The sequence below is a fragment of the Phyllostomus hastatus genome, unplaced genomic scaffold, assembly GCF_019186645.2.
Source record: "Phyllostomus hastatus isolate PE091 unplaced genomic scaffold, TTU_PhHast_1.1 phas_contig_198, whole genome shotgun sequence".
In the NCBI taxonomy this organism is placed as follows: Eukaryota; Metazoa; Chordata; class Mammalia; order Chiroptera; family Phyllostomidae; genus Phyllostomus; species Phyllostomus hastatus.
Genome location: NW_025333715.1, coordinates 4,494,206 through 4,596,920, shown reverse-complemented (window position 1 = coordinate 4,596,920; position 102,715 = coordinate 4,494,206). Strand labels below are relative to the sequence as shown.

Below are 102,715 nucleotides of genomic sequence, written 5' to 3'. Positions count from 1 at the left end.
AGTGAGAATATGACATTTCTAATACTGGTCCCATTTGCTTCACGAGTAAATAGCACCTCCTCACGTTGCATTTCTCTTAATGTGGCATTCAGGTATATGAAGGTACATATACCTTCATATGTTTCTATTGCCCCGAGAACTTGGGTTCCAGTGTAAGTGAAATCAGCTATGTTTCACAGGCGCCGTAGCAAGTTCACGAAGATGAGAGGTGCTCGTGTTAGAAGGGGAAGAGGAGGGGAGTGTCTTTCCCTTCGTGTTCTCCCCCGCCCATCCTTCTCCATCTTCCCTGTCCCTTTCCTGCTCTGCCTGCTGCTGCTGTTGAAACATTCCCTTGAGATCAGGAAGGAAAGCGTCTGGAAGGGTTTGTGTCCTCTAAGGGTGTTTGAGGTTCAGGGGTTTTAGGGCCTGTGTCTGTCAGGGCTAGAATGAGCATCTCATGAGGAGAGTGTAGGAGGGGTCAAATTACTCTTGTAAGAGATTTTCAGTTTTGAGTTCTTTGCCCTGAGGTTTATAAAGTTGTTCTTTTTTTTGGCCTGGGCTGGTGAGGCTCAGTGGATTGAGTGCTGGCCTGCAAACCAAGAGGTGGCCGGTTTGATTCCAGTCAAGGCCCATGCCTGGGTTGTGGGCCAGGTCCTCAGGCCGGGTGTGTGAGAGGCACCCAATCGATGTGTCTCTCCCACATCAGTGTTTCTCTACCTTTGTTTCTCCCTCTCCCCTCGCTCTAGAAAATAACATCTTTTTTAAAAAATTTTACTTATTTGTTTTTAGAGAGGGAAGGGAGGGAGATAGAGAGAAACTTCAATGTGCGGTTGCTGGGGGTCATGGCCTGCAACCCAGGCATGTGCCCTGACTGGGAATCAAACCTGCGACACTTTGGTTCACAGCCCACGCTCAATCCACTGAGCTACGCCAGCCAGGGCTGAAAATAAAATCTTTAAAAAAAATAATGAAGTTGTTTTTCACTTGTTTAGCTTTTGTTTTTGTTTGGGAAGGAAATGTATATTCTTGTTTGGATTTCTTATCTGGGGATAGGGAAGGTAATTCTCTAATTAGAAGAGATGCTGGGGGGCTGGGTAGAGTGGGGCAAAAGGGAAAAGTTGGGAAAACTAATAGCATAAAATATAAATTTTAATTTATTCAATTACAGTCGTCTGCAGCATGAAACATTTTTTAAAATATATTTTATTGATTATGTTAGGACAGATGTCCCATTTCCCCCCTTTATTCCCCTCTGCCATGTACACCCTCTTCCACCCACATCCCCCACCTTTAGTTCATGTCCATGGGTTGTACATACAGGTTCTTTGGCTTCTACATTTCCTACACTATTCTTACCCTCCCCCTGTCTATTTTCTACCTACCATCCATGCTACTTATTCTCTGCTCACCCTGTCTGCTCCTCCCACTCCCCTGTTGATAACCCTCCGTGTGATCTCCATTTCTGTGGGTCTGTTCCTGTTCTAGTTGTCTGCTTAGTTTGCTTTTGTTTCTGTTTTAGGTTTGGTTGTTAATAACTGAGAGTTTGCTGTCATTTTACTGTTCATATTTTTTAATCTTGTTCTTAGATAAGTCCCTTTAACATTTCATAAAATAAGGGCTTGGTGATGATGAACTCCTTTAACTTGACCTTATTTGAGAAGCCCTTTATCTGCCCTTCCATTCTAAATGAAAGCTTTGCTGGATAGAGCAATCTTGGATGGAGGTTCTTGCCTTTCATGACTTGGAATACTTCTTTCCAGCCCCTTCTTGCCTGTAAGGTTTCTTTTGAGAAATCAGCTGACAGTCTTATAGAACTCCTTTGTAGGTAACTTTGTCTTCTTTTCTCTTGCTGCTTTTAAGATTCTCTCCTTATCTTTAATCTTGGGTAATGTAATTATGATGTGCCTTGGTGTGTTCCTCCTTGGGTCCAACTTCTTTGGGACTCTTGAGCTTCCTGGACTTCCTGGAAGTCTATTTCCTTTCCCAGATTGGGAAAGTTTTCCTTCATTATTTGTTCAAATAAGTTTTCAATTTGTTGTTCTTCCTCTTTTCCTTCTGGTACCCCTATAATTCGGGTGTTGGAATGTTTAAAGTTGTCCTGGAGGTTCCTAAGCCTCTCCTCATTTTTTTGAATTCTTGGTTTCTTCACTCTTTTCTGGTTGAATGTTTCTTTCTTCCTTCTAAAGCACACCATTGATTTGAGTCCCAGTTTCCTTCCCATCACTATTGGTTCCCTATACATTTTCCTTTATTTCACTTAGCATAGCTTTCATTTTTTCATCTAGTTTGCGACCAAATTCAACCAGTCCTGTGAGCATCCTGATTACCAGTGTTTTGTGTTAACTGTTCATCTAATAGGTTGGCTATCTCTTCGTCACTTAGTTGTATTTTTTCTGGAGCTTTGATCTGTTCTTTCATTTGGGTAATTTTTAAAAAAATATTTTATTTATTTTTAGACAGAGAGGAAGGGAAGAGAAAGAGGGAGAGATACATCAATGTGTGGTTGCCACTTGGGCGCCCCCTACTGGGGGCCGTGGCCTGCAACCCAGGCATGTGCCCTGACTGGGAATCGAACCAGCAACCCTTTGGTTCACAGGCTGGTGCTCAATCCACTGAGCCACACCAGCCAGGGCTGGGCCATTTTTTTTTTCCTCAGCACACCTGTTACATAGTAAGGGGTGGAGCCTTAAGTGTTCACCAGGGCGGGGTAACCCACGTTGCTGCTTTGTGATGCTGAATGCGGGGCGGGGACCAAGAGGGAACAATGACGCTTGCTCCACTTTTTGCCGGGTTTCAGTCACTTCCCCTGCTTCCCCCAAGCAAACTGGGCCTTTCTGGTGCTGATTCCCGGGTGGGTGGGCTTGTGTACGTTCTAGGACCCAGTGGGTCTTCCCAGTGCACTCTCCTGTGAGGCTGGGCGTCTTTCCTGCTGCCGCCTCAACCCCCACAGGTGTTTTCAATGTGTGGTTTGAGGCTTTATTTCCCTGCTCGGAAACCCTAGGTTGTGCGGTCTGTCTTCCTCCCAAGTTGTTCCTCTGGTTTGTCCGCACGTGAATGTGGGACCGCCCGCTCCACCAGCTGCCACCTTGCCGGCCAGCTGCAGCCTTGCCTGCCTCAGTCCACAATCCACCGCCTTGCCGTGAGTCCTCTCCACCCGGCTGCCCATCTCTGCCCCTCCTCCTGGTCTGGATGAATGTGTCCTCTTGAACTCCTTTGTTGTAGGACTTCCATACAGTTTGATTTTGTCAGTTCTGGTTGATTGTTTTTAAATTGTTGTCCTTTTGGTTGTGCGAGGCACAGTGTGTCTAACTACACCTCCATCTTGGCCAGAAGTCCCTGTCTGCAGCATATTTTTGAAAAAGATAGTTTTTTATTATCAATCCAATAAAAAATGGAAAATATTTTTAAATTAAAAAAATGATTTGATATACAGCAGGATAATGCAAAACCATTTGACAGGGTAGCGCTCATTCGTTGAGAAATGAGACCATCCCTCCTAAATGGACACGTTTGGAAACCGGGTTCTACTCGGGGCTCCCACCGAGATAGGTTAGAATCAGGCGAGGCACCGTGGGAAGGTGAGAAGGAGCCCCCGCAGTGGGCCTTTATTCTCACCCTGGGTTTCCTGGCTGGGCAGGGGGTAGGGTGGGGGGTGGGGGCCCAGGCCGAGTGCTGGATGTCTGTGCACGCCCAAGGGACCTCGTGCAAGGCTCCGCCCCTCTCCTCTGTTCTGTTTACGAAACAGAGCGAATGAGAGCTCGAGGGTCCGACAACGAACACCTGCCCGTCATGTAAATGCTAGCAGGAAATGACCGCAGGAGTCCGTGCCACGCGGCACCAGTGTGAGCTGCGCCTCTGCCACGAGGCTTGCCCTCTCCGCTGCTGAGCTGCCCGCGGGGGAAACGCCAGGTCCAGACGTAGTTTGGTTCAGCTGTTGTAAGCTCGTACGTCAGATTTGCCTTGGCTCCATCACGTACACGCACGTGACTGTGGGAAATGGGCCTGGCATTTTCAAACCTCCAGTCCCTCATGTTTATAGTAAGATGGGGGTACGAGATGAAGGCGGAAACTGCCACGTCTTTCATGGAAGCTTGGACGTCTCCCGTCACTCCTCAGTCCTCCGAGCCCCGCAGACCAGCTCCGAGCGGCTGTGGGCGGGGACTCCGGAGGGCATGAGCTGTACCAGGTGAGGACCATTGCTGCCAGCTGGGAGCTGGCTGCCACAGAGCATCATGGAGACTCGCTACTTAAAATCTTTTTTTTCTTCCTTCAGAAAATAAGTATACCCACCCGCCTCTGCCCCACTGTAAGATGTATCCGCTAATGCCAGAGGCATGTATCTGATTTTTTCAAAATGTAACTTAGCTGACACTAAGAGGATACCCAGGCATATTAAATGGCTTGAACAAAAGCTCCCTCCCTCCATTGGGGATTAAAACATCAATTGGGGATTTAAGATAATGGAAATGCATTGTTTAGTACTTAACAACAAATGAATAATCTTTCACAAGGTCATTATCATAAACGTAAAAGTATTCCTCAATCATAGGTCCTCTTGAAAGAATGGTTTCAAAAACCTTACTCTAAAACAAGTTCCTAGCCCTGGCTGGCATAGCTCAGTGGATTGAGCTCGGGCTGTGAACCAAAGTGTCGCAGGTTCGATTCCCAGCCAGGGTACATGCCTGGGTTGCAGGCCATAACCCCCAGCAACCGCACATTGATGTTTCTATCTCCCTCCCTTCCCTCTCTAGAAGTAAATAAAATCTAAAAAAAACAAACCCAGAAGTTCCTGTCACTATGGAGTGTTCCAGAAAATATGAAACACTGAGCAAAGACAAAACGTGGTGGGGCAGAAGACACAGGACAGGCAGTCAAGACCATTGGGGCCGCAGGGCTTTTGTAAGGTGATTGCAAACTGACACCCTGCGCTCCGAAGGCTCGCAGTGCAGCTGTGGGCACTGGGCCAATGCTCCAGAGTAGGCTGGGCCCCAGGAATGAAGATCCCGGGAGCCCCTGCCCCGCCCCACTTCTTAGGGCTCTAGTGGGCAGAGCCCTAACTCTAGTTTTAGTTTAGGTGGAGGTTGGGCTGATGTCTCTTGGTCCCCAAATTAGTTGTTTAGGTATGACTATAAAGACATATACGATAAAAGTACAAGGACTACCCCCAACTCCACCATCCACAAACATGAAACTATTGGGGTGGGACTACGGGGCAGCATATAAACAGTGGGGTGAGCTGGGGGGACGGGTCGCCCTGCAGGCACAGAATGGGCCTTAGCAGGCCTGGGTGGTCCCCAGGTCCCCCAGGTTGCTTTTTGCTGGAGTGGGTTCACGGCAGAGCTGGCAGTGAGGAAACCAATCACAATGCAGGCTCATTAACCTGGCCATTCAGGAACCAGTTATCTGTTCTTTGTAAGGTAATGTCTCAAGCTGAGGTAGGAGGCTCTCACAGCACACTTCCTCTGTGACACGAAATGTAGACGAGGCAGGTGAGGTGGCAGTGGCTTCAGTCACCAATACCACCCCCCCCCCACCCCCACTGGTATGTTCCAGGGGCTACTAGAAGCCCTAGTTCTGCAACAGTGATTCTTAACTCGGGGCGATGGTGCCACCAGGGAACATGTATCAATGTCTGGAGGGAGGGCTCAGGGCTGCCATGACATCTAGTGGGTCAAGGCCAGGGATGCCGCTCTACCTTCCACAACACACAGGCAGCCCCTACACCACAGGGACTGTCCAGCCCAGAATGTCAGAGTGCCCAGGGCGAGAAATCCTGCTCTGGGGTGATAGCAACACCTTGACCGTGAAGTCTGCACAAGGCATTTGGAACTGCCAGAAACCATCGGGGAGTGATGTTTTTTGCACAGCTTCTTTGTGGGAAGCCAGGAAACTCACACCATTCTTATAATGAACAGCTCTCCTTGCAAGTAGTAGCTGGAGCCCTGCCAAGAATCACACTCTTTCTTCACATTGGAATATGAATATATTTCTTTACTGGGACTCTCATAAGAATGATACATTAGCACTGTCCTTCTAATGTGATAAAGACACATACATCTGACCCACATCATGGCAGGAAACAGGGGTAAGGGCTCTCAGAGCAGGTGCCAAGCGTCCACTGAAGAACTCTCCATTCACCAGAGAGGATGTTTCCTTGGATTCCTTCCGTTATCTCTGTCGTAGCTTCCAGGCCTCCGAGACTTGCCCAGAATCCTTCATTCCAGGACCAGTTGGTCCTGTTTTCTCTTGTCATTCTGGGCTCCTTTAAGACCTGGGTCAACGGCCCATCTCACCAGCACAGGCCACGCCTAGAATTTAGCAGCACACATCTTTCTGGTATGCTGCTGTCCCGCCACCCTCAGGGGCACAGGTGGGGGTGGGGCAGGCCGACGTAACATCATATCACATCACCAAAAACGAATGGCAGAGGTACATGAGCAGATGCCATGTGGGCACACAACTGAAAACCTCACAGGGCACATGCTTCCTCCCCGAATGACACACGATCCCTGGAGAGCACAGGAGCCTCCTAGACCACTTAAATGCACATGGAATGATTCCACACGCTGGCATGAGGGAAATCACGCGGGTGGTGTTTACTTCACCACGCCCGCACACAGAAAGGGGTCCGTGCCCGAGAGCTGGGACCAGATCTCCATCCTGGCTCGTCCCTGCCTCTGAAGGGCGTCACCGCTCTGCTCCCACCTACAGGGGGCCTTGGTTCCCTTGCCACAAGAGGAGAAAGGTGGCAGAGAGAAGGTGGAAGGGGAGATTTAGGGCAGGGGTGGGTGACAACCTGCAAGACAGAAAACGTAATAAAAAATGCAAACACTAGATTTACCAGAACAATATAACAATGTAAGGCGGCCGGAAAATACTACACGTTAACACAGACAATATAATACACAACCTAGGGGAAGGTGCCCGCGGCAGAGTGTGGCGGACGCCACCCGTTTAGACCAAGAGCCTTTCAATAGACTGCTGGATGGACTGGATCTGCTGCTTCAGCTGCGAGCCCTCTTTGATGGTGACAGAACATGCGATGACGGGCCTGGAGACCCCACAGGCCCGCCCCAGCGCCTGCTTGGAGCGCACGAACACGTAGGGCACGTTCTTGTCTTCGCACAGCAGTGGGAGGTGCAGGATGATCTCCAGGGGCTCTGCGTCGGCGGCCATCACGATGAACTCAGAGATGCCTCTGTTGAGCGTTTTGGTGGCTGCGGACAGAAGGACGCGAGGCCAACAGGTGAGGTGGGTTTGGGCAGGGAAGTTGTAATGACATAACGACGTAATGACGTAATGACGTAATGTCAGTTTCTGAGGAAAAGAAATCCAGGTGGAAGAAAGCCGGGCAAGTCCCCCAGGCACGAGCCGTGCTCTGTCCTGGTGTCCCGTGGCGGCCTTGGAAGGTGATAAGGGATCCGGTCACCAGCCGGCCGCCCGCAAGGCCTTTCTGAAACCCCACCCTCGCCCCCAGCTCCGCCAGAGCACACCCTGTATCCGACGGACCCCTTCTCTCCCCTCCTCTCCTCGGCACCGCCCGTCCACACCACCGCCATCTCCTGCCCGGCCCACCGGACGCCCACACACAGCCCGCCGGCACGAAGCCGCGTGCCCCGGCACTTCCAGACTCAGCTCCGCGAGGGCTTGACCGCCCCGGCCGGCCTCAGCTCACCCCACGTGCCCCTCACCGAGGACCCGCGGCACCACACAGCGCCATTCAAATGCTCACTCCTGACCGCTTATCTCTGCAGTCCGCTGCTAGCCCACGGACCGCACCCTGCGTTACTGGGGGGCCCTTGCCAAGCGCACGGGCCCCAGAGCAACACTGCCCAAGTCCAAATTCTGGCTCTCCCTTTCCTTAGAAGGTGCCTGTGACAGACAAAAGGTTAACAGCTGGTGGATCTAAAAAAATTCTCAGTCCACTAACCGTTAGCATCTGATGCCAAAACGCCGCTCCCGCGCCCTCTCACCAGTCCCGGTCAGGAGCACCCGGCCCTCCCTCCGCACCGCACATCCGGGCTGGGCCCGGACAGGACCGGTGCCGGCGACGCCCGCCCCGAACGTCCGGCCCCCTTACCCTCGTTGGCTCCTTTCCGAAGCTGCTTGTAGTTACATGACTGCTGCACGAGGTCCAAGAGCTTTTTGGTGAGGTGGGCGTCTGCGAGAGGGTAGGCCTTCGGGTTCACATCAGCCTCGGTCTGTGGGTGGGGGACAAGGCACCAGTGAAACGGAACCGGAACTTGTCCCAGACAAGTGTCAGCGTAATCAACAACCGAGGCACAACGGTCAGCTTCCCGGCTCCCTCATCCCCAAACACACGCTTAACAAATGCCACTGGCCTGCACGCTCCCAACTCAGAGAAACTGAATTAGGATTAAAAAAAGGTTAGTAATCACACAATCTAATAATGCATAAATAATAGATACAATAATGTACACCTTTTAACTTGCCTCTCTTTAGCCTAATGCCGAGTAAAGCCACAGCGCGTGGATTAAAAATGGGCTCTCAAGGCGCAGCATCTGTGAGCCATGTGGGGGTAGCCTTCAAATTCGGACTCCCATACTCCACCCCAAGTTTACTGAGTCAAAGTTAAAGTTTCCTCCCTCCTTTCCCCATTCAGTGTTTGAATTTCCCTTCGCCCTCAGTAAGAACCCTTGTTTCTAAAACATCAAAGTATTTTCTCATTTATTCAACCCTACAATAACATACAAAATGACTTCAGAATCACTATTGAACAATATTGCCTCAACCAACAACAAGCTCATCAAACTTAAAATTGCTTTCTGTTATTAGAATATATCTGCCTAAAACCATCAGGTCGGAGTATTATATTTAAAAGTTATTTAATTAAAAATTTTCCACGTGGTTATCAATTTGATATACAACTAAGATTCCTTTGTATTCAGTCTGTTTTTTAAAAAGCATTCTTTTACATTTTATTTTTCAAATATATAAAACATCTGATGTTTCCAAAGTCAAAGCCATGCCGGTGAGCCAACAGTGCTCTGAGACCTGGCGACCAGTACCGCACCCCCTGCCTTTCCCGCACAGACCACACCACCATGTCACCAAGGAGCAGATGAGACGTTTCCCCGGTCCCATTATCTCCACCTACTAAAGAATGACACAATTAAGCATCGCCACCTTATAACCTATATTTTATTAATTAACCCATCCAGACATTAGTTAATGGATCCAGACAGGGATTAACAGGTACTGACACTACAAAAGGTAACAGGTGCTTATTGCCCCCTTTCGAAGAACAAAACATCTATGATCGAGTAGTCTTAGGGAAAAAATAAAGAAATCTGATCAAGACTTTGATTCTAATACTAGATATTTATTATTAAGGAATTATTAAATGTTGGAGTGTTACAGTGGCATTGCGGTTGTTAAGTCTTTATTTTATAGATATATACCTTAACACCTATGGGTAAAATGTTATGTCATTGGAGTCTGCTTCAAAATAACCCATGCAGGGAACAAACTGGATGGGATCCACCCTCACTATTCCTTCCGAGTTTCAAGTTTAACCATTTTCATTAATTTCTCATTTGTTTTCCCTGTGATTCTTTTTACAAATGTATTTTTATTACCTATATAACCCAAATGCAGCTCCACGCCACCATCACATGCACCCTGTGGTTTGCCAGCGGCAGTGTGGCCCGACTCTGGGTTTGGGACCGGACCTCGCAGGCGGCATGTAGCACCGCCAACTATAGACAGGCAGCTGACCCGCAAGCGGTGGCCAGGTGGGAACTCTCACAGTTGCATCTGCCTTGGCGGTCTCTTGAGACTGAAATGACCCACCCCTGGAGAAGCAGGAAGTAACACAGGAATGATGCCAGGGGAAGTGACATCAAGGGCAGATTTCACCAAGACACCTGGTCCTTAACACATGGCACCGGGTGCATCTGTCACGATCCCTGCCTGGGTGATGGGGAATTAGGTGAGGGCTAGAGGATTCCCTGGAGAAGTGGGTAAGAAAGCCGCCTTGTTATCTGTCTGCTCTTCTCCAAACATTTCAGAATTAGCTTTTCAAGGCCCACAAAAAAGCCTGCTGGGGCAATCTGTCTGATTCATAGATTTGATGTAACACTAATTCTGGTAAACCACCTTTAGGATGCAGAACCTGCCAAATCATTATAATATATATACTAATGCTTTAATGCTTTCAGATAAAGCTTTATTATTTCTCCAAAACCCTTAATACCTTTTAGACTTATTCCTAGATAATTCAAGATAAAAAAATTCACTGTATTTCCTAGTGTGCTAAGAATTTTTCCTTTTATAAATTAATTGGCGAAATGTGTCAGATTTTTTTTTTTGTAGTGACTCAGGTAAATAAAACTTTTCTTTAATTTTTAGTTTTCCTAATGTTAAACCAATTTTGCATTCTTGAGATAAAAACAACTTAAATAAGACTTTATATCCATTGGCTAACGGACATTAAAGTTTCTTTGGGGATAATAAAGATGCTCTAAAACTCAATTCAGTGGTGGTTGTACAACTATAAATATATGAAAACCACTGAATTATAAACTTTAAACAAATTAACCTTGTGGTATGTAAATTATCTCAGTAAAGCTATACAATGAACTAGGTCTAGACATGCAGGGGCTTTTGGCGTCTCTGGGCCACACTGGAATAAGAGCTGTCTTGAGCCACACATTAAATACACTGCGACACGCAATTACCAAAAAATCTCATAATGTTTCAAGTAAATTTACAGTTTTGTGTTGAGCCGCATTCATAGCCATTCTGAGCCACATGCAGCCCGTGGGCTGGACAGCCCTGGTAGAGTTTTCTCCTGGTTAAAAAATTTTAGCTCAGTGTACTCTTCAAGTTTTTTAAAATTTCTACTTGAATTGGTTTTGATAATTATATTTTTTTCAGTCACTTGTTTAGTCTAAAATTCTATGTTTTGATATAATGGAACTAAAAGGTAATGTAAAATAAATACAATAAAGATTACATTAAAAAGCAAATAAAAGAAAAAATAAAATTCTGTTTATAGGTATCGAATTGTGCTCACTACCCTTTCTTTCTAACGCCTGCAGATTGCGTCTCCTCCGCGCTGTCACTCCTTGTGTATGTCTGCCTTTATGCTCATTTTCTCATCAATTTCACTACAGGGGCTTCAGAGAATCGTCCTGATTTTGTCCATCTTGTAACATTAACATCTATCTTCTATTTCAGTAATTTCTGCTTCCTTTGGGGTTACTTTGCCCTTTTGTTCTTTTCTTACCTTTTTAGTTCTTTTACCCCAACATAAGCATTTTAGGTTCCAAATACTACTTTAGTTGTATTCTACATGCTCTGGTATCTGGTATTTTCATTATTGTTCAGTTGTTTTCAAATTTCCATCACACTTTCTTTATTTTCCCAGAGTTATTTACATCTTTCCAAACACTTTGTCACTGATTATCAAATAAATTCCTAATTTATTTGCATTTGGTTGGGAGAACATGGTCTGTATTATTAACAGCCTTTTAAAATTTGTTGAACTTGCACTATGACCCGGGTTCCTTGCTTGAGGAGTGTCTTCTATACGCATCAGGTACAGTATTTACTACACTATGACCCCTAGATCACGTTTACTCACAGTGCTGTTCAAATCCTCCATTTCCATACAATGTTTTGGCTTCATAATCTAACGATGATATACTTAAATGATGCATGATTGCATATCTATTTCTTTTTGTAATTATGTCATTTTCATATTTGTCCCGTATTTTGGGGCCACTCTCTATCTTTACAGATCATTTCTTTCTGAGGTTTACATAGGCTGCACTATACTTTTTAAATTGGCGTATCTTTTTCATTCTTTTTACTTCAAACTGTCTCAACTGGAGCATTTAGTCCCTTTTTATATTTACCTAAGTACTGATTGGGTAAATTAGGTAAACATTGAGTTTAAATCTTTTTGCGCTTTATATTGGTCCCACATATTGTTTCTTTTTCTTTTCTTCCTTTGTGTTCATTATTATTTTTCTGCACTATTTTCCCATCTATGAGTCTGAAGTTATGTATCTTTATCCTTTTGGCAGCTACCTGAGAAAGCACATTTGTCCTTAACCTATCAAAATATAATTCTCACCAAAAATCCTCCTCCTCCTCAACAAAGACCCAACAACAGTGGAATGCCAATCACTCCTCAAAGTTACTTCTTAGAAATGGCAGGTATTTCCATTGTGGCTTCCAACAACCCATATTGGGAAGTAAGTATTCTCAAGTCTGAATAAACATCAAGAGCCAAAAAGAAGAGGACTTCAGGAGACCAAACCACCATCAAAGAGGAATCATTTTATTGCTTTAATATCAGACTTTGTTGTTTAATATCAACAACAGAAGGTCGGCTCAACTTTATAACCAAACTACTTATCTCATAAATAGCATCTGAAATTCCTCACTGTATTTATCCACCTTTTAACTTTTTCAAGGGTTAACTAAAGGAGTGAAGAAAATCATACCACTGGCTAACTTTAGCCTCTAGCTCCAGCAGTTTGGTCTCCTTATACCAGACAGCCCCAAACTGCAAGGTTTTGATTGAACAAATACTGTGACCACTCGTTCCGTACCAGGTATTATTAGGACTAGGTGTTCATCGTGCAATATCTCATTTAATTCAATGCGCACAACATGCTCGTGCAGTGCATTTCCCGCTTTACAAGTTGAGGGAAATTTCTCTTATGTTCAACCTGAGACCATCAATTGCAAAACTTCACCGAAGTGTGTTAAGACAAGCACTGGTTTAGAAGCTTCAAGTTCTAGGCTCTGCCAAGTGCTACTTTCAAAATGAGGCAGGTGGAAGGGGTTGGGAAAGTGAAGGGGGATGATACCCACCTGGATCCAAGCTCTATGGGAAGGATTAAACTCATTACGTAAATGGAAGTACTTTGCATACTATTTCCTCAACAAATGCCAACCTAAACTAGCTACCAGGCTACACAGTTTGATTAAAGGTTGGAGACCACCAACAGTTCGGAGGAACCGCACATGGTGATACCAGGATCTCTGATTTCTGAGACTGCTACCTCGCAGGAGGAGCCTTTGCTTTACTCCATGCTCCGCGGGGCTCGAGAATCCTCCACGTTCCCCACATCCCCACATCAAAGGCTCCTTTAGGTCCCCGGCACGTGTAACTAGCGGCGAGCACTAGGCGCAGATCCATGGAGATCTCTCTCTCCCAAACATCAGCAAAGGGAAGCGGGGTAGGAGAGACTGGCCCGAATTCAGGGTTCCACACCATTCTCTAGAGATCCCCATCCCCTAAATTTAAAAAAATTGAGTCAAGTGTTCTCGTCCAACTTTCTATCCTCATCCACGTGGGTTGGCTCTTTCTCCCAGGTCGGACCATGCCCGCCTCGCCTAACCAGAGGCCTTCGGCTGCACGCCCAGACTGCTGCACCCCCACCCCGGTCACAATAATTGGGACCCTAAGACTTCCGAAGCTGTAACCTCCAGGGGGCTGTTGGGATCGAGCGGCTGCCGGAGCTCAGACGCCGGGCTGGGAGGCCGAGGCTACGCAGCTGCCGGAACTTTGAGTCTCAGCCCAGCGGTCAGACGGAGCAGATTTTAAGCCCCTTCAGGCTAGTGAGTGAACCGAACTCCGAGTCTCCCGCTTCCCGGCCCTCGGGCCAGGCACATGCACTCACCATCGCTGCGCTTCCGCGGCCTCACTTCCCCTTAAGAAGCACCCAGGACGTCAGAGGAGGAGCGCTCCGCACTGCCGGGAAGTCGCACGGACGAAGTAGAAATGGCCGCGCTCGCGGCAGGAAGCGGAAGTGAAGTCACTGAGAGTGGGCGGGTCTCGCTGCTGGGAGGGGGCGCGGGGAGTGCTCTCAGTGCTGAGTGGGGGAGCCCCCTTTGCCGTGTTTATCTTCATTCTGCTATGCATTATCGGCAGAAACGAGTTGAACATTTAAAAAAAAATACCAAGAGTTTCAGTGGTGTCATTATTCCATTGTCAGCTTATGTTTCAGCACATTCTTGTATTCAAAATCATCTTTTTGACCCGTTACTGGTGAGGGAAAGGTATGGAGATAACGATAGGTAGTCCTAAATGTTTCCGTTCATATTCAGAGATCGTTGTTAAAATCTCTGATGGGGAGGGGAGTCTACCAGAAATGGAATCAATTGAGTAGGGAATTCAGGAAAGAGCAGGTTTGGGGATGGAAGTTGGGTTCCTGTCTGGTTGAGTTTGGAGATCTCGTAGGACATCCGTTTTCTCCTGGCCAGCGTACTGTTCTATGTTTCGCCAACTCCCCAGTATTTAAGGCTGGACTCATGCCTCCCCACTTTCAAGAGGTTCTGTCTGAATCTTACAGTCCTTTTTTATCTCTCTCCAACATAATACCAGGCATAGTTTGGGACCTGTTTGAATCTAGCCAAAACTGGACCATTAAAGCCTCCTTTCGCTTAATTCCTTTGGAAACCTAGAGGTAGAGAACTGGAAAGACTGTTAGAAATTATGCAGCCCAACCCCTTCATTTTAAAGATACTGAGGCTCAGAGAGGGGAAGCTGCTTACCCCACATCACAGAGTGAAGAAGTGGCCGAGCCAGACCTGAACCTGGTGCTTTGGGCTATGGGCCTGGGTTATTTCCATGAAATCCGGCTGCTCTGCCTGAGGTGAGCCATGGCACTGGGCAACCGCATAGGTTGAACGGGCTCCAGGACTTTACATTTACTACATCAAAAATATCCCCATTAACTTCACCTCATGCAAATCATTCATGACTATCAAAAAACAAAGTTTGCCTTCAAATTAAGAAATGTTTATTGATGTCTCCTATTTAAGAGCAGAACCTGTGATTTTGACTTTGCTTCTCACCTCTCTTAGATCCTCTTTCTTGCTGCTATATGAATTGGACTTATCACCCACCACTGTTGGGGGAATGAAACCTTATTATTCCAGTTCAGGACACAAATAGATGTGTCCTTATCATTTGCTTCTTATTGTCTTTTATAACAATCTCTGATTGCCATTTGGCATACCTGGCATCGTGGACCATCACGTCCCACATGTCTTCAGTAATGGCTGAGAGGGACTTGATGTTTTTATGACCAAGAGTATGAGACAGTACACTTTACCTAATTAATTATATTTCCCACCTGTATAATTACTTAATTTCCATAGTCTTTCAGAACTAGCCCACCTGTTTGTATCTCGCTGTTTTCCTTGCTAGTAATAAACATTGACATATGATCAGGATCAACCTGTTGTAGGAATTTGCTTTTTACCTCACTTCTGTGCTTAAAAACCTAAATCCTTGCCACGGCTTATTAGCTCCCTCTTCAGTAGTCTCTGCCTCACCTCTATGGTACAGCCCCACCCAGCTTCTTTCTGTACCCTAAGCACACCCCGATCTCTCCAATCCCTTTCCTCACCTTCTGTCGGGGGTGATGTGCTCCACTGTTCTGCTTGGCTAACTCCTATTCATCACCTCTTCAGTGACACCTCCCTGATGACCCAGGCGAGGTTATTGCCCTTGTTAATGGACCCACACGCCCCTTGTGCTTGCCCTTTGCAGCACTTGTTGACCTCATCTTCATTCGGTGTCCACCTGTCCAACCACACAGAGTGCTGTGAGAGCAGGGTTTGTAGTTGCCTTGGACACAGTCGATACCTATCTTCTGGCACAAAGCCAGGCCCAAAGGGCGTCCCTGTTGCACTTAGGGACCTTTGGAAACACGCAACCAAAAAGGAATTCGGGAAAAGATTCTGTAGTGCAGCCCAGAGGTTCAAGGGGGGGCTGACAGTGACAGCAGAACCAGTCCTGCAGTCTCACTTCACTGTCAATGTCCTCCAGCCAAAGACCACCAAGAACATGCCTGCAAAGTTATTACTGGTTGCAGAAAGGGAGAATGCACACCTTAAGGAACTGTGGGACTTCTCAATGAGAGGGTGTTGGAAAATATTTAATACAGGGTTTGGGCTTATGTTAGGTGATTTTAGGGAGGGTTTGAGGAAGTGGTATTTGCTCTAGATTAGAGGCTGTCAGGAAGTGTAAGTAATCCTATGGTTGGACATTGTAACAAATCTTATCTACAAGGTGGAAGAGATGCAGTGAATCTAAAGCTGGAATTGGTGAAGAACTAGCAGCCATTCATATCAGTCAGGATAAGGGGATGTTTGGTTATTTTTACACTTCCAACAACATTCGTGTTTTTGTCTGTGTTCAGACATGATTAAAGACTGGTCTTATTTTTGTCTTCATTTTCACAGTTAGAGTGGCTTCATCTGATATTGATGTTTTATGAAATTGTTTATGTTTAGCAGAACACCAGGGCCCAACTACCATTGTCAGGCCAGCTCCTAGCAACATCAAGGCCTAACTGATAGAGCTGGGCTGTTTCCCAGCTGCCATGATCTGCTTTTCATTTTATCGCCAGCTTCGTATTCCTACTTTGAATCTTTGTCCTTGATACTTAGAGCCCTGACAAAGAAAGCCCATTTGGCCAGACTAAGGTCACTCCTCACTCATTGACTACCCTGGGTCTGTGAGAGAGTATCAGGTATAAGCTGGGGTGATATTCAGCCAAGGTATATTGTGTAGCATATTGGGTTCCTAAAATAGAGAAATACTTCCCAAATGGTTGGTAAATAGGTGATGCCCTTCTCCCAGGACCCCAGGGGCCACTTACCACACAGTTATTAAAGAGTGAAGCCTTGGCCCATTCCAACAAGGTGGTATTCCTGCCTGCTCTGTTATTCAGTATTTTGAATATAATCTTTGGTTGAAAGACAGTAACACTTATTCAGGGTAGCATTTGTCCTCCCGCCAACACTAACCCTGAGATGGGAAAAGCAATTCTGAGTGGTCAAAAAGAATACTCATGTTCAGTATGGTGTCCATTAAATGTTTGATATTGGATAGACATGGACAAATGGATAAAAGTATCTAATAGGAAGAAGGAAATAAGTAGACCACAAGTTACATCACCCATCATCCAAGGGGGAATTTAGCCTCTTCACTCCAGAGGACAGATTATTTAAAAAAAATCCTTCTTCTTATTTGCTTTTGGCCAGTTCCCCAGCGTTGCCCTCACCTTCTCCGAGCACGGGCACGTTAGCCAGCTCTGGCCAGGTTCAGCAGCTGGAGCTGAGGCTGGAGGATCAGGCTTCTTTGTGAGGTGGCCTCAGTGACAGGTGCTAGGAGGCAGGGTTACCCCACCCCGAACTGGCTGGGGAACCAGCTGTATCAGTCCTGCCCTCCAACTGCCTAATGCCATCTGCCTGACCCTTAGGTCAAGCTTTTTCATGTTGCTGTCACTGCTGGGTGCCTGTATCGTGGTGGGGCCATTCCAGGGCCCTGAGTGGGAGCCGGTGTCGGGCCTGCTCTCCAAGGATCACAGCTGCAGAAGCCCTCGGTGCTGTGGCAACCTGCTTGTCCTCTGCCTCTTTCTGATCTGGCAGGTCCGGCACTACTGGCACCAGGTCACCAGGACCCACCCCAGCATGAAGAAAGTCATCAAGGTGAGGGGCCCCACACACCTTTTTCCCTCAGCACCCTGGTTGTTTCAGTCACTTGTTTATGAAGATCCTGTTCTATGGCCCCTGTACAGACATGATTGATCCTGGGGAACTCAGGCTGGTCAGGGAGAACGTCATCCTGCCCCAAACCCAGCAGTCGCCCTGGACTCCCCTTTTCCTCACTCCACACGTTCAACCCATCTGTAAGTCCTCCGGGCTCTACCTGCAGACTGTATCTCAAATGTGTTCACTTCTCAGAGCCACCTGCGCAGAGCTCCCTTGTGTCTCACCTGGACTGCAGGCACTGCCTTCTGCCTGGTCCCCACCACCTCTCTCACCCAGCCACAGGGCTCCGTGTGGCCGACAGAATCAATTGCATGCTCTCGCTCTCTCTTTCCCCCACTCACTCCCTCTTTCTTTCTTTCTTTCTTTCTTTCTTTCTTCCTTTCTTCCTTCCTTTCTTCCTTCCTTCCTTCCTTCCTCTCTCTCTCTCTTTCTTTCTTTCTATCTCTCTTTCTTTCTCCCTCTCTCTCTGTCTCTTTTTAAAAATTTTAATCCAAGGGTAATACACATACAGATTATAAGCGTATACATCAATGAATTTTCCCACACTGAACACATCCATGTGCAGCACCCAGTTAAGACGTGGACCACTACCAGCAGCTCAGGAGCTTGCAGGCACGAGTGTGCTGATTTCCAGTTACACAGACTGCTTTTTCTCTGTATGGAATCATCTAGTACGCTTTCTTTTGCACCTGGCTTACACCTAACATTATGCTTGTAGGCCAGAACAAACTTTTACAAGCAGATCATTGCACTTGGCCACTCAAAACCCAGTAATGGCTCTTAAGAATACACTCCCCATCAAACTTGGAATAAAATCCAAACTCGTAACTTCAGCTCCAAGGACGGCATGATCTGCCCCTATGTTTCTCTCTGACCTCATCTCTCAGCATTCTCATCACTCATTCCATTCTGACCACATGGGCTTCCTTGCTCTTCTTGTGTACATGACCTTGTTTTGTCTTCAGGGCCTTTGCACTAATATCTGCTGCACCTACAATGCTTTTTCTTCAGGGGTCCCGTGGTTTGTATCACTTCCCTTGTCAAATGTCACCATCTCTGAGAGGCCTTCTCTGACTACCTGTCTAATGGAGCGAACCCCATTCCCTTTCTGCTTTTATTTGCATCGGAGTTAACACAGCTCTAACATTATGTGGTATCCTTGGCTCTTCTCTCTCCATGTCTAGAAGGGATTTGTTTTGTCCATGGTGGTACCTCTACCATCTAGAGTAACACCTGGCCTGGAGTAAATGTTTTCTCTTTCTTGAATGAATGACTACTGTTTGCCTTTAAAGAAATGAGCCCCCCTTTCCCAAGCCCCAGCATCCACTTCTGAATGACGGGTGTGTGTGCAAGATGATGTGTGCAAGGATTTTGCCTCTCTGTTCTCACCTATAGGTGCCACCGCAGAAGTGGGCAGTGCCCTCCATGAGACGTGACACTTGTTTGGCGCCGACCTCTAAAGTATTCTGCAGTTCTGGCAAGTGCCGGGGCCCGGATGCTCGCGTGCGGCAGTGGGCACAAAAGAAGAGGAGGGGATCCCGGAGGAGCCTCCGGGAATCAGGGGTCCGATACCTGCTCTCTTGGCAGCGCCGATGCCAGTGCCCACCTCGGGACTTCCACACCCCTTCAAAGACCACCCTTTGCACCACCTCTTTTTCAAGCACCTGTGTGCTCCCTCAGGACGGTTCCAGGGTATGGCACGTACCCTGGTGTCTCCGTGACGAGCGCGCTCCCCTGATTGGCAGGTCACTGCTGCCTGACCTGGACGTGTATTATCAAAGGATGGAGCAACCGCTGGCCCACTCCCCCCAAAAATTAGTGCCACTGGAGCCGGCTGTCAGCCTGTGCTCCCATCCCACCTCCACGACGTTAGCCGCCGTCCTCCCAAACCTCCCTTCTCAGAGGCCTCAGTGCTGCTCCAGAGAATCTCTGCCTTTTCCTCCTAACCAGCACGTGGGAATGCGCATCTGGAACTGCCCACCAGAGGCCTGGGCACCAGGGATGGACAGCCAGAAGCTAGGCAGAGAGGATATTAGAGACACTCAGGCTCCGGAGTGGGGGAACCAGAGAGACAGCAGTGCGGAGCACGCTCGGGAGACTGAGGTGTCTGGCAGGCAGCTCCCAAGAAACTTGGGGATGGAGGACAGTGCACAGACTAAGGGCCTAGAGTGGGAAAGTCAGAGACCAGGGATAAGGAAAAGTGATGGAGAGATCCTGACACCAGGGTGGGAGGGCCCAGGCCACATGGGAGCGGAGCATACAGCCAAAATTCAGAAACTAGGCAAGAGAAACCAGAAGAAGGCTGGAGGTGAGAATTCCCCTGAAAACCAGGCGCACACAGTAGACAACCAGGAGCTGTCAAGATGTGAAGTTGACACAGAGAACCAAACTTCAGAGTGGGGGAACCAGGATAAGAGTAGAAACGAGGACGCAGTAGAGACTCAGGTATTTGAGAAGAATGAGCAAGAGGCCAGGGGGCAGGATGAAGGACAGACCCAGGCACGAGGGTTGGTGAGGCGGGGCCCGACTGGCAGTGAGAATGGTGAGGAGTTCCAGGCGCTATGGGGCGGGAAACAAGACCAGACTAGAGATGACGCTGGTGCAGAAGTTCAGGCGGAGGAGAGGGGAAACAAGGGCCAGGTTGGAGGTGAGAATGTCGTGCAAAGCCAAACACCTGGGAGGGAGAACCTGGGAGCGATAAAACAAGAGCATGGTGTAGAGACCAAGGCCCTGGGCTGGGGGAAACAGGACTATGTTGAAAGTGAGAATGCTAGAGAGATACAGACACCAGGGTGGGAGAAGCAGGATCGGGGAAGGAGTGAGAAAGCTGCGGGAGAACTAGGACATGAATTTCGAGTGGTGTGGGGAAGCCAGGGCCCGCAAGGGGGCAAGGATGCTGGGGACACCCAGACCTCTGGAAGGAAGAGCCTCCAGGAGATAAGAGAGGAGGACTGGGTCGTGATCCAGACACGGTGGTGGGAGGACCAGGGACCAGTGGCGATTGAAGTTGACAGAGAATTTGAGAGAGCGTGTTGGGGGAACTGGGTCCAGATTGGAGGTGATCGTAGAGCAGAAATTCAGGCACCAGAGAAAAGAGACCGAAGGAAGGGCAGAGATGAGGATGGTATAAATACCCTGGCATCTGAGATAGAGAACCAGGGACAATTAAGAGGGAACACTCATGTAGACACCCGTCCACCAGACAGGAGGAGCCAGGAGCAGTTTGGAGGTGAGACTAGTACAGACATGCAGGGGCCCGAGATGGAAAATCCGAGAGCGGTTAAAGGTGATGCTGATAAAGAGGCCCCGGAACTTGGGGCAGAAAACCAGGGTCAGTTAAACAACGAAATCAATGGAAAGACCCACACGCCAAAGTGGAAACATCAGGAACACATTAGACGCAAGGATGGCGTGAATACCCAGGCATCTGATGCAGAGAACTGGGGAGAATCAACAAGTAAAATTGATGGAGAAGCTCACTCAGCAGAGTGGAAGAAAGAGGAGCAGGCTGGAGGTGAGAATGGAAGGGAAAACGAAGCTCCAGAGAAAAGAAACCATCGAGAAGCTGGAGGTGAGGATGGTACAGAGACCAGGGCGCCTGGGGAAGACAACCAGGGTCAGTTAAGAGGTGATATCGATGCAAAGACCCATGTATTAGAGTGGAAGAACCAGGAGCAGATGGGAGGTGAAAATGGGACAGAAATGCAGGTTCCAGAGAAGAGAGACCAGCGAGAACTGAGAGGTGAGGATGGTGCAGAGACCCAGAGACCCGAGCGGGAGAACCCGGGACAGTTAGACAGTGAAAATGGGGAGAGCCATCGTTCTCCGGGGAGGGGGAACTGGGAGCAGAATGGAGGAAAGAATGATGCAGAAGACGTTGGAAGCGAGGATGATAGAAAGATCCAGAGACTTAGTGGAGCAAACCAGAAACTGTTAAAAATTAAAGTTCATGGGGAAACCTGTACATCAGCGTGGAAGAACCAGGAGCAGATGGGAGGGGAGAACGGGGCAGAAATTCAAATGCAAGGGGAGAGAAACCTAAGAGGGCCCACAGGTGAGGATGGCGGAGAGACCCAGGCTCCTGGGGGAGAGAACCAAGGACAGTTAAGAGGTCAAACTGATGGAGAGATCCGGACACAAGGGCAAGAGAACCAGAAAAAGGGTGGAGAGGAGGATGCGGCGGTAACCCGGAACGTAGAGAGCCGGACAAAGTGCATGGCTGAGGATGCCGAAGAACCCGGAGCTCCAGGGGGAGGAATCAAGGACCAGGTCAGAGAAAGGGACGCTGCTAAAGGCAACCCGCCAGCTGGCTGTTCTGGGGTTGAGGTGCCCCCAGTCCTCACCGGGGCTGGGCCTGGGGCCATGGAACAGGAACGAGCGGTGTCCCTTGCCACCTGTCCTGAGGTGAAACCTCTCCCCCACCAGGGGGAGCTCTTCTTGCTCTCCAGCGGGGAGGGAAAGCCTCTGGCCGGCCAGAGCATGGCCCCTGCCGGGAGGCACAGAGAGGACGTCAGTCCGGGCTCCGCGCAGGCCCCGCTTAAACCCGAGAGAAGACGACAGAGGAATCCTGGGAAGGCCTCCGGTCTGGCTTGGCGGTTCCAGAAGCCACGCTCTCTGGCTGCTTCCGTGAACCTGCCCTCCTCCTGTCCCTCTGACTTGTGTGGCCAAGCACCCCAAGCTGCCACAGCTCTGGTGGGTATTCCCAGTGCCCACCCCGTCCCGTCCAAGTGGCCGGGGCACAGGAAGGGCCAACGATTCCTCCTGGAGTCCCTCATGCGGCGGAAGATTGCGCATCCGAAGTGGGACCTGCGCCAGTGGCTGATCCTGGAGTCCCATTTGCTCTTCAACTTGTTAGATCCGGGCCCACTGCCTTTTGCCAGAGTGCAGCTCCCTGGAATATACATAGCCTGTGAGCTCCAACAGCAGCAGGAAAGGCTTGGTGAGGCCCAGGCCTCCAGGCCAGGCTTTAAGTCCCCTGAGAAGTCCCAGAGGATTGAACCCCCCAAAACAAAAAGCTCAAAACTTTGTACACAGGCTGGAGCTCTGGAGAGGTGCGGTCTCCAGGGATCGGAGCCCGTGGGTCTTTCCGTCCATCGGTCAAAGCTTCGGAGAGCCAGGCCACCAGGCGGCCCCAGAGAAAGACAGGATGTCCAGAAAGAGGCTCCTCCTAGGGCCAAGCGCCCTGCTCCCAGGAACCCCAGGCCTGCAGCAGGGCCTGCATGTGGCCAAAAAAGGGTCCGAGAGCCTTCCAGTGGGAACCTCCGGGACAGGAAAACGGTGGGGCCAGGAGCCTCGCAGACCGCAGAGAGGGCTCCCAGCAGGGCGAGAACCTCGTGCTCCAGGGCAGGCCAGGGCCACGGCAGGAAGCAGAGCGCATCCCTGGAGGCCTCGCAGCCGCCCAGACTCAAATATCAGCAGCCCGCGCCCTGGAGAAGAGCAAGCCTGGAGGGCGGAGGGGCCGAGCAGCAGCCTTCCTCCTGCTCCGCAGACACATCTGGCTTCAAAGGGGGTCTCCACCCTGCCACTGAGAGCCTGAGCAGGACCCTTCTGACCCAAACATCCTGGTCCCCACCCCTGGCCAAGCCCCAGCACTCAGCAGCCCCCAGCCCGAACCGGAGGGTTTCTGATCCCCCCCTGCACCCCAAAGTGGGCGACCCGCATGTAAGGGAGGACAGCATGGGAGTCCACACTTCTTCGAAGAGGGACCTTCAGCCACGAGGTCACTGCTGTGCTGGTGCTGTTATTCCCAAGACAGAAAGCGTCCAGAGTCAAGGGGAACCTGAAAACCCAAAGGGCACCCCACGGAACCCACCAGCCTCCAAAAAAATCGGTTTTATAAAGCATCTGAGGAGTTTCCCGCTCCGGCTCTGCTTTAGAAAATAGGCCGCAGACCCGGAGTCCTCAGGACACATCGGAGGAGGCGTGAGAGCGGCCTGCTCACCCCCAGAGGCTCGAATAAAATCGGTTATTTGGAACCTGTGGGGGCTCTGATTTCTTTGGCACGTGTTTTCTAAGTGCCCCCTTTTGGGGTTCGGGATACTTTGTGGGTGCGATAGCAGCCATTTTCGCTCTATGATTGTGAAGGTTTGGGGAATGTGGGTCAGCCCATGTCATCTCCTAACAGTCACCCCCTCCCCCACCCGCTCACAGCAGGGTTCACTGAGGTTCCTGCCACGGTTCTGTCCTGCCCCAGTCCAAGCTAACTGTGACTGGGATAAAATGCCCAGACAGCCTCAGCTGCTTGGTGGAAGGGTTAGTGCTGTGCCCTGGAAACTACCATTCACGTCCTTGCGGGAACAGCAAAGGGAGCCGATCACTGGGCACCTGCCCTGCCGGGACTCTGCCGCCCGTGGACAAACTCCATAGAAAAGCCACCGCAGCTCTCCAGTTCTCAAGCACTGCCAACCACGACTACTTGTTGCTTTGCCTGGCCCACCTGAAGGACGTCCTGGAGCTAATTATTTGTTTTAGTTAAGAGTAAAATTTCTGAGTTAAAGGGTATTATATCCTATGCTACCTCTGTAGACAGCTTCAGCAGGTAGAAACAGATTCACAGAGCCTATCTCAGTGAGTGCCGGACTTGAAAATTTAATTCAGGGTTTCTCCTTGTCTCTCTTTTATCCCACCTCCCTTCTTTCCTTTCTCCCTTTCTGTTTTTTTCCTTTCATTTAGCTTCCTGATTTTTTGAATTCACTGTCAAACCTATTCATGCTCATTAAAGAGTTTAGAAAATTCGCCCTGGCTGTAGTAGCTCAGTGGATTGAGCGCGGGCAGCGAACCAAAGCATTGCAGGTTCGATTCCCAGTCAGGGCACATGCCTGGGTTGCAGGCCATGGCCCCCAGCAACTGCACATTGATGTTTCTCTCTCTCTCTCTTTCTCCCTCCCATCCCTCTCTAAAAATAAATAAATAAAATCTTCAAAAAAGAGTTTAGAAAATTCAGGAAAGGAAAAATAATCCATAATGATATGACCCAGTTAATGTCTGGATGTTTTCCTCCTATGCACTGCTGCCGGCAAGGTGTTCCCATAGCAGTTCGTGCCTGCCTTTCCTGTGGCACTTGTGCTGTGGTAGGCAGCCTCTGCGCCTCCCAGGGTTCATGTCCTCATGTGTTCTCCTCTCCTCGAGCGTGGACTGGATCCAGTGACTCACTCCTAACAAACAGAATACAGCAGAAATGATGGAATGTCACGTCTGAGAATAGGTTACAAAGACTGTAGCTTCCATCTTGGGCACTTGTCTCGCTCTCTTGCCTGCTCCTTGAGGGAAGCCGTCCCCCATGCTGTGAATTGCCCCGTGGAAAGGCACTGTGGGAAGAAACTGAGGGAGTGCTCTGGACAAAAGCTGTCACGAAAGTGAGTCCCCTACTCCAACTGCCTTCGAGGAACTGAATTCTGCCACTAATTATGTGAGCGAACTTGGAAGCAGATCTTTCAGGCCTAGTTAGTCTTGAGATGACCACAGACTCATGAGAGACGTTGGGCCAGGGTCACTTAGCTACTCTGTGCCTGGATTCCTGATTCATAAAAACTATGAGATGTTTCGAGCTAAGTTTTGGGGCATGTTAGTTTTCCAGGGCCACCGTAACAAATTACCGCACACTTGGTGGTTGAAAACAACTGAAATTTTCTCCCTCAGTTCTGGAGGCCAGAAGTCTGAAACCAAGCTGTCAGCAGGGCTGAAGGCTGCAGGGAAGATCGGTTCCTTGTCTCCTTCAGCTTCTGGTGGCTGCAGGCGTTCATTGGCTTGTGGGACCGTCACTTCAATCTCTGCCTCTGTGCTCACATTGCCGCCTCCTGTACTCCGTGCGTTTCTTCTCAAGACACTTGTCATTGTTGGGTTTAATGCCCACCGATACTCCAGGATGATCTCATCTCAAGGTCCTTAGCTTAATGACAATGGCAAAGATCCTTTTTCCAAACCAGGTAACATTTACAGGTTCTGGGGATTAGGATGTTATATTAGTCTGCTCTGGCTGCTGCAGACTAGGAGGCTTAAACAACAGAATTTTATTTTCTCACAGTTGTGGAGACTGGAAGTCCAAGATTAGGCTGCTGGCTGGTTCGGTTTCTTGTGAGAGCTTTCTTCCTGGCTCATGGATGGTCACCTTCTCACTGTGTTCTCACATGTTCTCACATGCACTTTCTTCAGTGCATGCACTTTCCACACTCGAGGAGAGAACACATGAGGGCATGAACCCCGGGAGGTGGAGAGGCTGCCTACCACAGTTCAAGTGCTACAGGAAAGGCAGGCATGAACTGCTACAGGAAAGGCAGGCACGAACCTTTCACATGCACTTTCTTCAGTGCATGTACAGGGAGAGGTGGAGAGATCTTTCTTCTCTTCCTAGGGGGCCACCAATCCTATCGGATTAGGGCCCCACCCTTATTACTTTCTTTAACCTTAATTACCTCCTAAAGGCCTTTATCTCCAAACAGTCACATTATGTGTTAATGCTTCAATATCTGAGTTTGGGGTGCACAATTAAGTCCATTGTAGACATGCAGATATCTTTTCGAGGCTCACCATTTAACCCATCACATGGGGTAATTTGTTACACAGTAATGGGCATATGCATATATGCTATTGTAATAATTTGCTTATCTGTCTCCTTGATTGGACTTCTAGCTCCTTGAGGACATGGACTGTCTCTTGTTTACTTTTTTTTTTAGATTTTATTTATTTATTTTTAGAGAGGGAAGGGAGGGAGATAGAGAGAGAGAGAGAGAAAAACATCAATGTGCAGTTGCTGGGGGGCGTGGCCTGCAACCCAGACATGTACCCTGGCTGGGAATCAAACCTGAGACACTTTGGTTTGTAGCCCGCGCTCGATCCATTGAGCTACGCCAGCCAGGGCTTTCTTGTTTACTTTTGAATTCTCTAATTCCTACTCCAGTTCCTGGCTTAAATTTTGTCAAAAAAATACACACTTTGTGGACATTTAAAGTATGATATGGAAGATGTACACAACATAGTTTTCTCTGAGAAAGCTGTTTACAACCTTTGTACATTGCTGGTGTAAAAATGTATAGAAAAAGACTGGAAAATATTTTTTAATTGTCTTTGTTGAACATGTATTACTGTTATGAGATGTGTTGAATGTTTTTTGTTTGCTTATTTATTTTACACACTTGAATACTATATAATTATGCATTTGTTGTACACTTAACATTTTAATGGGGATTTTTCTATATTAATATCTACTTTTTTCAAACATTACTTCATAACACTCCATTGAATAATAAACCGTTGTTTCCCAAACTATTTTGCCATGGAAAGTGTTTTTTTCCACTTAGTCACACTGCTCTGAATGTAGAGAACACCTCTGGAACTTGTCTCCTTCCACATTAGCCAGTTGCTGGGCATTTTGGTGCTAAATAAATCCTTGTAGATTGACGGATTGTTACTATTAATATATTTAACACAATAAAGTTTCTTCTTCAGTGTTCCTGGTGAACTCTCAAAGTCTCAAGTGCTGTGGGAGCCCTCCGTGAGAGGACATTGTAAGGGGAACACTTTAGATTCTTTGAGAGGACGGTGTCACGTAAATTTAAAATAATAATAGCAATAGCATTTAGATGAACATCCCTGAAATTGTTCATTTAATTTTAAAATAGAAATAGATTGCTTTCTTTTTTTTTTAAAGATTTTATTTATTTATTTTTAGAGAGGGAAAGGGGAGGGAGAGAGAGAGAGAGAGAGAGAGAGAGACATCAATGTGCGGTTGCTGGGGGTTATGGCCTGCAACCCAGGAATGTACCCTGGCTGGGAATCGAACCTGGGACACTTTGGTTCCCAGTCTGCGCTCAATCCACTGAGCTACGCCAGCCAGGGCAAAATAGATTGCTTTCTTTTTCCAGGCTAACGATAGCTTCTTTACAAATGTTTTTCAACCTTTGATAACATGAAGATTGCAGACTTTCAGAGCAAACCTTCGGGTTCGGTCGGACGCGCTCCAGCACTCGCGCAGGCGCAGTGTACGGCCACGTGCGCTTGCGCACAACTTGCGCGGGAAAACGCGCCGTCGCGGGAGCGTGCGAGCGGACCGATGGCAGTGAGGGAGGCCGCGGCGGGCCCTTCGCGGGCCGGGAGGGACGAGGAGGCGGCGTTGCTCTTTGAGAGGGCCCACCACCGGCACGACCCGCGCTGGCTGCTGCCCGTGCCCCCGCGCCTCTGCCTGGCTTGCGTGCTGGAGCTGCTGCCCGAGCCCGGCGTGTCGGTGCGAACTGGCTCCCCGCCCCCCAGCCCCCGGTCCGCCCGCACCCGCGTTCCGCCCCCGAACAGGGCCGCCCCGGGCCAGACCGAGTTCCCGGAGCCGGCCCCGCCGGCCTGGGGAACCCACCCCGTCAGCAGGCTGCCCCTTGCCGGCGGCGACGTGCTCTCCCCGCCACGTCGGCCCCAGGCCGCCCTCCGAGGCCCTTTCCAAACCCGCCCTGCCGCCCCCTCTGAGCCTCGGGCCGCCGGTCCCCGTGGCCGACAGACCGGGGCCGCAGGGACGGCGGCGGCGCCCACCCCAGGCTCCCGTCCCCCCCCCCCCTCTGGCTAGCTGTCCGGCCGCATGCGGCCCTCTCGCCGGAACTTAGCCTTAGCTCGGCTCCGTCCATTTTAAAAGTCGCCTGCTCACCCCGGGGCCAGGCGCACGCGCGCTGGGCGCGCCCGTGTCCTTCCCGCGCCTGAGTGTGGAAGTGTGGCGCGGAGGGCCGCCGGGGTCTCCGAGACGGCGGGGCCGCCGGGTGGAAGCGACCGCCAGGCACCAGTGAGGCCAAGGGGGAAGGCAGCAGGCACAAGCTTAAAAAGTAAAAATAACTCTATTTTCCCAAACAAAAAAGATAGTGAGAGGACTGGCTTTTTACATTTTTTTTGCAGGTCACTTTAATGTTTGGCTTAATAGGAGGCAGCTGGATTTTCAGATATGCATGTAATCTGTTATCACATGTCACAAAATACTCGAAAAGCTTCACTGTACACTTGTGAGAGAGTAAGAGTGGAAAAGGCAAATGGCGCCTTAGTATTCTCTGAAAACGGTTTGGGCCTCAGGGTTGCCCGGAACCCTTTCCTTCGGAGGAAGGGTTCGCATTAGGCTTGAGTAGGGGGTAAGATTTGGAACAGAAGAGATGGGGGGGGGGGTCTTATCCTAGGAGGCTGGTATTAGCAAGGATGAGTTTAGGGAGCCATTAGCGTTTGAAAGAAAGTTGAGGGCGGAAAACTCGGTTGAGATCAGTTCCGGTGAAGGAGAGTCATTGAGATTTTTTTGAGTGACTCGTTTAGCTCACTAGCTTAACGTACTGTGTAGGGGGCGTTGGTGGAGGAAAACAGGTTTGCAGTAGCACAGGTTAGAGGCGGTAGGAGATGCAACTTCTTTCCTTCAACACGCTTTGCTTAGCTCCACCTCCCACCAGTGGAAGGGGGTGATGTAGTCAGTTGGGCCCATGTTCCTGTTCTATCCTCTGTGCACACCCGTTTTTTGACCCAACTTTTGCCACTGTCTTGAGCACTTGGCACAACTACTACCCAGTTTCCTGCTCAGGGAGGTGAAATGAGTGTGAAGATTTGTATCCACGTTGAATGGAAGGGTGGTGCATGTTCTCCATCTACCTCTGAGGTTCATGGAGGGTCCCCCAGTATCACACTCCTGGGCTGTCGAAGTGGAAAGAGCTCTGACCTTTGACGGGATCTGTTTGGAGACTTAGGTTTGGGTCCTTGGGAAAGCCTCTGAACCTCAGTTTCCTTATCTCCAAAATGGCTATGATGATACTTGTTTCTGCTTGCTTCGCCAGCTTGTCAGGCTTAAGTAAGCAGGTAGACAAAAGAGTGATTTGCGCACAGTGAAGTGCTATGTAAGTATCGGGTATTAAGAACCTCAGCACGTGTATAATCCTCTGTGTGAACATATGGAGTCCTGTGTGTAATGTGTAAGTGATACCCTTTTCCATACTCCCTTCAGGGAGCACGATCTTAACCATGAATTAGAGGGTCCCTCCAGTATCATCTTGTAATTATATTTGTACTGTTATGTATTGTATGTATAATTACAATTGTGTGGGTTCAGGATGGCTGAGACTCGGTTGCTGTTGACTATTTTTCTTTACCTACCTGAAGCTGGTGCGCAAGAAGCACGTGCTGTCCTGCTTCCGGGACGTCCTCGTGAGGCACGCCTCCCTGGTCATGCAGCTGGTGGGTCAGGATCAGAGAGTCTGTGTCCACTTCGTGAGCATGCTTTTTGGTGAGACGAAAAGGGGAACTTGGCATGCATTTTCCTATAGCATGTATGTTTGGTTTGGGGGGCCTTGGAAAGATAGTTTAGACTTTTTGTGAAGTAACCGTTTAACTTATTAGCAAATTGTTTTGTCATAATGATGAAGAAAGGGTCACCTTTCTAAGGTACATGATGCATTATATGGTAATTTGACAGCTAAGAGGTCAGTGAAAGTGTGAAGATGAATATGGAAAACGTGTGATCTTTTCAAAGAGTCGAGTCTTACATGGTCTTTGAACAGAATCAGGAGGTCCACACTAGAGTCTGCTGACCTGGCTGTGGCCCTGATTGAGTTACTACCCCTTTCTTGCGCTTCAGTTTCTTCTTGTGTAAAATGAGATGTATTAAGATGTCCCTTCTTTTAATACAATTATCATGTCCTTTGGAAGGAGCCTTTTTGGAGAGGAGGGAAGCTAACTCATACTGAGTACTTTGCCAGAGGCTTTTTAGGCTTTTAGCTGCCAAGACAGTGCTTTAAGGGAGAGAGGATGATCCCTAAGGCTCAGGGAAATCATAGCTGACAACTGGCAGAACTGGAATTTTACCCCAGGTCTGTTATAGAGTCCAGAGTACACAGTTTTATTGCTGTGCTACACTGACTGTTTTAATTCTTTGAAAGCCAGAGTGGGTCATTGAAAATTTAGGTGTTTGGTGCTGAGGATGGCTGGGACATTGCTTAAAGCTGATGTTAGTTTTAGACTTCACAGTGTGCCTTTGTGGGTTTGTTTTTCTTTTAACTATTAACTGTCCCTCTCTTACCTCCCTCTGCTCCAAGGGCTGTTATGCAATGTGGATGATGGGAGTATGGCAGAACTCTGTATCGAAGGTAAGGTGAAACTGTGTGTGCCTAACATTTAAAGCTGGGGATATTAGCCTCAGTTGCAGCTCCGGTTACTTGAAACCTTGATGGCATGTTTTATTTCAGATCCAAATAAAGAAATCTCAACTAGTTGCCAGTTATTAATTCTGCATTTCTTTCTTGAGCACCTACTTTGTGCCAAGTACTGTATCAGACACTAGGGATACATAGATGAATAAGACATGGTTCCTCCCTTTAACAGTGTACAGTGTGGAGGAGAGGTTGACTGCTAAATAACAAGAACTGCTGAGTGCTGTTGCAAAGATGTATAAAATTCCGTTTTTATTGCATTCATGTTGGTTGGTTGGAAGTTGTCTGCACATAGGTTGGTGGCTAGCCGTGGAAGGCTTGCCTTTAAAAGGCTCAAGGAGAAGGAAGACAAGAGCACTGGGATGGGAGGATTCTTGCAGAAAGCAAGAACTGTGTCCATTAGGGTCTAGGCAGGAAACAAACCTCATCAGTGATTTGGACAGAAAAAAAACTTTAATATAAAGAATTATTAGCTAGGTAACTGAAGACAAAAAGAGAATACCAAATTTTCACAGAGGTAGCAGTTTCTGAAAGCAGCTCCCACCCCTAGGGCTTGGGAAACAAAGGGAGAGGTTGGAATTATTCAAACTACAAGTTTGGAGGAGGGACGTCATGTATGAAACTCAGACCTCTGTGGAGGGTGCTGCTTGGCCGCTGTTGGGTCATGACCATTCCGTTAGCAGCTGTAACTGCTGGCAGCTGTAACGGATCATAAGTTAACATGACCTGTGTGTACTTCTGACACCTGAAGCTCTGACCGCTGGCAGGGGAGGGGAGATTTCACTATTTTCTTCAAGGTCACTCTTGAGTTGGGCTGTCATCCTAAAGCCATTCACTTCTGGTTAGTGCCAGCAAAACTTGCAGAACCCAGTCATCAGACCCCAAGAACTTGACTGAGGTGGTGGGCCCTAGATGCAGACCGCAGAACTAGAGGGAGAAGGAGGGCTTGCTCCTTCCCCACTGTTTCCTGTTCGCTTCCTGCTTTCTTCCTGTCTCCGTGTTATCCCAGAACGCTTCTTTACCCTGAAAGTGGCAGAGCCGTCCCACAGCAGCAGGTGAATTTTATTTACAGCAGTACTTTTTTTGACTCTTGCAGAACCAGCCTCTTCTCCACTTCTCCCCAAATACCAGCAGAAACATCACAAATGATTGTATAGAAGGGTGGGTTTGGGGTTGAGAGATAATATTGTTGGCAATTACTGGCAAAGAAACTCACTCATAATTCTATTTTCTAGCCTACGGAGGAGTGAATTCTGAGGAAGGAAAAAATGTAGAGATAATATAAAAATAGTCGTTTTCAGCCTTGGCTTCACAATAGACTCACCTGGGGAACTTTAAACATGTCTAGATGCTTAGTTTCTTTCTGTAGAGATTCTGATGTAAATTGGTCTTGGACATGAATATTTTTTCTAAAAACTTCCTAGGTGGTCCTATTGTGCAGTCTAGTTGTGAACTGCTGATATAAAAGAAATGAAGAAGCCAGAAATCTTTTTGTTTGGACATGCATGCATGGTTTAATGGGGGAGACAGAACAGACTAGAACCGATTAGCACAAGCAAGTGACTTGGAGTAGAAGGGCTGCAAAAGGTGAACTCTGGGGTGCCTTCTGACTAGTGATGCCACTGTGTGTGTTCAGTCCTTATCCAGCTCACAGCTCAGCTGAAGTTGGAGCAGACCGTTCGCTGCCTGCTGGATGAGTGCCACAAAGAGGTCAGTGCGTACCTGTGAGTTCTTGAGTACCCCCTGGATCCTCAGGTACCACAGCGGGGCCAACCCTTCTTTGGGTAGATGGGAGATTAAAATCCAGAGAAAAGCCCTGACTGGTTGGGTTCTGTTCCGCAAAGCCAAGGGTCTCCGGTTTGATTCCCAGTCAGGTACATGCCTGAGCTGCGGGTTTGGTCCTCTGTCCGGGGACGTGCGAGAGGCAGAGCTGATCGGTGTTTCTCTCTGGCATTGATGTTTCTCTCCCTCTTTTTCTCTTTCCTTTCTCTTTCTCTAAAAATTAATGAATAAAATCTTAAAGGAAAGGGACTTACTGTCTGAGGTCAGTGGCAGAGCCAGAGCCAGGGCCTGGGTCTTCTGTTCCTGCTCACATACTCCTTGTAGCTTCCTGCCTTCCTCTTTCAAACTCCCAAATGCTGCCTCCATGTGGTGAAGTCTGTCTTTCTGCCATAATCATCCCCTGGCCATTCTCTGCGTTCTCCTACATACGATACAGAGTTCCTTGATGAATTTACCAGGGAAATATGTTCCACTGTGTCTTGGCTTAGTATTTTTATTTGCTTTGAAAACAGTATTTTGTACTGAAGGCATTTGCTTTTGTCATGATTTAAGGTAAGCATTGAGTGGGTATGTGTAACCTGCTTTCTGCAGTGTAATCAAAGACATCAATTAAACCAGAAACTTTTACATTGTGTTTACGATTTTGGAATGCTCAGAATCACTTTTTATTTTTTACTTTTTTGCAAAAGGAAGAGAAATGTTCATGTTAACACCATTGAGAGCAACATTTAATTATAAATTATATGAAATTATCATGTCATTATAATTACCCTGCATGTGGTTAATAGATCAGATTGGATTTATAATTATATATGTCATGCCACTTAACACTGAGCACTTTCTGTGTGCTAGGCATTGTTTTAGGTGCTTTACATGCACTGTCTCACTCAGTCCTCCCAACTACCCTGACTAAGTTGGTACTGTTATCATCTCCCACAGCTGGAGTTAAGAGTCTTACCTAAAGTGCTACAGTTAGTCAATAGAAAAGGTGAAATGTATACTACTGACTCTCCCTGTAAAGTACCCAGCATATAGAGTGTTCCATAATAATAGCTAACTGTAATAATAATAACAATAATTTTTTTTTGCACTGAGCCAGAATTTTGTCTTTATGACATTGCCAACTTAAATTTCCCAGTTTCTGGCTCTATAGGAGACATGCTATGCTAATTTGTACTTTAGTTTGTCTTTTAATTCAGTTTAACAAACGTACTGAGCTAGGTACTGAGGACTCTGAGGGGAATCTGATTCGGCCCCTTTCCCCTAGAGCTTCCCAGACCAGTAGGGGAGAGGGTCACGTAGCTAAAGAGGCTGGTCGCTGATGGTGGTGGGAGACATGCACCAGACAGGCTGAGGGTGGATCGGGCAAAATAAATTTTGGCGGGAGCTTCACCTGACCCTAATTTATAGAGTGCAGTGTGTTCACTTTCTGTAGCTCTGTAACACGCCCTCCATGCGAGGCAGCCTGGCCACGCTGACCCTTCTCGGCAAGTTGGTGGATGCCATCCCAGCTCTGGCAGACGAGCTTGCAGTGGAGCACTGTGAGTGACCCCTCAGGAAGAGCCTCCTTTCGCCTTCGCCTGCTTTGATCACACTTCCATCTGTGGCCCATTACACCTTCATTACTTTCCCTCTCTAAGCTTCGGTTTCCCCATCTGCAAAATGTGCTGTATGTTGGCCAGTTTGAAAAAAGTGTCTCTTGACTCTGGTCTTGGCTATTTGTGTTCACTATTTAAGGCAAATTAATTAAGTACCTAGTATGAGTCTTCCTTTTGGGTGGAAGGGGGAATTAATTCTGAATTATTGGAAGTACTCTTTTTCTGCCAGTAAAATGCAAATAAATATCTCACAGAGGATTTATACAAGGGTAAATCCTTTAACTTCTCTAAACCTTAGTTTTTCCCTTTGATTAAATGCCCAGAAGTCATTTCTTGCGGGGGGTTATTGGGGATTACCATTAGTACCCCACTGAGGGCAGCATTTGAGTTTCGCATGGCAGTTGACATTGTGTGGTTCCCCGGCCTCTTGGTTGTCTTCCGGACAGGTGACATGACGGAGCACCTGCTGAGAGCTCTGGTGTACCCCAGTGAGGGGGTGCAGGCTTCCGTCTGTTACCTCTACGGGAAGCTGTACTCCTCACCAAAGGCAGCCGAGGTGCTTTCAGGCCATTTCCGGGAGAAGCTGTGCCCTGTCTTCCTTTCCACGCTGGATGGCGCCCAGACAAAGGAGCTGCAGATCAACTGCTTGGGTAAAACATGAGGCGGCAGGGGAAACAGAAAGGGTTTGAGGTTTTGCTCGAGGACTTGAGGTACTGGTTCTCTAATGGTGGGGAAGTGTGCTGCTTCGCCAGGCCAAGGGTTTGGGAGATAAGATGTATAGACTGTGAAAGATAGGTAGAGTTGGTGTGGCAGCTTAAGAATGTTGCCTTTAGAAGGAGAAGAAAGGAAGTGGGGCAGCAGTTTTCCCTGCCTCCAGTCTTCACTGCCTGTTGTGGTGCTGCCAGGTCAGTCTTCACACTGCAGTGCTCGCACCCTGTCGGTTTCCCATTTGGAACGTCATCTGCGGCTCCCTCTAGCCTCCAGGGTGACGTCCGGGTTGCTCTGCGTGTTATTTGAGGCTCCTTAGGCAGGAGCTATAGGGGAACACATAGTTTGTGGGTGACAGTGGTTCCTTTTCACAGTTTGGGCCGAAAGCTATGTTATGAACAGTCCAGCCGCACACAGTGAGCATTCATTCCGGGCTGGCCTCTGTGCTGGGCTCTGGGGTCATAGACTTGATCAAGCTCCAGCTGTGTTCTGAGGGAGCTCAGAGTCGAGATGTGGACAGTTAGAGTCCAGTGTGGCAAGTGCTGTTATGGGGGCTGCACAGAAGAGGGTGTGATTCTATTTAACGTGGTACTATAATTCGCATATGTAGAAAACCCTAATAACTCACCAAAAAGCTTAAACTAGCAAATGAATTCAGTCAAGTTGCAGGATACAAAATCAGTTGTGTTTCCATGTACTAACAACAACCTGTCTGAAAAAGAAATTACGAAAACAATCCCTTTTACAATAGCATTAAAAAGAATAAAATACTTAGGCATACCTTTGGAGGCATAAAGAAGATTCTAGGGCAGGTGTGAGGAGCCTCCTAAGGTGTTCCCCGGTGCCCGCGCCCCCATTGCCCGACTGCCCAACCCCTTTGTTTTCTAGGTCTGCTGAGGCAGCTGCTGAAGTACGATCTCTTTGTGTCCGTGATCATGAACAAGTCAGCACTGGCGGAAAGTTCCGACGGTGGTGAGGGGCCGCCAGGGGAGACCTCACTGCCATTGGTGCTCAAAAAGGTCCTTGTCTTGTGATTCTTTGTCTCTAGGTTCAGTAACAAGGCCTGCCCTCATCCACCACTCTTTCTGTCTAGGATTTACCAAGTATTTTCTTACTAGCCAAACAACACGCTGTTAGAAGACCGAAAGTGCGTATGTGTTTTTTCAGTTGTGAATCCTTATATTGCATCTTCCCCTTCACATCCGGGCTGCCTGGGAAAGAAGCATACATGACACAACAGGAACAAAGCTGCCTCAGTTGTTTTAGGGGTACAGCTCAGGTTTCTCAGCATGGTACCTACCTAGAGCCCTCTTTCTCTGGACCCTGTTTGTCTCTTCAGCCCTGCTTACCTGTTTCTTCTACTCCACAACCCAGTTCTCCAGCCATATGCAACCTCTCCCTGGACCTGCACACGCGCGGACATCCTGTCTAGCTGTGCAGGTGCTCTTCCCCTTTGCCTTTAAAGCCTTTCTCTCTCCTTTGTTGACCTCTCTGATTCAGCCTTCGAGGTTCGAGTGTTCATGGTAACATCTGGTTAGAACAGCTGACCCTGGTCTCAGCAGGGGCACAAAGTCTTCTGTCCTTAGAGTGCACCAAGGCAGCATGATGATGGTGGCAGGGGTGGAGATTAGAGAGCACTGTCTTAGGGGGGCACGGACTTTGTGGAGACAGGGGTTTTGGTTTAGAGGTGCCATCCTCTGTCTGTATGTAGAGACTGTCCTTCCATAGGCCACTTTGGATGATTGGGTTTTTTGGGGTTTTTTTGATGGTTGGGTTTTTAAAAAATTTTTTCTTTCTTTTTTTTTAAGAGTGATTATTTATTTATTTGTTTGTTTATTTTTAGATAAACAAATAGGGGAAGGGAGGGAGAAAGAGAGGGAGAGAAACATCAACGTGTGGTTGCTTCTTACACTCCCTGCACCAGGGATCCTGGCCTGCAACTCAGGCATGTGCCCTGACTGGGAACTGAACCAGCGACCCTCTGCTTCATAGCCCAGCGCTCAGTCCACTGAGCGCACCAGTCAGGGCAAGGATGACTGGCATTTTATTTTACTACAGCGGCTAGCAAGGTTGGGGCTAGGGCGAGGTCAGGGAGACACTTGCCTTAGGTGCAAATTTTAAGTGGGCGATAAAAAATTCAGCAATCAAGATAAATAATATTTTAATGCAATATTCTAAAAGATCGAAGTCAATGCAAAAAATTCATGACGTACAAAATATCAAAATTTTAAATAAAGATAAGATTGGCATGTATCCGTGTACCTCCATTCCAGCATCTTGTATCAAGAGTCTCATGCTGTCTCGTCCTGCTTTTGGCTGATAATCAACTTGTTCTCTCAAAATTGAGGTCCCTGGGAACATATTGTTAATGTTTGTGTTCCTGCTGTTGCAACGTTGATTTATTCATTTTGTCAAATTCATAGTGAGCACTAAGTGATATGTTGGTCACTATGTTAGGCACTGGGAATATTGTGGTATGTAAGTAAATGAGCTTCTTGCCTACTCATAAACTAGTGGGAAAGGCAGATAATAAGTAAATGAGCAAGCACAGTAACTGTAGGTTGTGATAAGTGTTATAAGAAAGAGGGAAGAGATAGTAGCAGAAAATGTCACCCACAAGTTGAGTGATCAGGCAGGGCCTCTCTGAAGGGTTGACAGTTGAGCTGACACTTGGATTAATGTAAGCCAGTGATCAATTATATCGTAATGAAGCTGAAAATAAATAAATAAAGTAAGTAAGCAAGCTGGTGATATGAAGAGCAGGCAGAAAGGCATTTCAGATAGAAGGAACAGCGAGTAAAAGCCAGAGGAAGGGACATGCTTGATGTGGTCCAGAAACAGATGGAGGCCAGCGGGGTTGGATGGGTGGGAGGTGAAGTGGCCCACGATGAGGCTCGAGATCAAGCAGGGAAAGTCATGCGGGTCCTGACAGGTCATGGTAAGTTATTAGGGTTTTTTAACGATAGATTTTTAGCCCTGACCAGGTGGCTCAGTTGGTTGGAATGTCATCCTGTACACCAAAAGGTTCTGGGGTTGAGCCCTGGTCAGATCACATACCTAGGTTGTGAGTTCGATCCTTGGTTGGGGCACATACTGGGGGCAACTGATTGATGTTTCTCTTTCTCTCCTTTCCTCTCTCTAAAATCAGTAAAAAAAACATATCCTTGGGTGAGGATTTTAAAGAAGATTTTTATAATTAATTTTGTCTATGAGGAATATGTAGGGTTAGAATGTTTTTTTTCTTAATACTACTTATAAGGACTATACATTTTAAATCAAGAATCATTGTTTAATGGTTAAACACCATTTTTGTAAGATACATTTTTCCACCCACATTTTAACAGCTCTGAAGTTGGGAGGCATTTTATCATTAATAGTGTGTCATAGTTTAATTACAGCTCTTTTTCTTTAAATAATGGTTTGCCTTCTATTAGTAGCATCTTAAAAAATACATGTCTTTTGCTATATAAAAGAGGACAAGATAGAAATTAATATCTAGAAATTCCTTTGCATGCTAACAGAAAGGCTTTTTATGTGTCTGTGTTTAAGTCTAACATGACTGAGATGGGTTTGAGCATGCAGTCCTCAGATGCCGCTCCACCGGACGTGAGTGTGGCTTCGTCCTGTTCTTTTGAATCTCTAAAACCTTTGTCCTGTTATATATGTTTTACTCATTATTTCCCCCCGGAAGGCCAGTTTCTACTACACTTAACATCTGTGTTACAGGGTCTCCTGAAAGCTGTGGTGTCCAGTAGGGATTTGTATGTTATACAGTGGACATTCACTGAAATGTTTTGAGTAGAGGAATAACCTCATATAAAATTTTGGTGTGGGAGACATCTCCGCTGTTGGAAAACTGGATTTGGACATGGCTTGTCTGAGTTTCTACCTCAGCTTTGCCACTTACTAGCAAAGTGAGGCCTGGAGTAAGTAACTTAACCTCACTGTCGAAGGTCCCCAGTACCACCCCCCAGGTTCAACAATTTACTAGGAGGACTCCCAGGACTTAGTGTAGAGTCACACTCACAGCTATGACTTACTAAGTGAAAGAATACAAAGTGCCCTGGCTGGAAAGCTCAGTTGGTGAGAACGTCATCCCTACACACCAAGGTTGTGGGTTCGGTCCCCTATCAGGGCACATACAAGAATCAACCAATGAATGAATGCATAAATAAGAGAAACAACAAATCAATCTCTCTCTTTCCCTTCTCTCTCTAAAATTAATAAGTAAAAATGTAAAAAATAAGAATGCAAAGCAAAATTAGCAAAGGGAAAAGGTGTATGGGGTGAAGTGCCGGGGAGGGGCAGAAACGAGGCGCCGCTCCTGAGAGTGCTGCCCAAGTGGACGCAGGATGCGCTTTATTCCTCCAGCAGTACACTGTGACAGCGTGAAGTGTTGCCTAGCAGGGGAGCTCATTAGGGTGTCAGTGCTAAGGGGTTTTACTGGGAGCTGGCCAGTCAGGTAGGCACTGTCTGACTCACGCATGCCAAAATTCCAGACTCCAAAAAGAAAGCCTGGGTGTTCAGCATAAACAATATTGTTTAAACAAATTGTTTAGTCAAGTGAGCCACTCTTATGAATTCTGGGAATGATGGGAACTGCCCTGAAATCCAACTTCCCAAACCCAGCCAGTGGTCATTCTTGCAGGCAGGCCTTTGTGAGGACAACAGTCTCAGGCCCCCATGTTACCTCTTGCCTGCACACTCTGTGAAGTGAGCGAGGCCCATAGTGGACGCTTCCCTTGTTACGTTCCAGGCTTGCTGCAAACACCAAACCCAGATGGGGGCTGTGAAAGGACCTTTGTCAATGAAGGTCTGAGCCCTTCTTGGTGATGGTTTTAATGGTCTTTGAGTGCCAATGTGTTCTCTTTTGTTCTAATTCTCACCTGCTGCTATTCATAGACTCCTTTCCATAAGCCATAACTGCCCTCCCTGAGCCCGTCCTCGTGGCCGGTGACTGGTAGAGCAGGAGGGGTCAGGAGACAATTAGGCTCCTGCCCCCGGGCACCCAGGCTGCCTCCCTCTAGTCCTGTCAGTGGGGTGACTGCTGCACTTCCTGCTTCCTGTTTCTCCAGCTCCTCCTGTCCAGAGACGAGATTCTGCAGGTGGCCAGTGCCCACTGTATAACTGCGGTGCTGGTCCACTCCCCAGCGAAACATGCCCCAGCCTTCATTCATGCTGACATCCCAGGTAGGGGGCCCCTTCTGACCTTCTCCTCCAAGGACCCTGGAGTTCTGACTGGAGACCCTTGAGTCGCAGCAGTAGCAGCAGCCTTGCTGGGGTTCTGTGATAATGCATACTGGGGGGATGGGTTGGTGGCAGGTTCAGTTGTACATGACAGAATCTGGAAAGTAGGCCTCATGACGTCTGAATTCTCTAGCTACAGATTTCCTATATGACCTTGAGAAATTTGTTACTGATCTTTGTCATTTGTTTGACCATCTAGGAGTAAACACCTAGTGTGAGATGGTGGAAAGACCCATGGACCGGGGGGCAAAGGGAATTAATATTTCTCAAGGGCTTGTTATGAGCCAGGAAATATTCCCTAAGGTGCCTTGTTGCCACATTTAGATTCTTATTTTTTCTATTTTATGGATAAAGAATCTGAGGGTCAAAGAAGGGAAATAGCTGCTTTAAATCGACAAGGGTAGTAAAATCAGCCTCTCTGGTTTTCACCACTTTTCTCTGCATCACGCTGCTTGCCCATCCTGAGAATTAGGGGATCTGAGTTCTAGCCCCGCCTCTACCACTCATAATACCTCTCTCTGGGTCTCAGTTTCCCCATCTGTTAACAAGTGAGGCTAGACCATGACCCTGAGGGCATTTTTCAGGTTTGCCGGTGAATTAGTATCACGTCTCATGGAGACAGAGGGTGTGTGAAGAGAAGACGTAACAGGTGTGAGATGCTGAATAAATCCCAGGCCCTGTTAGTGGAGGGATCGTGATTACACAGCTGGCGTTTATTGTTTTCTTTCCCTCTCCTCGGCCAGAGTTCCTCTTTGAGCATCTTTCCTCTTCCAGCGAAGTGCTTATCTGGTCCAGCTACAACTGCTTGATGCTTCTGGCGGAGGAACCACTCTTGTTTTCCAAGTGCCACACGGTGTACGGTTGGTAGTGAGTCCTGTGCCGGCTCTGGGTTGGGTGGACAGCACTTGGAAGTTGGGTGGCCACAGCAGTGGTGAAGGGCTGACCTGCACTGGGAGGGGCGTGCTGGTTCTGGTCACTTCCGGCAGGCCAAACTCATTACCTGATCCATCCACATGGAAACAGTTCTGCTCTTCACTGATTAGCAGAAGCGTGTGTGTATCTATACGTTTCAAGAGAGGGACACTCCTGTTAGCCACTAAATAAATTCCTATTTCACCTTAAGAACAACTTGAGTCAACCTTGGATTCAGTCCTTTCCTGTGTTCCACATATCTGTCCATCTGAGTCCCTAAGTTTTGCTGATTCATCCTTTCAAATTTTTTGAAACTATCCCTTCTCTTCCTTCCTGGTGAAGTAAGGAAGCACTTGTCGGGGACTGTTTATATCACGTACGGATTTTTAGTCTGAGCACATTCAGTCATTCATTTTTACTCTGTGTCCCTACTCTGTGCCAGGCACCAGGCTGAGACCTGGATATTTAGAGATACGTATAACGTGGTCCCTGCCCTCTGGAAAGGGAGAGAAACACAAACGAGCCAATTAGGGCTCTGCTGGAGGCAAGAACAGGAGGTGCGGGAGCTTGGGGAAGGCCCACAGCTCTGCCCGAGTGGGTCAGGCAAGGCTTCCTGGAGAAGCGGAGACCAGTGTGATTGTTCGAGGAGGAATAGGAACGTCTAGTGGAGGAGGTGCAGCCCAGTCAGTAGGTATTCACTAAATAGTCGAGTGCCAGGGCCTGCGCTGGGTTTCCGGGAGACAGGGATAAGTCCGAGAAGGGCCTGCCCTCTAGACCTCGCGGCCTTGTGCCACCAGCCCAACCTTGTCTCGGCCCCTCCATGAGGGGCCGCTGGCAAATCTGCGCTGTGCGGAGCCTCTCGCCTCTCCCGGGTGGGCACTGCAGGAACCACTAAGCCCCGATCCCTGCCTCCGCTGTGTTGTGTTGAGTAGGGATCGAGTCGGTGGTGAGGAGCCTACAGGGGAGCCTGAGGATGAACAACACGGAGCTGCACAAGCAGGGCGTGCTGCTCCTCGCCGAGATCCTGACTCGGTGAGCGGGGTGGGGCGGCAGGCCTGTGGGGGCCAGCCTGGAGAGGGAAGAGTGCGGCATTGGTTCCCCGTGGGGTGAGAGAGTTCGCTGACCTGCTCTGCATTTGCTGCTCCTCAGGCAGCCGGAGGAGATCCAGCTGTTCACCAGCTCGGCCGTGTGCCGCGATGCCAGCCGTGCCCTCCAGGAGGCAGTGAGCAGCCCCGTGCTGGAGGTGGCCACCGAGGCCGTGAAGGCCGCCTCTGCCTTTCTGAGGTGAGAGGCCGGGGCAGGCTGAGCTCCCCGGCTCCCCGCCTCCGTGCGTACCTGAGGGCCGGGTCAGGGCCCAGGGCGGCTGGGGGGGCTGCTCGTCAGGCAAATTTCCTTGGTTTTTTTCTTCCTTTTACCCTGTTCTCTCTTTTTGGAACTGCCACTCAGATGTTGGACGTCCTGGATGGGTCATCTCATGTTCTCTGTTTTACGACAGCTTTTCATCTTTTTGTCATTATGAACTAGTTTCTGGGAGATTTTCTTGACTTTCTGTTTCAATTCTTCTATTGAGTGTTTTATTTCTGCTTTCATATTTTTTTAATTTTTACTTTAAAATTTTTATTATGCAGCTCTGGCTGGCATAGCTCAGTGGATTGAGCTTGGGCTGCGAACCAAAGTATCGCAAGTTCGATTCCCAGTCGGGGCACATGCTTGGGTTGCAGGCCATGGCCCCCAGCAACCGCACATTGATGTTTCTCTCTCTCTCTCTCTCCCTCCCTCCCCTCTCTAAAAATAAATAAAATTTAAAAAATTTTTATTATACATTTCATAATATACTGCATGCTACAAATACACTGCATAACCTTCCAGCAGGGGTAGTTGAGAATAACTGCACTATTTTTCATCAATCAGAAAATGCCCCCTTAGTCAATGTTCTCTAAACCTTTTGAACACAGTAACGATTAACTCCAGAGATGCACCTATCTCTTCCCGTCAAAGTTCACTAATATGAGTAATAGGCACGCTTTTTTCCTCTTGGAAACATTGTGTCAGATACCACAGAATTCTCAGCTGCAGCGGTTCCCGGTAGCTAGCAGTATCCCAGCCAGTGCGTTCTTCTGGCATACTGGCCAAAACTGTTAGAAGAAAAATTTTACTCTGCTTTTTAAGGGTTTTTTGGCTGGTCTAATCAATTGACATGAGACAGACTAGCAGGAGAAAAACAAAGTTTAGAAACATACATACCTCCTGTATGCATGGGAGAGACCCAGGAAAACTGAGTATTCTGCTTTCATATTTTTCATTTGGAAGAGTTCTTTTCAATTCTCTGAATGTTTTAAATAGCACTTTTATTCTGCATTTATTTCATGGATGTACCAGTAGTTTTTTAAAAAATCTCAGCCTTGGCCCTGGCTGGCATAGCTCAGTGGATTGAGTGCGGGCTTCGAACCAAAGTGTCGCAGGTTCGATTCCCAGTCAGGGTACATGCCTGGGTTGCAGGCCACGGCCCCCAGCAACCACACATTGATGTTTCTCTCTTTCTCCCTCCCTTCCCTCTCTAAAAAATAAATAAATAAAATCTATAAAAAAAATCTCAGTCTTTTGTTTTAGTCTAGACTTTCCTCCCACTTCCTTTCTACTAATTGTTCCTTCTGCCTAAAATACTCTTCCCTTAAATCTTTGCATGATTGACTTCTTTCTGCCATTCAAGTCTCATTCAGAGCATCCTTCCCTAACTTCCCTGGTTAGGCTGCTATAGCACCTATCAAACACTTGGTAGTTCTTGTTTACTCACTTGTTTGTTTGTTTTTTGTCCCTCCACCTCCTGCCACTATAACATAATCTTCAAGAGATCAGGGGCCATGGGAATTTTTTCCTGCTATATATTTGCCTTGTTACTAATAGGTAGTCAGTATAGAATGAAGGGTGTTAAAACGGATGGTGAGACTAAGAGAACCTAGGGTCAAGATGGGAAAATTTTTCCATCTTTCTGGACAGGTTTGGCCAGTAAGCCAGAAGAGCTCACTGGCTGGGATACTGCTGCAGCTGAGGACTCTGTGATGTCTGACAAGGTATCAGGCAATGAGGCAAGGCAGGATTCTTCCTAGAGCCTTTAGAGGGGGCCAACCCCTTGATTTCAAAACTTGTGTCCCCCAGAACTAGGGGACAATAAACGTCTGTTGTTTTAAGCCACACAGTTGGTGATAATTTATTATAGCATCCCTAGGAAACCATTACTGCTACCTTATACCCTGCAAAGGACGAATTCACTCATTTAACATTTCTTTTAAGCATCAATTTACAATGCATCTAGCTCTGTTGAGGTAAAGTGAAAAGGTGGAACTGGTCCTTGGCTTCTTGGGGCTCACGATTAGACTAGTCAATGACCCTTGCCTTCCCTGAGTCCATAGAATATGAGGGTTCAGATGGACCCTCCGTGTTACTTTTCACATTTACCCCACACTCACAATGACTGACTCTCCAAAAGTAGTTCTCAGTCTCTGCTTATAATCTCCAAGAGGAGGGAGCTCACGCCTTCCTAGATAGTCCCTCTACCTCTACAGAGTGTGACCCATAGGAAATTCTTATGTTGAAATAAAATCTAGGTCCTGATAACGCTTACCTGCTGATCCGGTTTTTCCTCAGCAAGATAACAGAGGACAAATCTGATCCCTCTTCTCCACTGAGAGCTTATCATGCATTTGAGAACAGAGGCCCTAGTATATCTCTTGATGCACTTTCAGTCCTGGACAGTACTTTCACCAGCAGGGCCTTCTCGGTGAGGAAACCCACTGTGTTCTTAGCAACAACAATAATAGTCATGGCTGTCATTTATGAAGACTTACTCTCTACTAAGCGTGCTGCTAAGTGCTTGGCATACATGATCTGATTAGATTTGATTACACAATAGTCCTATGAGGAGAGTGCTAGTAAGTCTCAGTTAACAGGAGAGGAAACTGAGGGTTAGAGAGGATGAGGAATGTGCACAAAGCCATGCAGCTAGGTAAGCGCTGGGGCAGGGGTTTTTATCAGAGCACATCCTGGACCTGTGCTCTGGTCAGCCCCATTGGCCCCCACTGCCCGAGAACCTGAGGATATCTTGGCGCACCCTTCTGTCGCCCTAAGCCTGCCTTTGTCTCTCTGGGTGCAGGAAGGACCATCAGAGTGCTCCGCCCGTGCAGTACAGGGAGCTGCGGGCCTTGCTGGAAGTCATGCTGAACTGGTGTGCCGATTTCTCCCGGACCCCGCCGAGCAGGCGGTCCCTGGTCAGTGAGCTGCAGTCGGATATCATACTGTAATGTGTTTTTAGAAGATAACCACCTTACCCTTACCTTTGTATGCACTTCATAACTTTTCCTCATGCCCATATACCTACAATATGTCCCCCACCCCGCCACCTACAGAGCTGTGAGGCTTAATAATTGCTATTTTTATTTTACAGATTAGGAAACTGAAGCCACAGGGTTAAATAACTTTTCTCTAAAGTTCAAAAGTAGCAAATACCTGATTTTGGATGGTAAATCCCAGGGTGTTTGTACCCAAGCCTACTACGTGCTTTATCTTTTATATTATTCAAGTAGGTATGATAAACATGCTCACAAAATTAGTGGAGACTGGATTTACTAGAATCTGAGAAAGAATCTGACCAATCTGCAATATGTTGAATTGTTGGCTTTAAAAAAAAGATTTTTATTTATTTATTTTTAGGGGGAGGGTATGGGAGGGAGATAGAAAGGGAGAGAAACATCGATCGGTTGCCTCTAGCCTGGCCTAGAACCCAGGCATGTGCCCTGACTGGGAACTGAACCAGTGAGGTCCGCAGGTCGGTGCTCAATCCACTGAGCCACACCAGCAAGGGCGAGCTGTGGACTTTTAAATGTCCATGGACTTAAAAATATCAGTAAAGGTACTGTTATTGTGAATAATAATTATGCCTTTGAGGATTAACTTTGGAAATTAAGTTCTTCACACCTGATGGGGCGGAGATTTTTGTGTGTTTTAAAGCAACTAATGTGGGCATTACAGCCAGTTTGGCCAATGCCACCAGCCTTGGCAGCTTTCTGCATATGATAGAAGAAGAGCCAGTCCTGGGGCTCACGGGCAAACAGATGGTTAAGGTTCCCCCTTCTACCACTTTCTGAAGGACCTGGTAGGTGGCTGGATGCCTGAGGAGATAACCGAGTTCCCCTGGGAAGTGTTAGGTGTGTGGGACGGCCGGGCCCCAGTGTGAGAGGAGGAGATCTGCACAGCCTGGGACGCGGGGTGGCACTTGACCAACAGGTTCCTATCTGTCCGCACCTCAGGGTCACGCCTGCTCTAGAGATTTGGAGAAAGCCATTCTTCGAAGGGGCAAGTTTCTCCTGAGCACTCTGGAGGGGTTTAGAAACGCCTGCAGGTGAGGTGCCCTCTGTGGCCTGAAGAGGAGTACGGAGGGCGGGGCTCGGAAAGGACTCAGACAAAGGACACAGCGCTAGACGCAACACTTGATTTCTGATGCTTTGCTGCCTAGTGAGAGGACTTTGGCTGGGTGGGGCTGGGGGTAAGTGTGAGTGTGGAGGGTGTGTGTGGGGGTCTGAGGACACAGAGCTAGAGCAGGAGGTTTCTAGAGATTCCCTGTCGTGATGTTTGTGTTACTGTGTTACGAGGTTTTGTTTCATTCAGCTTTGTTCCTCTTCCCAAATCACCTAGCCCAGTAGGTGTTCACTGAATACTTGTTGGATTAATTCAGTTGGCATTTCTAGTGTTTTTTATATCCACTGTGTGCTAGGCTTGGGGCTAGGTAGTGGAAGTAGAAAGGTGAGTCAGGTTAGCTCCACAAGGAGCTCACAGTCTCTTGGGGAAGAGACTATTTTGTATATATATACATGAAATTCATTGTCGTCACAGATCCCTGGGAGGCATTCCAGGTAGAGAGAACAGCATATGTAAAGGCAAAGAGTTGTGGAGCAGCAGACAGGGTGGTATGTCCGGGGAAGTACCTGAAGTAGGGTGGAAGAGTCATCTATTGTGAGAGAGGGGGTAGGGAGCATGAAGCCAGAGATGTAGCCAAGGACCAGGCCCTCCTTTGTTGAGGCCTCTTGAGTTTTCTCTCAGGCTGCTGGTAGGGGTACTTTCCCTGGATCCTGAGCTCAGGCATTCCTCTAGGAGGACACTTCTAACCTTCATGTTCCACAGGAGGTAGTGGATGAACTCACACGTTGATTCCTCAGGTTGGCCGTGGAATTCCAGAACGACCCTTCGGCCCAGGAGAATCCATTCACAGCTCCCAGTGCTGAGAAGGAAGACACCTTGGAGGCCTTCTCAGAATTTCTTCTCAGTGCCTGTGACTCCTTCTGTATCCCCATGGTGATGGTGGGTTCCCCTGAGCCAGGGACGGAAGGAAGCTTGTGGGGGGAGAAGGAGAAAGGGAGCCGGGCCTGGAGACGCGAGGCAGTGACTGCTGCTTAGCCGGGCCTGCGGAGCTTCTCGGCAGCGTTGTTCTCGCGGCCGCTTCGCCTTTGGTTTTAAAAGCAAAGTACAGTATTTCATTGTGACACTAATAGATGGGGGAAAGTTGGTAATGTTTATAGTCATTACCTAATTTGATCACCCTAATGACCCTGTGAGACGGATGCTACAATTTCCCCAATTTAAAGATGATATTGTCATTTCCTGTGGCTATAAGGCAAGTGCATGATGTTACTGAGATTTGAACACATGTCCCCTTGTGCATGGTAAAGAGCGGCAGTGAATGTCTGTGATCCACAATAATTAAGAAACACATATACGTGTTCTGTAAAATGAGAGAGGGCCACTCTGGAGGAGCTTCGGTTTGAGCCGACTTAAGATGGAGATGTCAGGAAGATCTGGTCCAGGGCTGTTGACTGTCCAGCTGATACTGAGTGAGTCCTGTCCCGTTTGAGGTGTGGACATCCTGTGAGCCTTTGATGACATGCCGTTAGTAGGGATGGACACCTGGGAACAGTAGGTGGCAGCAGGGAGGCAGAACCATCAGGTTCTGAAGAGAACCTCTTTTCCTTGAAGAGGATGTGAGCCAGTGTGCCAGGGTCTGCAGGCTGGGGACTGTCAGGAGCCTTGGGTTGCGGCCCTGACCGGCACACGCAGGCAGCAACACTTGGGCAATTCGTGTGGAGGTCCTCATCTGCTCTGCCTTCCTCCCAGACTTCTAAAGTGTTAGAGCAAGATCTTAGAGCAATTTTCCTTAGAGCAAGATTTTAGAGCAAGATCTAGAACTAAATCATAGAATCTTTATTTTTGCTTTCTACTTTTCTGTATTGTACACATTGTTTATTTTCCAAGTTAAAAAAAAAACTTGGTTAAAAACCAAACAAAATCTTTAAGAACCATGTCTCTGAGGTCCCAGATCTTCTTTACAGATAGAGAATTGAGACACTGAGAAGAATGATGGGGCTGGGGGGGCCAGGGGAGGGAGGGCGGAGAGTAACCCAAGGGCACAGAGCAACTTTGTGCAGAGCTTGAGCTAGAACCTAAGTCTCTCTTCTCTAAATCCAGAGCTCTGTCTGCTACATCAGGCTGTCTCATGACCCTGTGCACAGATCACATGAAAAATGGATGTGAAGGCAGTTTGTAAACTGTTATTATTACTATGGCTATAGTAATAGGAACATGGGTGTCACTCTGCATTAGCATTTAGAATGTACTTCTCACACATCAGATCTCATCTGTTTCTGGGAGGTAGACTAGTTGTTACTCCTGTTTTACCCTTTTCGATACAGAAGCCCGGAAAGGTGAAGTATCTTATACACACTATTAAGTGATCATAAACTTTGGATGTAGGCTTGTGACTTTCGGTTTCCTTCCAATGAAAAGGTTTAGTCTACAGTTTTAGATTTGACTCCAGTTTTGCTAATGATTTGTCTTTCCAGAGGCTCACTCCTGACGGACTGTGCTCTTCCCCTGGCTCTTTGCAGAGGCACTTGGAGCAGGCCACTCACCCGCCCTTGATGGAAGTTTTCCTCTCGATTCTGCACAGCCTCTTTTTCATCGTTCCCCACATGAAAGAGAAGTTCTCCAAGAAACTCGGTAGGCAGCAAGCCAGTGTGGCAGCTGGGAGGGAGGCAGGCACCTTAGGCAGCTGCTCAGATACCCAAAGAGCATGACCTGTGGGTAGGAAATGTACGTATTTGTTCAGAATCAAAACCCACTCTGCCCAGTGTTGAGTAGAAGGAAATGTCATCCAGAAGCAAAGTCTTTCAAAGCAGTTCTCAAATATATTAATAATTCTCTGAAAGTGTCCAGGAGTTTCTGGTTCAAAGCCCATGACACACCTCTTTCCATATTACTGTTATACTCCTCGTTCCCTCAGACCTCACAAGATGCTGAGCATCTTTTACACCTGAGCCCTGAATGCCAGGAGGACCCCCAGTCACGTGACAGCTGAGAGACAGCCCCGCACACTTGCAGGTGCCTTCCAGGGGAACGGTAGCAGTAGTGTGAAGGCGGCTTTCCCGCTCAGCACCGAGGTGCCTTTCTAGAACTGAACCCAAGCAGCTCCTGACTCCTGTATCCTTCTCTAGGCTGTCTGGCATCTGTTTGTTTCTGTCTTTCATTAGTTCTTTTTCTTCTCTACGGTGTAAACCTTCCTTTCTCACTTCTCCAGTTTTCACCCTGTAAATACTCGAATCTGCAGAATAAGCCCAGGAATCAGAGGCAGAGTCTCCCTTATCTTCCTTAGACAGTGGTAGTGATGGTGAGGATGGCAGCAGGAATAGCCAGAAATGGAAAGGGGAAGAGAAAGGAATAATTAATAACTAACATTTATTAAATGTTTACTATGGGTAAGACACCGTTTTAAGTGCTTTACATGCATTAATTATTTTAGTTCTCAGAGAAGCCCCAGGAGACATGTACTGTGATTATCCTCATTCTACTGACGAGCACACTGAAGCTCAGAGAGGTTGAGTAACTTGCCCAAGGTCACACCAGAAGTGGCATGCCCAGGATTCAAACTTGGAGGATGGCTCTAGAGCTCCTTTTCTTTTTCTTTTTTTTTTAAGATTTTATTTATTTATTTTTAGGAAGAGGGAAGGGAGGGGAAAAAGGAAACATCGACGTGAGAGAGAGAAAAATACATCAAGCAGTTGCCTCTTATCTGGGGACCAAACCTGCACCCCAGGCACGTGCCCTGGCTGGGAATTGAACCGGCAACATTTCCCTTTGCAGGATGATGCCCAACCAACTGAGCCATACCAGTCAGGGCTAGGGCATATTTTCTTAATCCTTGTTATGCTTGCCTCTTATCATTGTCACTCTGAGATGTGTAAATCTCTGGATGGCAGCAGTGGAGACCAAGGGCTGTGGAGAAAGGCTGTGTGGGGAGATCTGTGCAGCATGAAGCCAGATAGAACAGGATCAGGGGCCCAGCTTGCAGGAGAGAAGAGGAAAGCAGGCACCGCTGGCCAAGTGTTGGGCAGAGACCTGGAGTAGGGGGTGGGGAAACGCTGGGTCCCTGAGAGACTGGGCCAGAAGGGGCCCTTCCGGCAGTCAAGCTGGGCGCCCCCTCCCAGGGGGAGTCATGGGTTAAACTGCTGTCCCAGGAAGTCGCTGTGAAACTTGGAGAGATTAAGTCCTTGCTATATGCTTTAGCCCCGGGACAGAATACAGATTATCCCCAACACTGGAGCTGGCGCTGTAGGAGCTGCTGATGTTCTTCTCCCTGTTTAAAATTCTGCTTTTGTCTCAGTTTCACAGCCAGCGAGATACAAAACTGACTTTCAGAGCAGTTACACAGGTGCTTCAGAGTCGCAGTACTAGATAGTGATGGAGCAAAATCTGAACCCTGGTCTGCATGACTTCGAAACTAGTTCTCTTCGGTACCGCCCAGATTCGGGAGGCTCTGAGGGCGTTTGGTTTAAACCGTTCTCTGCTTTCCTCCCACTTCTCCCAAGCTGCCTCATCCTTCATACGACTGACTCTGGAACTGAAGGCCAGGTTCTGCAGTGGCCTGAGGTACGTGTGGTCCCAGGCAAGCTCAGTGGCCAAGGAGCCAGCATCCTCCTTGACTAGACAAGTGGAAATTTCTGACTGATCTAGTCATAGGCCCCTGGTGGGGGTGGGAGTTGTTGACACGGTGTCAGAGTTACTCAACCACCAGTGACACACCACTTTTATTTAATCTGGTTCTGGTAAGGGCTCTCCTTCCATGTGATAATTGGATGGGTACCTATCCCATCAAAACTGGAAGGGTTTTTAGAGGTCATTTATATAACTCCTCGCTTTACAAATGGGGGAACTAAGACCCTTTGAGGGTAAGGGTCTGGTTGCCACCAGCCCAGCAATTCCAGAGAAGACGCTGTAGAGAGGTTGCCGCCTCAGTCTGTCTTGTTAGGCTTCCAGAGCAGCTTTCTTTACCTTCGCATTTATGGTTTGCTAACTGCCCCTGCGTGCACTTGGCAGGCTCCATTTGTCGCTGTCTCCTGCCCACGAGGTGACCTCAGTGCAGTATCCAGCTCTCCTTTCGTGTGTCTGAACAGAACACGCAGTATTCGGGAGAAAACAAGGGGGTCCCTCTGGATGCCAAGTCACACTTTCGGATGTTTGTGTTTCTCCTTGAGAACCCGTCTTGGGTTCAGCAGCTTCCTCTCTTTCTAGTACTGCCCAGCCCTTTCCTGACCAAGGAGCACTTTTTTGTTTCTATGGTTTATGAAATTGGAACTTAGTAGCCTCCCTTGATTTACTTTTCAGAAATTTTTAGTCAATGCCTGTATGGGCCAAGTGCCTAAGTTACAGCGCAGGGCAGCAGGTTCCACATTTCCTTGTCACCGCCACCTCCAGACCGCTCCCAGGGCCACGGTTAGGGGCTCACTGGGTTCCGGCACAGAGCGGCGGCGCTCCAGTGCACGGTGGGGGCAGTGCCGTCTCTCTCATTCTCTCTTTGGATTCCCCCTCTCAGTCACTCAGCCCTGAACCAGGTGTGCTCCAGTTTCCTCCACTGCTTGTGCATCAGCCTCCTCTCAGCTCTAGAGAAGACAGAGCCCCTGTCTCAGGAAGGTGAGATGCTGCTGTGTGACTGCTCGTGAGGTCTGTGTGGTCTTCGAGAGTTTGGGTACCTTGTTGTTTGGCCGGGCAGTGAGTCAGTTCAGTAATAAGATCCCTTAGCCTGAGGCTGCCCGGAGGAGCCATGGAATCATGGAATGAATGATGGAACTGTTGCTTGATTCTAGGGAGCTGAGATCATAGAATCAGAAAACGATGGAATCGGAGGCTCCTGGACCCTTAGACTCTAAGGGTTGAGAAGGACTCTCAAGCTCAACCAGCCCAGTTCATCCCTCGGCCATCGCTCTGCCACACCCCCCAGACCAGACCTCTTGTCCTCTTCTTGCTACCTTCAGAGACCTCTGCTCAAAGTATCTTGAACCTCTGAGCCTCTTTCGTTTCTTTTTCTCACTCAAATATTTCTTGGGCATCTATGTATCAGACTCTGTTCCAGGCTCCGGGGATAGAGCTAGGGACACAAAGTCCTGCTTTCATGGAGTAGGAGAGGCAGACAATAAACTCATAGATACAGGGTCAGGGATGGATAGGTGCTACAAAAAAATAAACACTGGGCGAAGGGATAGAGGGTGATGGAGGAAGGAGCTACATGTTAGCTAGAGCGATCAGGGCAGACTTCTGTGAGGAGGTGACACTTTAGCACAGCTCTGAGTGAGGTAGGGGAAGTCCGTGCAGAATGCAGGGCTGGCAGCTCCACAAGTTCTTCCTTCGGTTGAATATCCAGTGAGCTTCTGCCACATGCTGGGGAGGCCTGGATGCTGCCGGGGATACGATATGTCCTCTATCCTAGCCCTCTCTCTCGGTGTAACATAAAACAATTTAACCACTATTTTATTCATTTAACAAATATTACGTCTTCCTTTAGGGTAAGACTTGGTGCTGCTCGTGTTTCCTCTTTTTACACGTGTGAAGACTGTCTTCTCCGCCACTTCCCAGACTCTCCTTTGCTTTTGTCTTTCTCAGACACCATGCTGAGAAAGACAGAAGCGCAGGTGAGCGTTTTCATCCCTTCCAGCATGGCTTGGCTCTTAGGTCTCTCACTACTCGGCCACTCCTCTCTACGTGGTCTGCAGCTGTCTGCCTGTGTGGTGTGGTCTGGCCTGCAGAGAGAATAGCACAACGACTTCGGCCGTGGTGGTCGCCTAAGGCCACGTTGGAGCCATGTCACAACAGCTCCTCGTGCCCACCAATGCCAGCCCCACTGCTGCCGGCAGCTGCCTTACTTGTCAGAACACGAGAAACTCCACACAGCTGTCCCCTGGGCCCAGAGGCAGTGTCACACCCCAGCGAACCAGGGAGAGCGGCAGACCTTGCTACAGGCAGACTGCTTCTTTAAAGTGTCAGGAGAGAGGGCAGGCGGGTGTGTGAGGCTCAAGGACACTAGTTTCATCATCATCATCACAGTGCTCATCGTGTGCTTTGGTAGCAAAAGCACTAAACTTAGAATTCGGAAACCTGACCTGGCTCTGCTACCGCGTTGCTGTGGGCAGTCTCCGTTGCCGTCTTCCACTTGGCCCCACGTCCACCGCACTTGCAGGACGGGCCCTTTTGTTTGACCTCCAGCTTGGCCCCTGTGTTTAGTCTCTCGTCCTCCACCCAGTCTCTACCCACGCTGGAAGGGTCTGTCTGAAGACCAGGTCTTGACATCTTAGCTCCCCTGGCCTTCCGCCGTGGCCCGAAGCGATAGTCTGTCATCACTGTGTGTGATGACACGTGGAAAATTGGGGTCATATAGGAAATTTCCCACAATGTTGACTTTATTGAGATTTTAAGCTCTGAGGTCCTTTTCTTTCATGTTCTTTTGGTATTAAAATACCCTTTCGTTTATGAAATAGAAGTTCCATAAGAAGGTTAGGAATCTGCTCTCAGGATAAGATCCTGATTCTGTACTCGGCAATCAAGGTTTCACAGTCTAGCTACAAATCGTGCCACACAGTTCCATGATTCCTGACACTCCTCATCTGTTCACGGACGGTCCAGTCACACTGAACGCCTTGCTGCCCCATTAAACACGACGTGTCTTCTTGTGCCACTGGGCCTCTGGACACCTCGGTTCCCGTCCCCAGGTTCTCTTGCCTGCCTTCTCTGCCTGTTGTCTGCTCACCCCCCACAGTTCCCTCTTTGAGCTTGTTCCTACTCCAGGAGGCACGAGGCACTCCCTCTCCCACGGCACTGACCCCCTGGCCTGCAGTTTTTTGTCTTATTACCTGTTTTCCCCACCAACTGCCAGCTCCCAGCTCCCGGGTGTGGAGCCTGTGTCTCACAGCCTGGCCCAGAGTAGCCACTCAGGGAACGTTTGTCAAATGCATGAATGAAGGAATGAATGAACGTACGCATGTCAACGTCAGTCTCTCCTGGCGGGCTGAAAGCTGCATAAAGGAAGAGGGGATTCTGATTTCCTGTTACCCTGCATGTGCCCGCGCCACCTTGCGCAGTGCTCTTCAGGTGGTAGATACTCCTATGTTCATGCCTGCTCTCCTGTGTTCCCTGTGTGGCCTTCTCCCGCTCACTTGCTCCCCAGAACTCTCTGCAGTGTCTGAGGTCCTGCAGCACGGGCTGCCCCGGATAAGCAGCAGGAGCCCCGAAAGCCTTGCCTTCCTGTCCGATTGCCAGTACGTGGAGGGGTCTGCTCGCCAGAGACAGTACTGCATCCTGCTCCTCTTCTACCTGGCCTACCTCCACGAGGACAGGTCCGTGCCCACGGCTGGTGGCTGGTGGCTGGTGGCTGGTGGGGGGGCTGGGACCCAATTCAGCTTAAGAAATATTTACGGAGGCGTCTTCTTCAAGCCTGGTGCTGGGCCCTGGGGACACAGACAAGTGACAGATGGGTTTTATTGCTGAGGGGTTTATTTATATCATGGAGTGGGAGGTCAAGGCTCGTGGGCAGTCACAGTGCTGAGAGACAGGCCTAGAATCCTGATGAGAATGCCTTGTAATCCTTGAGGGTGTTTGTGCACAGAAAAAAATTTTAGTAATTTACTTTGGTTTTGAGAATTATATACAATTTATTAAAACTTCAAAGTCAAAGGACTATTCTTTGTTAAGGTTTTAAAAAATTAGGTATTGAGGTAAAATTCACCTAACATAAAATTAACCATTTTAAAGTGAACAATTCAGTGGCATTTAGTATATTCACATTATTCTGCAACCACCACCTCTATCTAGTTCCAAAACATTTTCTTCACTCTATAGTAAAACCTAGCATTTTGAATTTTTTTGAGGAAGTACCATGCTCTTTTCCACAGCGGCTGTACCATTTTACGTTCCCACCAGCAGTGCACAAGGGTTCGATCATTTCTTCACATCATTGCCAACACTTGTTATTTTCTGGTTTTCTGATGGTAGCCGTCCTAATAGATGTGAAGGTGTTATTTTCATAGTTTGGGTTTACATTTCCCTAGTGATTAGTGATGTTGAGCATCTTTTCATGTGCTTAGTGGCCATTTGTGTATCTTTTTTTTGGAGAAATGTCTACTCAAGTCCTTTATCAATTTTTTAATCAGATTAATATTTTTTATTCTTGAGGTTTAGGAGTTTTCTATATATTTTAGATATTAATTCCTTATTAAGTATATGATTTGCAAATATTTTCTCCCTTTCTGTGGGTTGCCTTTTAATTCTGTTGAAAGTGTCTTTTGATGCACAAAAATTCTAAACTTTCACAAAGTTCAATTTGTCTGTTTTTCCTGTTGTTGCGTATGTCTTTGTGTCATATCCAAGAAATTGTTGCTAAATCCAATGTCGTGAAACTTTTGCCTTCTGTTATCTTCCAAGAGTTTTATAGTTTAGGTCTTACATTTATTTGTGGATCCATTTGGGGCTAATTTTTTTAAAAAAGATTTCATTTATTTTTATTTTCAGAAAGGGAAAGGAAGGGAGAAAGAGAGAGAAGCACCAATGTGTGGTTGCCTCTTGTGCACCCCCTACTGGGCACCTGGCCTGCAACCCAGGCATGTGCTCTGAACTGGAAGTCGTACAGGTGACTCTTTGGTTCACAGGCCAGCATTCAATCCATTGAGTCACACCAGCCAGGACTGGGCTAATTTTTTTATGTTGTGTTTTTTTCTCCATTGAATGGTCTTGGCACCCTTGTTGAAAATCTTTTGATCATATAGTGAGGGTATAATACTTATTAATTAAACTTTATTCAGATTTTGCCTGTGTTTCCTCTATTGTTTCTTGTCTGTTCCAGGAAGAATCTAGGATACCACATTGCATTTAGTATTATCCATTTTTAAATTTTCTTTTTTGGTACTTACTCTGATAGGTGAGACATATATCATGGTAGAAAAATGTAAAGGTATAAAAAGACACTAGTGAAAAGTCAAGCTCCTTCTTATCCCCATCTCCCTTGCGTATACAAGCATAGATGCCTCCCTCCCCCAGGAATTAGCCCACTGAACTCACAGGTGTGTCAAGGTGAGTACGAGAAGAGAGGAGTAGACTGGCAGCCAGAGCAGGGCCTTCTTAACCCCAGGAGTGGCATTCTTCTTTTTAACCGTACTGGCCCCGCCCGCTGATGTTTCACCTTCTAGGTGTGAGGGAGGAGTCTCTGGTCCCTCATGGAGCCTTGCACAAAGCATAGAAACGTATGTTGTGCATGTGAGAATGTTTTGGAAGTATATATGGCATGCTGTTTGTGCAAGGTGTCATTAGGCTGTGGACATGCTGGAGCAAAATGACGATGGCTAAGGGAGGATGTGGCAAGGCGGGACAGCTATCTATGCCTTTCTCACTCAGACTCTCCTTGGTCGACAGGTTTGTCTCAGAGGCAGACTTATTTGTGGCAGTGCAGAGCTTCCTCCTGTCCCTGCAGGGCCAGGGTGAGCACCCTCCACTCCTGGTCTTCAGAGCATCCATCTATCTGCTCGCAGTGTGCCAGGACAAAGACAACGCGCTAGATGAGGTATGGGCCGAACGCCAGGCACTCTTCCTCCTCCTGCGCCTCTGTATGTTGTGGTTCCTTGGGAGACCGTGATGCTGTGTGTATGGAGAAAGGGGATGGGGGAGAGAGGGGGGAGAGGTAGGGTGCTGACACACAGAGAGCCTATGTAATTTAACTAATTCTCTCAACAGTCCTGGGAGGCAGAGATGATTATTTCCTTTTTACAGACAAGTAAATCAAGACGGGTTAAAATCATTTTCTTTAGGTCACACAGTTAATCGGTAGGGGGAGCCGGGACTCCGACTCAGATTGGCCAACTCCCACGGCTCTTTTCTTAGTACCGACCCGGGAATGTGCAGGAGAGAGGTGTGAGGAGTTTCCTTCTGGTAACACTTGATCAAACAAAGTGGGTTGCTGGGACCCAGGTCATTGTTAATCAGGCCCACCTCGAGTTACTTTTGGTGGTGGTTATACGTGTACAAGTTTTCTCCTTCCAGATTCTTTATAAACTCTTGGGGATAAAGGACTATGTCTGATTCATCAATGACTCTCTCCCGTTTTTCATTGAAGATTGCTTCTGCTCCTTAGATGTGGACCCTTCAGCCTCAGCCTGAGGATACTCTTCCTTCACTGACTATTCATTTTGCCTCTTTTGGTTACTGTTGGAGCCAATGTGATTTAAGCAAGCCTGGTTTTTTTAAATCCTCAACCTGAGAATATATTTATTGATTTTAGAGGGAGATTAGGGGAGAGAGAGAGAAACATTGATTGGTTGCCTCCTGTACATGCCCCGACCAGGAATTGTATCCACAACCTAGGGATGTGCCCTGCCTGGGGATCGAACCAACAACCTTTTTGGTGTACAGGATGATGCTCCAACCTACTGAGCCACTCCACCAGGGCTAATTAAACCTGGTTTAGTTTGAATGGAAGCAGGAAGGTGTAGTGGAAGTGCAATGGGTTTTTAAGCAAGATAGACCTAGATATACACTGTCCCATTGTCTCTCTTTTTGTGGTATTAACAGCCATTGGTGATCATGGCCTTTATTCATTGTTTCACTGGGGACTACAAAATAATAATATCCTAATTCTGTCATTCTCTCTTTGTTTATTAACTGGAATATTTGTATAACAATAAACTTCCCCTGCCCTGGCTGGTATAGCTCAGTGACTTGAGCATGGGCTGCAAACCAAAGGGTTGCTGGTTCAATTCCCAGTCAGGGCACATGCCTGAGTTGCAGGCCAGGTCCCCAGTGGGGACCACGTGAGAGGCAACCACACATTGATGACTCTCTCCCTCTTTTTCTCCCTCCCTCCCCCTCTCTCTAAAAATAAATAAATAAAATCTTTAGAAAAACCAAAAACTTCCCTCATCAACTGTTTGTTTACTATGAATGGTAAATTGTAGAGTTAGAATAGGTGGAATGTTTGATTTTTTTCCCTTTAATTACCAGTTTTAAAAAAATGAATTGGTTGCCTGGAGTTCTCCAAAGGTGACTGAGGGAATTTTTTTAGTATTGTTATGAACTCATGGATTTAAAAATATTTGATGTATTTTAATCTGCTGGTAGTGTGGCTGTCTCGGGGGGGTGGACATTTCAGGATGTCAAGTTCTAGTCATTCCTGAAGGTCTTTCTTTTTAATAACTTCTCTCTAGTTTGATCAGCATTTCCTCAGCCTTGAGCACTACTCAAACAAATGAGCACGTGATTTTTATTTGTTTCTCAACATTTCAGCAACCTAGCCAGTGTGGATTGACCACTTGCCATGTGCCAGCTGCCTTGTGGGGCCCTGTCAGGGTTGACATGAATCAGACATGTTCTCTACCCTCAGGGAACAAGGGTTTGCCGGGAGAGACAAAAGTGTTTTCTGTAAGGCAGGCGGCAACAGCAGTGGGTGCTCGCCTGAAGCCTGAAGGACTGGCCAGGAGCTATGAAAGCACTTGGGAGATTGTTGTATCAGGAGAGGCTTCCCGGAGGAGACTGGGGTGAAGGGAGAACTTTTAGGCTGAGAGTAGAGCAAGATTTAAAATACAGAATCAGGAAGCTGCCCACTGTAAACACTCAGGGAAGTTTAGTGTGCCTTTGGTGAGACGTGGGAGACGGTGGGAAGAAGCTGGAAAGGTGGGCATATCTTTAGTAGCATGCTTAAAAACGAAATTAGGAAAACAATTCCATTTATAATAGCATCAATAAATAATGTACATAGGAAAAAACTTAATAAAGTGCAAGGACTTGTACTCTGAAAATTATAAAACATCATTGAAATAAATTGAAGAAGGCCTAAATAAATAGAAAGGCATTCTTTGTGTTCGTGAATCAGAACACTTAATAGCCAGTTACAAGACAAGTAAGTTCGGGAATGTAATGTACAACACAATGAGCATAGCTAACAATACTGTTTTGTACATTTGAAAGTTGCTAAGAGGGTAGATCTTAAAAGTTCTTAACACAAGGAAAAAAATTTTGTAACTATGTGAGGTGGTAGATATTAACTAAACTTATTGTGTTAATCATTTTACAATGTATACATTTATCAAATCCTTACACTGTATATCATAAATTTATACAATGTTATATGTCAATTATATTTCAACAAAAATGGAAAAGAAAAGAAGACTTAGTGTTCAGATGGCAGTATCCCCAAAATGATCTATAGATTCAATACAATCGCAATCAAAATCCCAATTGCCCTTTATTTTTTTTTAGATATGGATAAGCTGATCCTAAAATTCATATAAAAATGCAAGAGACCCAAAATAGCCAAAACAATTTTGAGAAAGAAGATCAAAGTTAGAGGACTAGCACATTTTGACTTCAGAATTGACTGCAAAGCTACAGTAATCAAGATAGTGTGGTTTTGGGCCTGGCTGGTGCGGCTCAGTGGTTGATGCTGGCCTGCGAATCAAAGGGTTGCCGATTCAATTCCAGGTCTAGGGCACATGCCTGGGTTTCAGGCTGGCATTCTGGTAAGGGGCACACGAGAGGCAACCATACTTTGATGTTTTTCTTCCTCTCTTCCTCTCTCTAAAAAATAAATAAACAAAATCTTTAAAAAAGATAGTGTGGTTTTGGCATAAGGATGGACATCTAGAGCAATGGAATAGAACTGAGAGTACAAAAATAAACCCATATATTTATGGTCAATTGATTTTTATAAGGATACCCAGATAATTCGGTAGGGAAAGAATAGTCTTTTAAACAAAACGGTGCTGGAACAACTGGATATCCACCTGCAAAAGAATGAAGCTGGACTGCTACCTCATACTATACACAAAAATTAACTCAAAAATGGATCAAAGACCTAAATGAAAGAGCCAAAATAAGGTACAAAACTCTTGGAATAACATAGTAGGGAATTGGAATTTTTTTATATGTGCAGTGGGAAGAGAGAGGATTTTGAGGGTTAATAAACGGTTCAGCACACCTTGTGCTGTGTCTGTGCCAGGCCCTTTGCCAGATGCTCACTGATTAGTCGGCCACAGTCCCTGCCCTCCAGCAGCTCAAGTCTAGTGTGAGCGGCAGACACATAGGCTGCCAGTTACAAAATGCTGTGGTAAGTATGTTTATGGAGCTGGGTTTCTCAGCCTTGGTACCATTCACCTTTTGTGTGGCATCATTCTTTCCTGTGGGAGGCTCTCCTGTTCCATAGGCTATTTAGCAGTGTCCCTGTCCTCGCCCACTAGATGTCAGTAGCACTCCCCCAATGAAGACCATGAAAAACGTCCAATTATTTCTGAATGTCCCCCAGGGAGCAAAATCACCCCCAGTTGAGAACCACTGTCATAAGGTAAACACAGTGGGGTTTTCTTCTCCCAGGAGGGCATTGGGATGAGCCAGTGAAGATGTCCTTGGAGTACTGAGATGCCGGTACATTTTCCGTCATGTCGTAGCTATATGTTTGTTGGGGCTTCGCGGGGCTTCTGCAAGTCGTATTTACCTCCTTTCTTTTCTTTTCGTTTTTCTTCCCCTTCAGGCTGTGGTCAGTGCCATCAGAAAATTTCTAGAGGGCACCCCGGACCTGCACCTCATCTACACCCACCACCCGCTCCTGCTCAGGTTCTTCCTGTCGTATCCAGAGCTGATGAGTAGGTTCGGGCATGGTGTCCTGGAACTTTGGTTCTCCTGGGAAGAGAGCAGCTGTGAGGAGCTGGATGATACCCCCTCTGCTGGGCAACCCACCCTCCCTGCCAGCTTGGCAGCCCTGTTCCACATACTCAGAAGCAGCCCCAGCATCCTGCTTATTTTGCTAGTAGGTGACCACTTGCTCATTTCTACATTCAGAGATAGTGGGCCCTCTCTCCCTGGGAGCTGGTTTACTGAGGTCAGGAGGCACCAGCAGCCGTTTCCGCCTACATCTGGACTTATGTTGTTCCCACGTGAGTAGGAAGTCCTTTTGGCTGGCAGGTGCCTGGGTTCTATGCATTTGTACCCTGTCCTAAGTCTGATGGAAGTCTGCTCACGTGTTGCGCGTGGGTCACCGGCCAGCAGTGACCACGGAACGCTGTGGATGGCTCGACGATAAACACGCGAGAAAAAACATGCACAGAGACAAACTAGTTTCTGTGGGGAAGTAGGGACGAAATGGCCACCCCCCCTAGTGGGGAGCGCGCCGATTTACAGTCCATACCTGCTTTTATTGGGCTCATGCTGCATAATAATTCAGGTAAAGTACAGTACTCATTCGGGGGAAGTAAGGAACTACAGAAAACAAAGAACTCTGCCGGTCTATTGAGTTGGGGTCAAAGAGCTGTAAGACTGAGGAACAAAATAACTTCCTCCTAAGACCCTTCTCATTCAACTGAGAGCATTCTAAACAAAGAAGGTTTCACAGTAATTTACATATTCTTTCTTAGGCCTGATCACCCCGGGAAATCCGCACTTCTCAGTACCAAGCTGTACTACCCTGTCATTGTTTCAGGCTTAGGTGGAGCAAGGGAACTAGGTAACCAAGAGATAAGGAGATTTTCTCCCAGACGATGAGAACTCAGGCTATGTCAAAGCCGAGGAGCGAGGGTCCATCACCCCCTTTTGCTGCAGCCCCCCCAAGTCCTTCTTTTGGGGGGGCCTCCCAAAGTGATCGTGCCTGGCTTAGGTCGTTCCCCCCGTGGGGAATCTTACCCGTCTTTGGCTAACCGACCAAGCTTTTGGGGGTTCAGTCATGAATAAAGCAGCAGAAGCAGCATTCCTGCCAGGGAGATAAGCTTTTGTCTCCTTGCTGGCTTACAGTTCCAAGGGCGTTCCCTTAGCCTTAGCTAGGCGGGGGTTTCAGCTTCTGATACCAGTCAGGGCGGTTCCCAACACTCACGGAGAGATAATGTGTCCCTCTACTCCCCAGGGCATGTGACTATGAAGGGCTGATCTCGGTCACCCTTCCCTCTCACCTCCCTGTCTTCTCTAAAGCGACTCTGCTAAGAATGGTTTAGTATCGAAGGGGACCTGGCTGTTGCTAGTGCTGGGCCTGGGGCCACCTGGCCAGTGGTATGGTGCCTGAGGGCTCACTGAGGCTGATTGCTCCTTGTTTGAGAGGGTTTAGGAAGATGTCTAGCCTGGGCTGAGACCAGCTGTTTATGTGGAAAAGCCACTGTTAACAGCTTGGGTGGGATGTAAATTGGGTGGGGTGGAGCATCAGGGATTCCCTGGGGTAGAGCAAACCATGTGAGCCAGGTTGATGTAGTCCCACCTCTGGCTCTGCAGCTCTGTGGGGAAAGGGCTCAGAAAAGGAACAATGATCTCTGCCCACCTTTCTCTTCTGGATAAAGCTGTGCCACATTCTCGCCCTGATGCCAAACACTTCAGTTACTCCCCATATGCCACTGGTGCCTCTCAAGCTGCTACCCCGGTGCTGGAGCTCAGAGGGAGTGAGTCTGAGTTAAGTCCACGTACAGGCCCTTTAAGAGGCACTTCTTGGAAATTTGAGTTCCTTTCAATGACTCAAACCCTGAGGATCAGGTTTTTAGAGGCCTTGAATTCATTTATCATACATCTGTTTGGTATTTACTAGGTAGTAGGCATTAGATAATTCAGTTAGGGTTGATTAGTTCTTGCTCTTGAGGAAATCACAGGTGCTTGTTTCATCTCTGTCACCTTATAGAGACTTATAAAGCATCAATGAAGGGAGGGAATGGTGAGGCTAGAAAAAAACCTCGGGTTATGACACTGGGCTGTGGGAGTGGCTGGAGAGTCTGAGCCCCCCTGTGCTTACTCCTGGTTGCTCTGGATGTCTTCCGCCTGGACTCAGACTCTCACTCGGCCCTGCCCTCTCAACCCTTTCCACCCCTGTGTCCCTCCTCCCTTGACCGTCAGACTCCTAGAACTAGTTTTCTGCTCTTGAAGTTACCATCTCTCACTCCTCCACCCATTGGCCTCCACTCCCATCACCACTCGAGAGCACTCTCACCCGGACCAGCACTGGTGTGCTTGTGGCTAATGATAGTGGACTTTTTGGTTCCCATCTTACATATCCTCTTAGTATTTGATGGTTGTCCACTTCCTTTTTGTTGCTTCACTCTTGGTTTCATTAATTCCAGCTCTCATTTTTTTCTCCTACCTCTCTTGGTGCTCCTTGCTAGTCTCTTTTACAGTTTTCTCTCTGGCTAGCGCTTGAAAGTTTATGTTCCTCAAGGTTTTGTCCTAGGCTCTCTTTTTCACTCCGTGTGTTCTTTCTGGGTCGTCTCATTTATTTCCAGAGCTTCGGTTGCCTCCTGTCATATGCTGATGACTCGTATCTCTGCCCATCCCTGACCTTTCTTCCGGGCTCCAGACCCACACAGCTAACTATCTATTTGACATTTCTGTTTAAAATGGAGTTCATTATCTTTCTCTCCCAAGTTCTCCTTCTCAGTCCGATCTGCCTAGGATGGAGGTCCCTCCCTAACTGAAGGCTGCTGTAGGCTGCTAGATTCAAAGGACATAAGTACAGGAAAGAAACAAGCCAAAAAGAAAATGAATCTCAGGAAACCAAATTCTATTTATTTAAAAAAATGTTATTATGAGCCCTGGCTGGTGTGGCTTAGTGGATGGAGAGCTGGCCTGTGAACCCAAGGGTCACCAGTTCGATTCCCAGTCTGGAGCACATGCCTGGGTTCCCGGCCAGGTCCCCAGTGGGAGGCGTGTGAGAGGCAACCACACATTGATGCTTCTCTCCCTCTCTTTCTCCTTCCCTTCTCCTCTCTAAAAATAAGTAAATAAAATATTAAAATTTTTTTTTCATAATATGAAAAATAACACAAGTATCAGGATGGCTGGTGACGTGGGCTGTGAAAGAATTCCCAAAGAGAGGAAGAGGCAGTTTTATTCACTTTCTAAGAGAGGACAGGAGCTGGTGTGAAAAGATACACCAGCAGCAAGAAGTTGGGGCTGTGAGTTTTTATTGGGTGGTAAAGGGGGAAGAGGATAGAGCTAGGTAGTCATGGCAATTAGTTGTAAATTAGGAGGTTTCTGGCTGATTATGCAGGCTTCAGTTTGTTCTGCTGTTATCTTTGGGTTCCGGGTCTGGTGCTCCTGTCTGGCGTGTCTTATTTGCAGAAGTTTTAAAACACCTGCGTGGGGGACGCTTTCAGTAATCTCTCCAGGCCTGAGAATAGAGAATTATGCCTGACAGACCCAAGGAAGTGATGGCTATCTCTAGTAAAGGGGACCGGAAGCGGCTTTTTTTGTCCCTTCAACAAGCATAGAAAATCACACCAAACACTTGCACAGCTTAATTATTAGACGGGAATGCTCCAGGAGCCGCCACGTGCGTCCGGAGACAGAACCTGCAGCCCCTCCGGAAGTCCAGCACGTGCTCCCCTCGGCGGTGACCGGTATCTGTCCCCTAGGAAACGACTAGCCTGACTTTCATAGTCGTATCTTTCTTACATTTACTTAACATTTTGTCAGGTTAGTATACATACTATTGTTTAGTCTTCCTTTTTTTTCTGTGTGAATATGTGTTTTAAGTATCCTTTATTCCATAGACTTCCCCTCCATTTCTTTTTTTGCCCCCCCTTGCAATTTATTTGGCCAGGCAACCAGATGGTTGTTCTGTTGAGTTTCAGATGCAAGCGGATGCAACAGGCAGGGTTTGCTGTTGCATCTGAATTTGTCAGGAAACCAAATTCCTAGAGAAAACCTGTCCTAGGCAAGCTGGATCAGGTACCCCAACCTTTGTTTTGGTCACCCAGTTCTTGTCCTTGAATGTACATTATCCCCATCACCCCTCCTTCTTGGGGGGAGGCAGGGCAGAGAGGAGCCTTGAGCTGTGGCAGGTAGAGCTCAATAAGAAGGAGCTGTACTCAGGGCTGGATGCTGCGTAGAGTTCCAGGAAGACAAAGGCTTCTCTGAGCTTCAGTTTTCTCACATGTAAAATGCAGATAATGGGGGGGATAAATGAAAGAATACATAGGGCCCTGGCCAGTGTGGCTCAGTTGGTTGGGCATCATCCTGCAAACTGAAAGGTCACTAGTCAGTTTCCAGTCTGAGCAACTGCCTGGGTTGCAGGTTTGGTCCTGCCTGGGTTTGGTCCCCAGTCAGAACGCATGCAGGAGGCAGCCGATCAATGATTCTCTTCCTCTCTTTCTCCCTATATTCCCCTCTTTCTAGAATCAATTAAAAAAAAAATAGGCCCTGACCAGAGTGACTCAGTGGATTGAGCACTGCCCTGGGAACCAAAAGGTCACCAGTCTGATTCCCAGTCAGGGCACATGCCTGGGTTGGGGCCAGGTCCCCAGTTGGGGGTGTGTGAGAGGCAACTGGCCGATGTATCTTTCACACATCGATGCTTCTCTCCCTTTCTCTCTAAAAAAAAAAAAAAACATAGGAACACTCTTAATATGACCAACTGAACCACAATGTTAATCTCAGAAAAGGTTATTGAATTGCCCAAGGTCATTAGCTAGTAAGGGCCATGATGATAACTGGAGCCTAAAGTTAATGAATTTTGCACTAAATCAGGTTCTAGAAACATCCATGGTTTAAAAAAAGTGAGAAACAACTTTGTTGTCTGTTCACATATGTAATTCCTACAATTTCTACCCAGCTTCTAGCCACAGGAGGGGAAAAGAGTCTAAAAATATGCATTGGTACCAATTTCTGTTTTTGATATGGGTAATTAACAACCAAAAACAAGCTGTTAATTGCCACTCTTATCAATGGGTGGTCTTTCATGTAGGTTGTTTAGATGTGGAAAAACAATGGTGTCACTGAAGCTGTGTTTGTTCCCTGCTTGGCCACGTCACCCTGGTTGGTCCAGTCCCAGAGAGTTCTGGACAGTTCTGGGCAGGAGAGATTGGAGTGGGCTGTGTTCTGCCCAGAGCCTTCCCAGTCACACACGCAGTGGGGCGCACTCCTTCCCCTGGCATTCACCATGGCCACCAAAGCCTGAGTAGCCCCCTTTCTTTGGGCATTTAAAATATACTAACTCAGGTTTCTGAGGGGCCAGCTCTGGCAATCAGGCAGATACTTGATGTTGAAGGAGCAGGACCTGGAGACTGGTTTAGCCTTGGGCCCTGTGACCTTGGGCAAACCACACCCCGCTGGGCTTCAGCCTCACACTCTGTGAAGTAAAGGGTTGCTGGAAACACACTGAGATTCCCTCTGGCCCTCCGTTCTGTGATTCTCTCCTTCCAGAAATGTTTTCTCAGCCCGACAAGGTGACAAAGATGAAGCTGATCTCGTCTCTGTCCTTCATTAATTCATAGTTACAATGCCACTGCCTTCTTGATAGCAAACTACAGTACTTGGTTTGCCCATTTCCTCACTTGAAAACTCGGGGTGAACCTACCTGGAAGAGTTATTATGAAGACAGATAAACAAACATACATAGCTACTGTTTTTTTTTTTAGATTTTATTCATTTATTTTTAGACAGAGAGGAAGGGAGGGAGAAAGAGGAAGAGAAACATCAATGTGTGATTGCCTCTCACATGTCTCCTACTGGGGACCTGGCCTGCAACCCAAGCATGTACTCTGACTGGGAATCGAAACAGCAACCCTTTGGTTCACAGGCTGGCACTCAGTCCACTGAGCCGTATCAGCCAAGGCATATATAGCTGTTGTTTAAAGAACATAGTACCTGACATTAGTAGGCCCTGACTGAGTGGTTGCTGTTGATAATATAGTTGTTTCTCTGGCAGTCATAGAGGTTTGTGAAGAGCCAAGGCCAGATATCCCTGTGCCATCCTGTGATCAGCACATCTGGAATTGTCTGGTCAGGTGCCTTGTAGACATGTCTCTGTGTGCCAGGAGCTGTCCTCCCTGGAAAGGGAGCCTGCGTGTGACCTTGTGTTCATCGCACCCAGCCCTGACTGGCTCTGCACATTAGCCTGTCCAAAGGAACTGTCTTGTTCGAGCTGGTAGGTGCTAAAAGCTATCAGTGGAATTGCCTCTGGTGCAGCTTCTGACTGGTTTTGCCTTTAACGTGTACTCATTAAACTAACTGTGAAAGCAAATAAAATGCAATGTCCTATCCCACTGTCTGAACCCAAGGCCTGTACACAATAGCTTGGAGCAGAAATAGCCGATTGCCGTGGCAGAGAAAGGGCCCGACCTGATCCTCACTTCTCCCTGTGCCCCGAGTCTGTCCTAACCTGCCCTGTGGCATCTCCATCCCCCTCTTCTCCTTTCCCTGAAGGCACACTCAGGACCTGCTGTCCTGAAATAACCTTTTCTTGACCCTGATGCTTCCATTTACATGAGAGAGGCATCCTGGAAAGTAGAAAGAACTTGGACTTGGAGTTAGTAGTCCTGCATTCAAGTCCTAGCTGTACCACGTTCTGGCTTATGTGACCTCTGGCACCACACTGTCCACGTAAGAAATGTCCAAACCTATAGAGAATTTTGTTGAGTTTATTTGAGCCAAACTGATGACAATTGCTGGGAAGCTAGATCTCAATGGACTGAGAAAATGCTCCAGAGAAAAGCAGTTTTGCTGCTTATCTTATACATTAGAATGAAAGGAGGGTTACATGAAGCCCATTGGTGGTAGAGTAAGGGGGCAGGAGAACACAGATGGGGCGGGGGGTAGGAGGGAAATCTCTGGGGTTGCATAAAAAGTAGAAGGGAAGAGATACTTCTTTTACATTGGTGGGTACAGGATAGTTAACAATTACGTGCATAGAGATGGTATGTGTGCCTTGAGGGGTCTGGAAAAGGAAATGACTCGGACATTTCAAAAGTATACTACCTGAGCTGTAAAAAGTTAATAAATAGGCTCACTTTTAAGGTAAAGATTGACCCTTCGTTAAGGAAGCTACAGGCCTAGGATGTGACTGCCCACGTCACTCACCTTTAGTTAGGAATTTTTATGTTCCCACCACCTTATGTGCTTACCTTCAGTCTCTGAATCTGCAGGAAGCCTGTCGTGCCCGCCTTCCCTGAGCTCGTCAGGCTCAGTATGTGGCCCCCTTTTGCCCACATCTTATCATCTCTGTAAGCGTCCATTTCCACCTGCCTGGAATGGGCCTATAGAATGTCAGGGTGGTGTATAATTGGTGCTGAGTAAGTGAACGCTTCTTCCTCCAGGTTCTGCGGTACCATCAGCCCGGGCCCTTTCCCAGACCTCTCTGTCTGCTGTCACCGACCGTGACACCCTTTGAGCTGTGACGTTCTTCTTCCCTGCCCAGGACCTCATCTATTCCAGCCCCGTGGACGTAGCCCGCAAGGTGCTGATTGTCCTGAGGACATTTTTGAGGAGGAATGAGGATGTTCAAGTGGGCGGTCTCATCCGAGGTCACTTCCTGCTGATCCTGCAGCATCTGCTGGTGGAACATGGGGCTTCCCCATCAGAAGGTCAGTCTGCAGCTGCTCGGGCCACATTTTGACCTGAAAGTCAGTATGATGTGGGCGTCTCTGCCCTGATGAGTCAGCCAGTGTGGGATCAAGCTAAATTTCACCTCCTTCCTCTTTGGAGAGTAGGTACTCAACATATCTGGTATGGGGTGTGTGTGTGTGTGTGTGTGAGAGAGAGTGTGAGTCTTTTTGTGTTTAATGATTCTGTGTGTGTAGCATGGGTGGGTGTGTTTGATGTATGTGTGCATGTCCCCACCCTACATTGCATGTGCTCAGAGCTGTCACAAGAATGGCAGCCTCCAGTTGGGAAGAAGAAAGCTGGAAATGTGGGGGAGGCCAGGCAAGCAGCAGCAGCAGCAGCCAGCAGGAGCCTGGCAGGGGGTGGATCTGTGATGTGCTGGAAGCTCCCAGTGAGCTCCAGAAGGAGTGTCCAAATCTGGAATGGGACTCCCTGGAGTCAAGGAAGCTTGGTGTTTGACACGTAAAAGGTTGGGATTGGTTTGTCTTACCGTATTTTTAGAAAGTTGAATTTTTAAAATAAATTTCCAAGTAATTTAGTGCTTAGAAACTGGAGGAGAGCTGTGGCACTGGGTCCAGTCCTGACTGGAGGTGGGCTTTGGAAATAGATTTAAGGGCGTGTGGAGGAGCTGAATCCTTTCTTTGCAGGGAAGCGTGAACCACATCCCAACTGACAAGAGTGTTGGAGAGCCACGATATTTAGTCGAAACACGTGGTAGAAAGACTGTGGGCATTGAATTCAGATTTGGGTTCAAGTCCTGGCCCTGCCACTTATTGGCTGTGGGACCTTGCAGAAGTCACTCAGCCTCTCTAGGCCTCAACTTTCTTTACTGCGAAATAGGAATAAGAGTCCCTGTTTCATTTCATGTGGTTCTAAGGGGATTAAGGGAAATACTGAATTCTTGGTACCCAGCCCCGAACTGGCACTCAGTATTTCAGTTGTCCCCGTGCCCAATGGAGAAGGAAGGAGGAGGAAGTGGGGTAAATCCCAACAAACCATTTACAGCCGGCTGGGTATCGTCTGACCTTGAACTGACTTGAGCCATCAGGCCCCTGACCAGCCCTTCTTCTTCACAGCCTCGGGGAACCTGCCTTTGCTGCTGAGCCTCCTGTCTTTAGTGCAGCTCAGGAACGAGTCGGGACAAGAACTGGACAGCATGGCCATGAAGCTCCTTCACCAAGGTGCCAGCTGTTTGGCACAGTGCTCGCGGGCCCGGGGCTGGGTGGGCTGGGGGTGCTCCTTTCTCCCCTCTTTTCATCCCTTTGGAAGAAGCGAATGAATGTTCCCATAGGCTTCTTGCTAAGGGGCCTTTCAGATCTTTCTCTGCTGTTCTTCGGAGTGTTTGAGAGACACTCCCCAAAATAGGTGTATATATAAAATTATGTGATATGCACAAGCACTGGGGTTGGGAAGGCCTGCACTTGTTCTCACTAGTTGTATAACCTTGGACAGTGACCCAGTCTCTGTGAGCCTTAGGTTCCTCGTGGGTAAAATAATACTACTTCCCGATGTAGGGCTGAGAGAAGGACTGACTGTACATATAGAATCCACGCAGTGTTTGGTGCACAGTAGGCCTACAATGGATACTGTCCATGTAGATCGTTTTTCTGGCAAAGGTTCAGTGCTTCACCTCGGCCCCACAGCTGACTCAGGGTCTGATGGCCCAGTTCACAGTTCTCTCAGTCTCCTTTCTACCCCCACCCCAAACCTTATTAGGACTTTTCATTGCTCATTAATTCAGTTGCCACTTCATAGGAGATGCCCTCAGGAAGATTTACTGAGGAAAGGTTGAAATTAATAGGACAGAATGGCATCTTCAGTATCTGTGAACTGTCAGGTCTTCTGGCCACAAGTGAGGATGGTTCTTTTCCTGCCTGGAGTTCAGACCTCCTCATTTGAAGATCAGTGTCAGGGTCAAAAAGGACCTGTAGGCCCAGCTTGGTGCTGGTCATTGTTGGCCTGTCTGTCAGGTCAGAATGACACTCAGCTGGGAGTGGGGTCTGTGTGTGATAAAATTAGCCATCAGAGGGTCTCTGAGAGGGAGGAATAATGGGCTGAAACACGCACATTAAATGCAATACACATTGACATATAGCCACTGAGTACTTCTATGTGAGAGTTTTGGTGGTAGAGGACTATAGTTCAGGGGTGAGGGTACGTGGTTTGTTTTGGGGGTTGGGGTAGTGGGCCTGATTGTCTGGTTGACCACAGGCCAATTAGAAGTCAGGCTTGATGTGGTTGACAAAAAGGTGAATGGAAACTTAGGTAGGTTTTATATTGGAGTCGCAGGAACAAGGGAGCAAGGAGTGGCAGTTCCCAGGAGGAAAGGGATGTGTTCTCTGTACTTTACGGTGTAGTAACCGCTCTGACGAGGGCTTGCCTTGAGAGCTTAAGGAAGGTCTCATACGGGAGGTGGACTTTGACCTGAATCTTGATTGCTGAACAGGAATTAAGGAGTTAGCCAGATGGGGATGCCGTGAGAGAGAGAATGTGGCAAGCTCAGGGGACTCATATGGATGGCTGCAGAGCTCCTCTGGGAAGGTACTCTCTGTTGCTGGGAGAGTTTGGAGTCTGGGTCTTCTGCCTGTTAAGGGTAGCAGATTGGCTTAGACGACCTCTGCACTGCATCCAGCCTGGAGTCCGTGCTGGTGTGAGCACCGTTACGGGGTACCTCTTGCCCGCCCTAGCTTGTGCAGTCTCCTCTCAGGTGCAGCGGCGGGCTGCCTGCCAGATGCTTATTCGCGGGGAGAGTGTGAAGATGACTTCAGGTTCGTCACTGTGTTTCTTTTCACTGGCTGTAGTACTGAGGACATCCAGTTTGTGCTTGGTCCCCAAGACTGAAGTCTGAAATGAGCTGAGGGCCTTTATCTGTGAGAAGGGTGTCTGGGGACTCTCGTCTTTTGCAGTGAGCAAGCTGTGTGGGGAATGCAGCCCCACTGACACGGACATTCTGCAGCCCTCCTTCAACTTCCTGTACTGGAGCCTTCACCAGACCACACTGGGCAGTCAGAGAAGAGGTGCTGGGGCCCAGGCTGTAAGAGTGACGAGGAGGGGTGCTGGGCAGTGCATGTGGCCCTTGCTGCCCTCAGCTTTCCCATCTTAAAAAAAAATAGAGGGGGGATGTGGCCGGACCAGATGGTCATAAGGGCCTTTCTGGTTCTGATAACCCGTGGTTGTGGAATGTAACCGGGACCCTTAGAACCTCTAGCTGATCCTTGGGTTCATTCACTGGGTATGTGAAGCTCCCATTGGGTTGCTAACTAACCACCGTGTTGGGATTCTGTATAACGCATGTGACCCCTGCCTTGCTGGACCTTCTACAGCTGCTGCAGTGCTCCTGAGCAGTACATCCCTGATGGAGCTTCTAGAGAAGATGCTGGCACTTACCTGGGCTGAGGAAGGCTCTCCCAGGACCACGCTCCTCTGCTCTGCCTGGTTGCTCACCGCCTCCTTCTCTGCCCAACAGCACAGTGGCAGTCTTCAGGTTAGTCTCCAACCCCTGTGGCCTTGGGGCACAGAATGGCATAAAGATCCTGAATTCTTGCCCTGGCTCGTGTGGCTCAGTGGATTGATTGCTGACCTGTGAACCGAAAGGTCACAGGTTTGATTCCCAGTCAGGTCACATACCTGGGTTGCGGGCCAGGTCCCCAGTTAGGGGGCATTCAAGAGGCAACCACACATTGATGCTTCTCTCCCTCCCTTCCTCTCTATCTAAAATAAATAAATAAATCTTATTTTTTAAAATTTAAAAAATAATGAAGTGACCTCTAGGTGGCAGATCTATGCTATAGCAGAACTGCAGGTGTGCAGGAACCTTTCCTGCTTTTCTGTGTGGAGCACGTGGACCTGCCCACATCCCTGACCGTCACTGCCTGGGCGGAAGCCTGCCCCGAGTCCTTGGCTCTGCCTTGGCCCTCAACTCCTGCCTGGCCACTTGCGTCACTGCCTTCACTTTGCGTCCTTCCCACTCACTGCCCTAGAGCTTCGGCCTGTTGTTCTTCCTCACTGCTAACGCGGCCTCTTCGTAATCATAGTCTCCTGGCCCCCACCCGCTCCCCTCCTCCACATCTGTCCCCGAAGCCGCAGTCTGTCTGAACTGCCCCTCTGCCTGTGCTCCTTTGGCTTTTTGTCCCGCACGTGGCTGCTTAGCCCCTCTTACCTGGCCCCTCTGCGGCCTTGTGTTCTGCGTCCCACCTCCGGCCCGTCCTCTGACCAGGTGTTTTCAGTTCTCCCAGTCACCTGTGCTCCTTCCCATCTCCGACCCTGTGTTTGCTTGTTTTTGATTGATTGATTGGTTCTTAATAGCCTTTGTTTTCCGGACAGTTTTAGATTACAGAAAAATTGAGTGCACAGCACAGAGAGTCCCCATGTTGTTAGAGGAAGCCCCCACACAGTTTTCCTCTATTAACATCTCGCGTTAGTATGGAACAGCCCTAACTTTACACAGGTTGGTTCTCCTGCTAGAACCACCAGCCTACAGACGTTTTTGAAGCACTGCTTTGTGCCGCTGTGTGAGAGACCCAAGCAGAGGAGAAGCAGTTCCCGCAGCTGGTGTTCTAGATGAGGGATGCAGAGCAGACTCATGGCTTTGAGCCTGCCACCCCCACTAACCCCACAGGGCACTGCTTCGTTTTTAAAGTTTATTTCTTTTTTTAAATGTTATTTATTTATTTTTCGAGACAGTGGAAGGGAGGGAGAAAGAGAGGGAGAGAAGCATCAATGTGTGGTTGCCTCTCATTCGCCCCCTGCTGGGGACCTGGCCGGCAACCCAGGCCTGTGCCCTGACTGGAAATGGGGCGGGTGACCCTTTGGTTTGCAGGCCGGTTCTCAGTCCACTGAGCCACGCCAGCCAGGGCACAGGGCACAGGGCACTGCTTTGACTTGAAGGATCACATTCACCAGTGCTGCTCCTCAGCTGTTCCTCATGGTAGCTCTGGAGGCAGTGAGCGCAGGCGACGTCGTCCCCATTTCCTGGCTGAAGGAAGGAAACGCGGTGGCTCGCCCATGGCCGCGCAGCTGGCCACTGCCAGAGCCAGGGTTTTGGTTCTGGACTGCCTGGCTCCAGGTCTCAGTCAGTCAGGAGGTGGTCTGAGGCAGGGACCAGACCCCAGCAGAGGCCCTGGAAGGCTCCCTGGTGGAGGAAGTCCTTGAGGATGGGGGAGACTTAAGAGAAGTGGGGTTCTCCAGGTAAGGGTTTGATTTCCCTCCCCACATTCCGGAATCCGGGGCTGGTGAGGCGCGCGAGACCACGTGTGGCCTCCTCTGCCATTCTGGATGCCGCTGGGATGTGTGGGTGGGTAGAACGGATATTGGGGTAGGTCCTTTTCTGTCTGAGCTCCCAGAACATGGGGCTGTCCTTTCACCCCCTGCCCTGCCAGGTCCACCAGACACTGTCCGTGGAGCTGGACCAAGTGCTGAAGGCCCTCAGCTTTCCAAAGAAAAAGGCTGCGCTGCTCTCAGGTGCGGGCTCAGGGGCCTCCAGCAGTAAAAGAAAAGCTTTCCCCTTGGATTCTGAGTGGATCACCCCTCCCAGACCAGCCTGCGGTCACCCCACTATTATCAACATTGTTTCCCCCTCCGACAGAGCTGGGTGGAGGTGGGGAAGAAGGCAGGGACCGGATGTAAGGGGTTTCTTGCTTTCAGCCGCTATCTTACGCTTCCTGCGGACAGCCCTGCAGCAAAGCTTTTCCTCTGCCCTGGTGACTCTGGTGCCCTCAGGGGCCCGGCCACCGCCAGCCCCTGAGGACACTGTCCTAGCTCCACTGGGAACATCACAAGTGCTGTCCTTGGTCATTGGACTGCAGAACCTCTTGGTGCAGGTAAGGCCTTTGCCGAGTGGGTCCCTAGTAGTGGGGCCTGCTTCTCCCAGGACAAGAGCAGGGGGAATGGCTGCCTCTCAGGGCCTGGGGGTGGATTGATTGGGACTTTCAAAGTTACAGTGATGGAAATGAAACTCAGACTGGCTCATAACTGAGAGGTCCAGGGGTCAGTGCTGGCTTCAGGCAGAGCTGGATCCCAGAGGCTCAGACAATGTCATCAGAACTGTCTCCATCTCTTGGCTTTATTGTCATGGGATGGCAGGATGACCAACAGCTGCCCCTGGCTTATATCATTCCAGCAGAAAGGTTTCTCCCTTTCCCAGCAGTCCCCAGAATTGAATCTCATTAGCCTGGCTTGGGCAATGTGCCAGTCAGTCACTGTGGCCGGGGCATGGGAAGCTCTGATCGCTCTGGCTTGAGTCAATGCCCTCTGCTGGAGGCTGGCTGGGGCTTATGGTCAGCTCCCCATAACCTACATGGAGCAAACATGAGAGAGGGATGGTCTGCAAAAGAAAGCCGCTCCCAGAAGGAGGAGGACTGGATCTGGGGCAAGCAAGTACAGAAGATGTCTCCCCAGGAGGGGTTTGTATCTTACAGCTTAGAGGACTTTTGGAGAGTGTTGTTCAGCCATCCAGCACACACTGTGAAGGCTGGTGGGGGCATGGAGATAAGTCAGGTGCCTGCCTTTGAGTAGTTAACAGTTGTAGGGAGGATGGTGCCTTGTGGACAGAGGGTGTTACACACTGTGTGGTCAGTGCTGAGCTAAAGCACTGCACTGTGGGGGCACAGGGCGTAACTAAGAGGCTGGTGTAGGGTGAGTGTGGGGCCGGCTGTCAGAGAAGGCTTTCTCGGGGAGGTGCCTGAGCTGGGCTAGAAAGACCAAGTGACTTGTCCGAGGTCCCCAAAGGCAGGGGCATCAGAGATGGGATTGGTCTGGACAGCAGCACCATTTCAGTCTCTAATATGGACTCATTCTCTGTCCCTGGCCTTGTGGCCTGTTTTCTGTTCTTGATTTTTGCTTTCAAGGATCTTATTGTCTATTATTTTGAAATATGAGCTCATCACTGTAGGGTGACCGAGGCCCCAGACATTTATGCTGTTTTAGACCTGGACTCTCTTTTCCTGCCCTTTGGCACTTGCTCAAGACAGAGTCACAGATCCACATGGTCTGATCTGATGGCAAGGTACTCCCAGCACAAGAAGAGGGAGGTGGGGCACCCTGCAGATGAGTGAGAGGAGTTGCAGAGACTTCTTGGGGGGCCTTGAGTAGAGTGGGCCCCACTCAGTGCCCAGATAATGACTGCACACGTATGATGTGGCTATTGACTGTGGGCGATGATGCTTAAGGATTGGTCCCCACTGGGCCTGTGCACAGGCTGGGGGGTTGGGAAATGGAAGGAGCTAGAGGGTGCTCCAGGAGTGGGCCCTGTGCTGGCTCTGGGGTCGCGGGTCTTGTCCTGTCAGCACATCTGTGTACAGCATTCACATCGTTGTGCAAACGCCACCAGCACCCATCTCTAGAACTTTGTAGGTGCGCTGGCCAGAGTCACACAGATCTGCGTCATAGCCCCTGGCTGGCCCCTAACTCTGAAGGAGTTTAGCACATTGATCCTCATTTTCTCTATCTGCAAAATAAAAGCATTAAGCAATGCGGGCCTTTGTGCAGGAATGGAGCATAGTGGAGGGAAGTCTGGGTTGCAGGGAGGATGGAGACAGGTCCAGGGTTCCCTGTGGTGGGCCACATGGGGGAGGGAGGACAAGTCTGTGTCAGTGGAGCATCCAAAGCAGGGCCGTGGTCCCTGCTGTGATTTGGGTGGCACGGGAGTAAGGAGGAGCCAGGGACAGACTTCTCTTCTGCTTAGTTTTAAAAGGGTCACACAGGACTGTAAATCTCTGAGTACCTCCCAGAGCAGAAAAGAAATAGGTTTGTTCTGGGTTTTCCTGGGATGGAGACCGAGGCCAGTGCGTGGAGCCATAGGAAGACAGGAAGAGGCCCTTTCTCATGGCCAGGACTGTCTGTGGGTAGATCGGGAGGAGTGGAGAGGAGTGTCTCCTGGCTGGGGGCTCCTGAGCAGAAACCAGGTCTCCCGTGAGAACTCCTGCTAGAGAGTGGGACAGACATCGGTTTAGGTGACCTTAAGGTTTCTTTCAACACTGGGATTCTGTTTCAGGGGAAGGGAATGCTCACGAAACAGAGGCCCAGGGGTACACTGTGGGAGGACAGGCCCAAGTCACTGAGGAGGAGACTGGAAGGAGAACTAAAAATAGCCACGTCAGTATACATTATGTAGTTAGCACTTTTCAGTTTCCGAGATCCTCTATGTCTGTGATCTCATGGCTCTCACACAAGTCACCCTTATGAGATAGAAGACTGTAGATCAGAGACGTCGTGTGATTGCCACAGGGTCTCACAGCTTGTGAGGTGACCTGAGATTAGAGGTGGAGGAGGAGCAAATGAAGTTCTCAAGGGGCTCATTTCCTGGCAGAGCTGGGCAGTGGTCCAGTTTGGCGGGGGCACAGCAGCCCTGGGGATGCAATGAAGAGAGCTCCAAGAATTATGTGTGGTTAGAAGGAAGTACTGGGTAAGCTGTCTGGGGCAGAGGGTGAGACCCCTGGCTGGGACTAGAGGGTCCATGAGGAGTGCTCCAGTCCCATGTCCCACCATCTACCAATGTGAACCGTTTGGATGGTAGACAGAATTCAGATGAAGATCAAAACTTCCATTTTATTGGTACAGCCCAAGGGAGAAAATGGCTATTATATAAGGACACTGACCTTCCGACAACCTCACCCCAGAGTTAAATATACTCCCCCAGTCATAGGCAGAGCTGGACAACCCCAGGACTCCTGTCCCCACCTCCTGGCGAGCCTACCCTTCGGCCAAGAGCAGACCAAACCATCCTTTTCTATAGACAGTGGGTTCAAGTGAGTGCTGTAGAGGCTGAGCCGAGCGTATTTCTCCTCGAAGAATCACCTGTTGTTCTGGTCATCCTTCCTTCTCTGGGAAGGAGGTGGACACGGGCAGAGGCAGGTGTTACTCTGGGAGAGGAAACGTGAGGACGCCCTGAAGTGGCGGCAGGTGGCTTGTGCCTCTGGAGGAGAGTGGGACTGCAGGGTTTTGGACTTGCTGAGTAGCCTGTGCTGAGTGAGGGGAGATGGGCCGCCTCCTCCACCCGGGGTCCTGCTGCTCAGACACACCCTTAAGTGTGCACCTGACAGGTGTTGACAAGTATCAGGTGTGAAGGGGTACAGAGGCTTAGCCTGCTCAGAGCAGTCACGTGTCTCCATCTGGCCCTGCACCTGGAGGTTTAAAATGAGGCTCTGTGGACGGGTTGGTTTTGCTTTCTATAATTTTCTAAGCGGGGTCAGATGGTCTCTGTGTTCTTTCAGGCTGGCTTCTCTGATTCCGGTGCAGCTGCTACATCCCTGGGGAGTCCTGTGGGAGGGAGCATGCAGACCTGAGACATGTCCTTTGTGCTCAGACTTCGCTCTCTGATTGGGGTGGGAGTGGAATGTGTTACCAGTTTGGAAACCAGGGAGCCAATTAGTTTTACCAGACTTGAGGCTTTGAGTGAAAGGACCATTCCTAGAAGAGCAGATGTTGATGTCAGGTTAAGGGTCTGGAGAGTGGGAGGTGGGGAGGATGGGGCGATAACCTTTACTGACTGCCTACTCTGTACAAGCAGTTGAGCTGTTATCTATTCATCACGATTCTGTAAGGTAGCAATTATCATCTCAGTTTTATAGACAAGAAAACAGAGTCCTGGAGACACTAGGTAACTTGCCAAAGGTCACAATTCAAACCTAAGTCTTTTGGCTACAAGACCCAAGTTCTTTCAGTGTCTCAAGAAGCACATCTTGTGAATAGAAGCCATTGTTGCCTGAGAGGCAGTCCCTGGTTTTCCTAATGCCCAGCAGCCCCAGCTCCTCACCCACCATCCCGGGAGCCCTTGCTGGTTGTGTGAGGTCATAGGACAGAGGGTCAGAGAGTGGCACTATGGCCACAGCTCCTCACCAGGTTGGGAAGCTGAGGCAAGCTGGTCCATGGCTCAGTGGTCTTGAGTACCTGGAAAGAGACTGGAAGTGCCCACTGGTTAAGAGTTAATTTTAGCCCTGGCTGCTGTGCTCAGCAGATTGAGCACAGGACTGTGAAGTAGAGGATCGCTGGTTCAATTCCCAGTGAGGGCACATGCCTGGGTTGCAGGCCAAGTTCCCCGGTATTAGGCACGTGAGAGGCAATTACACATCGATTTTTCTCTCCCTCTCTTTCTCCCTCCCTTCCCCTCTGTCTAAAAATAAATGAATACAATCTTAAAAAAAAAGTTAATTTTAGACTGGAGAAGGAGAAAGGGCACAAAGCTGTTAACCTAAAAAGAAAAGACCTTTCTAAGTGGAAGGCAAGAAGCATTTGAGATTAAAAAAAAAGAACACCTATTCAGGAATCACTGATTCTGGCAGAAATCCAAACAGGCTTCCAATTAGGAGGCAAAGGCGAGAGGTTATGGGAGGGAAGAACGATTACATCTACAGAAGGAAGGCATTTCTATTGCTGCAATAAACTAACATAGTGATGCTAATTCTAAACAATGTTTTAAATTTTCAGTCTGGTAGCCATCAGTCTGCTAGTCATAGTATCCACTTTCTTATTCTTATTGGGAACAGTTCTTTGGGACACAATGTTGCTTTGGGCCCAGTTGAAAGGTTATTTTGCCCTGTTTTAACATTCCAAAAGTTTGAGGCTTAAGACTTGTGAGGCAGATCCTCTTGGATGGCAGCTTCGACACTGCATTTTAAAGTGACTCCATCATAATTACTATTTTTGTTTGTTTTACAAGGCCTAGGGTTTGGTTCTAGACTTGCCAACTACTAAACAGGTGTTCTCAGGTCAAGTATTTTTTTTCCTCTGGGCCTCACTTTCGCAGCAGTAAAATAAAGTTGGGTGTGTTAGCTCAACCACCTTAAGCTGTGTGCCTTGGAGGCTTTAGGGGTTCTGTGCAGGAGACTCAGGGCTTGTGAAAGGAGGGGCATGATTCCCGTTACACAATTCACTGAGACAGTCATCGTTCACTGAGTGTTTACTCCGAGCGGAGCACTGGTTAAACACTGTATCCGTTTCTCATCTCGCCCTCTCAGCAACCCAGTAATCTCTCTCTTACCACTCAGCAAGGTCAAGTAACCTTGGCCAGGGTCACACATGTGGTCAGTGACGCAGCGAGGATTGAAATCTGAGTCTGCCCCATACCCTTAGCCATCAGGCAGCTGTCTTCCGAAGAACAGCAGGAGGAGAGCATAGGGTTTTTTGTTAGTTTGCTTTTACATTTAAAAAATTTTGTTTTATTGAGATGTAACTTATATGCAATAAAATTCACTGGTTTTTAAGTGTAGACTTAGATGATTTCTAATTCTCTTGCTATGGAATATTTCCATGACCCCAAAAAGTGTTCTTGTGCCCTTTTGAAGTAAATCCCTGCTCCCCATTTCTGACCCTTGGCAAACACCAATCTGCTTTCTGTCACTATAGCTTTACCATTTCTAGAATTTCGTATAAATGCAATCATACAATAAGTGATCTTGTGTGTCTAGCTTCTTTCACTCAGGTCAATGCTTTTGAGATTCATTCATACTGTAGTGTGTGTCATTACTTCATTTCTTTTTATCGGTGAGTAGTAGTAGTCCATTACATGGCTGTCACAATTTGTTTATCCATTAACTTGTTGATAGGTATTTGGGACTTCCAGTTATATGGCTGTCATGAATTAAGTCACTCTTAATACTCTTAAGTCTTGGTGTGGATACATGTTTTTATTTCTCTTGGGCGAAAACCTAGGAGTGGGATTTCTGGGTCAAATGATGTATTCGTTTTCTATAGTTGTGTAACAAGTTACCACAAACTTAAGGGCTTAACACAACAACACAACACCCATTTATTATCGCACAGTTCTCTGCATCAGAAATCTGGGCCGGCTCAACTCAGGGTCTCCCAAGGCTGAGCACGAGGTGGTGGCTAGCTTGGGCACTTACCCGGGACATCTGGGAAACAGCCCGTTTCTCCCTCCGGGGCCTCTCCCAGCTCTCTGAGGCTGCCCACGTTCTTTCTCACGTGGCCCCTCCTTTTCTCACGGGCAGTGAATGTTGATCCTTCTCACATTTCTAGCGTCTCTGGTTCTTCTGCCACCGGCCAGAGAAAACTGCCTTTAAAGGGCTGGTGTGGACTGATGGGACCCACCTGAACAGTCTCCCTTTTGCCATCTGTGTAACATAATCACAGGAGTAACATCTGGGAGCAAAGGTCATGGGACCATCTTAAAATTCTGTCCACCACATACACTAAGTGTATGTCTAACTTCATAAGAAACCATCAAAAAAAAAATAAATAAAAGGAGAAAACTGTATATGAACAATGATTAATAAAAAAAAAAAAAACAGAAACCATCAAACTATTTTCCAAAGGGGCTGCACCATTTTACCTTCCCAGAAGAAGTAAATGAGAGTTTCACTTGCTTGATATTTTGGCCAACATTCTGTATCATCAGTCTTTTTAATTTGAGCTGTTGGTGAGTGTGTAGTGATAGTTCATGGTGGTTTTAATTTGCATTTCCCTCATGACTATGATAGATCTTTTCACATGCTTATTAGTGCATAAAATTTTGTTTGATGAAAGGTTCAGGTACTTAAAAAAAAGGTTGAAACCTACTGGCTTAGATAAACTGAATCTCTTAGATCTCTTAGTGGGGCCCATGGGCCATCTCCTCTGCTGAAACAAAGTAGTCTCTGTAGGTAAATCATCAGCATAAGCGCTGTGCTTTGTTGTGAGTGGGTGAGAAATGAAACAACCAATCCCAAATCTGAAATTATGAAATCCAAATTGTTCTGAAAACCAGATGTTTTTTTCTTGGTTGGCACCAAAATCCACTGGTAGCAAAGCCTGACATAAATATCTGTTTTTTGTTTTCTTGCAGAAGGACCCTCTGTTGTCCCATGCCTGTGTCGGCTGCCTGGAGGCCTTGCTTGACTACCTGCATGCCAGAAACCCAGATATGGGTAGAAACTCTCCCCATTCTCTGATGTTCCCATGCGGGAAACGGGGCAGGGGGGCGGGCAGCCTCTGTTACCTCCTGCTCCAGACTGCCATCCCCTTGTTCTGCACGGCACACTAATTTTGTCCAATTCTTTTAACAACCCTGCACGGGCAGTGTTGTGCCTGGTATGCAGATGAGGACACTGAGGCTCAGAGAGGTCAGGCAACACACCCACCAGTCATAAAGCTATTAAGTGGCAGAGCTCTTCCTGCTGCCCGCCTCCCTCAACAGTGGGGTATGTGGTCTCCCGGAGCCAGGCTGCAGAGGTCGATAGAAGCCTAGGGAAGAAAGCAGCTTCCTTGGGTCGCCTGTCCAGCACCCTGCCTCCAGCTGAGTAACCCTTTTTGAGCCAGCAGGGGAAAGTGCTCCTTAGTAATGTCCCAAGACCTTTGGAAAAGCAGCACCGACAGCCCATGGTGACTGGTGTTTCCTATAGCACTACACGTGGCCTCCCAGCCTTGGAATAGGTTTTTGCTGTTTACGCTCCTGGATGCTGGAGAGAATTCTTTCCTCAGGCCTGAGATCTTGAGGCTCATGACTCTGGTAAGTGCGGAAAGGGTGGTCTTGTGGTCTGGATAATGTCATGAGCTGGATGGTCCTGAGGAGGCCAGGGTCGCCTTAGTTTTAGGTAACCCTAATCCTCAAAAGGTAGAGGGGGCTGGGTAGACCTTCACCCTGCCAGAGGCCTTCACCCTGCTCAGAGAATTGCTCTCAAGGCCCAATCTCCCCACCCCCGAAGAGCCAGATATTTTCGTCCACGCCCTCATAAAGCATCGACCAGAGCCGGCCTGCCACATGCCGGGTCCTACCCCAGGGACTAGAGATGCCGATGAGCCAAATGCTCTGCCCTTGAGGATCTCTGTGTAGAAAAGGAGAGAGACGAGGAAACTGTAGTTAGAGTGGGACGTTATCCGTGCCAGAGTAGAAGAGGTGCTAAGGGCCTGGTTCGCAGTAAGTGCCTGCTGAATAAACAACAAAACATCTGGAGAGCTTCCGGGTCAGTGAACACTTAGACATTTGGGGAAGCTGTGTGTCCCCATACCGTACCTTGACCTGTGCATCTCTTGCATTTGGCTATTCCTGAGTTATATCCTTTTATAATAAACCGGTGATCCAATCAGCAACAAAGGCCCAGAGAATTTAAATGATTTGCCTAAAGCCCACACAGAGACTTTCTGATCTCAGGCAAACCAGGGACCTTGGCTGCTTCTACCTCATAGCTCCACTGTCTCAACACCGGGGCTGCGTGTTTGCCGCCGAATGGCAAGGGAAGCACGGGGATGGCACACTGGCTCCTGCCTAACTACAAATGGGCGTTCCAGGAAGGAGGGAAGGACGAGATGTGAATGAGTAGTTGTAGCGTCTCCTACAAGCTGTCATGTAGTAGGCGCTCAATTAAAACGCAACGATTATAAAATACAAAAACCATGAGCCTGGTAGTACAGTGGATCGTGCAGTGGATGATAGTGCAGTGGATTGGCGAATAAATCGGTGCTAGGCTGGGAAGAGAGTAAGTGACTCTGAAGAAGAAAGAAAGTGCTCTGCCAGCGCTGGGAGGGGGAGGTGAATACAAGTGTAGTCGGCACTGGTGCCTGTCTGTAATAAAATGAAAGAAGGTCATTAGTGAGCATACCATTTTAGCCGAGGCCTGAAGGACTAATAGGCAAAGAGAGGGCAGTGTGACCCAGGCAGTGAAGTGAGCGCAGAACACAATGAGCAGACGGTGGTGTGTTTGGGTAACCACACGCAGTCCATTTTGGTCACAGGTGTGAGGCGCAAGGCCAGGGGTGGGGAGTTCCTGAAGGGCCACCTCTCTCAGGGTCTGAAGTCTGTTGCATTTACCCCACTCTTCCGTGGCACAACCCCAACCCTGCTCACCGACTCTGAGCTCCTAGAAGGCAGGGCGCTGTGGGCTACAGATCAGCGTCCTTAGCCCAGCGCCGAGCACAGCAGGGGCACAGGCAATGTCTGTGAATGGAAATGCTGAATTGCTCCATGTTTGGGGCTTCTTGGGCAGTTTGTGCGGTTCCAGAGCAGCAGCATCCTCTCTCATGAAGAGGTGGGTCTTGTTCTGCAAGGCGCAGCTTTGGCTGACCTCTCCGCCCTCTCGAACACCACACTCCAGGCTCTGCGTGGTTTCCTCCTGCAGGTGTGTAGGAAGGGGGTGCGTGTAGTCACTGAGGCTAGACCCTCCACACCCTCATCTCTGTGGAGGGTGGGGGCTCCGGCCACAGCAGCCAGTGATGGGGCAGGAGTACAGGGGGTGGAGGGAGGGGGGAGGGCCTGTGTGGAGGAGGCTCCGAAAAGGCCCGTCTTCCCTGTCTGCTTCTTCCCTCAGGTCCAGGTCGTGGGCCTCCCGGCCGACTGCAGTGTGGCCCAGACACTGCAGGCCTCCTTGGAGGGCCTTCCCGCCAGGGCCGCCTCCACCCAGCCACCCCTGCAGGACATGCTGTATCCTTTCTTGCATGTGGGAGCTTTGGTCTGGGCAAGGACACCCAGGCTACGGGATGGGGTAGCATCGTGCTTCAGGACAGAGAGGTGCACTGCCTACAGCCCTGTCCTCTAAAGCAAGCAGGGGTTGGTGAGAATAATTAATAGTGATAGCAATGACAATGACTTGTTCTGTTTATTAACAAAGATCCTACCAAGGGCCAGTCACCTTACATGCACTGCATCTAATCCTCATAGCAACTAGGAGTATTAATGTAGTTGTACCTTAGACCAGAGAAGTTAAATGACATGCTCAGGATCACACAGTGGTAGCATCAGGATTTGATCATAGGTTTATGTTTCCAAAGGCACATCACCAAACTATGGAAAGAGCTAGTTCTTCCCTAGGAGCTTTAGAGCAAGTCGCCCGGCGCAGTTGGCACAGGTGCTTCCCTCAGCCCAAGATGGTGCTGGGTGACTGGCATGTCCCGGAGAAAGCCTGGGGTTGTGGACAGTGGTCAGAGACCCTCAGGGGGTTGTTGCGGTGCTCCAGAGACACTTGGGTCGGGGTGCGCGTGTGTGTGTGTGTGTGTGTGTGTGTGTGTGTGTGTGTGTAGGTGCTTGCTCCCCATCCTACTGGCTGCCTTCCTGGCACTCTTTTCCTTTGTCCAGGGAATAGTCCCCTGCTGTGACAATTACCTAGCCCAGGTGTGCAGGTTCCAATTGTAGAATCCAGCCCACTCTACTCAGGAGCACCTCTGTTCGTCTGATGGTTCTTACCCTTTTGGCGCTCTGGAAGTGTGGTTCCCCCATGGTTGGCCCTACCTCTCCGGTGTTCTCCTCTCATGTTCTGCTGCCAGCTGCCTGGGAGGGGTGGCTGTATCCCTGTCCCACATCAGAGGCTGACCCGCAACAACTGAAGACCCAGGAAATGGAGAGAACTGAGACCTGAAGACAGCAGGGCACAGTGGTTTGGGGAAATGGACGACAACTGCAGCCATTCATCTGGAGCCATTTACTCATCAGGAAATAAAATGATACATTCAACATGCCTACGTGAACTCCAAAAACTTTTCACTTTCAACCTATCTTGGCCCCTTTCAGCTGTTTCTCTAGTCAGGATGGAGGGCCTCCTCGGGGAAAGGGGGCGGGGGGCAAGATGTGTCCTCTTAACACAGAAAGAGCACCACTGCTAGCTGGTTGCCTCTGTTGTACCCAGAAAACACTATCCATCCTCAGGGCTGGAAAGGCCATGAGAGGCCATGTCTTCCGCGCTGCTGTTATTCAGGTGCTCTCAGAGGCATTTTACCTGCTGCCTCTCCTCGGGTGGAGGTAGAAGTAGTTTCCAGGCAAGGAAGCTGAGCAGATCAAATCCTCTTCAGCCTTTCTAGCTGAGCGGAGAGCTGTACCGGCCCAGCCCTTCCCTGGCTATAGTAGGTCCTCTGTGCTCCTTTAACGGCCCTCCTTGGAGCTTGTATGCCCACGCGTGCAGTTCTTTTAATGTCTGCGCTCCGTAACTGCCCACTCCCGTTCCACGCCAGGCCACGGGGCCTGTAGCTCCTTTCTAGAATACCTGCCTGCAAGGGTCCCAGTGCCAGGGACGGACCCCGCCAAAAGTGATTTTAACTCCCTCCTAATGAACGGGCAGGGAAGCCCCGTATACACGGGATTTAGAGCTCGGAGGGGCGAGCGGGGGATGCGCCGACTCCGCACTGCTGGTTACTTTAAAAAAAGAAAGTGCTAGTCACGACCCACTGAACCGATTTTGCCGAAACCCTGCCGTACGACGACAGTTTCGAAGAGCGCGCGGGGCCCCACTTTGCTGACGCACCCTCTACGCTGGGCGCCGACTGAACTTCCTCCAATCCGATCTTTATCGAGCCCCACGTTCCGGAGCTCCACGCGCGAGGACGGAGCCCCGCTTCAGGGAACCTCGCTCGCGACCTGCCCGAGAGGTACGCGAGGCGGACCCGGAAGTGAGGTCACTGCCGCGGGCGTCGCGGCCCTCATTCATTGGCTAGGAGTGGCGTGGTGGGCGGGACGGCGCGCGGTGGTCCCAGAGCTACAGCTCACCGGTACTGTGAGGTTCTGCTCCTTTGCGGGTGTCCCGGCGGACTTAAGAGCCGCATGTCTAGGGCTGCGGCTGCCCCTTCCCGCAGCTCTGGCCTCGTAGGTGGGGGTCGAGTCCCGGACAGGTAGGCTCCCCGTGGGTGGGGGACAGAGAGTGTGGGCCCTCGAACCGGCTGCAGGCAGTGAGAGTTAGGATTCTCATCTTCCTTTTGGAAAGATTCCTCTCCTCCCGGAGCCCCAAAGCTGGAATCGGCAACCGGGGTCTGCGAGCCCAGATAGCTGGCTCAGGCCTGGCCCGCCATTACCACGCTGCTCTTGCAGAATGGGTTCAGAGTAGTTCGCGGAGCTGGTAAGAGCTCTAGGGACGCACGGGCGGGGAGCAGGATTGGGAGGCCGGAAAGTGGAAATAACGGTAGGGAAGGCAGACCCTTCCCCACGCAGTCTGTTTTTTTTTAAGCTTTCCTTTCCCACTCTTCCCCTGCTTCAGTCACTGTCTGGTGTCTGATAACCCCCTGCCCCCAGGTTCTCTTCTAGCTTGTGTCTAGTTTCCTGAGTCTTAGGTGTGACATTGGAAGGTAGGGGGTTCTGGGTGAACTTAGACTACTTTTCATTCTCTCGGTTTCAGCTGCATTACCTGTGTGTGGTGGGGGTGGTTCTCTTGGTGACCTCTGCAGACCTCACCATCAGTAACTGCGCATCTCTCCCTTGGGACAGGTGTCCTGGTAGAACAGTGACCTGCTCGGGGATAGTCTGTGCTCATTTAGACTCTTGGTTTAGCCCGGGAATAGTGGAGTGGCTGGGCAGTTACCTCACTTTTCTGTGCCTTGGTTTCCGCGTTGGTGAAATCGGGCCCCTGTCATCTGAAGCCGAGGCCTTATCTGACCACGGTATTTAATATTGCACACCACCAACTTCCTCTCCTTCTTCTGTGCTTATTTTACAAGTTTATTGGTTATCTCTTATTCTTACCAGGGAAATAACTACAATGAGTGCAGGGAGTTTTGTCTTATTCACTGGTGTATTCCCAGCTCTAAAACAGAACATGGTAGGTACTCAATAAGTAATGGGGGCATGTTGTCTGAATAGGAGTAGGTGTTGCTTGTGGTGCCTATGGTTCCAGAGTGAGTAACAGCCCTTTTATCCCAAGACTGTCCTGCTTCCCTTCCTGCTGTGTGTCCCTTTCTTTCTGAAGGAAGTCAGGAAGGAAAGGAAACACCAGAAGTTTCACAACCCCTCTGACTGCCTGGGCCTCCTTGACCTGATGCCTTCCTGGGAGGCCAGGACGGAGGGCGTGGGGTTGAGAAGGAATGATACTGACCAGCCCCTTATCCCTGTTTTACAGTGAGGAAGCTGAGGCTCAGAGAGGCTGAGCCATTGGCCCAATGTCCCATAGTCAGGACGAGCCAGGGCTCCAGCTCAGAACTCCAGACGCTGACCCCTGTGCTCCAAGCCAGCATCCCTGCATCGCTGGCATTTATATTCCTCCCTCCTGCCCACTGTCCCACGGTCTTTATTCTGTCTGCTGGTCACGGGCTGTGGGCTAGGGACCGGGACTCCGGGGCTTCCCAAAGTTGGGTTCTTGGTACTTGGAGGCTATGCCGTGTCAGGGGAAGTTGCCATTCACCTCCTCTGTTTTCCAGAACACCCAACTCCAGGTCTCACTTGGTTCCTCTGGGTGACTTGCCTAGCTCCAGGGTCGTGGATATGGACCTCTCTCACTTCCTGGTCTTCCTGTTTGTCCTGCTACTATCTGGGACGGGAGCCACAGGCTCCCTGAAGACCTCCCTGGACCCAGGCCTGGAGATCTGTATCCTTTGGCGTTGGAAGTGGGCTGTGCCTGAGGGGTCTGTAATGACGTATTCATACTCACAACCTCCTGGGGCATCCTAGGGATGGATCAGGCCCAGCCGATGGGAACAGGGGAGAACAGGTCAGGTACTCTCATCAAACCTTGATCAAGTCCACTCTCTTCTAAGTCTCAGTTTCCCTACTGTATTCAGTGGAGAAGGCAAGGCACATCTCTCAGAGCCACGAGGGCTCTGAGCATTATACATACGTGTCTAGCACCTTGTGGGTGAGACCCTGGGCAGGGACTCCGGTGCTGGTATACTGGGCCACCTACTCTGGGCCAGGCCTTGGGGACACAGAGATGAGTCAGGACCAGTCAGTCCCTGGCTTTGAAGCCTTCATAGGCCTCACATTGTACTTTGTGATCAGTGGTTTGATACGGAACATGAGAGAAACACTGCGCTCTGGCTTCTGAACTGGATCTTGAAAGAATCGAGACTCGTAGAGAGGGGTCGGGGGCAGAGCGTGCAGTGTGAGCAGGGGAGCGGAGGTTCTGGGAATGGCGAATGGTTGTAGGAGTTGGCAGAAGGACTGGGGAGGAGTGGGCCGGGGCCAGGTCCTGAGGGGTTGTGTCTGGGCTCTTGGGTGTGGGACCCCTTGTGGACTGGACGAATGATACATTGCAGGATGTGAGGGCTTCCCAGTGTGTTACTTCCACGGGGGGCTGGGCCTCAGGCATGGGCATCCGTGGCCTCTGCAGGTATTTGCTGATCGGGAGTGGGCCCTCTGGGTCGGGGCCAGGCAGGGGTGTTGGTGCCAGCTCCTTAACCCGATGCTGCTCAGACAAGAAGCTGTTTGAGGTGAAGCGGCGGGAGCAGCTGTCGGCACTGAAAAACCTGGTGCAGCTGAACGACGTCCACCAGCAGTACAAGATCCTGGATGTCATGCTCAAGGGGCTCTTCAAGGTGCGTACAGGCATGGGGCAGCTCGTGGCTGACCTCGCGTCTGACCTGGGAATCTTTGTATCTTTGATCAACTGAAGGATGAGTAGGAGTTTGCAAGGGGGTGGGGTTCAGCGGGGGAACTACGTGTGCACAAAAGATCTGAAGTAGGGTTTAAGTAAACGGACGGGGCCATGGCGGTCTGGGAGTCGTCTGCAGAGCCACTCAGCCCGGGGGGTTCCCTCAGGTGCTGGAGGACTCCCGGACAGTGCTCATGGCCGCGGACGTGCTGCCGGACGGGCCCTTCCCCCAGGACGAGAAGCTGAAGGATGGTAGGGTTTTCCCAGTCTCTCCCTCTCCTCCCTGCCACCTTGACCTTCTCTGGTGGTTTCTTCCCTTCTGTGTCTGCCACTCTTCTGTCTGGTGTTCCCCTTTGGTGGATGGGCGCTTAGTATGTGGTTCTCTAAGAACTCCTGGGCTTCATCTGTGTCCCTGATACACACATGTTCCTCGGTGCTGCCCTGTGCTCGGAGCAGGGGAGCCAGGGAGGAAGTTCTGCCCACTCCCACTCCCACTCCCACTCCCACTCCCACTCCAGGGATCCTTGCCTTCTCCACCAGCCTAGCCCTAAGGACACAGGTGGCAAACAATCCGGCCCTCCACCTTGTTTTATCCGGCCTGGTACCTTGTTTCTACCTGGTGGCAGCAGTGCCGAGCTCCTTGCCCCTCATGAAGGAGGAGTTACATTTATACAGTCGGCCCTTTGAAGGCAACCGCGAGGCTGATGTGGCTGCCGGTGAAAATGAGTTTGACACCATCCTGCTTAAGGGGGTAGAGAAGGCAAGGGTTGTGCCCATTTACAGGAGGAAAAACAGGCCTATTGAAGTGACTGGGCAGTGGGGGCAGTTGCCCACACGCTTTACCACTGTTCTAAAAGCCCCAGCCCCCTTAAGTTCTTTTTTTTTTTTAGACTACTTGGGACAAACATCGATAAGTAAGGTAAAAGAATATTCTGTGTCTCTTCGTCCCTTCTTCCAAGAATTTCTCTCCAGTGGTAATTTTCCCAGTAACTGGTAACATTTTAACAATAAAAGGTCTTAGATTACACTGAGGGAGCTTGGAAGTAGCCTTTGTGAGGTCAGTGATGGACACTTTTACAGACATCTCTCCGCTGTAACTGAGGAGGTTACGTGTATCTTGGCCCTTCAACCAGGCTGACTCCTGAGTTCAAGACTGTTCGAAAGCCCCCGGGGTCCGGCCCCACGTGGCTCAGACCCAGCTGGGCATGTCTCCGGAGGAGTCTGCTGACCTCTGTGTGTGGCCTGGCCAGTGCTGGAGGGGTGTCTGGGCCTGATCTCGAACCAGCGCTGCCGCCAGGGCCGGGTCTGCCCTTAACTCTTCCTGCTGGCCTGGCTCAGGGGACCTGCCGTCACGGTGGGCGCTGAACTCAGTCTGAACTGACCGACCTGTTGACCAGAGGAAAGATATTAGTGGGGAAATTGGTGGAATGCAAACGAAGTCTATGGGTGTAGTGTATCGATGCTAATTTCCAGATGTAGAGTGTTGTACAATCTACAGGTGTAGTGGTTATGTGAGATGGTAACAATAGAGGAAGCCAAGTGAAGGAGATTTGTAGTGTATTATGTAAGTCTAAAATTATTTCAAAATAAGTACTGAAGGCTTTAAAAGAAGATAAAGCTGAGAGTATTTTTAAAAGACAAACCCTGGCGTGCTCCCCGGCCATCCCACCAGACCTGAAGCGACGTTGCTGACACCGCAGTTGTGCTAACCCCAGGCCGGGACGTTTGGGTACCGGGTTGGGGAGAGGAGGCCCCAGCAAAGCCTCGTGTGACGCCTCTGCTTCCCTGTGCAGAACGACACCCTCCTCTCGTCCCCACGGCCATGAGTCCTCTGAGCCATGAGATACAGGGGCAGGGGAAGGGGCAGGGCCTTGGCAGTCAGACCGGGGTTTGCAGCCCGGGGTGCCACTCGCTTTCTCCCGTGTGAAATGGGAACAGCTGCCCCATCTCCCTCTAGTGGTGGTTTGAAGATTCAGCGATCTGGTGGCCACAACGCCCTTCCCACGGGGTGCACCCGTGGGCAGCAGGCACTGGTGCCTTCTCTGCTCAGTGGGCTTGGCGGGCTCCGATCTCTGGGAGGTGCCCGGGGCTGGCCAGGAGGGCAGTAGAAAGGCATCCGCCCTGGGCACTCACCGGGGTCTTCTCGCCAGCTTTCTCCCAGGTGATGGAGAACACGGCCTTCTTCGGGGACGTGGTGCTGCGCTTCCCGAGCATCGTGCACCACTACTTCGACCACAACTCCAACTGGAACCTCCTCATCCGCTGGGGCATCAGCTTCTGCAACCAGTCGGGTGTCTTTGACCAGGGGCCCCACTCGCCCATCCTCAGCCTGGTAAGGACTGGGGCGGAGGCGGTCCGGAGCCCTGGCTCCCAGAGTCCCGTGAGTCTCGCAGCTGCCTGCAGCCGGGCCTGACCGTCAGCCCTTGGTTGCGTTTTCTGTGATCAGCCTCAGGGCACCTCGAGGTGCCATCGTGAGGGGTCCTGTGCCGACTTCAGCCCCTAGGGGTCATCCCCCGGCCCACGTCTGCCCAAGTCTTGAGCCCTGGGTTCCAGCGTGGAGGGAGCGCCTCACAGGTGAGCAAGAGGCAGGAGAAGGCGGAGGATGACTGGCTTTTCCTCGTCCGCAGATGGCCCAGGAACTCGGGATCAGCGAGAAAGGCTCTGACTTCCAGAACCCATTTAAAGTAGATCGCACAGAGGTGAGCTGTGGGGTCTGTGGCTGTGTTTGTCTGCCTCTGCTGGGCCTCGGGGAGCCAGGTCCTGCAGGGGGTTGGGTGCCCGGGGTGGAGCCTGAGGGTCTTGGACTTGGAGCCAGACATGCCTGGGTCTGGGTCCGGGAACCGTCACTTACTCACTGGTGCCTGCACGCTGCCCCTGTGTTAGCCTTGGGCTGCCTGTGTACTCACAGCACGGGGGGCCCGGCTGCAGGGCAGTCGGAGGCTGTGAACACATACTTCTCCGTGTACAGTAGACACCGCACAGCACGTACGTGTGAGGGAAGCCGGGGGAGGTCAAGTCATGCTCTTCTCTGTCACTGAGCCTCTGATCACCCAGCCGGGCTTCTGTCCTACATTCTTGTACCTGTGTCCTTCTCAGGGGCTGAGGTGGGCTCTGAGGGCTGGGGGGTAGGACGACAGGTAGGGGCACACACGGTAGAGGAGAGGATCAGAGGTGGCGGGGGGACAGAAGGGTGGGAAGGAAGGGCTGGAGAACTGACCCCTCAGATCTCAGGCTCACCCCTGGTACAAGAAGGGGCGGGGTGTCGGGGTTTGAGGGGAGCCTCAGAGTTTCCACCCAGCTTGCAGGCCGACAAGCCAGCCTGCTCCCATGCATGGACGCTGACAGGTCAGAGACGTCAGAATTTACTGCAGCACAAGCGTGTCTAGAGTAGGGGCTTGGTCGCGTTGGTTCCCCGTGTTCCCTGAGTCCCACGGGGGTGACAGAGGGGCCCAGGTAGATGCCACACAGGCAGTGGGTTTACGTCATAGCCAAAGAATATCAAGCTTGAGACATTTTTCACTTTTATAGTAAACATTCGGTTGCGAGGGGGGATTTGCATTGAAGACACCACCTCATCCTTCAAGGTTCTCTGCAAACACAATCTTGAGAAATGGCCCAGGTACAGAGTGGTCAGGGCTTTGTAGTCTTGGTGCGCCCAGCAAGAACATGCGGGATGCACAGGGCCACGTGGACATGCTACTTAGTCTCTTAAGCTGACCAGTAGAGGCTGGGACCAAATTTGTTCAGTTTGCCTCCTGTTGCGTTTAGTTAGGGCTGCCATCACCCCGACTACGCAGCAGGATGAGGCCAGCCTGCAGCATTGATGTCAGCCACGTGCTCCAGGGTCCCGGACTCCGCTGTGATCAGTTTTGGGGGAACCAGTAGGTCTTACCCTGGACAGTCAGATGTGGTCGAAGGCCAGTCTCCATCCATTGTCACCCACCCCAGAGTTTAGACTTACCTGCTGATCTTTGTCGTTATTGCCGGTAATTACACGGGCAGTAGATGGACCTGCAGCGACCCTCAACCCCGGTGGAGAGATACTCCATGGCCCACTGTCTCCCTCGTGCTACACTGGATGCGGGCCACCATTACACTGTTTGGCTGAATCCCAAGTGTCACTGCGCAGTTGCAGCCTCAGTGGCCCTACACGACAGAACCCCGGGCCACTCAGGCATCAGGAGAGGAGAGGGGTTTGGGTCGGGCACATTGGAACAAGGTTGTACCAGCCTGTGTGTCTGCACAGGGTCCTTCGGTAGCTGCCTTGGATGGCATCAGGCACAATGGAGTGGTTCAGTGCTGACCATGTCCACATCAGGTTTTCTGTCGCGTGCTTGAGAATGACACATCCAGCAGCTGGCCAGATGGTCATCTGCAGCTCCCCCTTGGCTTGGGCAGATCCTAGGACTGTTTTGCCAAGTGGTGGAGCTGGATCTAAGGCACAAAAAGGATGAATTGTTCTTCACATTTCCTCAGACCCAAGGCGTTATCCCAGACGCTGGGACTGTGGCTACAAAACTGGTGTGTCACGCCCCAGTCGTCCCCCACTCTCACCTGCATCTCCGTCCGGAAGGGGCAGGTGTGAGCGGGACAAGGGCACGTGCACAACATTTGCAGAGGCATCTCAAGTCTCCACCTTGGGCCACTGTGGGGGGACTCGGCAAGGAATGTACTCAAGCAGCGGCCATTATCCTCATGATCTCGGGCCCTGCCGTTCCAGTCCGGGACTCCAGGTCGTCAAACCAGAAGTACAGTCAGTTGTGTGCCAGCCCGCGGTGGCAGGTGCGCGCTGCCACCTCTAGTGCCGTGACGCCCGCACGTGCTGGCTCGATCCGCCCTGTGATCCCGTCAGTCTCGTCGGGGAGAGGTCCTCCCTGTGGGCATCTGAGTGACACGGACAGTCTAGATGTCTCTATGGTTAATGGCCCCAAAATGGGATGGCCATCTCCAGTCTGTAGTGTTGTGGGCGGCAGACCAAACAGTGGGACACTGACAACAGCTAGTAACAGTGCGACACACCCGGTCACAGGGAGTGTTGTCCAGGCAAAGGTGACGGCTTTAATGCAGATCACTGGCTGGCTGGCCTTTGTGGCAGCTGGGCTCTCATGGTTGTCGTAAGGGCTGATGGCTCTGCCATCCGTAGACAGCCACGTCAGGGGTCCCCACTGCACTTCCAGGTTGATGATTCGCTAGGACTTGGTTCATGGTCGCGCTCACAGCCATGATTTAGCACGGTGAGAACCGGCAAAGCAAAGTCAGCAAAGGGAAAAGGCGCAAGGGCGAAGTCTGAGGGAAACCAGGCACAGGCCGCCTGTCCCCTCCCAGTGGGGTCACAGGGCGCGCTTAATTCCCCCGGCAGCAAGCTGTGGCAGCGCGTGTGAAAGTTGTCTACCGGGGAAGCTCATTAAAGACTAATGCCCACGGTTGTTACTGGGACTGATCACGCAGGCCTCGCTGCCTGGCACAGGCCAAAACCCCAGACGCCCAGGGGGAAAGCAGGCGTTCCGCACGGACCCCAGTCAGGCCCCGTGAGCCGCTCTGGTCGGTCAGGGCGGTGGGAGCCCTCCCAGAACCCCAGTCCCCAGGGGCCAGCCTTGGAGGCAGGCCTTCCGGAGGGTCGCAGCGAGGGAGGCCCCGCTAACCCATTCTGCACAGCACCATTGGCCAGTAATTCAGCGCAACTGTCAGTGGACCAGGACTGAGTATTGAGGGTAACTTGTGAGTTGAGAGGGTCCTGTTGAGCCCGTGGTTTGTCACCCCTTCGCGTAAGCCCAAGATGACGAGCTTTGCCAAGGCTGCTTACGGCAGTCACAGTCCTGTTCAATGGACTCCGTAAGGGACAGTCAGGGCTGGGTTCTCGGTGGGCCTGGCAGGAACACGCGGGGGCGCTTAAGGCCCCAGCAGATTGCCTTTCCCGGTGCGGAGCGCCCCCAGGGGTGCCGTGTGGCCGTGACGCTGGCTCTGTCCTCACCCTGCAGGTCACACACAGGTGCCCCACACAGGTGGGGGGTGAGAGCCAGGGCCTCAGAGAGAGGGGGCTCCAGGTAGGGTTCGTTCAGCTTCATTGTAACGCGCCGCTCTGCCTGGACAGAACCAGAGCAGCAACACGCTCTCCTTCCTTCTCGTCCTCTGGGGACAGCCCCTAGGTTTTACACATTAAAAAGACTTTCAATTTTATTGATTTTAGAGGGAAAGGAAGAGAGAAAATTGCTTTGTTGTTCCACTCACTTAAACACCCATTGCACGCTTCTTGTATGTGCCCGGACCGGAGATCGAACCTGCAACCTTGGCATATCGGGACGATGCTCTAACCCACTGAGCTAGCCGGCCAGGGCTTACACACGTTTATGTCCAGCATGGACCCGTCCACTGGCGTGGCCCAGGCTTGCTCAGCGCCCGTCGTGCACTTCCTCTACATGAGCGAGTGTTCCAGGGGCCTCCCCCACTGTATGCGGCTATCACAGGCTCCAACTTGTGTCAGGCTGAGTGCTGGCCGTTGTCCCTCTCCAGAGGGGTGGCCCTCTCCCTGCCCTTCAGGGGCCTGACACATCTAATGGGGAAGGAGGCAGGGAAGCACGGTCCCTGTCCAGCGCGATCACTGTGCCCGTGGAGGAGGGAAGTGATGAGCGCGGGACCCCTGAGGGAGCCTGGCCCAGCTCTGCTCCCTCAGAGTGGGGAAGGCTGTGGGGTAAGTAAGAGCTGCCAGGTCTTACAGCTGCCTGGAAGGTCTCCCCAGAGCTGAGACCTTCGGGGGAGACCTTCCAGGCAGAAGGACCAGCTTAAACAAGGGCTCAGAGACACGGCCCGCTCCTTCCTTCCACGTTTAGTGAGCACCTGCCGACTCGCCCTGCTCTCGCTGGGGAGGACGTTCTAGTTGGAGGAGACAGTCAGTAAAAATACACTGTGCGAGGCGGTGGCCGTGGCTGTGGGGGGGTGCGGTTACGGAATCCCGGGGTAGGGTGGAGGTACAGTTCCTATCTTGCCTGGTGGGATGCAGAGGGTCTCAGTGAGAAGACTGGGAGGAAGTGAGAGCTGGCGTGTCATCGGGGGTAGGGGGAGAACTTTCCTGGCTGAAGGAACAGCAAGTGCAAATGGCCTGAGTTGGAAGCTTGTTTGGAGGGGTGGGGGGAGGTGAGTTGGAGATGTCGGTCAGCCGGGTCACAGGGCCATCGGAGGGCTCCCGGGAGCCTTGGCATCCACCCTGAGAGCAGAGGGACGGGCTCTGACTCACCCCCTTTGAAGGATCTGGCTGCTGTGCAGGGAATAGTTGGGGGGCCCAGGGTGGAAACAGGGACACTGGTGAGGAGGCTCCTGTGCTTTCCGCGTGGGAGTCGGTGGTGGCTTGAACTGAGTGGCAGCAGTGGGGCTGGCGACAAATGGTGAGGTTCCAGTTCCGCTCTAAGGCAGAGCCAGCAGGACCTGCTGCAGTGAGAGGGAAACCTTAAGGATGGCTGGAAGATTTCTGGCCTGAGCACGTGGAAGAATGGGGCTGCCATTGTCTGAAGTGGGGGGACTGGGGGCTGGATGAGGAACCAGGCCTTGTTTGTGGACCTGGTGAGCATCGGAATGGAGATGCCAGGGAAGCAGTTGGCCCCACGACTCTAGATTTCAGGGGAAGGGCTGAAGCTCAGACTACAAATGTGAGTCACGCATGCAAAGAAAAGATCAAAATCCGTGGCCAGGAGGCCGTCAGCGGCGGTCGGAGGGCGGGGGAGAGGGTCAGGGCAGATGGAGGGGCAGAGTGAGGGCCGGGGCCCGAGATGTGGCTGCAGCGGGGGTTGGAGGGAATGAGGAGGAGCTAGCGAAGAGCCCCAGGAAAGACCAGGCAGTGTGAGAGCCGTCAACCCAAGCGTGAGGTCGTTTCCCAGAGGCCGCGTGCATGAAGGCAGGTGCAGGAAGGCGTGATGGGCCCGTGGACCCTGGTGGGGTGGAGAGGAGAGGTTAGGAATGCGGGGCCCGAGGCCCGCCACCGGGCTTAGCAGCATGGAGGCCATCGGAGATCCTCACAAAGGCTGTTTTGGGGGAGGGGTGAGGACGGAAGACTGGATTTCCAGAGGGTGAGGGGGAAGGAAGCAGACTCTGGAGGTATAGCCAACCCTTCTGAGGAGTTCGCTTCCCCGGGGAGCAGACCAGTGGGAGAGTAGCCGGGGTGGGGGGGGCCATGTGGGCTCGAGGGGAACTTGAATGTAGTCAGTGGGAGAGGCTGGTACGTCTGCATGCGGACGGGAGCGACTCGGGAGGGAGGAAGGACTCATGGCCTGGAGGTGGGAGGGCGGCCCGGCCTGCTGGGGAAGGGGCCCCGGAAAGGGTTAGTGGGCAGTGTTCCTCTCCTGCCCCGACTAGATCTGGGCTCCCCCACCACGGCTGAGCCCTCTGAGGCTGAAGGGGCGGGGCCTCTCGACTGGCCTCTCCCCAGCCAGAGCCAGGAGGCATGGGGGTGGCCTGACGGGTCGCCCAGCTCCTCATCTCCCCCAGGAGGCCCAGGGTGAACTCGGAGGGACAGGAGGTGGAGTGTGGCAGGGGGAGCACTTCATGAGGACAGGGGCGCTGGAAGGGGACTGGGCGTTGGGGAGATTCAGCCATGCCAGGTTGGGGGCACATCTGGGACATCTTAGTGGAGGTGCCAGGCGGGCACTTAGATATGGGGTGCACATTCCAGGGGTAACTGACCGTACAGATGTAACGGGAGCCTGGGTTTGGAGAGAGTACGGGGAAAGGCGTGCGGGGCCCGGGGTTGCACTTTAAGAGTGCCCCAGCCGGAGTCCTCACCCTCCTCCCACTCCTGCTCACCCTGGGTTCCGTTTCCTCACAGGGCACCGCCCTCCACCGCCCAGCCTTCTCCTCCTCCCACCCCCTTTCCGGGGTCTGTCAGTGTGACCTGGGACCCATCGGCCTCCTGTGCACCCCCTCACCTGGGCAGGATGCACGCTGCCTCTCATCCTCCTACGCGGTGTGCGGCCGGGGCTTGGGGGTGTGCCCCGTTGTCAGCCCCCTCACTCTGGGGGCGGTCTGTTGACTGTCTCTCTGATGCCAGCGCAGGTTCACACCGTGGCACCTGCCCCTCTGCCTGGAATGTCCACCTTCCCTCACCCTCTGTGCTGTCGGCCTCTCAGCACCCACGAGCAGTTGTCCCCAAGCCCCCTGAACCATCTCCATGTCTGCGGGCTCCCTGAGGGCAGGGCCTGTGTCTAGCAGCCTCCCCGTCCCCACGGCCCGCAGTTGTCCCCGCGGCCCGCAGTGGCCCGGCTCACGGGAAACCGCCGCCAGCGGACTAAGTCCGACCGCCCTGCTCTCGCCCTCAGTTCGTTTCTAGCGCGGACCCTCTCCAGAAGGCCCTGAGAGAAGAGGAGAAACGCCGGAGGAAGGAGGAGAAGCGGAAAGAGATCCGCAAAGGCCCGCGGATCTCCAGGTCCCAGTCCGAGTTATAGGCCCGTCGCAGCCCAGGGTTCGAGAGGCCAGGAGGAAGAGGAGGAGGCAGCACGGCCGAGGGCAAGCAGTGCTGACCGCTTGGTGGTGAGAGCCGGCCCCTGTGAAGGGAGGTCCTGTTCGCTTGGCCCCCTGGAGCCGGCTTTGAGGCCCAGCTGAAGAGACTGGGCTGCGGAGGGCTGGACTTCCTCCCGGGGGCCTCCCTGGAGGGACGGGGCGTGGAGGGGCCCTTCAGAGCACGCCGTGCTGCAGATCTAACCCTGCGGAGAGGCTGGGGGAGGGAGGGGGGGCCGGGGCTGTCCCCTCCCAGGGGGTGAGGGCTGGTGACCGGCTGGCTGCTGTCCTTCATGGGGAGGTGGCAGAACCAGGCTCTGAGCTATGCGTGGGGGTGCCACACCTGCTGCTGGCTCTACTGTGTCACTGAGCCACGTGGTGTGAGTTCCAGCCCCCTGCAGAGACACAATAAAAGCCAGCTGAGCCTCTGGGCAAGCCACAGCTGTTTTGGGCCCCAGGTAGCTATGAAGCCCTTCACCAGGCAGGTAGCAAGGGGCCTGGTTTGGGTAACCAGAGGCCCTCAGAGACGTAGTGAGCACCTGCGAGGGTGTTCCCACCTCATCAGGAGAGCCCCCGGCCCGCGGGAAGGCGGGCGGGGGGGGGGCGGGGCAGTGAAGCAGCGCCTTGGCTTGGCCTCCTAATCCCTTCTGAGCACTGTCCTTGAGGGATCAGTGTTGGAAAGGGACAGGAAGTGTCCTAAGAACGCATTTATCCAAGGTGACCTTGGAGCAACAGGATCTCTGTCCTCCACTGTCTGGGGACAGCCATAGAACCGGCACAGGGAAGTGCTAGTTAGCCTGTCCTCTCTGGCAGTGCTGGGAGGCCCTCAGACTCTGGGCAGGGGGCAGGGGGGCAGGCTGCAGCTCTGCAGAAGGCCGTGCTTTGTGATGGCAGAGCTGCCCCAAGCCGGACTGGTCAGTGAGCTCTCCGGTTCAGGACGGATGCAAGCAGAGGCCTGTGCCACAGGGCGGGGAAGCCGCAGGCTCTGAGTGAGCAGCTGCCTGTCAGTTGTGCTCTCCCCAGGGAGAGGAGGGAGGGGCTCTGGGGGGGCGTGGATTCTAGCTCTGTCCCTTTGACCTTGGCCAGCCAGGGCCTGCCTCTTAACAGGGGAGAGATGTACCTTTCCTGAACCCACCACCACCACTAGCACCACTGTCAAAGCCCAGGGGAGACCCAAGTCTTGTCTCAGCCCATCAGACCTGCTGAGTGAGCCTGGCCCACCTCTTGTCTGTGCTGTGGCTTCATGGACAGAATGAGTTTGATGATGTCTGAATTGCTTGCCCAGCCCTTTTCCAAGGCTGGGCTCTGGCTTTTCAGTGACAGGTGTCCTTCTCGGATGGTTCTTCATTGTCCTATAGATTTGCTAAACACCCACTGTAAGCACAGCCAGAGAGAGGGGCCCAGTCTTCACCTCCACCCCACCTGATACCTTTATCCCCCTGGGCTCCTCCTCCTACACCTTCAGCTTCTCTCCGTCTTGGTCGGTATCTTCCTTTCCATCTTCAAATGGTTCCACGTTTTCCCATGTGACACTGTCAGAGAGACAGACAGAACCACCCACTTCCCCTTTCTCCTTCCCGTTGCCGCACTGCTGATTGTTGTGGTCACTAGTTCCTGGAACTCCACCTTGAGTCTGACTGTAGGCGGAGCCTGTCCACCTCCCCCGCTGGGAACTGTAGAGGCCCGAGGGTACTGTTTGTCCAGCCTCCTCGCGGCTGGGATTCAGTTCTGTGGCCGAAGTGCCACTACCAGCCTTTGCAAGTGGTGCTGGTGGAGGCAGTGGCCCCAGGGGGCAGGGGGGTTCCTAGGGGCCACATCAGCTCCAGGGATGCCCAGTGATGCCTTCGGTGTTGCTTTTAGCGTGGTCTTAGCCCTTGTTCCCGTTGAGCTTCCAGGCCCGATCTGAGACACCTGTGGAAAGTCTTGGAGTTCCCAATATCCCCTAAGGCAGGTCTTCTCAACAGTGGCACCCACTGTTTACACTGGGGGCCACATAATTCTTTGCTGTGACTGTGAGGAGGGCTGTGTCTATTATAGGATATTTAGCAGCATTCTTGGCCTCTGCTCACTAAAGCTGTAGTAATCTCCCAGTATGACAACCACCCATGTCTCAGACACTGCTAGACGTCCCCTGGGGGCAAAGCTTCCCTGGCCCACCCGCCACCCCTCTCCCCACCACTGCAGCCCCCATCCCCCTCTGCTGAGCCCTGTCGCCGCCCTCACGCAGAGTGGTGCTGTTGACGGGTCTTGGGGATCCGCCCAGGCTTCTGGGCCACCGTGTCGTCCTGGTTCTCTGCCCGCGGTCTGAGCCTGCTCTGTCTCTTCCTGATCCTTCTTTCCTCACCTGCGCCCTAAATAAAGAGGTTTTTGTTTTGGTTTGTTTTGGTTTGGTTTAGTTTCCCCTGTGCTGCTCTTGACAGCTGCATTCTCTAATACCACAAAGCTGATGGCACTTGTCCTGTTGCCACCTGGTAACCCTCAGTCCTTATGTTTTAGCTTATCCAAAATCAAATGTATTTCCCACCCTAAAGCCTCAGCTCTGTGTCAAATCCTGGGGTACCTACTCTTGCTTAACCCCGGAAGGGGTGATATCAAAGCTGAGCCCAGGAAGATTCGTGGAGGAGGGAGAAGGAGACCAACTCTGTGAGCAGAGGCCTGGACGTGTAGGCATCCAAAGTAGTGAACGGGAAAACATGCCAAGCTCTTCTCTCTGACCTCTAGCAGGTGCCCGGTCTACGGTTGGTATCTGGACATACCGGTCATTTAGTGCAGTCCCTTCCTTTCCCAGACGAAGAACCCAGGGTCTGAGGAATGACTTGTTTGGGGCTGGTCGCTCCCTGGGAGTCGGCCTTGGTTCTCCCAGCCAAGGCAAGGTGCCAGCGCAAAGAGCTGTTGTTCAGTTAGGGGAGGTCCAGGGCTGGAGGGAGAAGGTCGGTATTTTGCTGAGGCTGGGCCCAGTGCCAACATCTTCCATGGTTTCTATGGAGCCTTCATTTGTGTCCCCTTCAGGCTACCTTGCTAGGAACCAGGGCCTCTGGGCAGGCCCAGCTGGGAGCTGTGGGGGGTTACTGAGGCTGGGGGACGGGAGGGCACCGGACCAGCAGATGGTCACCTCCGCCCTGTGCGGGGAGCCCCGTGAGAGCCACCGAGAGGTGTGGTTGAAGGCCGCAATGCCTGGCTCAGAGCCGGGTCCAGAGCAGGGTGGCAGGGTTTGGTTTTCTGTCTCAGGGTGAGACTGGTGTGCAGTGAACACCAGCTCTCCAACATGTAATGATGAGAACATTCTTGTCTTTTTCCCTGAAAGTAAGACTTTATTTATGTTATACAAGTTTATTATAAAAAGCATATTGAACTACCAAGAAGACAGTAAACTCGACCCTGAACCCACCGTTCCCATAACCATGACTGACACTCAGCTGTTGGGCCTTCCATTCGTTTGCCTTTCACGTGAGCAAATAAATCCCTGTTTTTTCTATTACAAAAGCTACCTCGTGTGGGCACTTACCGCCCTGTAGGCCCTGTGCCAGGTGCTGCCGGCACGGCTCCCGCTGCCTCGGGGCCCTCATCCTGGTGGCCATTGCCCCGGCCACACCACCCGCAGTCCTCTCCTCGTAATTTTAGGTTTCGTCTTCAATGTCAGAGGCCTTTCCTGACCATCCCGCGTCAGGTCCCTTGTTACAGTTTCGTCACACTTTCCCTTGATCACTCGTACTGTTATCTGTTATTTATTTTCATGTTCATTTCTGTTGACATCTGTTTTCTTCACTGGGCGGGAAGCTCTCAGAGGGCAGGAACTGTTTGCTCGCCTGCCACAGAGGTGTTCAACACACGTTACAAAATGAACGTGCAGACGATCCCTTTAATGAGAGGGCACTGTGTCCATTTTAGAGATGACAAAACCAAGGCGTAGAGCAGTCAAACTGCCCAAGGTCACGCTGCGTGAGCGAGTCTCTCTGTCTGCCTCCGCACAGCCTCTGTGCTCGTACGTCCTGACCACAAAGCAACAGCTGCCTCTCACCCTCGTAGGGAATATACTTTTCCCTTTTAACAATATACTGCAGCCCTGACTGGTGTGGCTTAGTGGATCCAGTGCCAGCAAGGGAACGGTCAAGGGGTTCAATTCCCGGTCAGGGCACATGCCTGGGTTGTGGGCCAGGCCCCCATCTGGGGGCGTGTGAGAGGCAACCACACACTGATGTTTCTCTTGCACATGGATGTTTATCTTGCTCCCCCTTTTCCCCTCCTTTCTCCTTTCTCTGAAAATAATAAAAATCTTTTTTAAAAACCAGTATGTTGCAAAAGTCTGTCAATAGCTGTACATTTATCCACATAATGTTTAATGATGTCATGGTATTCCATTGTGTGGACGTCACTGATTCATGCGGCCCCTCAAGGGGCTCCCTAATTTCCCAGTTCCAAAGGACTT

General features: G+C 50.0%; 3 protein-coding genes across 8 annotated transcripts; 2 read left to right on the top strand and 1 right to left on the bottom strand.

Annotated features, from left to right (window-relative positions):
* Nucleotides 1–5,949: 5,949 nt before the first annotated feature.
* On the bottom strand, nt 5,950–13,757 carry SNU13 (small nuclear ribonucleoprotein 13). Its single transcript, XM_045834940.1, has 3 exons — nt 13,641–13,757; nt 8,060–8,180; nt 5,950–7,196 (listed from the first exon to the last, which is right to left on the bottom strand). The coding sequence occupies exons 1-3, from the start codon at nt 13,641–13,643 to the stop codon at nt 6,934–6,936; spliced, it is 387 nt and encodes a 128-aa protein (XP_045690896.1). The 5' UTR covers nt 13,644–13,757; the 3' UTR covers nt 5,950–6,933.
* A 13,817-nt stretch (nt 13,758–27,574) lies between these two features.
* On the top strand, nt 27,575–85,868 carry MEI1 (meiotic double-stranded break formation protein 1). The gene is made up of 31 exons (XM_045835009.1): nt 27,575–27,745; nt 29,626–29,749; nt 30,558–30,608; nt 32,308–32,381; nt 33,889–33,994; nt 34,498–34,701; nt 35,648–35,778; nt 39,835–39,949; nt 40,750–40,866; nt 41,851–41,950; nt 42,068–42,202; nt 45,069–45,183; nt 46,222–46,313; nt 47,128–47,269; nt 48,850–48,961; nt 50,827–50,887; nt 51,831–51,928; nt 54,453–54,621; nt 56,690–56,837; nt 60,792–61,067; nt 68,418–68,583; nt 69,679–69,783; nt 71,509–71,619; nt 71,926–72,086; nt 73,981–74,062; nt 74,246–74,421; nt 81,381–81,462; nt 81,937–82,043; nt 83,518–83,649; nt 83,839–83,951; nt 84,791–85,868. Exons 1-31 carry the CDS (start codon nt 27,575–27,577, stop codon nt 84,834–84,836), a joined length of 3,822 nt encoding a protein of 1,273 aa, XP_045690965.1. The 3' UTR covers nt 84,837–85,868.
* A 103-nt stretch (nt 85,869–85,971) lies between these two features.
* Nucleotides 85,972–98,728, top strand: CCDC134 (coiled-coil domain containing 134). Of its 6 annotated transcripts, XM_045835023.1 has the most exons (8): nt 85,994–86,125; nt 86,218–86,349; nt 87,641–87,807; nt 88,632–88,753; nt 88,977–89,061; nt 90,960–91,141; nt 91,437–91,508; nt 98,112–98,728. In XM_045835023.1, the coding sequence occupies exons 3-8, from the start codon at nt 87,705–87,707 to the stop codon at nt 98,235–98,237; spliced, it is 690 nt and encodes a 229-aa protein (XP_045690979.1). In that variant the 5' UTR covers nt 85,994–86,125; nt 86,218–86,349; nt 87,641–87,704; the 3' UTR covers nt 98,238–98,728. The 6 variants fall into 6 exon arrangements, with proteins under 6 accessions (XP_045690980.1, XP_045690981.1, XP_045690977.1 ...); XM_045835024.1 differs by lacking the exon at nt 86,218–86,349 and having other exon boundaries at nt 85,972–86,005; XM_045835025.1 differs by lacking the exon at nt 86,218–86,349 and having other exon boundaries at nt 85,987–86,005; nt 87,689–87,807.
* Nucleotides 98,729–102,715: the final 3,987 nt, after the last annotated feature.

What these genes read in the sequence shown, in the direction of transcription:
- MEI1 (XM_045835009.1), top strand. Translation starts at nt 27,575, where the DNA reads ATGGCAGTGAGGGAGGCCGCGGCGGGCCCTTCGCGGGCCGGGAGGGAC. An exon ending in CATGAAGCTCCTTCACCAAG is followed by an intron (nt 69,784 to 71,508) that starts GTGCCAGCTGTT and finishes CGTCTTTTGCAG; the next exon opens with TGAGCAAGCTGTGTGGGGAA. An exon ending in AAAGGCTGCGCTGCTCTCAG is followed by an intron (nt 74,063 to 74,245) that starts GTGCGGGCTCAG and finishes TCTTGCTTTCAG; the next exon opens with CCGCTATCTTACGCTTCCTG.
- SNU13 (XM_045834940.1), bottom strand. An exon ending in TCGGAAAGGAGCCAACGAGG is followed by an intron (nt 7,197 to 8,059) that starts GTAAGGGGGCCG and finishes TTCTGTCCGCAG; the next exon opens with CCACCAAAACGCTCAACAGA.
- CCDC134 (XM_045835021.1), top strand. Translation starts at nt 86,058, where the DNA reads ATGTCTAGGGCTGCGGCTGCCCCTTCCCGCAGCTCTGGCCTCGTAGGT. An exon ending in GGGGGTCGAGTCCCGGACAG is followed by an intron (nt 86,126 to 87,640) that starts GTAGGCTCCCCG and finishes TCTGTTTTCCAG; the next exon opens with AACACCCAACTCCAGGTCTC. An exon ending in TGCTCAAGGGGCTCTTCAAG is followed by an intron (nt 88,754 to 88,976) that starts GTGCGTACAGGC and finishes GGGTTCCCTCAG; the next exon opens with GTGCTGGAGGACTCCCGGAC.